This window comes from Bidens hawaiensis, unplaced genomic scaffold, assembly GCF_021521415.1.
Source record: "Bidens hawaiensis isolate Kalapana, Puna unplaced genomic scaffold, B.hawaiensis_p1.1 tig00000780_1, whole genome shotgun sequence".
Taxonomy (NCBI): domain Eukaryota; kingdom Viridiplantae; phylum Streptophyta; class Magnoliopsida; order Asterales; family Asteraceae; genus Bidens; species Bidens hawaiensis.
Genome location: NW_027491045.1, coordinates 2,895,653 through 3,000,215, shown reverse-complemented (window position 1 = coordinate 3,000,215; position 104,563 = coordinate 2,895,653). Strand labels below are relative to the sequence as shown.

General features: G+C 35.5%; 7 protein-coding genes and 1 pseudogene across 8 annotated transcripts; all 8 read right to left on the bottom strand.

Annotated features, from left to right (window-relative positions):
- Positions 1-699: 699 nt before the first annotated feature.
- LOC143538226 (katanin p60 ATPase-containing subunit A1-like) lies at positions 700-5,963 on the bottom strand. The gene is made up of 7 exons (XM_077031834.1): positions 5,804-5,963; positions 3,355-3,838; positions 3,060-3,257; positions 2,732-2,976; positions 2,467-2,625; positions 2,291-2,378; positions 700-1,501 (listed from the first exon to the last, which is right to left on the bottom strand). The coding sequence occupies exons 1-7, from the start codon at positions 5,929-5,931 to the stop codon at positions 1,220-1,222; spliced, it is 1,584 nt and encodes a 527-aa protein (XP_076887949.1). The 5' UTR covers positions 5,932-5,963; the 3' UTR covers positions 700-1,219.
- Positions 5,964-37,295: 31,332 nt separating this feature from the next.
- Positions 37,296-39,011, bottom strand: LOC143538285 (protein CDI-like). Its single transcript, XM_077031878.1, has 2 exons — positions 38,535-39,011; positions 37,296-37,624 (listed from the first exon to the last, which is right to left on the bottom strand). The coding sequence occupies exons 1-2, from the start codon at positions 39,009-39,011 to the stop codon at positions 37,343-37,345; spliced, it is 759 nt and encodes a 252-aa protein (XP_076887993.1). The 3' UTR covers positions 37,296-37,342.
- Positions 39,012-45,501: 6,490 nt separating this feature from the next.
- Positions 45,502-47,820, bottom strand: LOC143535738 (auxin-responsive protein IAA1-like). The gene is made up of 3 exons (XM_077029912.1): positions 47,283-47,820; positions 46,345-46,547; positions 45,502-45,620 (listed from the first exon to the last, which is right to left on the bottom strand). The coding sequence occupies exons 1-3, from the start codon at positions 47,462-47,464 to the stop codon at positions 45,502-45,504; spliced, it is 504 nt and encodes a 167-aa protein (XP_076886027.1). The 5' UTR covers positions 47,465-47,820.
- Positions 47,821-60,247: 12,427 nt separating this feature from the next.
- LOC143538313 (auxin-induced protein 22C-like) lies at positions 60,248-63,445 on the bottom strand (annotated as a pseudogene). Its single transcript, XR_013136229.1, has 3 exons — positions 62,736-63,445; positions 61,726-61,801; positions 60,248-60,580 (listed from the first exon to the last, which is right to left on the bottom strand). The product of XR_013136229.1 is annotated as an auxin-induced protein 22C-like (transcript).
- A 6,697-nt stretch (positions 63,446-70,142) lies between these two features.
- Positions 70,143-78,061, bottom strand: LOC143538171 (N-terminal acetyltransferase A complex auxiliary subunit NAA15-like). The gene is made up of 26 exons (XM_077031782.1): positions 77,980-78,061; positions 75,901-75,979; positions 75,739-75,821; positions 75,481-75,630; positions 75,257-75,372; positions 75,045-75,150; positions 74,852-74,923; positions 74,642-74,757; positions 74,424-74,556; positions 74,240-74,317; positions 74,103-74,156; positions 73,960-74,030; positions 73,824-73,878; positions 73,645-73,740; positions 73,434-73,562; positions 73,257-73,339; positions 72,932-73,162; positions 72,555-72,684; positions 72,364-72,471; positions 72,152-72,283; positions 71,981-72,037; positions 71,803-71,900; positions 70,988-71,046; positions 70,789-70,900; positions 70,589-70,689; positions 70,143-70,504 (listed from the first exon to the last, which is right to left on the bottom strand). The coding sequence occupies exons 1-26, from the start codon at positions 78,028-78,030 to the stop codon at positions 70,344-70,346; spliced, it is 2,661 nt and encodes an 886-aa protein (XP_076887897.1). The 5' UTR covers positions 78,031-78,061; the 3' UTR covers positions 70,143-70,343.
- A 1,564-nt stretch (positions 78,062-79,625) lies between these two features.
- Positions 79,626-85,951, bottom strand: LOC143538164 (protein MLN51 homolog). Its single transcript, XM_077031777.1, has 10 exons — positions 85,327-85,951; positions 83,330-83,432; positions 83,046-83,242; positions 82,342-82,961; positions 81,536-81,647; positions 81,307-81,444; positions 81,165-81,220; positions 80,755-81,081; positions 80,050-80,141; positions 79,626-79,974 (listed from the first exon to the last, which is right to left on the bottom strand). The coding sequence occupies exons 1-8, from the start codon at positions 85,794-85,796 to the stop codon at positions 81,026-81,028; spliced, it is 1,752 nt and encodes a 583-aa protein (XP_076887892.1). The 5' UTR covers positions 85,797-85,951; the 3' UTR covers positions 79,626-79,974; positions 80,050-80,141; positions 80,755-81,025.
- A 1,124-nt stretch (positions 85,952-87,075) lies between these two features.
- LOC143538153 (protein REBELOTE-like) lies at positions 87,076-93,493 on the bottom strand. The gene is made up of 12 exons (XM_077031770.1): positions 93,414-93,493; positions 93,188-93,322; positions 91,189-91,246; positions 90,893-91,001; positions 90,665-90,796; positions 90,492-90,557; positions 89,905-90,411; positions 88,788-89,411; positions 87,801-88,007; positions 87,628-87,717; positions 87,461-87,543; positions 87,076-87,308 (listed from the first exon to the last, which is right to left on the bottom strand). Exons 2-12 carry the CDS (start codon positions 93,294-93,296, stop codon positions 87,206-87,208), a joined length of 2,088 nt encoding a protein of 695 aa, XP_076887885.1. The 5' UTR covers positions 93,297-93,322; positions 93,414-93,493; the 3' UTR covers positions 87,076-87,205.
- A 1,346-nt stretch (positions 93,494-94,839) lies between these two features.
- LOC143538142 (coatomer subunit beta'-2-like) lies at positions 94,840-103,118 on the bottom strand. The gene is made up of 25 exons (XM_077031762.1): positions 103,062-103,118; positions 102,846-102,866; positions 102,713-102,774; positions 102,290-102,344; positions 101,362-101,398; positions 100,924-101,249; positions 100,694-100,825; positions 100,456-100,604; positions 100,133-100,201; positions 99,818-99,968; positions 99,655-99,720; positions 99,348-99,536; positions 99,090-99,230; positions 98,929-99,003; positions 98,670-98,846; positions 98,498-98,589; positions 98,303-98,419; positions 97,367-97,481; positions 97,216-97,287; positions 96,939-97,135; positions 96,755-96,848; positions 96,568-96,674; positions 96,350-96,479; positions 96,114-96,258; positions 94,840-95,152 (listed from the first exon to the last, which is right to left on the bottom strand). The coding sequence occupies exons 1-24, from the start codon at positions 103,062-103,064 to the stop codon at positions 96,115-96,117; spliced, it is 2,721 nt and encodes a 906-aa protein (XP_076887877.1). The 5' UTR covers positions 103,065-103,118; the 3' UTR covers positions 94,840-95,152; position 96,114.
- Between the last annotated feature and the right edge of the window lie 1,445 nt (positions 103,119-104,563).

Below are 104,563 nucleotides of genomic sequence, written 5' to 3'. Positions count from 1 at the left end.
CGATTTTCGGATCGGTTTCAAACGACTCGAAGCAATCCGTGGCAAGGCTTAAGCTTGGATTGACTACCTTAGTTTGTGGTCAAGCTAAACTTATAGATTAATGATGCAAGCTTGAGCCTTGCTAGAGGAAGATTCAAAAGCTCAAAGTGATTAATAAGCCATAGGAAGTCTTTCGTGTACACTTTGAGCTCTAAGTTGATAGAAGCTTCACAATCAAACCGGGACCGGAGTGTGAGCCGGACAACAGACCAATTTGACGGGACTTAAGAACCAGATGAAATTATAACTAATATATTTTTTTTCAAATATTTCACAAAATTTAGATGCTATTAAATCAAAACTTTCGTAAAACGATTTTATTGCTAGTTTTTTCTCTTTTTGAACTGTTGATTTCTATTAACAAAGCCATTTCATGCTAATAAGCAGCTAGCAGGAAAGGCCAACACTGTTATTGCTACTTGGATCTAAGGCCGTCATAATGGCCACCTGTTTAAATATGATAAGACCTGTTTAGCAAAAAAATGTTGCAATTTTGTACTTTTTTAAAAATAACTAAAATTAAGACACTAGAAGTACATGATTTTTCTTTCTTGATATATAAAACGTATAGTTGTCATGCTCAAACCGCCAAAGTCAATTGCTAAACGAGTCATTTTCATGTTTGATACTTGTGTCGTCTCTAACCTGTTAAACACTTTAAGACACGAACTGACAGCCCGTCTAATTTGGGGCAACAATATTATTAAACTTTAAAAGATATGATCATACAGTACTATTTGTGTAATTATAATAATAACCAACTCAAAACTGCCAAAACCACCACTTTAGCCAGTCAGTTTAGTATTTCCAAAAACCATAATTAGCGGTTCGAGCCAAAAATTTCGTCAAAACAAACTGAACTTAACCGTGAACATCTCTACTGTACACAAACTAACGAGACAACTATAGTGTAAGGCTTAACACGATATTATTACTTATATCATCTTGCAACAATCAATAAACACAAAATACAAATACATTGATCCTGTCTTTTCTGAAATCGACTACAGACAGGATCAAATTAAATAAAAAATTACAATATTTCAAGGTTACACTCTTTAGAAATTCACAAAATAATTGAATCGAAAAACATTCATGAGACTCTTCACATATGAAAACCCAAAAAGTAAAATTAAATAAAAAAACGTAGTTCACGAACCTGCACCGACTCAGATCCCTATTATGCAGATCCAAATTCAGCAAACCACTTCTCGTGGTGCTCAATATCAGCAGCAGATACACTAGGCTGAACCTTTGTGATAGCTTCTTCAAAGTCACACATGGCGATTGGATCTTTTGAAATATCTTCTTTAGACATGTTTTTAATTTCTTCACGTGTCTTCCCTGCTATTTTACGCCTCATTCCGTTTAATGAAGCATCCCGGCACACATTTGTCAAATCGTCGCCACTATATCCCTCTGTTCGACGCGCCACCTCATCAATGTCCACGTCAGTAGATACCTGATAAAATACGATAAAATAAAATTTAATATCATTTTATATCGGTAAAAAGGGTATAAATCGGTCTAGTAAAGTCCCTAGACGTGTATAAATGAACATACTTAAAAAAAAAAGAAAATGATAATTTTTAAACTCTTAAATTAGTCACAAAAAGATGGTATAACTTTTTTTTTTGGCAAAAACGTTGAATGTCTCACTTTATCGAATTTTGACCTATTTAGGAGCTAACGATTCATTATCTTAAACGCTATTTCAACAAGACGTCCATTTTTAGTAAAGTTTAGAACTTATAATATGCAAAAAAATAGTTTAGCGAAACATGTGTTACAAGTTGAGGAACTTTAATATATCAAAACTAGGCTGAAAATCAAAGGTTAGATCCATGCATAGTAAGGATACCACAAAAGTTAATACCATATGAACCAATATACTTTCTTACATTTGACGAAAAAAGGTCCCTCAACTTGTAAAAAAATCAATAAACTAACTTTTGAACTTACTTTTCGGAGAAAAAAAAATTAAAATGATTCGGGTTTAAATTGGGCAAAATAAGATGGTATAAATAATTTTTTGCAAAGATGTTGAATGTCACTTTATCAAAGTCTGACAGATTTAGTACTTAACAATTCACTATCTTAAAATTATTTTCACAAGACGTGCATATTTAGTCAAGTTTAGGACTTTTAATATACCAAAATTAGATTGAAGGACTTATTCATGTACTTTTTTTTACAAGTTGGGACTTTTAACATCAACCCTATTTCGAATTGTTAATATTTTTTACTGTACCTCAACAGTTCTCAAATTGATCTTTATTAGCTCTTTTCTACTCTCAAACTCAGGCAGAGGAATGTATATTCGCTTTTCCAGACGCCGCCTACCAAATAAGAAACCACGTAAGATCAAGCAGCAAAGATTAATAGGAATTATTAAGTGGATAAAGATGGAGGATTCAAAATCAAAACCTTAATGCTTCATCAATATCCCATGGGAAATTAGTAGCTGCTAAAACCATCACAATTTTGCGACTACCATCTTCATTAGTGCCTGTGTTGTTTACACCATCTACCTGAACTAAAACTTCAGATTTAACCCTTCTAGAAGACTCGTGTTCCCCTGAAGCCCTGCACAAATGAAACCAATCCTTGTTGAACAAAATGTTCCAATGTGTAATAAACATATAGATTTAATTCTTTGACCCGCTGTAATATGTAAGGAAAGAACTCTAACCCACGAGAAGTACAAAGAGAGTCGATTTCATCAATGAAAATCGTGCTTGGTGCGTATGATCTGGCGAGATCAAACAAGCACCTAACCATGCGTTCACTCTCTCCACGCCATTTGGATGCCAAGCTAGCAGATGAAACGTTAAAAAACGTGGTCCCACACTCGGTAGCAACTGCTTTAGCCAGTAATGTCTTTCCGGTGCCAGGTGGACCAAACATAAGAACGCCTTTCCACGGTCTCCTGATTCCCTGTAAAACATATATTTTAAGATTATTATTAGTGGAAAATAACTATGAGTTTTAGTAATACACATACTATAGTTATCATGCACCTGGAAATAATCAGGCATTAATAGTGGAAGAACCACAGCTTCTTCTAGTAATCTTTTGGCTTCACTCAGTCCTGCCACATCATCAAATCTCACTCCAGGGGCGGCATCTAAGACATCTCTTTCGAGTGTTGCAGCCAAGTCAGCATCAGGGCCTTCATACTGCCCGCGCTTTGACTTCCCTTCTTCAGTGTCACCATTCTGATAATCATATGTAAATAAGCAATAAAAAATGAATCCTTATGTTAAACTCAATAGGATATGTAACATATAATCATATATAATACGCTAAACTTACCACAGCATCATCTTTCACTGTGGATGGTTTTCCTGAACCAGTACCTTTCTTCCCAGCTGTCGATGTTCTAGCTCCCGATTTAACCCTGCTCGAACCACCAGCCTTCCCACCACGAGCGGTTGCACCGCCTCTAGTAGTAGAACCACGAGCCCAGACTCCATCTTGTGAACCCTTTCTCGCACTCCCTGGACCACCTCTTACAGATCTTCTTGTTGAAGTGTCTCGACTCGGCGGTCTCCACACATCAGGATCATCCATGGGCTGAGCACCTGAAGAAGTCGGGTACTCATCCAATTGTTGAAACACAAAGGATGATTTCTTTGCAGAGATTGGAGGTGAAGAAGGCCTTCTACCCATTATTGCCTCCTTCAAAGACGCCTTCTCAGCTTCTAATTGCTTTACAACCTCGGTTTCCTCTAATAAGTTTTTCTTTACATTGGTCCACTTTGCACGAACCATAGGATCATCCAGAGAGCTTAAATACCTTCATAATCAGATATTATCAGTAAGAATAAAACTGGATCCTTATTTCAACGATATCAAGAAATAAAATAGCAGAAACCGAAGCTACAACTTGTTAATGAATCACATAATACTCGTACATTTTAGTTTAACAGTTAATATTTTTGCTTAAATCTATAAAATAAGATTAGAAAAGTCGCTTAAAAAAATACTAAAAACCTTCAATGAACAAACATAAACAAACAAACATTAGCGATCATAACACATTATCGAACGTTCGCGAACACAATTGAACAAACATGGCCTCTGTCAACGAAAAAAACGAACTTCCTGCCGAACAGTTCACAGTTCGCCGATCGTTCGGTTCGTTTACAGCCCTAACTACAAGTAATTAACTCAACATTCACTTCAATTGCAAAACTACATGTGACCAAAAGCAACAGATCCGATAAGGCGATACTTAGGTAACTTAGCTAGTCATATTTAGATCTAGGATTTGTTCTTCTTCAACAAATGTTATCTAATAACAAATCTCTATAAAATTGTGATCAAAATTACTCTAACATCTGAAGTTCTGACCAAAACCAGCATCCGTCTAAATTTCTTATGATGCATATCGTCGAACAGTCGGAGTGCACAAATAAAGTAATAAAAACGTGTGTGTTTCTGTATGTAAAACTATAATTGAGGTAAACAGATGGTAGATCACCTGCTAATCTAACCTACAGCGACATCGAAGAACACGACGGAAGTAGTTAATTCAGTATTCACTTCAAAACTACACAGGCCAAAAGCAACATATCGGATACTTACACTTATCTAACAACAGATAGGTGTAATAATATCTGTACAAAACCAAACACTCATCTGAATATGCTCAAACACATATTGACATATCGTTGAACAGTTGGAGTGCACAAATAAAGTATAATATAAACTATAACTGAGGTAAACCGATGGTAGATTACTTGCTAATCTAACCTACACCGCCATCGCCAAAAGTAGTTAATCACTGTTAGGCTAATCTAACCTACACCGCCAAAAGTAGTTAATCACTTAATTCAGTATTCAGTTCAATTACTTAACTACAAAGGCCGAAAGCAACAGATCGGATACTCACACCTATCTAACAACCTAACAGTCATCTAAATATGTTCAAACACATACTGACATATCATCAAACGGTTGGAGTTCACTAATAATAAAGTATAAAATAAATCCACTGTAATTGAGGTAAACAGATTGTAGATTACTTGCTAATCTAACATACAGCGTCATCAAAATAGCTACACAGGCCAAAAGCAACAGATCAGATACTTACACTTATCTAACAACATATAGGTGCAATAATATCCGTACAAAACCTAACAGTCATCTGAATATGTTCAAACACATATTAACATATCGTCGAACAGTTGGAGTGCACGAATAAAGTATAAAATAAACTGTAATTGAGGTACACAGGTGAGAGATTACTTGCTAATCTAACCTATGGCGCCACCGAAGACGACGACGGAAGTAGTTAATTCAGTATCTAGTTCAATTTCATAACTACACATGCCAAAAGCAACAGATCAGATACTTACACTTATCTAACAACAGATAGGTGTAATAATATCTGTACAAAACCTAACAGTCGTCTTACAATTTGTTCACACACATAATGATATATCGTCGAACAGTTGGAGTGCACGAATAAAGTATAAAATAAACTATAACTGAGGTAAATAGAGGCCAAAAGCAACAGATCATATAGATACTTAGACCTAGAACTTGTTTATCTTCAAATAATAATCTAATCTAACAATTGTGATCTAAATTACTCTAATAATATCTGTACAAAACCTAATAGTCATCTTATATTCTTATAATTAGTTCAAATACGTATTGACATATCGTCGAACAGTTGGAGTGCACGAATAATAAAGTATAAAATAAACTATAATTGAGGTAAATAAATAGAATATGTGAGAGATTAATTAATTACTTGTTGATCTGAGCAATAGCGCCATCGAAGAAGATAACAGAAGTATCGTATAAGCCTTCGAGAGCATATTCTCTCGCTAGTTTCAGATGATCCTGTAATCCGGCAAGCGATGTGCCACTGCCTGCCATGTGTTATTATTATTATTAATTTTATTATTATTGCTGGTTTTTTACTAGTTTAGAAGTCTGTGTGATTAATATCTGATCGGAGTAGTGACGGCGATGATTGTTGAATGCTGGTGGAGACTGTGTGTGCTTTTTGACCATTTTGGCATTATGGTTGACGGACGTGCAAGCCACGTGCCGACGTTTTAGGTTACGTTGACGTTTTCAGTTCAATTCTAGAATGCGTTTTGATTTTTCGTTTTATTTTTTTCGAGTAAAGTGCCAAAATCGTTCTTATGGTTTAGTTATTTATATGGCTTTGGTTCAAAAGTTTCTTTTTTGCATTTAGACCATGGAGGTTTCCCACTTTTTGTTAATTACGTCCAAATCACTAACTTCGACAGATTTTTAACGTTAAATCAGGGATATATTTGTCTTTTCATTTATTAATTATTTTATACTTATTAATCCTTCTCCCCCAAACCCTTTTAAGTAAACCCTAATCCTTTTTAGTTACTGGACCAACCACCATCTCCATTGTTACAGGGATCGATTAGCAGCTCCCTTGTTCCAGCCCTAATTCACAGCTAATAATTTTCCATAAGTACATTGAATACGCATTAGCATCAAAAACTTCAATGCAACCTATTGTACCTGCAATTGGATCTGCAGAGGGAAACTCAATTTGAAGATGGTGATGATTTGGGTTTACTGTGGACCACTAGTTTAATAAATTTGCTTTCTTTTTTTAATTGTTTGTTTTAAAATACAAAGATAAAAATAATAAACTGAAAAGGCAATTTTACCCCTAACTTAGCGTTAAAAATCTCGTTAACGAGGCTAGTTATATGAACGTAATTGGCAAGAAGTGTGAAACCTCAATGGTCCAAATGCAAAAAAGAAACTTTTTGGACTAAAGTCGCATAAATGACTAAACCATAGGGACGATTTTGGCACTTTACTCTATCTTTTTGAATTTAGATGATGTGTTTATTGCTATCGCGGTAAGTAGAGGTGCACAAACTGGTTTAAAATTCACTACTGGTTCGGTTTTGGTAACGAAAGTAAAAACCAGTTTATGATTGGTTGTGATTCGGTTTGAAACCGGTTTTTTGACAAAGTTACGATCGGTTTCGGTTCGGGTTTTGACCGGTTTCGACTCGTTTTGGTGGAGAAAATTACAAACGGTTCCGAACCTACGATTTCTACATAATCGGTATCAAACCGGCTCGGGTTTTGTTCGATTTTTGGGTGGTTTATTTGCCCACCTCTAGAGGTAAGTACTACAACGTTAGATCCTTTAAGACGCCCTTTTATGTTTGAGATCACTTATATCGCGGCTTCGATATTTATTTGCTTTTGGATAGATGTGTGAGATAGAGGGCTAATGATATGTGATGGTCGCAGCTCATCCTCTACTTTGAGATTCGTGTGCAGGGGAGGCTCGGAGGGTGTGCGAGCCGCACCATCGACTGGTGCACATAAGTTTCGGGGGTATAAACTTTTTTTATACATATTACATTTATATGTTTTTTTGTTGTTAAAAATAAGGTTATTTGCAATGGTTCATGAGATAACTACATGCTCAGAATGATTTATGCTTATAATAAATCAGTCGATAAAAGTTTTATCTATATATGCTAGCGAATAACATTTTTTTGTTAATGCCTACGGGCCTTTTTATTTTGACTCGACCGAGGTATTTAATTTCTCAGAGACGGCCGTGTTCGTGTGAACGAAGAGTAAGTAAAAGGAAAATAGGTGCTCATGCGGAGTTGCATACTTGCTACTATTGAACCATCTCACCTGAAATGAGAACTAGCTTGAGCAAAGCCACTCAACCATCATCCGTGTCGGAGTATCCATATTAGTGATATTTTTTTCTGGATTAGGTGATTGAAAGAAAACAAAGCGGTTTTAGGTAATTTGCTATCTCAGATAGCGGATTACTAGTACACGCCAGCTTACTTTCTACGTCATCCAATTACTCAACAAGTGTCGTCCATGTGAAATCCGCTATCTCAAATAGCGGGTTATGGAAAGTCCTTTTACCAATATTTACCATCTGAAAACTCTTCGTAATCCGCTATTTGAGATAAATCACACAAACACCATACATGTAATCAAACTGAGAAATTAAAGTCATATATGCTAGATTCGCCCCTGAATATAACTTGGATCGTTAAACTATATTAGTTACGATTTGTGGACAAATGTGGATCTTTTTCCTAATAAAAAATTGGACTTTTCCTGTAAAAAAATATCTAAGGTTGTGGTTTGAACATCACCCTTCTTTATTTATCTTATCAAGTTCCCAACATGTTTAAACTATAAGACATGCTCGTACATTTGAACTTTGGCTTATCGAGAACGACATGATAGGCTAGCTGATCGCTTGCTTCAATAATGGATTCAAGAACATGTAATTCTCTAAATCACATGATACACAAGAATCCTTAAAGGACATAATGAGTAAGAACCAAGAACCATGTGTTTTCTTGTGATTCAAATCAATGTCATTGTGGCCACACATAAGTTACTCTTATTGAAACCATAGATATTACCAAACTGACGATTTTTATTTTATTATTTTTTATTTGTATTTATGTGATTCAAATTAGAGAGATTATGGTCACGTGTAAAAAAAAGTGTCGAATCAAACCCTTCAAATGGGATGCACTTCAATGGTTTGAAGAGGATTACCTATCTTATATTTTAGCGGCTATATCTGTCTTTGGTTAGACCCCTAGCAACATACACGCATGAACGATTTGACAAAGTATGTGTCTAGATAGTCCAAAGTCTCGATAGTTAAATGAAACTGCAATCCAAATTATATATTTTACTAGTTTGGCTAGTAGAATTAATTATAATTGAAATTGAATTGCATTTCTATCTTCTTTGGTTTGAGAATAAGTTCTCATCAATTCCTTCAAGTAAGAATGAAGGCTCGCGAGTCCAAGTAAACCATAAGATGGTCTTGGATCGCACTTGCGTGTCTAGTCTTATCACCTTACAAGAGGCACCCGCAGGCAGAAGGCCTACCACCCGTAAAGGAAACAAACAGTACATAACAACTAGTCTTTGAGCCAGTCACAGTCCAAGATTCCTTAAGGACAATAGACATGACAAAAGGGAACTACAATTGCACGTTGAGCTAATCACAAGGCACCAATACTGTAACTCCTGATGACAGTCGTCTATATCTGTCAGCTGCCACAACACCAATCAAAGACCTCGCACGTGCTCTCCCATGAGAATAAAATGTTCTCCTGATAGTGACAGTCTGACCAATCCTTCTATACCTCTCCGGTTATAAATATCTCACCTCTTCGGTTATATTTATCTCACTTGGTCCAACGGTTTAAGGACACTCTCTTTCATACACACACTCATATATTACTCTACAATTGATATTGATTCTCATTCCGGAAGGTGGTTACGAGAACCCCCCCCCCATCTTCCCTTTCCCGTAACGAGCTAATGGTGATATATTTTTTTGCAGGTGCAACTGAATTAGAACTTGTGGTGATTAGATAGAACCCTTACACAGTCGAGCGTAGGCTTAAACCCTTGAGTTAAACCTTTGTTTCTTCAAAAAGAATTTCGCCTCCGTTTCAAACTTTGAAGAACAACGGTCACCAACCATGGCCATTCTCACTTTGGTGGGATGGTAAGGTGGTTAGGGGTGTGGAATAAGAGGTCATATGTTCAACTTTATATGGTGCAAAAAGCCCGTCATCATTGTGACAAGACCGAGCCATGAGCTGAGCCGAGCCGAGCCAGCTCGTTTAGAATTGAGTTTTTTTCTAGCGGGCCGCAAATTTTTTGAATAGTCGTATTCTTGATAACGAGATTATAAGTAAGCTACCTACTCACTTGCTCCAACAATTATGGACATGTGTTCTCTTCCAATAATCCATGGATATAATTAGACCCATTTTGTATTTTTGTGATTCAAATCAATGACATTGTGGTCACACAATTAATATTACTATAACCATAGACATTGATGTACATATAAATATACATTTTTTCGGCATCAAATAATCTCTAAAAACTGCAATTTCTATCTAATAACATAGCATAAAAGACTACTTATCATAATAAAACATAATTTTATGTGAAACCAAGCCCCAAACAACGAAACAAGCGAAAAGACGAAGAAAAACAGAAGAAAACACAAGAAAACGAAGAAACACGCCCCCATGCCTCAAGAAACACACCCCCATGTCTAACATAAGAAAAGACAAAATCTGGAAGGAAAAGCACGGGGCCGTGCTTATCACGCACGGGGCCGTGGACGAGAATACAGAAAAGACAAAAAGAATTGAGCACATGTCACTAAAAAAAGCACGGGGCCGTGCTTATCACGCACGGGGCCGTGGACGAGAATACAGAAAAGACAAAAAGAATTGAACACATGTCACTAAAAAACATGGGGCCGTGCCTACCAACCACGGGGCCGTTTCCACCTCACACAAAAGACAAAACAAATCTGGCACATGTCATAAAGATACACGGGGTCGTGCTCATCATGCACGGGGCCGTGCCTCACCATCCAGATTGCCTATAAATAGTGGCTCATGTTGCATTCATTAAGTGTGCATTGAAAAGAATTCTCTCCGGTTTTCCCTTACAAAAACACACACTAACACTCACTTTGAAGATCTAGTGAAGAGTTTGAAGGTTTGGAGGTCATCACCACTAATCATCATCATCAACCATCATTACCATCATTAAGAAGAAAGATTCATCTACATTTGGTTAGATTGTTCCAAGTTTAATCATGTATTTGTTATTATCAATCATCTTAATGTCTATCATCATGCTCATTATGAGCTAAACTCCTTTTACCATCTAAAATCTATAAAGAAGCTTTGTTTTACTTGATAATTAATCAAGACATGTGATGTAGTATAGTAAAGTACATGGTTATATTACAATTATCTTTTGATGAGAAATGTTTCACCATCTTAAATCACTAATTCAAAGTTGGTGGTTGTCAATATCATTGGCAATCGTACATGATCGATTCATGTTCTTGAAAGATAGAAATACTTTGATATATTATCGAAACATGGATCCTTATATTTTACTTAGAAATGATGAGATATAAGTTATGGTGTATTTTTCTAAACCTTGGTAATCCGAAAATGGCTTTGATTAGGATATCAAATTAGCCAAAGAAACCATATGTTAACGGAATGTGTAATTATAACCTACTTAAATCAACCAAGGGGAGGTTGTGTGATGAACTACAACCACCCGACGTTGTTAGAATTGGTATTCGAGAAATTAAAGTCAATCCTAATCTTTCTACTTTACGAAACTACTTGCCAACTTAAATTGACATCATTGAGGTGGTATGACATTAGGAAATGGTGGACTTTAAAATGCGCATATCATCTCCTTAATGCCAAAGATGCTCACTTAAGGTTTAAGGAGCTATCTATCATATATTGCTATCGCAAGTTTATCACATGTCTACATATTACTTATCAATGTTAAAATGGAGTGGATTCTTGATCTTAGATGGTAACCTTCGCATAATTGAACAACTCGTTTAGAATTTCTTGTCTTGGTCACCTATATATTATATATAAGTATTTACATTTTATAAAAAGTTCAAAAATTAACCCCAAAATGACTAAAACCTCCGATTGAAGTAAAACAACGATTTATTATTAGAAACATTTTTGTCCACGGATCGATACTTGGTTCTTACCAATACTATTCTACATATATGATATGTACACTTGCCTATTTTGTGTGTGTTCAGTCTTTGTAGAAATCACTTTTATAAAAAACACGATCTTGTGCAAAAGCTAAATATCCAATCCATCATATTTTATACAAGCCGCGCACACGCACATCAAAGTTTTTGGCGCCGTTGCCTGGGACACGGTACGTTTCTAAGAACGATCCAAGTTTTAATTTAATCATTGTTCATAATTGTACAAATTTTTAACTTTTATTTTATTTTATCTTATTTTATTATATTTTTACTAAATATTAAAATATATAATTTTACGGCTAGCCTAATTTGTTTTACCTTACCTTACTTTAATTAATTTAGACCTTAGTTTAGTTTAGTTTAAAGTAGCTTAACTTAACTTGTAGCTTAATATTAGACTAACCTTTTAGATTAACTTTAGCTAACTTTCACTTTAGTTTACTTTTGATTTAGTCCCATGTATGTCCTCTACTTATGAGCCTGAGCTTGTTTCTCCAATTTCTGAACCGGAACGACTCTTTCGTCGATGAACTCGTAAACGGACCACAGAAACCGCCGAAACAATCAAAGACGAATCAGTAGACGCCACCACATCAGGAGAAAATCAAACCGAAGAAATGATGGCGGCCCAGAACAATGAGCCGAACATGAGCCAGTATGCCAAGCCAACTCTCGAAGGCTACGGCAATGGAGTGGCTCCACCCGAAATCACCAAAAATTTCGAAATCAAATCAAGCACCATTCATATGGTGGAAAATTCAGTTCAATTTCATGGTCTCCTCGACGAAGACCCTCTTTCTCACATATCCCGATTCTTACGAATCTGCGGAACCTTTAAAATCCAAAACTGTTCAGAAGATCAAATCAAACTCAAACTATTTCCTTTCTCTCTAAGGGGATAAGCCCTATAATGGATAGAATCTCTTTCTTCTGGTTCCATCACCACTTGGGACCAGATGGTTGAACAGTTTCTCCTCAAATATTTTCCGCCCGATAAAACTGCCAAATACCGAGTCAGCATTACCGGATTCCGGACTGATGATGATGAATCGTTACACGCAGCATGGGAAAGATACAAAAGTCTTCTAAGAAGATGCCCACATCATGGACTGAGCGTATGGTTACAAGTTCAAACTTTCTTTGACGCACAATCCAGTAAAAACAAACAGGCCATCGACCAAATCATTGGTGGAGACCTGGGATCCAAATCACCTAACGAAGCATTTGAAGTCCTGGAGAAAGCCGCAAAGAAGAGTTTCGCTTACAACCCACCAAGATCTACACCTACCCATAAAGGAATACACCACGTTGATTCCAACACTCTTGTCACAGCACAGCTTGAAGCCCTTTCTAAAAAATTCGAACAACTTCAAGCCGAACTATCAAAAACCAGACTCACCTGTGACACTTGTGGAGGAAATCATAAGATGAGTGACTGTAAACAAGTCATCATGGCCATGGAAGAAGTCGATTTCCTCGCTCGACAGAACAACGCTTTCAGCAACAACTACAATCCAGGATGGAGAAACCACCCGAATTTCAGCTGGAAAGACGGAGGTAACACTCAACCTTTATCCGGATTCGAAAAAAAACCAATGAATCAACCCTTCCAACCTAAACCTCAATACCAAGATCAAAGTTCTAGTAGCCATCAAAACCCAAGTGATGTGATCTAAACTATATATTTTTATATTAATATTTCCAACACTTTTAGATACTTTCGAACAAAGTTTTTTTATTAAATATTATTATTAATTGGTTCGTATGTGAGTTTTAAGGTTTCATGAGACAATGAGCTAAATTGAGTATTTTAACTAAGCTTATGTTCTTGTTTAAAATTCTTAATAAAAGATGTCATGTTAGAAAGAAAAATAAAGATAATGAGAAAATTAAAAAGTACGTTTGATAAAAAGTTTGCTCCATTGTTGGAGTTAAAAAGAATAAATAAAAAAAAGTTATAATAATTTGGTTTGTGGACAATCTCAACGAATGGGCTAGATATTAAATAATATTTTATTTGATGCTTAGATGGGCTGGACATGAAAGAAATATTTGGCTTGAGACACAAGAATTAGGTTTTCGGCAGTTTTTATATAATTAGAAAAAGGTTTAATTTGGGGAGAGAAGACAGAGCCGTAGCATTATTATTATTATATTTATTTTCTAGGGACGTCAATCAAGTCAGAAAGCAGGAGCTACAGGAAGCAAAAGGATTTTAGTATTATTGTATTTGTATGGTGGGATTTCTTGGAGAAAATAACTACGCAGTTGGTGACTTCGAACAACACAAAGAAAAGAAAGAATTAAAGAAGCAGGTTGCACAATTATTTGAACCAGGCTATTAATCAACCCTTTTTTATTTTTCTTTTTTTCATGAGCAGTTTTATTTATTCATATTTTTTCTTGAACATGAATATTGGCTAAACCCTTTTAGTTATCTAGGCTTGAGATGATGTTTTGTTGACTGTTTTGGACTTGTCGGTTTTTGGGTTTTGTTTATGGGATTTTGATTAATTAAAAGTTTTGATTAGTTTTATTGGATGTGTCTCATGCGTATTTACTTTTGATTTGTGTCTGAATGAATGTTTCACATGTTACTTGATTGAAAGTCTTTTGATTATAGGTTGCATGTTAGGGTTGTTTACTGTGTGTTTGCAACTTGTTTATGGTTTATTGAGCTCACTTACCATAGAAACTGATTTTTTGGCATATTATTAAAAGTTTATATTCTTACCTACTTAAATATTCGACGGGTGATAAGTTGTCGGGTTTGTCTGCGTTGTTAGGGTTTTAGGTTAAATTATCTGACAAGAGGTTTGCCTATTTTTTGCATTTCACTGTTTACCCGTGTCCTTTAAACTGTTCAAAACCACCCCGTGTACTTAGGTGCATTGAAATAGTGAAACTGACGGGTTAACTATTTTTTTGGGTAATTAATCATAGTTGGTGAACTGACAGGTGAACCAATAAGCCGGTGTTTTTACATGATCTCTAAGATTTCTTTTTCAGTGACACATTAAGAGTGATTAAGGATCCATTAAGTTTCCTAGAGCTTCATATCTTTAGATTCCCGGTTCCCATAACATTTTCCCGTAACCGATAAAAGCCCGAGTCGTCACAATTCGGATTCCTTGCCTAGATAACTCTTGCTCTCATTGGAATTTACTAAAGTTTTTATTCGGTAATTTAATTTTTTTTAGTTTACTTTAATTAGTTTAATTAATTATTAGTTTTTAAAATAAAATAAATAAAAATCTAAAACTATATATTTTCTAAATTACTACTTTAAATTACCTTTTAGAACTAGCCTCGTTATTTAAATTAGTGTCTCTAGGATTCGATATTCCCGGTCTTTCCATAACTATTCTACACCCGATAGGTTCACTTGCCTGTTGCTAGTGGTTTGGTTTAGGGTATTCTAGGTTTTTATTACTTGTTGTGCTTGGTCATTATTTGCTAGATATTTATATACCACTTTGCGCACATCACCAAGCTACTCTAAGATCGAAGAAATGTTAATCCAGTTAATGACCAAAACAAATGAAGCAGAAAAGAAAGCAGACTCAAGAGCTGTTGATATCAGCGGAGTATTATTAAAACATGAAGCCGATCTCAAAAGTCAACAAGCATCACTTCAGAACCTAGAAACCCAAATCGGAAAAATTGCCCGACAATTATCCGAAAGACCACCTGGCGCTCTTCCAAGCAACACAATCACCAACCCGAATGCAACAGTTTACGCCGTTACACTCAGGAGCGGTACGACCACTGTTGTCTCACCAACTTCAGAATCAGTTATGGAGAAAAAGTCTCCTGATGAAACACGAAAAAAGCGGACCCCAACAAGCATAGCCCAGCCTAAGGAGCCAGTCCGAACCTATGTTCCACCTATTCCTTACCCTTGAAGACTGAAGCAGGAGCGATTGGAAGCCCAGCTCTTTAAACAACTCCATATCAACATCCCTTTTGTCGAAGCTATTGCTCAGATGCCAAAATATGCCAAGTTTCTCAAAGAAGTGCTGACAAACAAAAGGAAGCTGGAGGAGCTCTCGCATGTCACCCTAAGTGAAGAATGTTCAGCTGTCCTCCAAAGCAAGCTACCGACGAAGATGACCGATCCAGGGAGCTTTACTATCCCTTGTCTCATAGGAAATTTATCTGTTAGCAATGCCCTGGATGACCTAGGAGCTAGTATTAATTTAATGCCTTATGCAGTTTTTGCAAAACTAGGGATAGGAGAACCAAAACCCACCCGCATGAGCATTCGGTTAGCTGACCGATCCGTTAAATATCCTCGGGGCATTGTTGAAAACATGCTTGTCAAAATTGACAAGTTTGTTTTCCCAGTAGATTTTGCGATTCTGGACATGGAGGAAGACAAAAGTGTACCTCTGATTTTAGGAAGACCCTTTTTAGCCACCGCAAAGGCTATCATTGATGTTTGCACCAGTGAACTCACTCTCAGGGTCAATGACGAGGCAATCATTTTTGACATAGGAAAATCTATGCAATATCCACAACAGCACGATGACACTTTATATTGTGTTCACATCATAGACTCCATCGTGAGTTGCTATATGCGAGATTCCTCCATCAACATTCCCTTAGAAACACAAGTCTTAGACAAAACACTCAACAAACCCATTTTAGAGAACGAATATTTCAATAATGCGAGATTCCTCCATCAACACTCCCTTGCACGTGCTCTACGCGAAAGCAAGGTACACGTTTCTGATTCCACTTTAGATATGGGTGACGCTAACCCCCCTAGGCGTACGTTTCACTCGAGAGCGAACGAGGGAGTGATGTGGAGACGGCCTGCTATCACACATCCGGTGATGCCCGATGCTAATAACTGGCAGATTCCGACCAACGTCATGAATTCCATCACTAATTCTGCCCCATTTCACGGACTTGAAGACGAGGACGCACCTGGCTATATGAACAAATTCACTCGTATTTGCGACACTTTCAATATTGCCAACGTCACTCGTGCTACTATCTACCTTCATCTTTTTCCATTTTCTCTAGAGGGTCGTGCTTCATCGTGGCTGAAATACAAACCCGTGGTCCAACATCAAAGACGTCTCAATCCAAACATGCAAGATGTGGTGAAGAAGGAAGTAATCAAACTACTTGATGCCAAATTAATCTACCCGATCTCGGATTCACCTTGGGTTAGTCCTGTTCAGGTAGTACCCAAGAAGGGAGGAATGACGGTCGTAATGAACGAGAATGACGAACTAATACCAATGAGAACCATTACAGGCTCGCGAGTTTGCATTGATTACCGGAAGCTTAATGATGCCACTAGAAAAAATCATTTTCCACTTCCTTTCATAGATCAAATGCTCGAATGATTATCTGGAAAAATGTTCTACTGTTTTCTTGATGGATTTTCTGGATACTTTCAGATTCCCATTGCTCCCGAAGATCAGGAGAAAACTACTTTTACATGTCCATACGGAACCTTCGCCTACCGAAGAATGCCATTTGGACTATGTAATGCTCCAGCCACCTTCCAACGTTGCATGGTGGCCATCTTTCATGAAATGATCGAAAACTCTATGGAGGTTTTCATGGACGACTTCTCAGTCTTTGGAGACTCCTTCGATCATTGTCTAAAAAACCTAGACAAAATGTTAGCCAGGTGTGAAGAAGTAAATCTAGTGCTCAACTGGGAAAAATGCCACTTTATGGTAAAGGAAGGCATTGTTCTAGGACACAAGATTTCTCAAAACGGATTAGAGGTTGATAGGGCCAAAATAGAAACCATATCCAAACTTCCGCCACCAACTTCAGTCAAAGCCATTAGAAGTTTTCTAAGTCACGCAGGTTTCTACCGCCGCTTCATAAATGACTTCTCAAAAATCTCTAGACCTATGACCAAACTTCTGGAGAAAGACGCACCATTTAGATTCTCCGAGGAATGTGTTGAGTCACTCAATACACTAAAAGACAAATCAACGTGTAACACCCCGACCAAAGGCGGATTATACATCGGGGCGCCACATATTGTTTCATTACTCGTGACACTATTGGGTGTCAATATTTAATAAATACATTCATTCGCGCACGCGCAAAGTAAACAAGATAACATAAATCATCATAAATTAATATATTATAAATCATAATATTCGAACAGCAAAAACTTGTCTTGATACATTTTAATCTAGGTCCAAAATAAAGAAAACTTCCTACGTGTCCACAAGCTCCAAAACGGCTACTGCAAACCTGAACATGTGTTAAAATAAAACGTCAAACACTTGCGTGTTGGTGAGAAATCAAGTTTAATACAATACATAGATAACAATAAATCTGCGCGCAACATGTGTATGTCTGGTTTTCAACAAGGGTGTAATCCGATCGGGACCAACTCTAAGATTCATAGACTGCCAGTGCTCACAATTGAGCTCACAAACAAGAAAGACTGTGCAAGTGTAAACAAAAGAGAAAATCATAAACGATAGTTCTCCCGTGTTCATCTAATGGTACCATGAGAACTGCGGAATAGACCGACAAGACGGTTAATGATCCACACATACAAATAAACAGCCAAGTCTACGTCCTCAACACATGGGATACTGCGCGACTAAAGTTCATAAACAGTTTAAGACTCTAAGTTTGTATGAACACATGAACATCCCAAAACATTAAAAGCAAAAAGGGATTAGGTACGAGATTACTCACTTGATAAACGATGCGGTGTAAGATAAAGCAAAAACCAACTTTAAACAAGCACAAGTTAACCTATAAATAAGATTATTGTTTTAATGATCTGTTTTAAGTCTTGATTATAAGTTAGCATAATTAATAAGTAAATTATTATATATAATATATATTACCGGAAAAGCAGGGCAGAACAGGGAGGAAGACGGAGGCAGAGAGGAAGACGGCAGAGAGAGCAAGGAGGAGGTTAAATTAAGTGTTTGTGTGTGATGTGTTAGGAAAAATAAGATTATTATTTATAGGGAAACCCTAGGGAACACAATCCCTAGAAAAGAGGAAAAGATCTCCAAAAAGTAAAAGATTCCAAAAGCAAAAGATATCAAAAGATATGGCAGCTGCAGGGGACAAGAGAAAGCTGACAGGGAACAGTAAACAGGCATGGGAGGGTCAGATAAAGGTACTGGTCAAGCATGGAAAAGCAGATCTCAAAAGATAATGTCAGTCACTTTTTCTGTCAACCAATGGGGTTGGTGCGCATGCTGCGCCAAAAGTGGCTTTTCAGACATAAGGTAGGTCAGGTCAACAGCACAGAAGATAGACAACACAAAAGTAAACGGCTGGATTAAACAGAAGAAAAGACTCAAGACATAGCGCGAGAAAGCTTGAGCGCGAAGGCAGACACAGAAGGTCAAGAGTGCGCGAGCGCGAAGGCAGACAGAACCAACCTTAACGCGTCGCGGGAAGAACTACATTTCTAAGCGCGCCGCGGGAAGAACTTCAATTCTAAGCGCGTCGCGAGAAGAACTATATTCCTTAGCGCGTCGCGGGAAGAACGGTATCCATAGCGCGCCGCGGGAAGAACTAAAATCCTTAGCGCGCTGCGGGGACAGTTCGTCTCGCGTATCGCAGTAACAGGTGGTCTTCACGCAGGCTTCCTTGTAAGGAGTCTGGCGCGGGGAGCTGCGCAGACAACCTTAGGCGGGAAGGAACAAAGGACAGCAAAGAGTAAGGAGAAAAAGAGGGAAACAAGGCTTAAGGGCGGGATGGCGACAAGAGGGAAAAGAAGGCGGAAAGAGAGAAGAAGAGGGACGGGACGGCGGAAAGAAAGAGAGAGAAAGAGGCGGGAAGGAAAATATATTATTATTATTAAAAGTAAAATATAAGTATAAATAAATATTAAATCATAAAAGAAAGAGATCGGGTCAGAGAAACGGGTACCTGGGTCGGGTCGGATCGGGGCAGATGTCACAGTCTCCTCTACTTTAAGAAATTTCGTCCCGAAATTTATCTCGAAGTAGGTTGCGCAGAGAACAGGTGCGGGTACTTGATCTTCATCTGATCTTCCCTTTCCCATGTAAACTCGGCTCCGCGCTTGGACTCCCAGCGAACTTTCACGATGGGGATGCGACTGCGCTTGGTTTGCTTAACCTCGCGATCCATAATCTTAACAGGCTTCTCAACGAAATGCATGGATTCATCAACTTGAACTTCATCAAGTGGAATGTGAAGGTTCTCGTCGGCTAAACACTTCTTGAGATTGGATACATGGAACGTTGGATGCACATTACTGAGCGCGGGCGGCAGGTCAAGTCTGTAGGCAACTTTTCCTACACGCGCGAGAATCTTAAATGGTCCAACATATCGAGGAGCAAGCTTACCTTTCTTCCCAAAGCGAACAACACCCTTCCAGGGCGACACTTTGAGGAGAACAAGATCACCAACTTGAAATTCGAGAGGCTTCCGCCTACGATCTGCGTAACTCTTCTGTCGGCTTCTGGCAGTCAGCAGATGATCACGGATCTTGGCGATTTTATCGGTTGTCTCTTGAACAAGTTCGGGTCCTGTGATTTGAGATTCACCCACTTCGCTCCAACAAATCGGGGAGCGGCATTTACGACCGTAAAGTGCTTCAAATGGGGCCATACCGATACTGGAATGATAGCTGTTATTATAAGAGAACTCGATCAAAGGCAGGTGCGAATCCCAATTACCTCCAAAATCAAGAACACAAGATCGGAGCATATCCTCAAGAGTTTGAATAGTTCGCTCAGACTGACCGTCAGTCTGAGGATGATATGCCGTACTCATGTCCAAGCGAGTTCCTAGCGCAGATTGGAGAGATTTCCAAAAGAGAGATATAAAACGGCCATCGCGATCGGATATGATGCTCAAAGGAGTACCATGGCGGCAGACAATTTCCTTGACATAAAGATGCGCGAGTTGCTCAACACGGTAGTTTTCACGAATGGGCAGAAAGTGAGCAGACTTAGTCAAACGATCCACTATTACCCAAATGCTATCATGTTTGCTTGCTATCAAAGGTAACTTGGTAATGAAGTCCATCGCTATACCTTCCCATTTCCACGTAGGAATTTCTGGTTGTTCGAGCAAACCAGATGTGCGTTGATGTTCAGCTTTTACCTTAGAACAAGTCAGGCATTTAGCTACGAACACAGCAATATCCTTCTTCATACCGGGCCACCAATAAGTAATGCGCAAATCCTTGTACATCTTATCAGCGCCAGGATGAACGGAATACCGAGATTTGTGCGCTTCACTCAGGATATCGGCGCGAAGATTCTCATCAAAGGGAATCCAGATGCGATTAAGATAGCAGAGAATCCCACTCAGATTGGGCACAAAATGTGCTTCCGCGCCACACGCTAACTCGGCGCGAAGGTTACCATTACTGATGGATGCGCGCTGCGCGTCACGAATGCGCGATTCAAGGTTGCTTTGGATCGGCGCGAAGTGAAGCTGCGTGCGCGGCAAGATACAGTTAAGCTGGCAGGGTTTTCGGCTGAGCGCATCGGCTACCACATTAGCCTTACCAGGATGATACCGGATCTCACAATCGTAATCGCTGATGAGTTCGTTCCATCGGCGTTGCCTCATGTTAAGTTCCTTCTGATCAAAGATATGCTGAAGGCTTTTATGGTCAGTGTAGAGGATACACTTAGTACCATAAAAGTAGTGTCTCCAGATCTTCAAGGCAAAAACAACTGCGCCTAGTTCGAGGTCGTGAGTTGTATAATTCTTTTCATGAACCTTGAGTTGTCTCGATGCGTAAGCGATAACCTTGCCTCGTTGCGTAAGAACACAACCGAGACCTTGGTTGGAGGCATCGCAGTACACGACAAAATCATCATTACCCTCAGGTAGCGCAAGGACAGGAGCTTCACACAACAAACGCTTGAGCGTTAGAAATGCTTCTTCTTGCTTCGAGCCCCAAATATATGGTTTACCTTTGTGTGTTAGAGCTGTTAAAGGCAAAGCGATCTTCGAGAAGTTCGAAATGAAGCGCCGGTAATAACCAGCTAAGCCCAGAAAGGAACGGATCTCAGAAGGAGTGGTCGGCGTAATCCAGTTCTTGATTGCTTCAATTTTGGATGGGTCGACATGAATACCCATCTTGTTCACAACATGGCCAAGAAACTGTACCTCATCAGACCAGAATTCACACTTGGAAAGCTTGGCAAAGAGCTGCTCGGTTCTAAGCTTTTGCAATACCAATCGGAGATGTTGCTCATGCTCGGCCTTGGTCTTAGAATAAATCAGAACGTCATCGATAAACACAATCACGAATTTATCCAAGAAAGGCCTACACACCCGATTCATTAGATCCATGAAAACGGCGGGTGCGTTGGTTAAACCGAAGGACATGACCAAGAATTCGAAATGGCCATAACGAGTTCGAAAAGCAGTCTTCGGAACATCTTCATCGCGGATGCGCAACTGGTGATAGCCAGAGCGGAGATCAATCTTGGAGAAACAAGAGGCACCTTGGGGTTGATCAAAGAGGTCGTCAATACACGGTAAGGGATACCGGTTTTTAATGGTGAGTTTGTTCAACTCGCGGTAATCAATACACATGCGAAACGATCCATCTTTCTTTTTAACGAACAACACCGGAGCACCCCAGGGCGAAGAGCTAGGGCGGATGAATCCTTTAGCATTCAACTCTTGAAGTTGGCTTGCCAATTCTTGCATCTCAGCGGGCGCAAGACGGTAAGGAGATTTAGCTACGGGGGAAGCACCAGGGACAAGATCAATACGGAACTCGACTTCACGAGCGGGAGGGATACCCGGAAGATCATCAGGAAAAACTTCAGGAAAATCACGCACAACAGGGATATCGCGAAGCTTCTTCTTTTCTTCAGCAGGTTTAACCACATGGGCTAAGAATGCAATACACCTTTTCCGCATGAGCCTTCGGGCTTCGGCGCAAGACATAAGTTTAAGACCGCGGGAGGGTTTCTCGCCGTAGATATGAAGATCACCATTTTCTCGAGGTATGCGAATCATCTTCTTGGCGCAAATAACTTCGGCGCGATTATGCGTAAGCCAGTCCATACCAATGATAACATCAAAGCTTCCAAGAGGCATGGGGATGAGGTCGATCAGAAAATCGTTTTCGTTAAGGTTAAGCGTGCAATCTTTAATCACTGAGTTAATTGAAACAGTTTCGCCATTAGCCAATTCAACTGAAAAATTTTCTTTTAAATCGTTGCGCGGTCGCGCAAGCTTCTACTCAAACGCGTGAGAAATAAAACTTCGATCGGCGCCAGTATCAAAAAGTACAGAAGCATAAAATCCGTTAAGCAAAAATGTACCATTAACTACGTCATTATTCGCTTGCGCTTGGTGCGCGGTTATGTTAAAAGCTCGCCCGCGTGTCACTTGGTTCGAAATCTGGTTCACCGGATTCGCTTGCGTAATCTGAACTTGTAGTCTCGGGCATGCGTTCCGGAAATGACTGGGATCACCGCAGTTGAAGCACGATCTGGGTCGTGGGTTTTGGTAGGTTGGTTGTGGGTTCTGCGGGTAGACTGGTGGTGTCGGCGCAATTGGATTGGCGGGAAGGACTCTACAGTTTTCTGCAAGGTGACCAGCGCGGCCACATCGGTTACAAAGTCGACATGGGACTTGAGGTGGGTGGTGGAGTCTACAGGTTGGGCAAAATGGGTGGTTTCCTGTGTAAGGTTTCTTAGTTGGCGGGGCAGGGAGTGCTGGATTGGTTAGGGTATAGTTGTGGACTACAGGAGGTGTTGGGTAGGCTGACAGTGGGTTAGGCGCGTATACTAGAGGTTGGTAGGCGGGTTGCTGGACTATGGGCGGGCTGGTAAGCGCGTAAGCTTGTCTGCGCCTACGTTTCGGGTTGTCATGGTGTGAGGGTTCAGGTTTGGTTTCTGTTTGTTCAGGGACAGTCTTGGTGAGTTTGGTCTTCTCAGATCCCCGCAGGAACAGGGTTCCTGCTCTGACATGGTTGTCGCTGAGCACAGCGGCCAACTCGATGGCGTCAGAGAGGGTTACTGGGTTTCTGGCCCATACAGAATCTTGAATTTCCATGGGGAGACCCCCAAGGAATTTCTCTATGGCTCGGCGGAAAGGGGTAACAAGGTGAGGGACAAGCAGGCTTAGTTCATGGAAGCGCGTCGCGTACTCGCGCGCTTCACCGCTGTATTGCTTAAGATTCCAAAATTCCTCCTCCAGGCGCTTAACTTCGTTGGGAGGGCAGAATTCTCGCGTCAGAATTTCCTTGAATTCCTCCCATGTCATGCTAGAAGCAGCTTCTGCGCCACGCGCATGAGCTACTCCATTCCACCATGTAAGCGCCCTTGCTTCTAGGACACTGGAGGCATATAGGGTTCGTCTGTCTGAGGGGCATTGGGTGTGGAGGAAAGTGTTTTCTATTTTCTCAAGCCACTGGAGCATCACGGTGGCTCCTTCAAGACCTGTGAACTTTGGAGGGTTACCCGCGTTAAAGGACTTAATGTTGTAACCAGAGGTGTTGGTATTGTTTTGGCTCAAAGCTTGGGCTATTGCGGCGGCCATTTCCCGGGAACGTTGCTGCGATCGTCTGCGCGAGGCTTCTCTCCTCTGATGGCGGCGAGATAGCGGAGGCATTCTATAAAAGTTTTAATTTTAGTTAATATCTTGGCTTTAGCGCAAAGTATAACCTCGAAAAGCTTGGTTTCACGGAGTCAGTTACTGTCAAAAGTTAAAGTAAAATAAATGACCCTAAATGCAGACTTAATAAAGGTAACGAATTCGAATCAAGAATCGACAATTCATGTATCACCATGACTTTCCGAATTCCCAATTTAAAATATACGAGCAACGAGTATTGGAGATTGACGATTCATGTATCACCATGACTTTTCAATCCTCAATATAAAATATACAAGAAAATGAGTATTGGAGGTTGACAATTCATGTATCACCATGACTTTTCAAGTCTCCAACCTCAGAACATAATCGTAAATGGAAATTGAAAATCAACTATTCATGTATCACCATGACTTTTCGGATTTTCAAATCCAACAAACGAATATGTAAGTAAAATCAATAAAAATCGAAATTCAACAAAAATCGAAATATCGCGGAATAAAACATAAAATCATATACTGCGTCTGCGCGAGAATATTCATAAATAACGAGTAATTAACAATAAGCGCGCAAACATGAGATTTCTCTCATGCGCTAGAAGGGACTCTTAGGTATTCTAGGCCGTTACGTCTAACCACCTATCCTAAAGTCAACGAGCTCTGATACCAATGTGTAACACCCCGACCAAAGGCGGATTATACATCGGGGCGCCACATATTGTTTCATTACTCGTGACACTATTGGGTGTCAATATTTAATAAATACATTCATTCGCGCACGCGCAAAGTAAACAAGATAACATAAATCATCATAAATCAATATATTATAAATCATAATATTCGAACAGCAAAAACTTGTCTTGATACATTTTAATCTAGGTCCAAAATAAAGAAAACCTCCTACGTGTCCACAAGCTCCAAAACAGCTACTGCAAACCTGAACATGTGTTAAAATAAAACGTCAAACACTTGCGTGTTGGTGAGAAATCAAGTTTAATACAATACATAGATAACAATAAATCTGCGCGCAACATGTGTATGTCTGGTTTTCAACAAGGGTGTAATCCGATCGGGACCAACTCTAAGATTCATAGACTGCCAGTGCTCACAATTGAGCTCACAAACAAGAAAGACTGTGCAAGTGTAAACAAAAGAGAAAATCATAAACGATAGTTCTCCCGTGTTCATCTAATGGTACCATGAGAACTGCGGAATAGACCGACAAGACGGTTAATGATCCACACATACAAATAAACAGCCAAGTCTACGTCCTCAACACATGGGATACTGCGCGACTAAAGTTCATAAACAGTTTAAGACTCTAAGTTTGTATGAACACATGAACATCCCAAAACATTAAAAGCAAAAAGGGATTAGGTACGAGATTACTCACTTGATAAACGATGCGGTGTAAGATAAAGCAAGAACCAACTTTAAACAAGCACAAGTTAACCTATAAATAAGATTATTGTTTTAATGATCTGTTTTAAGTCTTGATTATAAGTTAGCATAATTAATAAGTAAATTATTATATATAATATATATTACCGGAAAAGCAGGGCAGAACAGGGAGGAAGACGGAGGCAGAGAGGAAGACGACAGAGAGAGCAAGGAGGAGGTTAAATTAAGTGTTTGTGTGTGATGTGTTAGGAAAAATAAGATTATTATTTATAGGGAAACCCTAGGGAACACAATCCCTAGAAAAGAGGAAAAGATCTCCAAAAAGTAAAAGATTCCAAAAGCAAAAGATATCAAAAGATATGGCAGCTGCAGGGGACAAGAGAAAGCTGACAGGGAACAGTAAACAGGCATGGGAGGGTCAGATAAAGGTACTGGTCAAGCATGGAAAAGCAGATCTCAAAAGATAATGTCAGTCATTTTTTCTGTCAACCAATGGGGTTGGTGCGCATGCTGCGCCAAAAGTGGCTTTTCAGACATAAGGTAGGTCAGGTCAACAGCACAGAAGATAGACAACACAAAAGTAAACGGCTGGATTAAACAGAAGAAAAGACTCAAGACATAGCGCGAGAAAGCTTGAGCGCGAAGGCAGACACAGAAGGTCAAGAGTGCGCGAGCGCGAAGGCAGACAGAACCAACCTTAACGCGTCGCGGGAAGAACTACATTTCTAAGCGCGCCGCGGGAAGAACTTCAATTCTAAGCGCGTCGCGAGAAGAACTATATTCCTTAGCGCGTCGCGGGAAGAACGGTATCCATAGCGCGCCGCGGGAAGAACTAAAATCCTTAGCGCGCTGCGGGGACAGTTCGTCTCGCGTATCGCAGTAACAGGTGGTCTTCACGCAGGCTTCCTTGTAAGGAGTCTGGCGCGGGGAGCTGCGCAGACAACCTTAGGCGGGAAGGAACAAAGGACAGCAAAGAGTAAGGAGAAAAAGAGGGAAACAAGGCTTAAGGGCGGGGCGGCGACAAGAGGGAAAAGAAGGCGGAAAGAGAGAAGAAGAGGGACGGGACGGCGGAAAGAAAGAGAGAGAAAGAGGCGGGAAGGAAAATATATTATTATTATTAAAAGTAAAATATAAGTATAAATAAATATTAAATCATAAAAGAAAGAGATCGGGTCAGAGAAACGGGTACCTGGGTCGGGTCGGATCTGGGCAGATGTCACACAATGCACCAATCATGACCACACCCGATTGGACCCTTCCATTCGAAATCATGTGCGATGCAAGTGACTTTGCAGTTGAAGCCGTACTCAGACAACGCAAAGAAAAACACTTTCACCCAATTTACTATGCCAGTAAAACTCTTAACGATGCACAAGAGAATTACACCACAACAGAAAAAGAGTTACTAGCAGTAGTCTTTTCCTTTGAAAAATTTAGATCCTACTTAGTTCTTTCCAAAACCATAGTTTACACCGATCATGCCGCAATACGATACCTATTCAACAAACAAGATGCCAAACCTAGACTCATCCGGTGGATCCTACTACTCCAAGAATTCGACATCGAAGTTAAAGACAAGAAGGGAGCAGAAAATGTAGCCGCAGACCACCTTTCACGTTTAGAATGTCCAACTCCCGAGGAACTTCACAAAAAAATAATCAATGATAATTTCCCACATGAAGTCCTCATGCACATTCAAGAAGTGATAGAGGGAAAAGAAGAAAGTCCTTGGTATGTCGACTTCGCAAATTACTTAGCTTGTAGGATCCTCAGAAAAGGGCTTACCCATCAACAGCGGAAGAAATTCTTCCCCGACCTTAAGTTTTACTTCTGGGAAGATCCATACGTATTTAGGATAGGTGCGGATCAAGTCATTCGTAGGTGCGTAGCAGTTAAGGAGGCCTTAGACACTCTCAAACACTGTCATGAAGGACCTACTGGTGGGCACCAAGGTACCGCCACTACGGTCAGAAAAGTGTTTGATGCAGGATTTTTCTGGCCCACTATATACAAAGATACACATACTTTGATCCAAGCATGCGATGCTTGTCAAAGAGCCGGGAACATCTCATCAAAAAATGAGATGGCTCAAAAGGACATTCAAATTTGTGAAATCTTTGATGTATGGGGGATAGATTTCATGGGGCCATTTCCTAACTCATTCGGAAATAAATACATCCTGGTAGCAGTCGACTACGTATCTAAATGGGTAGAAGCACAAGCTCTTCCCACCAACGATGCTCGAGTAGTTGTAAGATTTATGAAAAAGTTATTCTCAAGATTCGGTACTCCAAAAGCTCTCATCAGCGACAGAGGTACTCACTTCTGTAACACCCTGATGGACAAGGTCTTAGCACGATATGGGGTCCGTCACCAACTGGCAACACTATATCACCCGCAGACCAGTGGGCAGGTGGAAGTCTCAAATTGAGGAATTAAGAGAATTTTGGAAAGAAGTGTGGGGATGAATCGCAAAAATTGGGCAGAAAAATTAGATGACGCATTGTGGGCCCTCAGGACGGCTTACAAAACTCCTATAGGAACGACACCCTTCAAGCTCGTTTACGGGAAGGCATGTCATCTACCAGTAGAATTAAAACACAAAGCCTACTGGGCCCTTAGAGCAGTGAATTTTGATCTAACGTCCGCCGGAGCAAACCGGGAAGATCAAATTCGTGAGCTCGAGGAACTGAGAACAATGGCCTATGAAAATTCCTGGTCCTACAAGGAGAAGACTAAACGCATACACAACGCTCATTTAAAAGGAAATAAAAAATTTCAAACTGGCGATCGTGTACTGTTATACAACGCTCGTTTACGTCTTTTCCCAGGAAAACTGAAATCCCGATGGACAGGTCCATACGTAGTTGAAACAGTTTTTGACTACAGAACCATCGAAATTTCAAATTCAACCGACCAAAAGTTCAAGGGAAATGGACATCGATTAAAACCATATATTGACGGTCCACTTAAAGAAGTGTTATAGGTATTAACCCTTCAAACTTCTTGATTAAAGAAATTAGGGAAATAAGGTCTGGCCAAGACCTTCTCAAAACTAGGCCTTGTAAATAAAAAAAATTTAAAATATAAAAATCACGGGGGAGTGCTCTCAAAAGCACGGTCCCGTGCCTAAAAATACGGGCCGGCATCTACGCTGCAAAAATCTCAGTCAGACTGGCTTGTAACAAAATTTTTAGAACAAAAATACGGGGGCGTGCTTCCAAAAGCACGGTGTCGTGCTTGGTTTCCTGTTTGGTTATAAAAGGCACATTGTGTCATTGCATTTCTTGCACAAACCAAAACCAAAACCAAAACCAAAACCAAAACCAAAAACCTCTGGAAATTCAGCATGCCAACTGAGATGAATGAAGCAATTCCCGTTTCCCGACATCCGAGAAACGATGCCCGCCATGTTTCCAAAACCGAGCTTCTCTTGAAACTTCAAGAACTCGTGAAAGAACTCACTGAAATGAATCTCCTTGTGGAGATGCGTCTCGTGCAACTCACCGAATCAGTGGAAAACGTGAAAATGGAACTCCGAGACATCAACGAGCAACTCTAGTTTCAAGTTATTGGTTTCACGTCTTTTCCACCACCAGGACCATTCGGAGGAGGAGAGCATTTCGGGGAGCTCTAGGAAACTTAATTTTATGTTTTTATGTGTAAACAAGTGCATTAAGCACAATGTGTTAGGACTTCGGGTTTAACCCGATTATTTTCTTTTCGTAGGAAACCCGGGCTTATCCCGAAATTGTTCTAGGATCTTTATTTAATGAAAAGTAATTTTTAGATGACCAAACTTCCAAATTATCACAATAAACGTCATTCTAAAAATTCCGGATCATGAATCATGTTGAAAATTTAAAAGAAAAAACACTGTGACAAAATGCACGGGCCGTGCTTTCCTAAGCACGAGGCCGTGGTCACCCCAGAATCTTCAGCATGATACGCGCTGACTCCGTAAAATTCTCTTACTCAGAAACATTTATTCCTATAGCAGCACGGGGCCGTGCTTCAAAAAACACGGTGCCGTGTTCAACTTTCCAGTCTCTATATAATGCATGCATAAATTCACTATTCCATTCACACCCAACAAAAACTACCTAAATGGAAGGAAAACGGGTTGAATGGAAGCCAGTGAAAAGGGGAAACAACATGAATCTTCATTCCTCGAGGAACAAGTCACGCGACTCCAATGCATCGTAAGAGATCAAGTTGAGAGCAACATGCAAACCGAAGCTCGAGTAGTCGAGTTAATTAACAAAGTCGACTTGCTTAGGTTCGAAAACTTCCATGTTGTGGATGGCCACCACAAGGATGTGACTTCCAAACTTAACTGTCTCAACCGAGAAATCGTCACTCTCAACAAAAAGCTTGACGAACTTTTGGAAGCCAAGCGAGCACCACCACACATCCAGGACTTGTTCGGGAGTGGTGGCCGTTGAAGTTCTGACTTTGTTTCATGTTTAAGTTGTTCCCGCTAGTACTATGTGTTAGGACCCGAGTATTGTTGTACTTTTCATTTCATCTATCTTTAATTATGTTTTTAGTTTTATGTTTTTAATGAAAATTAGGATGTATAAATTACCAAGTTTAAAATAACCAGAAAATAAAAACCCAGTTAAAAACAAACCAGCTCAACAAATAAACAAAACAATACTGTCTGCACTACGCAGCACGGTACCGTGCTTCTTAATGCACGGGGCCGTGTTTTTGGTCAAACAGCAGTTACGAGTTTTTACTTAATAAAATAACTTTCTCACACAACCAACCCTATTTTTCACTGCATTCTGAACCGAAAACCGCCGACCTTCAATTGTTTTGCTAATTTCTTCATCAATTCATCAATTCTAAACCTAAGGTATGTTAATTTAACAATTGTATTGTCCAAATTCGTCATTCTAGGTTTAGATTAACCCTAGAATTGTTCAAATCGACCAAATTGGGTCAAAGCCCAAAAAGGGTATGGGTTATTATGCTTGATTATGATGAATAGATTGTTGAATGTTGAATGGTTAGGGTTTAATTGAAAGAAACAATTCGGGTTTTTGGGTTTTGACATAAATACTCAACTTACCATTAGACCCAATTGATATAACCGGTTAGAAACGAGGGTTCGAGTCTGAGTAAGTTAAAAATCGATATTAAAAACACAAGCCATGCCCGAAACAACACGAGTCGTGGTCAACCAAAAGTCAAACATCAAAGGAACTGAACCAAAAGCAGCAGCACGGTACTGTGCTTCTGAAAGCACGCCGCCGTGCTTTGCATTCTGTTTCAGCAAAATGAAAATTTTCTGTGAGTTTTGACTAATTTAAGTGTAAATTGCATATGGCTGAGTATGGGGAAGATTTTCATGCGTTCCTAGTCTTCGAAAACCGCAAAACAAAGGACCGATCGGCAAACGAAAGATTAACGTACCTCAACAATAGATATCCAGAAGCCCACTTCCGTGCATGTGAAGACACCCTAAGAAACGTAAACCAATGGGACCGCTATCAAAGCATTGTGAGGGGACCTTGGAGACGGGTTTTTAACCAGACAGGGGATTCAGTGACGGAACTCACAAAAGAAGTCCTAGCCTCGTTCAACTTTATGAAGAAAAAGTTTGACATGTGGGATACCAAGGCAATCGAGTTCCGTTGTGGGGGTGTTTGGCATACAACTTCTGTTACCCAACTGGGGATTGATTTGGGTATTTACACGGCCGAGGAAACTGACACCGACATCTGGTTCGAAGCAAAAACAACATTTACAGATGAAGGTGACGATGATGAAGCCGTAGCAGGTGCCATAAGGGAAGAAGCTTGGGAACAATTGAGTTATGGAACAACAACGTATAGACCAAACGTCTCTAAAAGCACAGCCCTGCGTGACCCGCTGATGAGGTACATCCACCGTTTGCTGAGTCATACCGTTAACGCTAGAGGACAGAGTGAGGGGGTTGTTACCTGAAGGATCTTTGGGCATTATACTGCATGAAAAACGAAATACCATGCAATATCACTATGCTATTTTGCAAAATTTTCATGACAAATGCTACTGCCCGAGGAAATTCCCCGATCTTTGGTGGTCCCTGGACCTACAACCTCTACCAGGCCTATGGTGCAGACACAGAAGGAACTCCAAGCCCAGACACGATCGCTCTCAACCTTGATTACTGTGAGAGCATGCAGATGGTTCAACAAATCAGCCCGGGTGTGTGGAGATTTTGTGATAAGAACAACCAAGTTTGGGATCCAGAAGACCCGTCAGAGATGATGATACAGGATGTGCACGAGAGACGACAATCACCGCCCAGACAATACCGCCGCCGCACTTACCATCAGAGAGGAGGCCCATCTTCATCAGGGGCCGGCCCCAGCTCATCACATGATAGCCGATACTCTTTCGAGGGTATATTTGAACTTATTGATCAGTTCTCAGCTAACACTACCGCCTCGTTTAACAGGATTACAGAGCAGATGGCTGTCTCAGATGCACAACGAGCAGCCGAATATGCAGAGACAAGACGAGAGATTGATTGTTTGAGCTATCACATGGACAGACAGTGGGGACCATTTGACCGGGATGCGGGTAACTGATGACTGGCGGCACTGGTAGGTCAGGCACAGGCACAGGCACGGGTTGGTAGTATTTTATGAACTTATTATGTGTGTTCTAAAAAATTTACTTTTCGTCGTACTTGTTTGTTTATTTTTATGTTGGTTTAGATATTTTTATGGCCGGGGGAGCCAAAGACATTATGCTAGGTACTAATTTAGCCAAGTAGGACAAGGGATGGATGATTCCAATTTTCAGCAGTTTATGCTTGGTTGTTTGTGGATGTGTGCAGTATTATATTATACAGGTACAAAAACAGGAAAACGGACGAAAACAGGGGACGCTCTATCGAAATTTCGTTAACCCGTAGGGAAGTAACTCTCCATTTTAAACCCATAATACTTAATTAGAATTTTTATATTTTCATGAATCTTGTCACATTAAGGACAATGTGAGATTCAAGTGTGGGGAGGGGAATTACTTGACCAAATTGTTTGTCCAACTAATTATAAAAATTCTCTAAAACAAATATTTTGCAGTAAAACAAAGATTACTTAAAAACCTAAAGAGAAAACCAAGAAATTTTTTTTTTTTGCAAACAACCAATCACTATAAAAGTAAAAAAGTAAAAGAAGTTTTGTAATATTGAGAATAAATTTATGCAAAATATGACTTTAATACCCAATTCCTCCATTACTGTGAGATAAACCTCATGCCATATAAATAATTTTTTTCGGAAGTTTTGAGTGAGTCATATGTTTCATGTGATTTAGAACTTGTCGCAATTATTCATTTCAAGACTGCATGAAGCGTTGTATAAAGAAGAAGGTAATATCTACACAATTCCATCAAACCCATTATCAAATTACAAAACCCAAAAATCCGATCACCTTATCCACTTTCACCGGTAAAATACAACATTGGTCTTTTACCGGCAGACCCTAAAGAACTGGAAATGCATTCTTTCGATTTCAATTTAATTTGCTGCATACGCTTCACAAAACCTAGGTTGCCTCCATAACTTAGGGAGAGAATCTTTCTCTTTAGCAATGAGGTGAGGAAAAAGTGGCGCCAAAACGAACAAAGGCTAACATTCTGTGGAATTTCCAAAAACGCAATGAAGAGAAGAGCAAAAAGATATGAACGATGTTTAGGTTCCGAAAACTGGTCCCACGAAGGAAGATGTAGAAAAAGTCAAACTCAGTCTCAGCATGAATATACCGAACTAATGAGGGTGGGGGCTATTAGGCTCAAAGCCGAACGATCCATTAGAGTTGGAAGTTATATTCAGAATAGGATTGAGGAAGAATTAATCCACATCCTCGATAAAACTGGTCTTGACGATCTAACCTTAAAAGAGTCATTAGGTATATAATGGTTATATAAAAAAAACTCTCGAATAAAAGGAGCTAACCATTGAAGACATCTCAAAACTCCCGACAAACAGTGGAAGTTGTATTTACCATTAAACTTTGAACCACCACAAAAATACCAATCCTACTCACACTAAACCGAAACCCCTTTTTACCTTCTGATCTATGCAACCCTTAAAAAGGTGGAGATTTGAACTTGTTACAAGCTTATTATTACAGGTTGCATTTTGACTAAGAGTGTTCACATACATACATCACAGTTATGATCAGATATAAAACCGAGTGTTAGTGAACATTGTGAAAACGTGACGTTTTGCATAAACGGAAGCTCATAAAAACAAAAGTTCTCTCTTATTTATCACTAACATAAAGATTGGTTATTTTGTTTCATCTTCTTGGAGCTCACTTAAGGAATAGCTATAACCTAAATTTGCTGATTTTTTTTAGATGATATTTATAAGAAGATTGCTTGAGGACAACAATGTTCAAGTGTGGGGATGTTTGATGTACATATAAATATACATCTTTTCGGCATCAAATAATCTCTAAAAATTGCAATTTTTATCTAATAACATAGCATAAAAGACTACTTATTATAATAAAACATAAATTTAGGTAAACCAAGCCCCAAACAAAGAAACAAGCGAAAAGAAGAAGAAAAACAGAAGAAAACACAAGAAAACGAAGAAACACGCCCCATGCTTCTAACATATGAAAAGACAAAATCTGGAAGCAAAAGCATGGGGCTGTGGACGAGAATACATAAAAGACAAAAAGAATTGAGCACATGTCACTAAAAAAAACGGGGCCGTGCCTACCAACCACGGGGCCGTTGCCACCTCACACAAAAGACAAAACAAATCTGGCACATGTCATAAAGATACACGGGGCCGTGCTCATCATGCACGGGGCCGTGCCTCACCATCCAGATTGCCTATAAATAGTGGCTCATGTTGCATTCATTAACTGTGCCTTGAAAAGAATTCTCTCCGGTTTTCCCTTATAAAAACACACACTAACACTCACTTTGAAGATCTAGTGAAGAGTTTGAAGGTTTGAAGGTCATCACCACTAATCATCATCATCAACCATCATTACCATCATTAAGAAGAAAGATTCATCTACATTTGGTTAGATTGTTCCAAGTTTAATCATGTATTTGTTATTATCAATCATCTTAATGTCTATCATCATGCTCATTATGAGCTAAACTCCTTTTACCATCTAAAATCTATGAAGAAGCTTTGTTTTACTTGATAATTAATCAAGACATGTGATGTAGTATAGTAAAGTACATGGTTATATTACAATTATCTTTTGATGAGAAATGTTTCACCATCTTAAATCACTAATTCAAAGTTGGTGGTTGTCAATATCATTGGCAATCGTACATGATCGATTCATGTTCTTGAAAGATAGAAATACTTTGATATATTATCGAAACATGGATCCTTATATTATACTTAGAAATGATGAGATATAAGTTATGGTGTATTTTTCTAAACCTTGGTAATCCGAAAATGGCTTTGCTTAGGATATCAAATTAGCCAAAGAAACCATATGTTAACGGAATGTGTAATTATAACCTACTTAAATCAACCAAGGGGAGGTTGTGTGATGAACTACAACCACCCGAAGTTGTTAGAATTGGTATTCGAGAAATTGAAGTCAATCCTAATCTTTCTACTATACGAAACTACTTGCCAACTTAAATTGACATCATTGAGATGGTATGACATTAGGAAAGGGTGGACTTTAAAATGCGCATATCATCTCCTTAGTGCCAAAGATGCTCACTTAAGGTTTAAGAAGCTATCTATCATATATTGCTACGGCAAGTTTATCACATGTCTACATATTACTTATTAATGTTAAAATGGAGTGGATTCTTGATCTTAGATGGTAACCTTTGCATAATTGAACACCTCGTTTATAATTTCTTGTCTTGGTCACCTATATATTATATATAAGTATTTACATTTTATAAAAAGTTCAAAAATTAACCCTAAAATGACTAAAACCTCCGATTGAAGTAAAATAACGATTTATTATTAGAAACATTTGTGTCCACGGATCGATACTTGGTTCTTACCAATACTATTCTGCATATATGATAGGTACACTGGCTTATTTTGTGTGTGTTCAGTCTTTGTAGAAATCACTTTTATAAAAAACACGATCTTGTGCAAAAGCTAAATATCCAATCCATCATATTTTATACAAGGTGCGCACACGCACACCAGACATTCTCGGATAAAGGAATTTTTTTTGGTATTAATATCAAAATATAGTTTATATAGAAAGTGTGGTCACGCATTTTAAGGATAAGGGGTGTACACCACTCAATACCATTAACTTCATTTGTGACGTTAGCGCCACGTCAGCTTTACCCCATCATTCAACATCAACCTTCAACCAAGGAAATACACCACTTTTCATCATTTTCCATTTTTATTTTTATTTTTATTTATATAAAATATTCAAAACATACCAATCTCCACCGGTGGGGCCCACATGAAAGCAAGGAAATGACCTTGACGTGTGTGACCAACCTCATTGGGGTCAGGTCACGTGTATACCCCTTAGCCTAAAAGATGTTGAATCTTAGTGAGAACGGTGAGGGGTGGCTGTCATGTGGCTAACACATAGGACCAGCGAGGATTGTCTACTGTTGTATACCCCTGAGCCTAAAAGGTGTTGAATCTTAGCTATACCTCAATGAAACTGAAATACAAAGTTCATTTTTTACTAGTGTAGCTAATAAAATTCATTTTAACACAAATTTGAATTGCATTTCTATCTTATTTGGTGAGAGAATAATAAATTCCAACTCTCCCCAACCCTACTATAGCCTTGCTACCGACACTGTTAACTCACAACAACGATTCTATGTCCAGGTCAAGGTCAGGGTGTACTCGAGCTACCCCTCAACTTTGTATACAAATTGCAAAATTAGTGCACCTTTTTTCCTTCTTCTTTGTTTTATGTATCGGATAGCTCTAAGCAAATATTATGATATGCATCGGTTCAAAAACGTATTTTGAGATACCCCTGAATTTTTCTTATATATCAATCCCTGCAATGCACAGTCGCACGCTGCCACAATTTACCATCACCGCCTCCGCCACCACCAACCTTTCCATATTCTTTAACAATTTGCATAACCAAAAAGTTTATTAGGTCTATCAAACGAATCACAAATTCTAATTATTTTAACAATCTAAATTCTTAAGAAAAACTCAATAAAACATAAATAAAAGCCAATACTTTTACTTGTATTTTTGCTATTCAAATCAAAGATATTGTAATCACACGTGTTTGGATCAAATACAAATACAATTAGTATGTTAAGTTGTTAACTGTAAGAATCAAATAGTGTAATTATAAATACAGTATAGCGTAATTATAGCATAGTGTAATTAAAACATAGTTGAATTACAATACGATATAATTACATAATTACACTATGTTATATATATAATTACAACACTTGATTATCACAGTTAGCATGTTAATGTAATTTGTATGTCAACTTTCCCCGTAATCACACTTGGTAAAGATTATTTACAATTTTATATCATGACATCCAAAAGCACCCTGTTACCTTAAACAAAAAGTACTTAAAAGAATCCAAACATGTACAACAAAGAGCTAATTAACAACATCAAGAATTACAGCAAAACAAATGCCTAAATCATCCACTTATTGTAGCTTAATTCAACCCAAGATCAACAACACCAACTCATATAGGCATATTATCAAACAACACAAACATATGATATGCAACAATACATATATTATAACCAAACCATCTCCATCACATTTCACCCAAGTTTCTTTTCTTTCTCCTTCATTTTCTCATACTCTTCCAATTCCTTTAGCCACAAATCTCCAAACTCGCAATCTTTCCAAGCCTCAAACCATGGCCCTCCGGACGTATAATGTATCGCCTTTGGGTACGTACTAGGATCACCATCGACAACATGATTATGACCCACTAGAAAGTTCCAAACAAACGGAACTGACCCGATTTCATGATCTTCTAGCCACTGAAACCTATGGAGATACGCACCCGACTCCTTATTCACAACCTCCGGCGTCAAAACCTATTAGACACAATGTAATTAGAACAATGATAGAGATAGTAATATGTAAATATAGGTTAACTATATAACCACAATAAAACCATAATCATAATTATTAGCATGAAACCGAAAACATATCCGAAACAGAAAAACTGAAATAACCAAATCTAAACAAATACCGATTGTTGGGTTTTATGTTTCGTAAAACCCGAACTTTTGGTTCGGTTTTGATTTTGCATGTAACTAAAAACGACCGAACTTAAAGATTTTATTTTTTAAAACTTTTAAGAAATTTATAATAGTTTAATATAAAGTTTAATCCAAATATTTTAGCCCAAATATATAACAGTCAATTAATTATTAACTAACAAAAATTTAGGCATGCATTCATATTTTTGGACAACTCTTCTTTGGCCCAAAATTTTCAAACCTAAATGCCAAAACCGAGACCACGTCAAATTCAAACCAAAAAACCGAAACCGAACTGCTTCAAAAATTCAAAAACTCGAAACAAGTCGAGCCTTTTTTAACTTGAGTTGTGCCCTGGCCTCAAATAAAGATAGTTTAGTTATCGAGCATGGGCACGAACCTTGTGTGTTTTGTAAGTTTTACGTCTTTTTGACTTCTCTATATTAATTTCGTACTACACAATTGAGCTCGGGCCAAACTTTGGCTCGTTTAAGGTACTACACGAACTCACGCCAAGCTTAGGCTCGTTTTAGGTCTTCTCAAAATATATAAAAATAATAAAAAACGTATATAAATAAATTAATAAATAATAAACAAGTCAATCCCTAAGCTTGAAAAATAACTCATGACCCGAGTTCAAGCTATAGAGCTCTAGTAAGTCAAAACAAGCTCAGGCTTGACTCGTTTAATCATGTAACACCAATACAACATCATTTACACATACTTAAGAGTTCGACTAAACCTTATTCTTCGGATGCCCGCAGTTATACAACACCATCGACGACCAATTCTTCCGCGGGTAACTCGTCTGAGCCACACCGTCCATCTTCGTACTCTCCTTCGGTGCGTAATCATGTTGCACGCACATTACCGCGTATTTCTCATCAACAAGCTCACTCAACTCCTTAACATCTCCAAGGTACAAAACATCGCAATCCACAAACACGGCCCAGCCCTCGTACCCCGCCAGAAACGGCGTCAGAAAGCGCGTGAACGAGAATTCGGTACTCTCAAGTTTGTTACGTTCCCGCCAAAAGCAGTTATTTTTCCGAAGTTCGGACTGTTTGATTGGAATGACTTCTACAGGTATTGAAGAGCGTTTCATGATCGAGTAGCGGCACACCTCGTACGCGACGTGCTCGCGTGTGTCGTAGCCGACGAAGATTCGAAATGGTTTGTTGGTATTGGCATTGGCATTTACATTGACCGCGACCGACATTTCGGTCGAAAAGTGAAAAATTACGGATGTAAACATGGAAAGATTTCGTTAGAGTAGTAAGAAATTGGTAATGTATGGGAGAAATTGAAAAAAATGGTGAATGAATTTACCGTTGGAAGAACGCCAAGATTTTGGGATTGAGTTGGGTGGCAATATGTTGCTTTTATAGAGTGGAACTAGACAGGTTAATTTGTTGACAAATAAATTAAGTTATAAGTTATTAATAGAGGTGGGTAAACAAACCGGTTAATTGAACCGAACCGAAAATTGAACCGAAACTGAATATATGGAAACCGGTTTGGAACCGACTGAAACCGCAGGTTCGGAACCCGTTTGTAATTTTCTCCACCAAAATCGGCCAAAACTGGGCAAAAACCGGTCAAAATCCGAACCGAAACCGATCGTAACATGGTAAAAAATGGTTTCAACCCGAACCGAAACCGATCATAAACCGGTTTTTGACTTTTGTTGAACAAACCGAACCGGTTTTAACCCAAACCGAAACCAACGGCACTTTTGTCTTTTTAGCATTTCCAATTGAGGGATGAGCAAATTCGGCATTGGTCGGTACCGGTACCAAAATTGGTATCGATTTCCTATTGTCGGGTCTAAAGTTTTGAGTTTGATTACCGTTATGGTACGGTACTGGTATTTTCTGAATTTAACTTTTAATACAGGTACTGTACCGATACCGAACCAAATATTCCAGTACCGGTACCAAGAATTTGTAATTTTGGGATCGGGATTTTTGGTATTGTACCGACACTGATCTCATCCCTATTTCCATCCTACCCATTAGGGTGGACGGAGTGCAATCCCAGAAGGTCTCGGGGTGTCACGGTACTGGTGTAAACACCGCACGGGTCCCTTGGCCCGAAAAACTTTGACCTTTCATGGTCTCTCTCTCTCTCTCTCTCTATATATATATATATATATATATATATATATATATATATATATATATACTAAAAATATAGTGGATGAAAGATAGATTAAGATGAAAGATAAATATTTTCACCATTGATGATGGATTATGATAAAATGATATGATATTGATATGGATAGAAGAAAGAGTGAAAAATGTTTTAAGGGTGGGTTGGGCACTCCCACCACATACTTTTTGAAAATAACTTATAACTTTACCCTATAACTTTTAAAACATACTTACAACTTTCTCCTTTCATTTTTACGTACACATATTACACATATCTTTTAACTTTACTCTCAATCCAATGTCTTCACGATTTTTAAACGGTTATAATTATTTCATACACTATGAAAATGATCGTTTTATTCTTTTTAATTTAAGTATGATGTAACTATAGATTTTTCCAATTCAATAAAACCTAAAATGTTACGTGATTAGTAGGGTCTGTGTTACCCGTCATACCATACGGGCACCCCTTTGGTAATGTATGAGAGATAATCATGCTAATGAAGAGAGAAAGTGTGATGGTTACGTAACCGCTTTATGTGTTACATTTAAAGCAGAATATACAAATTTATAAATACACTTTACTATAAATCTATACTTGGTAGTTATTGATAATATTAATTGCCAAGTTTAATTGACCTTGGGGAGGGGGGGGGGGGGATCTCATACCTAGTGTGATAAGATCTTATTATAATATTATTATTATTATTTAAGTTCATCTTTTATTTAGTTTCTTATTATAATCAAATTATGTTTCTATATTGTTTATCTTTTTTATTTTTATTTCTTTGTTTTCCTATATATTGTAATCTTGTTTAAGCAAAAGAATAAGAGAATTATCATCATGGGTTATTTTCTCTTCTTCTCTTGTGTTCTTGGGAGATTGACGGTTGTCTCGAATAAACCGTAACAATTGGTGCTTTCATTGAGCCTTAGCCTATATGGCTTTGGAAGAACTTTTGTGGGAATATCCACTATTACCTTGTTTCACTTGATCTAATCCCGCTCTATGGATCTCTCAAGCTGAACGGTATTTTCTCTTTTACGCGATCTATGGCGACAAGCGGTTTCCCTATGTCATTGAATCCTTCGATGATGAACCATTCTGGTGGTTTAATGGTTGGCTTCGGAGTTCAGACTTCCTCACTTGGGATGATTTCACAACAGTAATGCTTACTCAATTCCACGCTAGTTTTGTCAATACAATTGTCAAATCTGATCATGAAACCATTGTTAATGAGGAAGTTACTCAAGGATTGGCGGATGTGACCTTAAGTGGGCATGCAACTGGTAAATATAAGCAACAAAGTTGTAATTTTATGGTTAATAAAGATGCCAATGAAATTTACAACAATACAATTAGCTTGTTGGCGCCAACACCGTTAAAAGGTGCAATAAGGCGACTCGTGCTGCGCCCCTTGTGGTGGTCCGTTAACATTGGCCCGAATAACACTGGAAGAATCGAATGGCGGCCACTGTGGTGCTACGTTGAGACTGCCCCACTTGTCGGTGTACGACTCGAGTGGCGACCACCATGGCAACGACATTCCGTCCTTGAGGAAAAGGACGTTTTCAAGGGGTCGGGAATTGATACGATCTTATTATTATTATTATTATTATTATTATTATTATTATTATTTAAGTTCATCTTTTATTTAGTTTCTTATTGTAGTCAAATTATGTTTCTATATTGTTTGTCTTTTCTATTTTTATTTCTTTGTTTTTCTATATATTGTAATCTTGTTTAAGCAAAATAATAAGAAAGAATTATCATCTTGGGTTACTTTCTCTTCTTCTCTTGTGTTCTTGGGAGATTGACGGTTGTCTCGAATAAACCGTAACATAGTGCCACCAATGTTGTCTGCACGCTCGTCGTCATTGTGACAAGACCGAGCCATGAGCTGACCCAGCTCGTTTTACGGACTTTTTCGAGCTAAGCTTTTTTCAATATATTTTAAAGCAAGTTGCAAATTTTTTTAACAGTTCTATGCTTGAGAACGACACGATAAGCTAGCTGCTCACCTGCTACAATGATTAAGAACATTTCTCTAAACCACGTGATACACTCTTCCAATAATCCATGATTATTGAATATAATTAGAACCATTATGTATTTTTGTGATTTAAATTAATGTCATCGTGGTCACACAAAAGATATTCCCGAATAAGGACAATGTTTTTGATATCATTATGATTCAAAATATAAAAAGTGAGGTAACGTATAATGTCCCACCTCAACCTACAACGATATATGACAATAATTAATTTATTTATTTCATAAAAATTAAAGTAAATCATAATACAAACAAAAACAATTCATTATATATATATAATTTAAAATGCCCTCCTCATTCTTCATTTTTTATTTTTATTTCTTTCAAATTATATATTTATAAATAAATTAAAATGCATATATTTATAAAATATATTTAAACTTAATATATAATATTAGTAATTATATAATCATTAATAAAAAACGCAAATAAAAGAAAAAACTATATAAAACTCATCCATTCCACCAAACGCACCTTACCTAAAAACCATTATCATCATCTTCAACCTAGCCGCAACCTACCACCATAAAAAATCCAGTCACCGTCCACCGTCAAAACCCAGCCTCCGCCCACATTCAAAAGCCACCATGCTTCTTCCTTTCAATAAAATTCAAGCCAAAAAAAAAAAAAGAAAAAAGAAATAGATCGCTTGGTCTGACTGGCCATCCTCATGCAGACCCGTCACACGTGACGTGAGGGAGGCTGTGGCGGTGCTTAAAGGGTCTCACACGCTGACGAGGCTTCCACGTCAGACCCCTCACACTAGTGAGGGGTGTATACCAGCCGTCTTTAGTATTATTATTGCATAATTTAATGGTGGTATTTAATTGATTTAAATAATAATTAAGATAAAGAAATTAATAATGAATAGATGAGATTTTTAACACTAATTGTTTGTTTGTCTTTCTTGTTTTATATTTGTCACGTTTATTATTATTATTATTATACTCAGTATTATTATTGTAAAATTTAATAGTAGTATTCAATTGATTTAAATAATAATTAAGAAAAAAAGAATTAGTAATCAATATATGAGATTTTAATAATAATCATTTGTTTGTCTTTCTTGTTTTGATGGTGAACAAAAGATGGGCAGAGGGGGCCATCATTATGTTGATTATTATTGAAGTCATGTTTAAGATCACACAATTAAAAATTACTCACCCATTAAGGATTTTTTTTTTTAACAAAATCAGTAATACATCCAAAGAGAACAGAGAAGGGCTTTTCTGTACTTTTCGCCGTCTGATTTGTGGAATCGAGCTCCAATGGTACCGGTACCGAATCTGAAAGGTTTAGTATTAGCAGAGTACCGATACCCAGTACCAAATGCTCTCACTAATCACATTGGGCTGCGAAAGATAAAAAATATAAAAGAAGGAACAAAAAGGTGTGTTGGGCTTGGCGACTAACCAGCTGAAAATAAAGCAGCCCACGATTAACAAGGATTGGGCTAATTATAAGTGTTCAATCATCATCATCATCATCATCATCATCATCATCATCATCATCATCATCATCATCATCATCATCATCTTTTCGATATTTCATTTAGTTTCTTTAGAAATTTAGTAAACTTTATTTTGTTTTTTTTTTATTTCAAATAAAAGGATCCAGTTACAATAAAGAGGCGGGTAAGCGGGCAACAAGCTGTACCGTCACCCTCTTTTGAATGTTAAAACCGATCCTACTGAAAACAAAATTATCGTTCTTCGGCGTCGTTGAGTTACTGTGCACGACCCGCTGAACTCTTTTTAGACACGTAGTAGCATCGGGGGCAAGAGACCAAAATGTATTAAAAGCAAAAGGAATGAAGACGTGTTAATTCACATATATGTGAGTTATTAGGTGATTATTTTCTTTGTGTGATTCTTGATCATAAACTAAGGATACACTGGGTATATACTAGATTGATAAAATAAACTTAATCAACTTATCAGTTTTTCTAGTAAAGTTCATCATTTTTAAAAATCCTAATCAAGTTTTAATTTCTTATACAAGGAACAGATAATGTTTTGTGTTTGTTTATGAACTCATTTTCATTATAGAATCAAACAATATAATTAAACATTTCGAAGGATGACATGCGCGTTTAATTATAATCGATACTTGTATCACGACGACCTACATGCAGGCCCGGCTATAAGGGAGGGCCGGGTGGTCGACGGACCCCGGCCCGACACCTCGATAGGCCCAGATTTTTTTTAAAAAAAATTATATATATATTTTAATGAAAAACAATATGTATATATAATGTTTAAACTTAATATCAGAATCACTAGCTTGGTTTAGTGGTAAAGAGATATGACTTTCAACCAAAAAGTTGTGGGTTCTAACCTCACTTGAGGCATTTTGACTATATTTTTATATAAAACCTTTTTTTACACAACCAAATCATAAAGCCCAAAAAATTAAGGCTTTTTAAAAAAATTAAATTGTAAATCCAACAAGATACCCCCTTTTTTATTAAGGCCCAAAATTTTTTTTGCCTTCGATCTAAAATTTTTTAACCGTTCTCGAAGCCGGGCCTGCCTACATGCTAAGATCCGAATGACATGAGGTCAGAGTAGCGGGTTGACTAATCATTGAACCGTGCTTGTTTAGACTTTAGATAGAGTGATGTTAGAATGGCGTGATATTTAGTATTGATTGCACCATGATTTTTGATGATTATAAACCGAATCTAATCGACAATTTGTCTTCGTGTTGAAATTAGTTTTGAAATACTTAAATTCACCATACTAGTTAAGTTCTTCGGTTTGAAATATATAGTCTTGCGCCATGATTTTTAATGATCATAAGCCGAATCACAATCCTCCACCCAAGAACCAAACTCACATATTCAACCCAACACAATATTTAAGTTCGGTAGATTTTTAAAGAAACCCGTACGCTGAACCACCAACTACGGTTTTTAAAACGAGTCAACAAAAAATCAATCCAACCAAGTTGAGTGAATTGGTCGGATCAAACAATTAAAACAATTTGTTTTGATTTATCAAGTGATAAAGAATTAAAGATGGTTCATGAATAAATGAATAATAATGCTATACATAACTCCATGCACTTAAGAATATGCCAAGACAAATGGTTAAAAGCTCAAATCAGTCATAACAAAACAGATAACTTGATTCTTCACCAAGTTTATATAAGTTGGTACATATCCTTATAACAAAAATAGAAAAAGGAAAAAAACACAAGAAAAAAGATAAGGTTGATTTACTCAATTTTGTTATAGAATTTATTATAAGTTTATGCTTTGTACCATCATTTCCGCTAATTAATCTTCCTCTATCAAAATTCTTCAACAACTTCAGACCGCGTGAGATTTTAATTTACCTATATACTCCATTAATCGTTTCTGAGCTTCTCATTAACCTAATTCTCTTACAGGTCTGAATGAACATCCTGCGATTAACGAAATAAACAAACCTGTTAAATTCATCCCGCAAATTTTGACATAATAATACAAAAATATAATGAATCAAATTTGGGAATTAACTTACTTCCATGGTACATCACCAACAAGCATCCAATCCCCATCATTATCCTCATATGTTGATACATAATTTATTTGATTCACAAGATCATCCATCCACCTTTTCTCAATCAATGCATTTCCTGTGAGTGAATTAATATAGTTCATTAATTAATCATTACAACCAACCCAACCTTACATAAATTCAAATGAAAAATGAAGTTTTATGCACTTTAGGGGTGTGCATGAAACCGAAAAACCAAACCAAACAAAAAAAAAACAATGGTTTGTTTTATGTTTTCGTAAACTGGACTTTTGGTTCGATTTCAGTTTTGCTTGTAACTAAAACCCAAAAAACTGAACCGAACTTATAGATTTATATTTATTTTATTTTTAAGTTATAAGTAATTTATAATAGTTTATTGTATATATAGTTTAACCCAAATATTTTAGCTAAAATGTATGATAATCAATTGATTATTAACTAACAAAAGAATTTCGGCTCAAATTCATTACTGTTGGCCCAAAATTTTCAAGCCTAAACAGCAAAACCGAGCCAAACTTATGGATTCTTATTTTCTGTTTTTAAATTTAAGTCATTCATAGTAGTATATTATATAGTTTAACCTAAATACTTTAGCCAAAATTGATAATAAATTAATAATCAATTAATTAACTAACAACAAAATTTTAGTTTAGCAAAACTTCTTTTTCAATCCAAAATTTCCAAGCCCGAAACCGAACCCAAACTGAAAAACCGAAGAAATGAAACAATTAAAAAAAACTAAAAAACAAACATCTCGGTTTTGGTTCGGTTTGATCACAAAACCAAACAGAATCAAACCTCAGTTCATCAAATATAATTACCAACTGTGAAATAAGAGAATTTGTCCACCAGATCACATTGAAGCTGCTGATATCCACCGTATGATTCAAGATCTACCTTTCTCATATACGGTGCACCGTCAACCGCCACCTTTACAAACTTATTATTACTCTTCACCACATTCTTCCTGTACAATGCCACTGGCGGCCACCCGGCCACTTGTTCCCTGTAACATTGATAGCATGTATTCATCAATCGATACATTCACCGGAGTTTTAAATTCGCTAGCATTGTATCGATTAATATTTCTTATTTGAAAGACAAAGTGACAATACTTTTAATATACCTGTTGGCTGAGTTAGAACCCAGGACTTCCGAAAAAAACAATTTTTAAAAAACAATTTTAAGCACTTTTCGTACCTTTTTTTCGGTATGGTTGTCAATTACCGTAAATTTAGAATGTCGTGGATAAAGTGGTTCAAAAACCATTGGCGTACCTATAGTGCAAGTATGAAGGGCGGTAGTATTATTTATACGGTAAAATCCCCATAAAAAAGTCTTGAGTCTGCCACTGTTAACGAGAAAAAGATCCCGGTATTGTTTATGTAAATTTACTTTTATTCTTACTTCTTGCTAGAAGTTTTTTGTTTTAATAAAATCCCACCATTAAAAAAATAATTTAAAAAGTGCTATTTATACGATAAAATCCTGATTGCCCTCCATATAATTTTGGTTAAGCCTCCGGTTATCCCCGTGGAAAAAAGTGTCGAGTCCGCCACTGTTTACGAAATTAAGATCCCGTGTTTATGTAAATTACTAAATTACTTTGCTTCTTACTTTTTGCTAGAAGTTTTTGTTTTAATAAAATCCCACCATTAAAAAAATAATAATAAAAAAAGACATGGCAACAAGAACTTCTCTTAAGTAAGCTAGCCTATATTAACATGTGTCGAAAATGAGTTACGAGATTACAACTTACTCATCCGGAGAACATTCCGTATCATAATTCTCAACGCGTCCTGAATTCGGGTTGGATAATCCTTGCTTTCTGGACATTCCGCTTAGTGATTCACCCGGTAGACCTAATGTAAGTTCGGTTTCGTTGTGATCGAGACCGTAAGTGGTAAACTCGGACGTGATTTCGGACATGTCCGACGACATTATTATTATTATTATTATTATTATTATTATTATTATTATTATTATTATTATTATTATACCCGGTGGTGAACTAGAACTAGAAGTGGATTTTTGTTATGATATGATTTTTGTAAAAAGGTTTTTAGTGTGAAATGATATTATTATAGATGTGTTGTGGTATTCATGTTGCGTAGTTACATTAATGTGAGAGACCACAAACAATGCTCCAGTTAGAGGATGACACGTGGAACATATGGACGGTTGAGATTGATTCTTGTGGGTGATGAATATGATGATGAATAGCTGGTAGATTGGTTGGTGGGGGTACCGAATCATAGCCATTTGCTCGTGTGTGTTTGTTGATGTTAAAGGAAGTTATAAATGGATCCACATGTGGGTCTTTGGTTTGGTTTGATTTCATTTATTATTATTTTTGTCACGGTGTGTTGTAAATCGAAAAAACTGATCTGAAATCAAAACAACCAAAAAATTCGGTTTTTGTTTTGCATGTAAAAAAACCGAACGAATTCCTAAATTTTTGTTTTTTTTTGTATTTCATATTAAGTAATTATAAGAATTTAATAAATATGCAACTCTAATATTTTTGATCAAATGTATAACAATATATAATTTTACAATCAACAAAATTATTAATACATAAATTCATTATTCGATGCCAACTTTTTTTTCAGCCTAAAATTTTCAAGCTCAAATGACAAAACCGAAAAACCCGAAACCGAACCGAACCCAAAACAAAAACCGAAAAACCGAAACCCAACGGTTTCAAAAACTCCAAAAACCGAAGTTTTGGTTTTCGGTTTGGTTTTAGTCAAAAGCCGCACTGAACCGCACAACACACCCTAATTTTTGTAATTTTGTTTTGATGCACAAGTTTTCTTGAATTAATGGTTGAATGCAATTTTTAGTTATCTATTTAGCAATGGGTATGAAAAAATATATATGGGCATGTGTTATGGGAGTGTGACTAGATGCGATAAGAAGCCACGATGGCAAGTTTGGGTATTGTGCGTCATCTAGGACGTGATGAGGAATGAAAGAAAGAGGGTGTCGTGAGAGGTATAGCGGGCGTGAAGGGGGGATTTGGTCGTTGGTTTGCTTTGGAAACAAAGTTCAACGGCTCCATGCATTAAACTGAAAAAAGTTTATTAGTTAATCAAAAATAAATCTTTACATTAATCAAATCGGCACATTTATATTTTCACAACTCGATCTACTTCCCTCAATATTCAACTTTTCTTTACAACTATACTATCCTAAATCATCAAAAAAGTAAAACAAAAAATGAATTTATTATTGTCAGATTCATCTGAGAAAGACTAGTTATTCATGTAAACAGCTCTAGTCAGTATTCACTATCCAGTATATTAACCAAAATACTGAAAGTTCATGCGAACAATCTTGTTCTTGACAGCATATACTAAATTTTATTTAAATTTTTTATATAAAAATTTTATTTAAATTTTTTATATAAAAATTTTATAAATTTGAATTCCTTCGGATTCTAATTCCAATTCTTTATATATACTAGAAAAGTTATTATTGAATGACACAACTAATTTCCCAATAAAACAAATAAAAAGCCATATATAATAAGTTATTAACATGCTTTTCATCATGTGATGGCCCTCCTTTTGTCTTTTTCCAAACATGCTTAGGAACCAATGATTACGTGATAGACAAGCAAGGCAGACCTCCAAGTGATAGACAGCGTTAATACTTTATTTTCTGATCTTAATTTGCATGTTTATATATCGAGTTTATGAATTTAAGTTAATATAAATAAAGGGATCAAGAAAATTAAAGTAAACAAAGGTACTTTAATCATTTTGTTTAGATGATGGACCCAAAAGGCGAAAGTGTGAAATTTTATAAAATAAGAATTAAGAACTATCAATATATAAAACATAACCAGAGTAATGATTTAGTCTTTCAATTTTTATGAATAATGTTTTATAATATTGGCAATGAGATATAACCGTTGATGCTATACCCGTCTGGTTGAATATTGTTGAACCGCTTACATTTGGGCGACCTAGTTATAATGCTTGTTGGTTGAATCGACGAAGCAGACAAGTGGTTAGAAAAAGTTTTCTAAATGATCGCTATTTTTCTTTCAAAGTTAATTATCGCATGTATGATTCATTTATTACTTCATGATCTATATTTTTGTTAACACTATTCATATTTCAGGATTAAATTACTTCCATCTTTTATTTTAAATTAAACTAATTACATTTCTATTTTTATTTAGTTTAAACTTTGTATTGTGCTACTCGATATTTAATACCAATTGATCAGTCGATGATAACCAAGAAGGTAGATTTATTTATTTTTTCTTTAGAACGATGACTTTCATTAAAAAGAACTAGCAAGACGCTAGAGACCAGAACAACAAACAATAACTAGAAATTGATATTACACCATTCAATCCATGACAGTAACTTAAAGATACCCCAACGTTTTTAACGTTTTTCATCAACTCGGGCCGACTAATATCTTTAGGAGAAGAAATAGCATATGCGGTTAAACATTGGATATGCAAATACGTACACATATTGATGCTTGACTATTACAAAAGATATTTAAAAATTAAAGAACAGTGTAGTGATGGATTCGGGTCGGGGCTGGACAAGCATGTGAAGGTGTTTGTTTGTCGGATGAAAGTATGAAACCATTACTAGCTGTGTTTTAAGTCACGGATAACTCATGAATATCAAAATAAAGTTACTAGTTTATTTTAATATCTTAAATAAAAGGCATATAATTTATAAGTTTTTTCGAAAAACAATATAACTATGATGAAAAATAGTAATAAACAAAAAGTACATTTTAGTAAAAGTTATTTCTAATGTTCACATTCAAAAAATGTTATTATTGCTATCATTTGTCTTCTTTCAACTCGACTCTTCTATTTAGGGGTGCAAAACGGGTTGTGTTTGTGGGTTGACGGGTTCAACTTGACACGAACCCGAAAATTCGACAAGAACCGGAGCACATGCCAAATTTGAAAATGGTGTTAGATATGTGAACTTGAACACGGCACACATATTTACAGGTCGACCTAAACACGACAAATTTGCCCTGTAACTTTTATTTGCTTTTTAATTTTTACATATAAATACTTTAATTAACATTTTTACAACAAAAAAAATATAAAATTATGTAAAACAATTGATTTAATTATAAAATCTCATGTCAATTTCCATTTTAGTTTTTGTTTTAGTTTTAATAAAACATTTTAAAAAACTAAATTAAAAATAAACGGGTTAAACGGGTCAACCAAGCACGATCCTTTTAGCTAAACGCATTTGCGAATTCGCCTGAAACTGACCAAACCGGTAAATTTCATGTTAGGTTCGTGTTGTGTATTCGCATCATCTTCTATTAAAGACTAGATCGTGTTATTAGTTGTATAAAATATTATGTAGCCCTTTTTGTTTTACAGAAAACAAATTGTGTTATTGAAACTCATGTACATTTTTTTGAGTGAACCTTGAATATGATGATGGTATAACTATAAAGTATCCACTTCACTAAAATCAATGCCTTTTAATTGATATTAATATTGTGTAGAATTCATAGTGTTTATCCAAGTTCATGTATCAACCAAATTTAGTGTTGAAAAAGACAATTGAGTGTGGTTTCGTCTATTTTGAGAGGACAAGAGGTGGTTACTTCTTTAAAACATTTCTATTTTGGCCTAAACATTGCATTTGCGTACACGTGCATCTTCCTTTAACACTATGAACAAAGACAACATAATTAAAATGATAATTAAAGTGACACGCAAATAATTACGTTACGTTTATTCATGTTTCTTTAGATTCTTTTTCTTTTAGTCTATCTGTGTTGGATTTTAATAAATATTAAAAAAATCGGTTTAAACTGACCTATTATACTTGTAAAACTAGATGCCAGACAATTTCACGGTATGTTTTAGCCTGGTAAACTGGGCAAATGGTTCGTAATTTGAACTAATACCGATTTATAGCACCGTACTAGTTTAAGGAAATTATATTGTTTAGACTTTAGCATATCCATATTTACCTCATATTAAAAACTTTAACCTAGCATTATCTATTTCATCGAATCAACCAGTTTTAGCATATTGGCTTTTCATATACTATAGAATCAAGTACTTTTGGATTACTTTTTGAGTTGAAGTTGTATGTTTATGGAATTACAGGGTTAACTAGCTAATCCGGGTTGAACCGTCGGGTACAACAAACCGTACCATTTTTGGCATAACATGGAAAGGTTCAAAAACCCGGTTTTAAAACATAGTTTTCAACCGTCATTAGTTTTTTTGACGCTTTGGATCTAACTTGAATTTTCTTACAGGAAAAGCAACAAAACTACCACTAAGTCAGCTTTGGATTCTTTTTAAAAGGATGAATGAGACATTGCGCGTTTCCTCATGTTATTTATGATTCTTTTTAAAAGATGAATGAGACATTTAGGATAATGTATATAAGATTTCTTTTAAGTGACATTTATCTACTTCAACCAAAACACAAAGACATGTTATATATCTATTTATTTTCCATTCAATATGGTTACACTTGAAATGCATACTAATCATGACTAGGTACTATAACATATTCTAGCCTCGTGCATGTTTCTTTCTTCTTTGCTTCAACTTTCACGACCACTTAATGTATCACTTTATTCCCTATATATAAAGTGCATAACACACGATCGTTTGTCACATGTGTGCAAGCAGCAAGCTATGGTGTGCGTATATAGGTATATTCGCATATAGTTATGATGCTCGACACAATCTATTAGGTGTTTCAACACGTTTGACCCTATACAATAACAGTGTGTATAAACCCGAAAAAGCCAGTCTATAACTTAGAAAGCCGAGATAATTATGAAGCCCAAACAAATACTGACAGTTTGGTTTCATGGTTTCGTAAAACTCAATTTTTTTCCTATGATTTTAGTTTTGCGTGTAAGTAAAACTGAAAAAACATAACTAAACATAATTTATATATTTTTAGTTTTCTTATAATGCTAAGTAATTAATAAATAGTTGATCCAAATACTTTATCCAAACGTATAGTTATTAATTAATAAAAATGTAATATTAAAATATGGCTTAAACTCATTATTATGAATGGAATGTTATTTTCCTAAAAGTTTCAAGCCCAAATGGTGAAAACAAAAACCAAATCAACTCAAAACAATACCAAAAAAAAAACTAAAATTAACGGTTTTCAAGAACTTAAACATCGAACTTTCAACCGTCAGGTACAACAAACCATACCATTTTTGGCCTAACATGGAAAGGTTCAAAAACACGGTTTTAAAACATAGTTTTCAACCGTCATTGGTTTTTTTTACGCTTTGGATCTAACTTGAAACTTCTTACAGGAAAAGCAACAAAACTACCACTAAGTCAGCTTTGGATTCTTTTTAAAATGATGAATGTGACATTGCGCGTTTCCTCATGTTATTTATGATTCTTTTTAAAAGATGAATGAGACATTTAGGCTAAAGTATATAAGATTGCTTTTAAGTGACATTTATCTACTTCAACCAAAACACAAAGACATGTTATATATCTATTTATTTTCCATTCAATATGGTTACACTTGAAATGCATACTAATCATGACTAGGTACTATAACATATTCTAGCCTCGTTAATGTTTCTTTCTTCTTTGCTTCAACTTTCACGACCACTTAATGTATCACTTTATTCCCTATATATAAAGTGCATAACACACGATCGTTTGTCACATGTGTGCAAGCAACAAGCTATGGTGTGCGTATATAGGTATATTCGCATATAGTTATGATGCTCGACACAATCTATTAGGTGTTTCAACACGTTTGACCGTATACAATAACAATGTGTATAAACCCGAAAAAGCTAGTCTGTAACTTAGAAAGCCGAGATAATTATGAAGCCCAAACAAATACTGACAGTTTGGCTTCATGGTTTCGTAAAACTCAATTTTTTTCCTGTGATTTTAGTTTTGCGTGTAAGTAAAACTGAAAAAACATAACTAAACAGAATTTATATATTTTTAGTTTTCTTATAATGCTAAGTAATTAATAAATAGTTGATCCAAATACTTTATACAAACGTATAGTTTTTAATTAATAAAAATTTAATATTAAAATATGGCTTAAACTCATTATTATGAATGGAATTTTTTTTCCTAAAAGTTTCAAGCCCAAATGGTGAAAACAAAAACCAATTCAACTCAAAACAATAACAAAAAAACTGAAATTAACGGTTTTCAAGATCTTAAACATCAAACTTTCAACCGTCGGGTACAACAAACCGTACCATTTTTGGCCTAACATGGAAAGGTTCAAAAACCCGGTTTTAAAACATAGTTTTCAACCGTCACTGGTTTTTTTGACGCTTTGGATCTAACTTGAAACTTCTTACAGGAAAAGCAAAAAACTACAACTAAGTCAGCTTTGGATTCTTTTTAAAAGGATGAATGAGACATTGCACGTTTCCTCATGTTATTTATGATTCTTTTTAAAAGATGAATGAGACATTTAGGCTAAAGTATATAAGATTGCTTTTAAGTGACATTTATCTAATTCGACCAAAACACAAAGACATGTTATATATCAATTTATTTTCCATTCAATATGGTTACACTTGAAATGCATACTAATCATGACTAGGTACTATAACATATTCTAGCCTCGTGCATGTTTCATTCTTCTTTGCTTCAAATTTCACGACCACTTAATGTATCACTTTATTCCCTATATATAAAGTGCATAACACACGATCGTTTGTCACATGTGTGCAAGCAGCAAGCTATGGTGTGCGTATATAGGTATATTCGCATATGGTTATGATGCTCGACACAATCTATTAGGTGTTTCAACACGTTTAACCGTATACAATAACAGCGTGTATAAAACCGAAAAAGCTAGTCTGTAACTTAGAAAGCCGAGATAATTATGAAGCCCAAACAAATACTGACAGTTTGGCTTCATGGTTTCGTAAAACTCAATTTTTTTCCTGTGATTTTAGTTTTGCGTGTAAGTAAAACTGAAAAAACATAACTAAACAGAATTTATATATTTTTAGTTTTCTTATAATGCTAAGTAATTAATAAATAGTTGATCCAAATACTTTATCCAAACGTATAGTTTTTAATTAATAAAAATTTAATATTAAAATATGGCTTAAACTCATTATTATGAATGGAATTTTTTTTCCTAAAAGTTTCAAGCCCAAATGGTGAAAACAAAAACCAATTCAACTCAAAACAATAACAAAAAAACTGAAATTAACGATTTTCAAGATCTTAAACATCAAACTTTCAACCGTCGGGTACAACAAACCGTACCATGTTTGGCCTAACATGGAAAGGTTCAAAAACCCGGTTTTAAAACATAGTTTTCAACCGTCACTGGTTTTTTTGACGCTTTGGATCTAACTTGAAACTTCTTACAGGAAAAGCAAAAAACTACAACTAAGTCAGCTTTGGATTCTTTTTAAAAGGATGAATGAGACATTGCACGTTTCCTCATGTTATTTATGATTCTTTTTAAAAGATGAATGAGACATTTAGGCTAAAGTATATAAGATTGCTTTTAAGTGACATTTATCTAATTCGACCAAAACACAAAGACATGTTATATATCTATTTATTTTCCATTCAATATGGTTACACTTGAAATGCATACTAATCATGACTAGGTACTATAACATATTCTAGCCTCGTGCATGTTTCATTCTTCTTTGCTTCAAATTTCACGACCACTTAATGTATCACTTTATTCCCTATATATAAAGTGCATAACACACGATCGTTTGTCACATGTGTGCAAGCAGCAAGCTATTGTGTGCGTATATAGGTATATTCGCATATGGTTATGATGCCCGACACAATCTCTTAGGTGTTTCAACACGTTTGGTCGAATACAATAACAGTGTGTATAAACCCGAATAAGCCTGTCTGTAACTTAGAAAGCCGAGATAGTTATGAAGCCCAAACAAATACTGACAGTTTGGCTTCATGGTTTCGTAAAACTCAATTTTTTTCCTGTGATTTTAGTTTTGCGTGTAAGTAAAACTGAAAAAACATAACTAAACATAATTTATATATTTTTAGTTTTCTTATAATGCTAAGTAATTAATAAATAGTTGATCCAAATACTTTATCCAAACGTATAGTTTTTAATTAATAAAAATTTAATATTAAAATATGGCTTAAACTCATTATTATGAATGGAATTTTTTTCCTAAAAGTTTCAAGCCCAAATGGTGAAAACGAAAACCAAATCAACACAAAACAATACCAAAAAAACTTAAAATAACGGTTTTCAAGAACTTAAACATCAAACTTTCAACTGTCGGGTACAACAAACCTTACCATTTTTGGCCTAACATGGAAAGGTTCAAAAACCCGGTTTTAAAACATAGTTTTCAACCGTCATTAGTTTTTTTGACGCTTTGGATCTAACTTGAAACTTCTTACAAGAAAAGCAAAAAAACTACCACTAAGTCAGCTTTGGATTCTTTTTAAAAGGATGAATGAGACATTGCGCGTTTCCTCATGTTATTTATGATTCTTTTTAAAAGATGAATGAGACATTTAGGATAATGTATATAAGATTTCTTTTAAGTGACATTTATCTACTTCAACCAAAACACAAAGACATGTTATATATCTATTTATTTTCCATTCAATATGGTTACACTTGAAATGCATACTAATCATGACTAGGTACTATAACATATTCTAGCCTCGTGTATGTTTCTTTCTTCTTTGCTTCAACTTTCACGACCACTTAATTTATCACTTTATTCCCTATATATATTGTGCATAACACACGATCGTTTGTCACATGTGTGCAAGCAGCAAGCTATGGTGTGCGTATATAGGTATATTCGCATATGGTTATGATGCTCGACACAATCTATTAGGTGTTTCAACACGTTTGGCCGTATACAATAACAGTGTGTATAAACCCGAAAAAGTCATTCTGTAACTTAGAAAGCCGAGATAATTATGAGGCCCAAACAAATACTGACAGTTTGGTTTCATGGTTTCGTAAAATTCAATTTTTTCCTGTGATTTTAGTTTTGCGTATAAGTAAAACTGAAAAATCATAACTAAGCAAAATTTATATATTTTTAGTTTTCTTATAATGCTAAGTAATTAATAAATAGTTGATCCAAATACTTTATCCAAACGTATAGTTATTATTTAATAAAAATTTAATATTAAAATATGGCTTAAACTCATTATTATGAAAATAATTTTTTTCCCTAAAAGTTTCAAGCCCAAATGGTGAAAACAAAAACCAAATCAACTCAAAACAATACCAAAAAAACTGAAATTAACGGTTTTCAAGATCTTAAACATCCAACTTTCAACCGTCGGGTACAACAAACCTTACCATTTTTGGCCTAACATGGAAAGGTTCCAAAACCCGGTTTTAAAACACAGTTTTCAACCGTTATTAGTTTTTTTGACTCTTTGGATCTAACTTGAAACTTCTTACAGAAAAGTAACAAAACTACCACTAAGTCAGCTTTGGATTCTTTTTAAATGGATGAATGAGACATTGCGCGTTCCCTCATGTTATTTATGCTTTTTTTTAAAAGATGAATGAGACATTTAGACAAAAGTATATAAGATTACTTTTAAGTGACATTTATCTACTTCAACCAAAACACAAAGACATGATATGTATCTATTCATTTTCCATTCAATATGGTTACACTTTAAATCTGTGTTTTAAAAGTCGGATTCCAAGGCCTTGGAACCAGCGATTCCAAGGTCCTCGGACATCAATTTTGCCGCCTTTTCGCAACTCGGCCACAATTACTCGCCAAGGTCCAACTCGGTCAAAAGTCGGAGTACTTGGGATTACTCGTCCTCCAAGGTCAACTCGGCCAAAATTTTTAATTTTTATTTTTAGTAAAAAAAAATTAATAATAACAACAAAACATGAATTTTTTGAATTATGTTTTTTTTCCATATGAATTATGCTTATTTTGACATTAATTATGCTTATCTTAACATATATATAATACCCAATAATTATTTTATGTTATATTTATCATGTCCGAGTAAAAGCCAAGTACTCCTTGAGTACTCCGAGTACTCCCTACAAGGGAGTCGGCTGCTTAAGGACCGCCTAGCGAGTTTTACAACATTGCTTCAAATACACACTAATCATTATTAGGTACTAATGTACTATAACATATTCTAGCCTCGTGCATTTTTCTTTCCTCTTTGCTTCAACTTTCACGACCACTTAATGTATCACTTTATTCGTTATATATAAAGTGCTTAACACACGATCGTCTGTCAAATACGTGCAAGCAGCACGCTATGGTGTGCGTATATATCTATATTCGCATGTAGTTATGATGCTCGACACCAATGTGTTAGGTGTTTCAACACGTTTGACCATATGCAATAGCGGTGTGTACGTATAAACCCGAAAAGCCAATCTGTAACTGAGAAAGCCGAAATAATGAAACCCAAACAAACACTGACATTTTGGTTTCTTGTTTTCGTAAAACTCAATTTTTTTCTTGTGATTTTAGTTGTGTGTAAGTAAAACTGAAAAAACATAACTAAACCGAATTTATATATTTTTAGTTTTCTTATAATGCTAAGTAATTAATAAATAGTTGATCCAAATACTTTATCCAAACGTATAGTTATTAATTAATAAAAATTTAATATTAAAGTATGGCTTAAACTCATTATTATGAATGGAATTTTTTTTCCTAAAAATTTCACGCTCAAATGATGAAAACAAAAACCAAATCAACTCAAAATAATACCAAAAAAACTGAAATTAACGGTTTTCAAGAACTTAAACATCAAACTTTCAACCGTCGGGTACAACTAACCGTACCATTTTTGGCCTAACATGGAAAGGTTCCAAAACCCGGTTTTAAAACACAGTTTTCAACCGTTATTAGTTTTTTTGACTCTTTGGATCTAACTTGAAACTTCTTACAGAAAAGTAACAAAACTACCACTAAGTCAGCTTTGGATTCTTTTTAAATGGATGAATGAGACATTGCGCATTCCCTCATGTTATTTATGATTTTTTTTAAAAGATGAATGAGACATTTAGACAAAAGTATATAAGATTACTTTTAAGTGACATTTATCTACTTCAACCAAAACACAAAGACATGTTATGTATCTATTCATTTTCCATTCAATATGGTTACACTTTAAATCCGTGTTGTAAAAGTCGGATTCCAAGGCCTTGGAATCAGCGATTCCAAGGTCCTCGGACATTAATTTTGCCGCCTTTTCGCAACTCGGCCACAATTACTCGCCAAGGTCCAACTCGGTCAAAAGTCGGAGTACTTAGGATTACTCGTCCTCCAAGGTCAACTCGGCCAAAATTTTTAATTTTTATTTTTAGTAAAAAAAATTAATAATAACAACAAAACATGAATTTTTTGAATTATGTTTTTTTTCCATATGAATTATGCTTATTTTGACATTAATTATGCTTATCTTAACATATATATAATACCCAATAATTATTTTATGTTATATTTATCATGTCCGAGTAAAAGCCAAGTACTCCTCGAGTACTCCGAGTACTCCTTACAAGGGAGTCGGCTGCTTAAGGACCGCCTAGCGAGTTTTACAACATTGCTTCAAATACACACTAATCATGATTAGGTACTAATGTACTATAACATATTCTAGCCTCGTGCATTTTTCTTTCCTCTTTGCTTCAACTTTCACGACCACTTAATGTATCACTTTATTCGTTATATATAAAGTGCTTAACACACGATCGTCTGTCAAATACGTGCAAGCAGCACGCTATGGTGTGCGTATATATCTATATTCGCATGTAGTTATGATGCTCGACACCAATGTGTTAGGTGTTTCAACACGTTTGACCATATGCAATAGCGGTGTGTACGTATAAACCCGAATAGCCAATCTGTAACTGAGGAAGCCGAAATAATGAAACCCAAACAAACACTGACATTTTGGTTTCTTGTTTTCGTAAAACTCAATTTTTTTCTTGTGATTTTAGTTTTGTGTGTAAGTAAAACTGAAAAAACATAACTAAACCGAATTTATATATTTTTAGTTTTCTTATAATGCTAAGTAATTAATAAATAGTTGATCCAAATACTTTATCCAAACGTATAGTTATTAATTAATAAAAAATTAATATTAAAATATGGCTTAAACTCATTATGAATGGAATTTATTTTTCTAAAAATTTCAAGCCCAAATGGTGAAAACAAAAACCCAATCAACTGAAAACAATATCAAAAAAACTGAAATTAACGGTTTTCAAGAACTTAAACATCAAACTTTCAGTGTCTGGTTTGATTTGACCAAAATGCAACCTATACATACTAGAAATGTACAAACCTAAGAGAGAGAAGTGATCAACAATTCAACATTGCGAGAGATGGAACTCAATACCACATACGTGAGGTGCGCCATGGGCGCAAACACCGCAACAAGTGGCTCGGAAAGGGCAAGGGATTGATCAGCTGGAGTTAAACGCGTGCAGAAGGTTAATGGGTTTTTTCTTTAATATCAAATAATATAACCACTCCGTCATATCTAGCCACCTCAACGCAATGCTACATTTTATACGTATATAAAGGCCAACAACACCCCGTTGGTTGTCATATATGTAAAAAAAATGTCTATACGGTGTCACGCGTAACAACACTTTTTTATATATATAATATATTAAAGCCCTTTCGAGTCCCTTTTACCAAGCCCACAACCGAGTCTTAAGGATTCTAGAATTGGCATTGCTAATGAATTGCCATACACAACAAGATCTCCAAATAAAACCTAAGTACTACAATTAACCATTGTGTCGATAAATAAAACATTTTTGAGTACGTACATATATAAAAAGGTCTCATGCATCACCAACTTTATAGTAACTTAATTAAATAATTTAACATATGCTTGATGACATTATTAATCAAAATATTTAACTAATATATAGATAATTGAACTTAATCAACTAATGATCATCATTAATTAATATAACTTTCAGTCTTCACTCTCACCTCGATCATCAAGTTTGGGTTTGAAATCCACCTTCTGAAACCCTTTTCTTCATCCTCAGCCTCTTGCATGTTTCAGTAAACATCCTGTAATTAATTTCAACTTTATCATTAGATTTATGTATTTGTATATTAACTGTATGTATGTATACACATATGCGTTGTTCAAATTAACTAGTTTTTAAACTCGTATATTTCTCATAAACCGTTCTTTAAAAAATGTCTTCTCAAGTTTTCATTTTTAATTCGTTAAAATTTACATACATTCAATCAGGTCATTTCAAGTTTTTTTTTGGGTTCAAAGCGAATAATAATATTTGTAAAAGAAAAAAAAATGCTTTGTATACTAAAATTTTTTGTATCCTTTGTGTATACGTATAATTATAGACCACATTCCTACCAAAGCATCAATAATCGATCAAAGCCCAAATTAACTACATACGTATACTTTTTAAAAATTCATGGGCCCTAGAAAGTTGCGTCCAAAGCACTTGCTTTATTTCATTCCCATTAAGCCGACCCATAATTCAACATGATTAGCACTACAAATCAAAAAACTTAATTTCTCCAACACTAGTTTCATAAGTTAAGACACTGGTTGTAGAGATGTCAGTGATCTTAGACAGACCACTGACTAATTATTCACAAACTAATAATTTTGGTTGTCTGTTTAGTTGGTTGCTTTGTCGGTAATTACTTTTTTTAACAAGAAGGTTTCAGTGTACTCTTAAATAAATACACTAACTCTCTGGGTTAGAACCTATGACCACCCATCAAGAGTCAAAAACCTCCATCAAGTGAGGTCATTAATTACTTTCGAGCGATAGTTTTCTTTAAAATCGTGTTTTATTATCGCTGATCATTAACCTACTATGTCATCTTTTATAAGCAAATGAATTTTTTTTATTATCCTACTATATATGTTCAGTGTCCCATTTGCAATGTACAGTAGATTTTCTTTTTAAATATTATTCATCATGTGCTTATGCCGTACTTTGTAGGGTTCATTTAAGGAATTGATGAAAACAATTAACCATTATTTTATAATAAAAAAATAATAATAATAATGTACACATGGTACAACCTGTTAATACATGAAATTAATGTATCGGGTAGGGGCTGTGTGTACAACCATCTACAAGCATTTATTGCATTTAAATAATTCAACGACAAAAAATAAACTTTAAATGACTAAATTGTTTTTTAAGAAAATAAATAAATAAGAAACTTACTCCCATGTAACGTCCCCCACAAGCATCCAATCTCCATCCTTGTCTTCATATATCGGTATGTACTCACATTCATCACCTTTTTAAAGAACAAAAATATTTATTATCATCATATCCATTTCTCACTTTTGACTATAATTAAAGGACTTGTCGGGTCAAATTTAATTTCGTGTCGGTTAAAAATAAAAATGATTATTCATATATACTATTTAGTAAAAAGCAAAATAATAGTTTGACTCCGCTAATTGTACTCCCTCTATTCTGAATTGAGTTTAGAGTGAAACACTGAACAGCATACTGAATTTTTTCAGAAATGCTGTTGTTTATTCATCGATGAAGATATTGAGGGTAGTACTAGTGTTATGTGTGTGTGTATGTATACTATGAGTAGTTTACAACACATCTTAGGTGGAGTGATCCAAATCTAGTAGTAACTAGTAAGCATATTGGAGTTTTTGGACTATATATGTTATAAAATATAAATGCAAACTTTTAATGCTAAAAATATCATAAAATAAATGAAAATAGGGTTAATTTTGTGTTCTTTTTGTATATTCAGAAAATCATAGAGATAGAAAGCAAATTTAATTTGTTTTTCTTTCTATTAATCAATTACTAACTGCAAAAAAAATGTTAATTTAATAAATCATGATAAAGAAGCTTAATTAAAATCCATAAACTTAACTTATGACTATCTTCCATAGCAGACAATTTATTTGCATTGATGGAATTTTTTATATTGTTGGTGCTTTTCTTTCAAAAGATTAATATTTTCTTGTTTAGGTATTTTAAGTTTTTTAAGTTATATATGCATGGGGAGTATGTTTCTTTAGGTTTTGCCAAAAACTTTGTTCATAAATGTTATATAAAATATTAAGTGTGACATTTGACATAACTTATAGTTACTAAATACAAGTACAACCCACTAACCGTGTGCAAGTAATTAATTAACTTGTTAATGAACCCTAGCAAATATTTAATATCTTTAAAGAATACAAAGAATGAAAACCTACCTAGGCCAAAGAGGTTCTCAAGAGCCCTAACGAAATCCGAAACCCTTTGTAACCATTAACATCAATCTTGCGAAGAAATGGCGCCCCGTCCATGCTAACTTTCACGTACATTTTAATTATAGCCCTCTTCCTATACGAACAAACCGGTGGCCATCCCACCGCCACTCCAACTTCTATTTTTCCCATCACCACTGTCCCCACCAAGAATATCCAAAAACACCCTCTTTTTCTCTTTCCTCTCAACACCACCACCGCCCGGTAACCCTAGCCGAAGCTCGGTAATCTCAAGCCCTAGCCCTTCTGTACCCATGTTAATTTCTACAACTTATAATTAGGGTTGTGTGGTTTAACAATATAAAGAAAAGCAATGAGTTGTGTTTGTACACAATGCTTGTTATATATAGGCAAAGATAATTAAATGAGAAGACATGGGGAGGACAATCATGTTAGATGTTGGTCACATGAGTTACAAACTTACAAATGTGGGGTAGCGTGTAGGTGGGGTGGGGGTAGGGGTGTACTCATATTACTATATGTATTCCAACCAACAAGACACTAAAAGGCCGGCAAAGATATAAAAATAAACTTGGATATTAGGCAAGATCGTAGGGCTAAAGATTTTCTTGATTATTTGGTGGGTTTCAATTGTGGCCGTGTGATGTAGGATTAAATTCGAAATATGAAGAAAGAGAGGAAATTGTTTGTAGAACAAAAGACTATTGTTTTAGATTTTCAGGTGATCCGTTATTTGAGATGACGGATTCTAAAAATTGTGCATATGTTATCAGCTATTGTCTTGTGACATAAAATGCTTTGATTGGTCAAACGTATTCACCAGATGTATTTTTCAAACAGTTTTTTTCAAACAGTTTTCAGATAATCAGTAAGGAAACTTTTAGGAATGTGGAAGATTATCGTTAGAAGCATATATGATGGCTCGGGTATGTTGAAAATATTTAACTAATGTAAATTATGTTTGAAAGTTAAACAATGTTTTGTAATCAACTACGGTTGTTTAATTACCACTTTATTTTAATGAATATCGGGTGTTTGAATCATCGATAAGGATCTATATAGAGAAAAGTTCTTAAGCAAACAAATATTTTCTGTTACATAAGCAAACTATGATAAATTGATAAAAATAATATCAACTGTTGGTCATACTGATAGGCCTTAGATGTTTCAGAAACCATTTGTTCCCTTCCTTCTTAATTTTTATTAAAAAAAGTGTGACTTGGGTTTGTGGGACAAACCATGTGATATTTGCCTTCTTAAACTGGGAGTAGACTTGGACCAGATTTGCAGACCATTCGTAATATTAGTTCACACCAATGATCACTTGATTAAAAAATATATGAACCTTTAGTATCTTTTTGAAATTATATAGTATTATGGTTATCATCACCTTGGAAGTTTAAAATATTAATTTATTGTTGAATGTCTTTTGTTGTTTCTAGACCGAAACCATATGCTTGTATGCACTCTAGCCCTACTATGCTTCTTTTATCACTTTTAGAATGGAGTAACAATAGATTTGTGTTAATTAGTTGGATAAATATATGATTAAATATGTTATATTATTATGTGATGTTTGTTGGTAATAAATATTCTTATTTTTGAGGGGTTTGCGTGGTTACCACATTCGTGAGCAATCACCGACAATCTTTGAAAATAAAAATTTTAACTGTGGATATTGCTTGATCATCGATGATTATCGACAAAATCAGGGATCAAGCCTAACATTTCTCACCAAGCTTAGCAAAAACATTGCTCATAAACATCATATGCTCATAACCTCCCTCATCAAGACAATAATGGTAGCAAGTATATAATTAATTACATTTCTATAACGAGTTAGGGATCGGAGATCGGTCCATTGGTGTTCAATTGGACACAACCTTCAACTGATTTAAATGATGTTCTAAAGATGTACAACCGTTGATCAATTCAAATAACCATCGCCTCTTTTTTTGGGTCATTTTACACTAACTTAACCAAACAATGTGAAAAAAAAATTATTTAATAGAGTTATCAAGATAACATGAACAATACTATTAGTTTTGTTTGGTTAAGTTAGTGTAAAATGACCTAAAAAAAAGATGCGTTGGTTATTAGTAAAGTCTTTAATTCTTTTATTAACAAATATTTTTTTCTTTTTTTATATACGTGCAATTCTTCATTTAACTTATTTATGTATTTAACTTATTATAGTTAAAACTAATTTTTTATTCTAGGCATGTTTAGTTAAAAATGTAGGTTGCTTATTTTTACCGTTGTTTAAGTTAAAGCCTAAAGTTTATATTAATTAATCGATATATATCAGGTAACAAATACATCATCGCCATTACTCTCTTACAACCCTGCCGTGAAACGCGAGCTTCAAAGATATTCAAACACAAAACATTAAATAATATTTAAACAAAAAGATATGCAATTATTAATCAGTCAATTTAACTCGACTTGAATGTTGGAAAAATGGGGGGTGATGTATTTATTCAAGATGATCGTGGGAATCCATTTACATGTTGCGTTTGAAGACCTTCTATTAAGTCCACCGACAGCTTAAATTTTATGTTGGGAAGACTTTGAATATTCATTTGTTTTCTATTTGTTGGCTTTTACACTTTTTTTAAAAGTTCAAAGAGGTGACTTTTAGGAGTCTGAATTATTTGGTAGGGTCACACTTACATCAAGTAGTATGTTCTTTGAGTTTGTTTTTCGGGTTTCAGGTTTTTCGGGTCGGATTTTTTGGGTTTCAAAGTTTTAAATTTTAACCCGAAACCCAACCCAAAACTCTCATTGGTTTTTCGAGTTCAGGTTAATCGGGTTTCAAGTATCATAGAAAACAAAAACAAAAATAAAAACTTCATTATTAAAATTAAAACAACATATTCTTCTTTGCTCGTAATGCAAATAATCAAATAATAAACCAACATTGCTGGATAAAACAATTCAAAAGAAGAATAAAACTAAGTAACGAACTCGAACCATTATCTCCTTCAATCGGACGTGATTTGTTTGTTTGATTACGGTTGCTAATAGTAATAAACGGGAAAACATAAATTAACAATAAACAATCGATTAGGGTCAGATTTTGATAACTTTAGTAGCTAAGACTAAGCCAGTTATACCTAAATATATACTTAATTTCAAAACTAAAAGTTTATTCGGGTTTTTCGGGTTGACCTGGAACTTATAAATCAAACCTAAAAACCATCCCGAATTATTTCGGTTCGGGCTCGGGTTAGTCTTTTCTCAGGTTCGGGTTAGTTCGGTTTCGGGTACGGATTTTTTCGGATAAAAGTGACAGCCCTAACATCAAGATCATATTAGTTAAGAGATACGGTAAATGATTGTTTAATCAGGGTTTGTTTAGTATGTCACATGTAATAGTGTTAGATCTTTAGGTCATGACTTTACGAGTTAGACTAGCTGCCTGTTGATTAAGTAAGATTGAATCGGTTTTAACTTTTTTCATAGTCATCATACTTTTTATCTCGTATGTCTTGCAACTATTTCTCCTTCACATAAACATCATATCATAGTTTTTATGTTATCATTTTGTTTCCAAAACCATGGAAATGCACAACCCTTTCATCCCAGGAAACACATTTTTAATATTCAACTCAAATAAATAAAACTACTATTATTAATAAAATTACTAATAATAACAACAAAAGGATATGAGTGGGGCACATGGGTGTTCAATAGTTGAATTGGACTCGAAATTTGATTCGAAATCGAAATTAAAGCTTCGAATTTGGTTTTCAAAAACTCGAATCCTATTCGTTTTGAATTCAAATTCAATACACACACTAAAAACATGCTTGTAACGATTTTAGTTATTTTTAAGCTACTATTTTAATATCCAACTGAATTAACCGAATTCAGTTTGATACTCGGTTGGCTCCGTTGAACACCCGCAGTGAGGCATAATAATATTATATACCAAAAAGGATAGCTGGGGCACAAAAACTCTTTGAATCAAGAAAAATTCATTCCAAAAAGAATGAAATTTTCGGTTTCAACCTGTCCCGACTCAACAATGTGTGCCATTGGAGTCGAATTGGTGAGTAGAGTAATACTTTGACTGGATTTCTAAGGGAAAACTTTGTTTTCCCAATTTTTAACTAATTATAAAATTTGGTACATATTTTAATACGATATCAAACTATAACCAAAATCAGAAAGTAATCGAGTTAAAATATCCATTGTAAAACACTAGAAGTATAATGTTAGCATTTTAAAGTAGTTTTCTTTATCACGGGTTGGAAAGAATTTTACTTTATCATGTATTCGTGAAAAGACAACACTAGGGGGTGTTTGGTACAGAGAATGGAAAAGGAGAGAAAATGGAAATGGAATTGTAGAGAAAGAGAATTGGTATGGAGAATGAGAATCATTTCTCTTGTTTGGTACACGAGAAAATAAACAGAGAACTCTACCATACCCAACCCCACCTCCACCCAACCTGACACCACTCACCACCGCAGCCCCACCACCACCAGCACCACCACCACAGCACCACCACCACCGCCCCACCACCACAGCCCCACACCACCACAGCCCTTTCTTCAACCACAGCCCACCACCACCGGCTGCCGCCACCAAATCCCCTTCTTCAACCACAGTACACAAGAAATTAAAAAGATTCAAATTTTTGGAACATAAGATATAGAAAAAGGAGGCTCAGATCTGTCATCACTGCCTCTTTGGAGATTTTGTGGTGGTGGTTGTGGTGGCGATGATGATGATGATAATCAGAAGCCACCTGCGACCACCGCCGATTTCCACCACCACTGTCACCCACCTGCGACCACAATCACCCGACCATCTGAAAACCCTAACCTACCACGAACCACCACTTGAAACCCTAATCTCCGTTCACCCGTACCACCTGCAACCTATAACTGGTTACCATCTCTATGTTCACCACTGCGAACGGCGGAGACGGGGTGGTGGTTGCAGACTTGGAGACGAGGTGGTGGCCGGAGACGGGGTGGTGGCCGGAGACGAGGTGGTGACATGCTATGAGGAGGCTGCTGAGAAATGGATTTCTCTTTGTTTTAAAGAGAAATGGAATTCTCTAGTTTTAGAGAAATAGAAAGAGAAATAGAAATGAAAAGTGGAAAACAAACAAAAGAAATAAATCTAATTCCATTTCTCCCCAATCAAATCCCTCTACCAAACACCCCCTAGGTACAATGGAGAGAAATGTACCACACCATTTCTCTCTTTTTTTTCTCTTAACAGCAAAATTAGATATTATAGAATAAATATACCACACCATGCATCATACATGATATGAACCCCCAACCTTTTAATCATAGGGCACGCCACTTAACCATCAGAATATCCCTTTGAACACATCATTTATATATCTTTTACATACCCTATGATTTGAAATTGATTCAAACCCGGTGCTACCCTACTCAAACCGAGCAAACCCTGAAAATAAAACTGGGGTCCACAACCGAACGGAACCAATCACTTCCCTCTCCAAAGACCAGTTTCATACCCATCCGGGTTCTACCAATGCCCGGTCATTGGCTCATTGACTCATATATATAATTTTTGTATGTAAAAGTATTTGCTAAATTGAACAACGATTAATCTCACACGTTATCATGTGTTTATCTTCCCCTTAATATTTGATTAGATACTTGTTTTATATAAACAAAAATAAAGTAAATAAAAACTATTTTCTACTTATAAAAGTTATTGTTTCTCACCAACCCAACATATTCTGTCTTGAGGGTCACTACGAATTTTCTTGGCCATATTATGTATTTACAAAGGTAAATTCAAATAAATCATTTAATATTCAAAATGTATTTTATTCATCCTTAAATACTTACTGTAAAACTATTTAAATGTTATAGTACACCCCACTATATGAGGGGAAGACATGAATTTGTTTGCTCCATCTTGTATCAAAATAACGTGTTTAACGTTTAGTTCGGAAGCATTGCGTGTTTTTATTTTTTTTGAAAGAGAAATTTCTTTTTACTTCTAAGGGCTCAAACCTATGACCTTTAGATGTTTAAGATACATCATCTGCCACCGAGTCAGAGACTTCAAAGTTCAAACTAACAAATAATGGTTTGTCCACGACAACTCAACAAGCTACAACCTTGACAAGATTGAGGGACGACAAGTCAAGCTTACCGGTTTTTCTAATCTTTCCAAAAAATAACAAACAAAATAATTCAACTACTAACATCTACTACATATTCTTGGTTTTAAAACAAATAATGCATATCATATTGGTTAAAAAAATAACTATAATAATTTATCTTAATTTTCAATGAAAAAAAAATAAAAATATATATAATTATTAATATTTTGATACCTAAAATAATGAAACAGTTAATTATGTTTATATAAAGAATATAAAAATAATAATATAGCTGTTTCTTTAAAGGCAGCACAGCCCAATACAGCTATGGTATTGGTGTTTCCAGCTTTGACTGATAAGTGATACCCTATTACCCCATCCCTGGCCCTAATGTTCTAGGGCTCAAGCCCAAAACCAACATCAAGGCCCACAGCTTTTAGCTTCTGCTTTGTTTTTTTCTTCTGCCAATATTAATCACACGGTTTGACCAAACCTGTCGGCCCAAACTGTGGCCACTAACTAGAAGTAGGGCTGTTCACGTGCCGAACCAAATCGAGCGGAGACTTGCTCGTTGCTTGGCTCGTTTACAACCAAACCGAACCGAACGGCTGAAATTCTAACCGAGCGAAAACCGAAACGAGCCAAAATCAAATCAAGCATTTATCGATCGAACATCGAGCGACTTCAAGCATTAATTTTTTTTTCACTTTAAAGTTTTTAATAAGAAACAAATTTGAAGGTTGTAAATAATATATTTTATAAATAATTTTATAGTTTTTAGACAAACGTGTAATAGATTGTAAATTTTTATTAAAAATACGTTTGAAATGAGATATAATGATCATGTAAACAAACTTCTAGTATTCTAAAAACTTGAACCGAACAAATAAAACTACAAAATTGACAGAATATGAAAAAAATTAGGGGTAAAAATAATTGTAAGCTTATATTTATGTGTTGTCTATATATTTATATATTTGTTCACATTTGATTATATATAAAATAAATTAAAAATATTCGAGCCGAACCGAACCGAGCGGACCTTTGCTCGTTGCTTGGCTCGTTTACAAACCGAACCGAGCAGAGCGGCTCTTTTTCAATCGAGCGAGCGCCGAGCAACGGGCGGTTTGGACAACTCGGGACCCTGTACTGCCCGGTTCACGGCTCGTGCACGGTCCTAAATGTATCAGTCATGATCTGTTCGACCGAGTATTGTCAAATGAAGTAGCAAGTTATCAAAGTTATGCAATTTGGTGTTCAAATCACTTATCATAAGATCTAAATGTCAAAACTTTTGCAGATTAATATAGCATTTATACAACAAAAATGAAAAGAACCAACCAGTACAACATACTCTCAAGATCCACAACCCCGATCGGTGTACTTGTCTAGCATCGAGTCCGGTGGACACAGGAAACTGTTATCTCATGTTCTGCTTCCTTTTCTCAAGGAGACCGCGTCCTATAAATTCTGATTAAAGTTTTTTTCCCTTAGATGGCTAGATTCTTCATGGTGTCCACTGTACCATTTAATGAAATAGACCCGTTTTCAGCATTCGGTTTGGAAGCTTTGTTTGCGGTTACAGCAGAGGAAAGACTGCCTTCAAAGTAGGTCGAGTATGGAAACTCTTCTGCACATCGGTTTTTCCATCCTAACAAAAGACAAAAAAGCCCTTCAGATATAGAATTTATAGATGCGCGATAAAGAAAAAAGAGAAAAGGAGAGTAAGACGGACTTAGTGCAGCATCTTGATCATCAAAAGCGGCTTTTATAATTTTGTGAACTGCAACACAATCTTTCAGCTTCCATTCTTTCACAGGTCCGAGTGGTCCGTTGCTTATTAGGTTACAAAACAGACAGATGTGCAAAATCATATTCTCCTGATAACATATCTCGGTAATGAAATTATGAAATCATTTTATTAGATTGGCTTACCTTGAAACGGGGTTATTAATAGATGCTTCAATCAATTTGATCGCCTCTGGTTTCTTATTTGGTTCTAAACAATACATCATTTCGGCTGCTGCTGCCCTATGCATCAAGGAATCTGCAAAATCACGAGTGTGGCATCCTAAACGTGTTCATAGTACGCAATTTCATGCACGTGTAGTCATTTGTATGAAAAAAATATTACCTTTATGTTGTTCAAGGAAAGCCGCATTTGCCTCCATCAGAGATTTATTTTGCAGCTGACTACAAACAAGAAAGACGAAAACATAATAAAACACTACTAAAATAAAAAACCATTAAGTTTTTTTTTTCTTTTAGAGTCTTATTGTATATTTTTATTATCGATTTATTATTTTATTTCTTTAAGATCATATTAAAAGTTTGTTTATTTTTTTACATGTATTAAAAAGTTTTGTATACTTTCTCTAGCTAGTTTTTTATTTTTTTCTATAAAATGTAACCAAAACAACTTGGATTATTTTTTGTTAGGTTCGGATACATGAGATTAATGTTACCTGAGAAAATAGCCAAATTTGTTTATCAAGTTGTATGTTATTTCACTCTTTTATTTAAAAATAATAATATGATTTTTTATAAAAGAATGTAAACAATCTCTTAATTTTTTTTATAAAAAAAGCTCACCAAAAAGATTAAAACAAGTATAGAAAAAAAACATTTTTTAAACAAGAAAAACAAAAATAAAAAAAGAAAAAACGTTTTTCTAAGTAGTAAAAAAATGTTTTTGTTTTTTTAAATGCTATTAAATATACATAAAAAGATAAATAGAAGAAAATTGTTAAATAAAAATAGAAAAAAAATGTTTTTATAATAATAATAATAATAGATAACAAAATGACAAAAGAAACAACAAAAAGATCTTAATCGTATTAATGTAAAACTTGAAGGAGGGGGTATGTTTAGGAAAAATGGATGAGAGGGGGGGGGGTACGTTTAGCATCAAATGGATTGAAAATGCACAAAATAAAGTTGGAAAATAACCTAAAAGTTAGTCTTTCTGCTTCTAATACTCCTAAAATGAGTTTTTCAGTGTCGGTTGTAGGAGCGGGCCTTGATGCCATTTTTTGAAAGAATCTTATCTGTGAAATTCACCGTTTTAAAAATCAATATTCCACCTTTTTCAAGTTAAGGAAAAAAGATATATATACAGTTGACATACCAAGCACCGATGAGTGTCAGGGTTTTCAGCATCTAGTTGTACCAGGTGCTTCAAAGCCTTGATGAAATACAAAAGTATATAAACCAAATGTTTAGTGTTAACAAACAAAAGTACAAAACGGAAAATGCATATAAAAAGATGGAATGTTATCTACGGTAACAATAAGATTACCTGCAAGGCAAGCAAGATCTTTTCCTTTCTCATGTTAACTTCAAACGACACTAAATGTGTGTCCAAGTAATCAGACGAGTGCTTCTGAAGCAGTTTCAGGTACTTTCCAGCTTCCATTAAAGGATCTTCAGTCTAGCTCAAACACAAACTATTACTTTACAAACTGCTAAAAAAAGACATTATTTTCACAACAGAATTAGTATATTAAAAACCTGCAATAATTTGTCTCCGTGAGGATCCAAATCAACTGCCTTAACATTCCGTTTCCCATACTTGGAACCACCACCAGCATGTGCTTCCTCACTCTTTACTTCTTCCTCCTGACAGAACAGCAAAGTACATATATTAACAAGTGAACCAAAAAAAAACCCGGAAAGATGAAACTGAGTAAGGGTGTAAATACCTTTTTCGCCCTTGCTTCAGCCTTCCTCTGCTTTTGCCTCATTTTCTTCTTTTGAGAAGCAGGTAATTTTGCTAAGTCGTCATTTTCCTCTTTTGATGTCTTTGGAGTATCAAAAAGCTTGATGTAACATCTACATCAGTCAGTGGATCACAAAAATTATCAAACAATAATAATATATTAGGTACAAGAACTCAAATGCCTAAAAAAGGTAACCGACTATGGTCCAATTTATATTCCAGATAACAAGCTTTTATAGGCCAAAACAATCATCAAAGATTAAAAAAAAACTTGATTTAAGGTAATCTGATCTGGTGACATGTCAAAATCATGACATGGAACTTGACTATGTTGGTCAAACATGACCTCAGATACTTCACCTTATAGCTCCAGTGGCTGCCTTGCGAAAGTAAGCATGAGCATGAAGCCGATCTTGGAATCTTAACATTTCAATATAGGATCGCAGAGTCATTTTTCTTAAACAATAAGAGTGGAAATCAAACTGGTCTTCGGTTATATCTGCATAATGTTTCTCAACCGTCACAAAGTTTTTCAATGACCGTCCAAGGTCACCCTGCCGAAAGTAACTTTCACCAGAAGCAAGCTCATACCTTCAAACAGAAAGACTCAGTAGATTATTCATATATTTCTGTTTGTTATATAAAAGTATATATTATATGGTAACAAGCTTGTAATAATACTAACCACATGCACTGCATATCATGCAAGTTGGTATGTTGTTCACCATCTTTTGTGAACAATACAGCTGTCTTTTCTGCAAGGGGAACCTAACAAAATACATATAAACCAAAATAATATGTACAAACGTTTAAATTCCGTAAGAGATTGACACAAACATATAGCGTATTTGGAGGTTTGAACCTGATCAGCTTGAAGCATTCTTTTAACACACTGACTATTGACATAACGATCTGCAAGATCCATGCACCTAGCTTCATCTACTAATGCAGCTGCTGCTGTAAAGTCCCCAGCATGTTTTAGTATCTTGCTCTGCAATAAAACAAAAAGACATTAACAACCTAAGATTATTTATAACAAACTAAAAGAAAAAAAAAGGATATCATAAGCAGACCTTGACAGAATATAAATCAATAACTGTTGGAGTATGTTGCAAAGCTTCCTCGATTTTAGCAAGAGCTACATCATACTGGGCCCGCCTATCATAATGCTGCATAACCACAGCAAAAGAATAATAATAATATGATATGCAAATTAATTCAAATCCAAACAAAATGTGCAGCAAGAACAAACCTGAGACAAGTAAAACAAGGTCCACAGAAGTGTCGAAGGTGGCTCTTTTTCTGATCTGGACAATAGATTTAATAAAATATTACACTACACTCAAGAAAAAGGGACCCAAAGACCAAAGCTCATGATCAAGTTTTACCTTCCAGGGTATCCACCTGTCTTTTTAAGTGATTCCTCCAAGCTAAGGACCAATTTTTCAAGAATATCGGCCTACAAAAAGATCAGAAATTGTCACAATAAATGCAAAATTCTAGAACCTTCAATGAGGTAGCTTGCACAAACCTTGTCAGCATGATCATACAGTGAAGAAAGGTCAGAAAACAGAGACGGGACTCCCTACATTTTCCATTAAAAAATATAAGCCCATGCTAAAAAATGTCACATTGTCACCAAATAATAAAAACTCAAACTACAAGTACCTTTGTTAACAGAGGCCTGACATAATTATCTGCCGCATCCCGAAACTTTTCACCATGCAAAAAATCTAGTGGGATCCTCTAAAAGATAACATTTTGATTTTAAAACATCATTCAAGACTTAATAAAGACATTTTCATTGAGTCTTGAGTTAAAAATTGGCAAAAGTATAGAAAAACTTAATCACCTTAACAGCTGAAGACCAGGTGTACTGCTCTGCAAGAGACTTGTACAAAGCATCCAACTTATCTATCTCATCAGAGGAATATTGACCAGTCTCTGAATGCAGTCCAACACACTTCTGTAATCCCTCATAGTATCTAAATTAAAAATGGTCAATATTTTTAGTATTGTTTCACAATAAGAAATTAAAAAAAACAAATCAAATATCATCATTTCATGTACCTGTAGTTGTCAGGATTCATAGTAAGTAGTACCCTGTACAACTTTTCACCTTCCTCGAGAAAATTAAGCTTCACAAGAAGAGAAGCTTCCATTTCCTTGTAGGATATTTTATCAACCTATTAACACAGAAAAAGTTATGGAAAGAAGTTAACTAACCTAGTCAGTGATGTCGTCTTACAAATAAACAAAGTAAATGGAAAAAACACTTACAATCTTGGACTCTTTTCTGCGCAACTCCTCAAGTGCTTTCTCAAAAGCACCACACTCCTCCAATAAAGATACCTAGATAAAGAATTTTCTAAATAAGTTCTTAAAAAAAGTTATGCATAATGGTTTCAAAACAATCAATGAACAGGCTTGATTGTTGTTAGAACTAGCCACTATTACTTATCATAAATATTACCTTGTATAACAGCATTTCCCCGTGCTCACAGCGTTCGCTTTCTGGAGGATAATCATCTTCAAGAGTCCCTTCATATGCTTCCAGAATATCAATTGCTTTTGATGCACTTGTAAAAAATTCCATAAAATGCACGATAAACATTTGTACCCCACATGGATATAAGATGTAAACAAGTTGTGTGAATTAACTACCAAGAACTTATAACAACTTACTTTGAGTTTAGATGATGAGAAACAGCAAAACCAATCCAATTCATACGATGATTAGGTTTTAAAGTCAGCAATCGTTGTCTTGTTTCAACAAAACCTGCCAAATCACGCATTTGTGCCTGTAATCGAATGGAAAAGGCTCTGTTAGCTGCCCAAAACAAAGAAAGCATGGGATGACAAATCTAACGTCATTGATGATATGCTAAATAAACATTAAGGATACATACCTGTAAGAGAGATAGGTCCCTAAGTATTTCGATGTTGTCGGGATCTATCCTCAGAGCATTCCTGTAACATTTTATTGCCTCCCTATAGTCTCTGTCTGATCGATAGAGAAGACCAAAAACGTGCCAGCAAACATGGCTTTTCAGGTCATTCTACAATTAAACACTCGTGAATTCAATATGTGACAATAGACTGATATAATAAATGATTTCATATAAGTATACTTTAATGTATAGTTAACAGTTTGCAAGTTAGCCAACCTTCAATCCTAGCTTTACAAGCTCATATGCTTCTGGTTTACGGTCCATGCAGTTCAATGTTAATCCCTTCATCGAGAGGGTTTCTAGTAAAAAGAAAAGTTAAATAGATGAAAATATTACATATTTAAATGTTTCTACTAGATTAATAAACTTTTCACAAACCTCCATGATTTGGGAACTTCTTCAATATAGCATCTGCAGCCTTAAGACCCTTTTTATACTGTTTTATTTCATAAGATTTCTGCCAAAGTGACAATCGAAATACTATTATTATTTTTTCAATATACAATAAAAATATATGTGGTTTCAAAAGTATAGCAGCAGCATCAAAGCAATAAAGTACAATGATCATTTGCATTTTAACCCTCATAAGGGGGTCAAATACTATGAGGAAATGAATATCAAAATGTATTTGCATAAACTAAAATAGCAGGGGCGACATATAAGTGAGTATGCTTTTCACCTATGATATCATTTGAATGATGGGATTTGCAAATATTGAGGTGGTGTATGCCTTCTTAACTAGAACTAATATATTTAAAGGATTGTCAAGTGGCATTCTTTAAAAAGCTGAGAGCACGTTCAAGATATTTAGACTGGCTAATGCTTTTATAGTTTCTTGTATGGGACACTTAGAATACTCCTGTATTCAATACTCTATTAGGCATTTAAATTCCAAGATAACTAATGCTTCTGAATGAATGTTAACTAAGTTAGAACCTTAGTCCAAATAGTGTTGCAACAGCAATTAAATGAATAGCAATATTAATAATACCATATACAAACAAAAACTTGCAGCAGTACAACAAACAGTCTCTAACTTAACTCATTTCTATTTCAAAAAAGTTGCAAAACTTGCAAATGACATAAATCTCAAATTATCACCAAAAACTGTTGCCAGCTCATTCAATTCAATAAACCTACATGCACTGCTAATTATAACATCAACATGCTGCCAATTTCCTGAGTCAAAAATATGCTTTAATTCATATTTTCCCATAGTCTCTAACTTAACTCAATTCTATTTCAAAAGAGTTGCAAGTGACATGAATCTCAAATTATCACTAAAAACTGTTGACAGTTCACTCAATTCAATAAACCTAAACGCATTATTAATTATAACTTCAACATGCCGTCAATTTCCTGAGTCAAGATTGCATACAGAATCACATGTTTACATCTATTCACAGTTCAATCTATACTCTACTAAGCATTTACATTCCAAAATTTAGCACTACTAAATGTTTAACTAACTTAGAGCCATAATAAATAGTGTTACAGCAGCTAGGGGTGTGCGCAGTTCGGTTCGGTTAATTTCGGTTAATAACCGATATCAAACATGAGCTAATATTTTGCTTAAAAATACATGAAATGAATGCTTAAATGCATGAAATGAAGGCATGACTACATGAAATGAAGGTATAAATATATGAAATTGAGATATTAGTACATGGAATGGAGATATAAATACATGCAAATGATAGTACTAAACTATTAATACGTATAATACATGAAATAGAGGAAAAAAGGCTGGAAAATATGAAAAAAATGAAGAGTTCAGTTCGTTCTGGTTAATTTCGGTTAATAACCGATATCAAACATGAGCTAATATTTTGCTTAAAAATACATGAAATGAATGCTGAAGTACATGAGATGAAGGTATACATATATGAAATTGAGATATTAGTACATGGAATGGAGATATAAATACATGAAAATGATAGTACTAAACTATTAATACGTACAATACATGAAACAGAGGAAAAAAGGCTGGAAAATATGAAAAAAATGAAGAGTTCGGTGAGGTTCGGTTACTTCGGTTCTCTTCTGTCGGTTTTCGGTTCGGTTTCGGTTAACGATTCGGTTATTGCTCACCCCTAACAGCAGCAATGAAATGAATAACAATAATAAATGCTAACAGAAACTCGGAGCGGTACAATAAACAGTCTCCAACTTAACACTATTTCAAAAGAGCTGCAAATGACATGAATCTCAAATTATCACTACAAACTGTTGACAGTTGATTCAATTCAATAAACCTAAATGCATTACTAACCATAACATCAACATGCCGCCAATTTCCTAAAACCGTATGTTGACGTCAGTCTCAATTGACGATCCAAAGGCATTACAATAGATAATAATAATAATAACTAGTGTAGCTAGGGTTTTAAATAAGTAAATATAGAATAGAATAGAGCTAAAAGTGATAATTAAAGTGGATGAGAGTATTGAGCTTACGACGATGAGTTTGAAGAGATTAGCCTCTTTAGGAGGAAGCGAAGCGCCCATTGCTGCTGTGAGATGATTATTATTAATTAGTATAGAGGATGAATGAGGGTTTATTGATTATTATTTATATGAGAACACTTTGTGATGCGAAAGTGGTGAGTGTGAGTCTGGGGGCGGGCGTTTGTTTATGTTTATGTTTATGTTTATGTTTATTATTATTATTATTATTATTATTATTATCTTCTTCTTTCTGCAACCCTACTACTCTACCAACGAACCAAAAATGAAATTGAGGTGTGAGGGTAGAAAGTGATGTCGGGGTGAAAATGAGGGGTTGAGATTGTAATTTTATATTTAGAGGTATGGTTGGTTGGTTGGTTGGTTGCATGGTTGATCCGTTTGGTTTACGCGTATTGTATTTTCTCATCAGGTATTAAAAACTTTGCTAATGGTTAACTTTTTGTTAGGCTATGCGTAGTGAGGGCTACAAATATGGGCGACGAGGACGAGAACACCGCCTCCTAGGCAACAAAAGGGGCGATAAGTGAAGGGGGCGACGTGAATTTGTCGTCGAGTGAAGAGATGATGATGATGAAATGGCGACCAGTGATTGGAGGGTGGAGCAATTTGTGAGCGAGAACACCGCCCTTCTGGGCTACATGTCGCTCATTTTGTCACATGTCATAATACGCCCCAATTTGTAGCTCATTCACTACACATAGCCTTAGTGGTCACGTTGGAAGGTTCAATTATGCAAAATAAAGGTATATAAAACGGTTTATAGAAGTATTTAGGAGTTTAGAACAAAAAATAAAAAAAAAGATATTTTAAAAAGGAAAATCTAGCTCACATCTAAGCTAATACGACAAACATCAAAATTAACGTAATCGTGTTATAAAACCTAAAAGTATTAAATGTAAACTATTGAGCTCCACATGTGTTGATCTATCTAAATAGGATGGGCTACGTCATTATTTGGTTTCCAAGACACTTTGAACAAACGACACATAATACTTGAACTCGATTCTTTGCAAAACAACACAACATTTTGTTTTGTTTTTTTCTTCTTTTTTTTGAACGACAACCTAGCTTTAGCTACTTATCTGGGTATCTTAGACCCTCCGTAGTGGGGCGCCTTTGTGCCCCATAGCGTCGGGAACACCGCCTCCGGGGCGCTTTGGAGGAAGGGGGGGGGGGTGGACGCTTTTCACATAGCGCCGACGAGGGAGGAAAGGAGAAAGGTGATTGGCTGCTTTATTCTTATTTTTTAATATAAAAATAATAATAAACTATTAATGGAAATATTAAATGAACTTCATCCACTACACATCTTTTAGCCACAAAGCTCTTATGGTGACGTGACGCCACATAACGCAAAACACACCCCCATAAAAGCTCTATCCAGTACACACAATCTTAGATTTTTAGTACTCCTTTACGCCATGTGTTTTGAGTTCCACTTGGATTCGTAATTCTAGTAATTGGATATGATATGTATTTTACATCTTGGATATTGAACATTATAACAATATCATTCTAACTAATTTCGCATACCGATTATCATCTCCAAACACAGTTTAACAGCGGTTAAGAAAAGTAACTCAACCTTCAACTAGATCATAAGCCAATCTCAAACACGACTCAACCCTCAAAAGCAAGAACAAAAACAAAGTAAACATAATAGCAAATCCATCCATAGGTAGGTAAACAAGAAACACAATTATCATTCGCCTCCACCTAAGCCATACAATAAACACGAAGAAACAAAGTTAAAAACCATCTCCAAACACGCTGCACAGCTACTCGAACCCCCAAACACGACTCAAGTCGGTAAAAACAAGCACACAAGATAAACGATTAAAAACACACACACACACAGTATAGCTAAAAGTTTCACTGCTAGATATATCTCTAATCTCTTATACTTTTACTATTCCTCCCACACAAAAGGCGTTGCCGAAAACTTTCACCAAATAAAAGTTATAGAAACAAGCGAGAATAAACCTGAAAGTAGAAACAAACACGCTATCAATCAAAAGTACGTTCAGATTTATAAACCGCGGTAAGGTTTTTCTATACCTCTCATCCAAAACTAAAATTTCCTGCCGCCTGTCAGACTGCATTCTTTTACTATGAGGACGCAGCATGAGCAGGCATATCAAAACACATACCTGTGTGTAGACAAATAATAACACTTTCATGTATACAACTAAAAACAATAACTATGTAAAAAGAAGTTTGTACTGTAGGGGTGTGCGTGGTGCGGTTCGGTGCAATTTTTGGCTAAAGCCGAACCGAAAACCAAAACTTCGGTTTTTGGAGTTTTTAAAACCGTTCGGTTTCGGTTTTCTTTTTAATTTCGGTTTTTTCGGTTTTCGCCATTTGAGCTTGAAATATTTAGGCCAATAAAAAGTTTGCAAAAAATAGTGAATTTAGGTATAAATAATTTTGTTAACTGTAAAATAATAGACTATTACAAAAAAATATAAAAAACAAAAACCTTTGACCAAAAATATTTGAGTTACATATTTATTAAATTCTTATAAATTACTTAATATAAAATATAAAAAAAACAAAAACTTAGGAATTTGGTTCGGTTCGGTTTTTATTACATGCAAAACCAAAACCGAACCGTTAGTTCGGTTTTTACAAAAACATAAAATCAAACCGTCGGTTTTTGTTTCGGTTCGGTTTTTTCGGTTTGGATTTTTCGGGTTTTTGGGTTTCTTGCACACCCCTAGTTTGTAGTTATTTAAGCAATAACTGTTCAAAAGAAAGCATTACCGTAAATATTTAGTAAATATAGAAGGTGCCCAAAGTGATCCAGGAGTAAACTGGAGATCACAGAAGGCTTAAGGGCTGCAAAACCGCTCAACGCAAGAAACTCATCAGGAAAATTTCAGTTGGAAAGTGATCTTTCTCAGCTAATTTCAATAGCTTTTAATACTTCACTTGTCAAACTTCATTTCGGTGTATCTGCACATAATAGAGCAATAGAAAGCTAAAATCAATTCTTCTGTACACAATAAAAACCAAAATAATGGTTAAACAAAACTCAAACTTGCCTGCGAGCTTTGTTTTGTCGTTGTCTAAGCTCATCCTTTTCAATCTCTGCCAAAACAAAACAAATTAAATCAATTGCTTAGTTAAAAATTTAACAAAATTTAGTTTAGAGAGCAAGCATTGAATCTTACCAGGTTTCTGATAAGGCTTCACTTCACTGCTAGATTTATTCATATTACTGTCTTTGCTGCAAAGAAACCAAACAAATAAAAACCAAGTAAAAAAATTGCAGTAAAATCTGTTGAAAATAACTTGCAGCAAACATTGTCATACTTTATAGGATGAGCCAGTGAAGCCAATTGACCAGATGGACGAGCATTATAAGCGCCATCCATTGTAATATATGGGTGGTACGGTGCATTTAGTCCAGCAGCACCTAAAGCTCCAGCAGCACCAGCCAAAACAGGTAACCTGTTATGACATCATCAATGATATTGGTACTCAACTTAAAAGTCAAAAAACAAATTAGAAACTATTAATTAAAAATCTTAAGTTTTAATACCATGTCATCTCTGAATTTCCCAAGCCATCGGGCTGACCAACATAGCCAGGAAAAGCCATGCCAACAGCAGGAACTCCAAGACCACGAGGATGCTGCCCGGCAAATTGCATAACTACATGCCAAACCACAAAAGTAATATATATTATATGCACACCATCATTTCATGTCTCCAAGAAACTAATGAGATTAAAAAAATGGATTTGATTAGGCCTGAAAACAAACCAGACGAACACGAATGAAGCATGTTCATGTCAAACAAACGACCAAACACAAACAATTAAACGAACAGAGTTTCTTAGTTTGTATTTGTCCGTTATGAAAATGAACGTGTTCGTGTTTATGTTCGCTCGCTAACAATACATATAAAAAGTTCATGAACGTAAACAAGAATAAACGAAGGAACATAACTGAACATAGATGATTGGACACAAACATAACTGAGAAAACACCGATTAAAAGTTAACATGAGCATCAATATGTCGAGCCCAAAAAATTAAAAAATTAGATTCAATTGTAATGGGTATCTTGTATTTATAAAATTAGTATAAATTGTAATGGACCTAACAGATTTATATAAATATATACAGCCATACATGAATGATCTTAAAACAAATGTATACTCACGAACATAAACAAACAAGACATCTGTCCATGCCCGTTCATTTAACTAAATAAGCAAACACAGTTGTTCGTGTCCGTTCACTTATTAATAAAAAAATATAAACTTCATGCTGAACGGTTCACTGAATGTTTGATTAGTTTGCAGGCCTAATATTGATTAAAAACGTTATCTAATAGACGTTTACCTGGCAGAAATCTTGGAGCCCCAGAAAAATTCTGATCACCATAAGAAAATGAGCCAGTTCCACTGCTCGGAGTACTACCTTTTCCTCTTAAACCCAGCACAGCCCTAAAATCATTAGATTCTGTAGAAGATTCCATATCTACAGACTCAAGACCACGTGCAGAACCGGATGTTTTAGGCGGAGAAAAAGCTTGAGGCCCACTTGCAGATCGAGCCCTAAACTGCTGACTAAAAGGCACCGATTGATGGCCCACTTGCCCAAATGAAACTGGGCCTCTCCCATGGGCCCGTGTTTGTGAGTTCATGGGCTTAGAGATTGGATCATCAATATAAAGCTTGTCCATACTTAATGAAACAGAAACATTTCTTCCCTGTGAAATATTAGACTGAGAAACTGGATAATTCTCCGACATGGCAGGAGGACGTGGGCCCCGAGTAACTGATCCACTTTTGCTTTCATTATTTGAAGAACCCGAAGGATAAAATGGTAGAGAAGCAGAATTCAAACTTGATGCAACAACATTTTTTCTAACGAAGCCGTGAGCAGATGCAGATGTGGCAGAAGATGCAGTGGCTCTTCCTGAACTAGCATGTGAGGTTTTCTCCATTGGTTTGGCATGCCTACAAAACTTAGTAATCAAATTCTGAACAAATCATACGAGTAATAGTTAACTAAAAACTATAAATCATGATATCTCTGCTTACTGTCTGCTTTGTGCAGGAGGCTGCACAAAAGTGTTTTGTGTAGAAGGCTGATATCTTCTTGGGCCTCGGCCCCTTATAGATTTGGGCCCAGTTGTTTGATTATTATTATTATTGTTGTTGTAATTTCTAGAGAATCCACGACCTTCGCCTAAATGTCTGCCACGACCTCGATTACGACCCCTGAAACCCCTTCTATGCTGAAATAACAAAAAATATTAAAATAAATAGTTGTGTGTATATACACACATACATATGTTGATACTTGATAAGAAACAATGCTTCACCTCATGGTAACGCCTATCCTGTGTAGTCACTTCTTCAAACTTGTCATGGCCCCATTTTCTCTCATCTCTCAGCTCCAACAATTTCCTCCCGCCAAAAGTACGCCTGCATTTATAAACAGAACTTTATAAAATGAAGTACCATCTAATGGCATGAAAAAACTTGTAAAGAATTGACTCAAATTATAACATTCTGTGAAGGTAAAACAAATCTTGAGTTAATTATAATAAGCTTTTTCTTGGTGGAGTAAATGTGGTTGATATCTGATAAACTTGTAATGAACAAATCGTACAACACAAATTTCCTCTAATTGAAGCTTCATGCTTTAATAATTTAGTTTATACATGTGAATGCTTGCTTTCTGCCACGTACTTCCACAACTATATCAAAAAAAACTGATGTGAATCTTAAATTCCTTTTGAAAAATTAGTGTAACTATTGTAACAGACTCACAAACTAATAACACTTACATAGAGTATATTTTTTTAACTCATTAAGATCTATTTTTTAATCCCTTCATAGAACCAGGCCACTTCCTGATGTCGAAAAATCAACATAGAATGGTAATTTGTTTAACTCAAAAATAAACACAGTATCACTAAAAAGTCAGTATGAGCTCTTTTTTGGGAATATATGAATTATGAAGTATCAATCGATAATTTAGTAAATAGGTGGATTGCAAAATAAAAGAAAAGAAATACTTCAAAACAAATAGGGATGAAATTTGTAGCAAAAAGAAGGCCAATGACTAAAAACAAGTTACAAATCTATGAAGGAAAAAAATAGATTGGTGGTTCCAACACATGTGTGTTAGAGTGGAGGCTTAATAAACATGAGCACCATACAACTTTGTCACATTTCGAGCTTTGTCGTGTGAGTATGCAACTTGGCATAATAATAGTGTTCATGACACCCTTTCAAATTCCGATCTAGCTTAATAATAGGGTAACAAGCCATTCCTATATACTGTTCATGAGGGCCATAACACGTTTTTTCACAGTTTCACCTGCAAATGTTGATGGCCAAAGAGAAACCTAAAGGGGGCAAAAAATTATGCTTATTTTTAAAAAAAAAAGGCATAATAAGACACTTTCAAATTCCGATCGAGCTTAATAACAGTGTAACAAGCCATTCCTATATACTGTTCATGAGGGCCATAACACCTTTTTCACAATTTTACCTGCAAATGTTGATGCCCATTGCCCAAAGAGAAACCTAAAGGGGAGAACAAATTATGCTTATTTGTAAAAAAAAAGGCATAATAAGACATATAACAACAGGTCTATCCGTACATATAGAACAAACAATGTCTATGTATATAAAAATTATAAACAATATAATATGAAAGATGCAACATATGTAAAGAACTTGATATAAACACAAACAAATAAGTTAAATAGATTATAAAATCTAGAATTATTTGACTTCTAAATAAAAATAAAAAAAAGTACCATTGTGTATATACTTAAATAAGAAGATAGCACTATTGAGTAGCATGTTTCTTTCCATCCCCCCCCCCCCCCATAAAAGATAATAATTGGCCTACCTAGATTTCTCAGTTATGAAAAAGACAATGAATGTATGAAAGCAACACTATCAAAAGCAAAAAAAACATCATTCTTGTAATAAAAGACAAATCAAACCCAAATTCTAATGTATAGAATAATGGCAATGTAAAGACTCTCTCCAATTAATTATAGCAATGTACCTAAACACGCGCAGAACTAACTAACTAACTAAATATAAACCAAAGTGAAGTACAAAATCACCTGTTTAACTAAACCTACAACTATGTAAAAATTCACTCCAATTAATTATAGCAATGTACCTAAACATGTAAAGAACTAAATATAAACCAAAGTGAAGTACAAAATCACCTGTTTCTAACTAACTTAACTAACCCTACAACACTTCAAAGGAATAAGGATCACTCTAACTAATTATAACAACGCACCTACACATACACGAAACAAAAACAAATATAAAAGCACAAAATCACCTGTTTCTACCCCGACCACGCCCACGACCACCATCTCTGAACCGATCATCATGCATATAAAACGCCCCAGCCGTCGGCACCGCAAACGGCTCGTTCTCTTTCTTCTCCTCTTGTCTCCCCTCGCCCTCACCTTCCTCAACTCCTCCACTCCTATTATTATTATTATTATCAAACCGATCAACACTCCGAATAACAACAGTCCCAACAACACCTTCATCTTCTTCGTCATCGACTAACTCCAATTCTTCTTCTACATCATCATCATCATACTCTGCCGCCGCACCTTGACCATCAGATTCATAATCCGAAACCCTAACCCTAACCCTAGCGTCACTAACAACGTTGTCATCATCATCATCTTCTTCGTCTTCTTCATCGTCACTCGCTATCCTCCGCCGCATCGTCAACGAAAGCTTCGCCTGCTCTGGATCACTATCGTACTCATCTGCTTCTTCTCCTAAATCCGCCATTAATAATATTCAAACTCGCAATAACCGCACGAACAAAAACCCTAACCCTAACTGATAACAATTGGAATGGCGAAGATTTAATAATATGATTTGATTTGATATTATTATTTGAAATGAATGATGAAATGAAGAAACAAGTGTCGGTATAGGGTGTGGACTTGTAAGCAGAATAATAATAATAATAATAATAATAATAATAACTGTACTTTTTTTCTAGGGTAAATAATTTGGGTGAAAATGGGAGTAAGATAAGGTTATGATATCGAATCGGATCCGAAACCGAAAACTGATTATCTAATTAACCGAAAGTCGGTTAACGCATCTTTCAGATAAAAATAAGTAAGTCGCATGGTTAACTAAACGTGTCTAGAGTTAAAAGTTGCCTTTAATTATAATTATTAAAACGTCAAATATAAAATGATTAAAAAAATTACCGTATAAAATACATTTGTTTAATAAATAAGAAAAATACTTTACTCTAAAATAGTAAAAGGATAACGTGAATCATTTAAAGAGGAATTATTAAGTTCATAGTTGTATGATAACTCTATTTTAGTGTTAAAAACCTAAATTGGTTAAAATTAAAGAATGAAAAAAAGCCTCAATAACAAAATGCATATGACCCAATACCGAATTAGAACTGTTAATGCAAGTTGGTTAACTAACCTCTCTTCATTATACTTGTTTTTCAAGTTGGTTAGTTAAAGTCCATTATCTACGTGACAGTGACGTGACGCTTTAACTACCTCTCCATAACACATAGTCTTAGCGCTCACACAAGTCAAAAGAAAAACATCAACCACAAGTTCCAAACCCTACTTGAATTCACTACTCGGGCCGGATGGGGGTGTTGTGCTCGCTCAGACCACACAAGCTCCGGTGCTCCACCTTAGATGCACTGCCCACTCTAATAAACACAAAAGATAATCGCTGTCGCCTTGCGAGAACATCTTTTTACGAAAACTGTATCCATGTCGGTACATCACATAGAATGTGACATGGCTTGATAAATAAATAAATAAATAAATAATTATAGATTGTGTTGTAACATAAAAACACATCAAAGGTATAATTTTTGACACAAACAGGATAAAAATCACTAAAAATCTATGTTAAATGTATACAAACTTCTAAGTTGTTTCATTCAACCTAACCTAACCGCATATCACAATTCACAACTAACGTCGCCATGTACAGGTACCCATTTTGACCCGTTAACAACGCTAGTTACAACAATGTTGCAATATGTAAACAACATAAAAACAAAAGGTGTATCTATTTGAATCAATGTCTCAAAAATAAACCTCATGTGCATAATATACAAACCGGTTACAAAATTGCCGAGTAAAACATGGGAACTACCATAGTAAAAAACATAAATTAAACAAAAAATAGTTCTTATCATACTTCTAAGTTTCCACAACTCTTCTTTTCTTTCCCTTAGTGTTGGCATCCCCGTTACCTCCTGCATCCTGTGTCTTCTTCCGCTTCACTTTTTCTGGTTCTCGTGGGCTACAAAAAGGTCAAACGGGCCAAGTCAAAAAATTTAGCCAAATGGGGAATAGGTCAAACTTGTTGATAGTAATCCCAAGTCTTGTCTTGAATGCAATATTTGAATTGTTTTAATTAAATAATCAGATTATTATAATGTTAAGAAAATTTACCTTGTGGACATCTTTGAAGCAGCCTTTTCTATAATACTTTTATAGTATTGTGTAAATGGAGTATTCAAAGTGCCTTTCTCAAACTGCACAAAATATCAAAATTTAGAAAGTTGATTTAATCGATTTAAATTTTATTTTTTAAAAAAGTGAGCTGATTAAAAAATGACCTGCAAAAATTGATCAACAGACTCCTGGTCTTTCGGTGAAAATGCCACGTCATCCCTTTTCTTCTGCACAAACTCAACATTTTGTTCGACCTGCAATAAAGTTAAACTCGGTAAGTTGAAACAGTAATTTTTTTCTTTTTCAGAAAGATGGTTTGAAGAAATTATTGTAATACCATATCCATAAGACGTTTGACCACACGCTTTAAACTTTCGACGGTACTTCTTTCATAAAACTTCTTTAATCTAATAAGTGGAATAACTGCTAATTCAGGAAATGAAATGTGGCAGCTCCACTGTATGAAGTGCACTGCAAGCAGCTCAATTGCTGAATTCACACATTGCTCCGTAAAGTTTTGTGATTTCAACCAAAATTTAGGTAACTGAAAGAAGAAACGTGTTACATATTAGATAATAAAAGTAGTGATGTGCACAAAACTGCTATAACCAAACCGTAACTGGAATAACCAGCGTAACCAAATTGAAATAACCAAACCCAAAAAAATAATAACAGTTCACTATCAAGTAAAAACCGAAAGACTGAAACCGATCCGAAAAATCTGGTTTGAAGTAATTTATAAATTTGTCCAAATGTGTAATAATCAATTAATCATTAATTAACAAAAACAAATGGCCCAACGTTTCAAGCCCAAATTCAATATTTTGTGCATTTTTTGGCCCAACATTTCAAGTAGAGGTGCACAAAAAAGTCGGGTCCAGACCCGACCCGGAACCGGTTCCTACCCGTACCCGACCCGCGGCTAGGACCAGGTATAGGATTTCTCCCCGAAGCCGTACCCGGAACCGACCCGGAACCGGTGAAACTGGAACCGGAAATACCCGGTCAAAACCCGGAAAAAACCGGAGGAACCGGTCAAAACCCGGACAAATATCCGACTATACCCGGAACCGGATCCTACCCGAACCCGGTTTGACTTTTGTTGACCATACCCAAAACCGTTCCTACCCGGTTCGGGGTTTAAAAATACCCAATTTGTGCGCGTCTAATTTCAAGCCAAATGATATAACCACATAAAGTTTTCAAAAATCCAAAAACCACTTTTTGGTTCGGTTTGATCCCAAAACCAATCCATGCACACCCCTAGATAAAAGTGTGTAGAAATTTATACAAACATACAAATAAATAATAATCACCCACTAACCTTCAAATCCGATGCCAACTTAACAGATTTTCTAGATTTACCGCCCTCGTTAACTTTATACTCGACCATATCTAAAATAAACGAAGCAACAGGAATAAAAACTCCACAAGAACTCGAAAGTTTATTTAACCACTGAACACATCTTATCCTCAATGGGAGATACTTGGGGCCTGGAAATAAGCAAGCAACTCCATTTATAAGCTGGATCATCTTATACAACAATAACTGAACATCACATTCATTTACATTTGCTGAAATGAAGTGAACCCATAAATCAACGCACTGAGTATACTGCCAGCTGTATATTGTCTTAATTGCTTCCTTATTTTCGTTCTGCTTTGCGTGCTTCAATATGTTAGAAAGTTGTTGAACAGATACGAGTGCTTTGTTACTTGATTTTTCCAAATCAAGGGTGCATAAATTGATGAAGGAATCTCTAAGGAATTCAATATGTTTTGTGTCAACGGTTTCCATAATCCTGCATCGAGCAATGTAGGACTTGTATGTTTTGATAAAGCAGGTGTCGAAGTAAGCAGAGCCGCATACAGATACTATATCTTGGATTAGAAGAGAAGAGTTCATGGAAAGAACCCCGCCACCTGTCACCCATAAAGGAACTATAATCTGCAGTATGTATACATACTATATTAGAAGCTGTTGAACTTTGACTTGAATAAAAGTAGTTAAAGTTGCAATTTGACCCGTATACAAACAATGGGTCCATTAAGAATGCGTTTTTATCTCTAGCGTAGCCTGTGACTACCGGTTGATTAGCTCAAATTTTGAAAGTTGTCTAGACTGAATTTTTAATTAATAAAAGCGCTTAACACACTTTATTTAAATAGAGTCGTTATAATTGAAATCATATCAAGTAATATAATCATAAATGACATGCTAATTATTTATAAAAAACGTAAAACAGATGTGATCCAAAGTGTTTACAAAACTTCCTAAAACGTACGATTCAAAAGTAAATTATAATTGTGAAAATATGAACTTTTAAAACACAATTGACAACAATCATTTGGAGAAAAAAAATAATATTTTTTAAACAAAAGTGTTTTAGTGCACTTATATAAAAATCAGACAAAAGAATCTGCTAATTATAACTAAATACCTGAATAAGCATGTTTAGCAAAGATGGAAAGGCAGCAAAAAAAACTAAAGATGCTCTCAAACGGGCAATAGAGAAAGCCAATATCTCTGAATCAGTGACCTGTTTCAGAAGAAATAATGTACTTCTAAAATAAGATTTAATCAACGGTTGGACTTTTTTCCATCTTGTAGTATTCTTTAATTCCAATAAGGTCGTTTTTTTGCAATTGATAGGAATCTTTAACAAAACCCTAAATATATTATCAGCTTCAGATAGCATGAATGTATATATGCTGCAAAAAGTCTCACTGTCTTGAATTGTGGGGCCCGTTTCTTCGGAACCAAAATGACATGCGACTCGATATGCGTTTAATAGATTTACTAAAGCAGGCTCATTATGCTCCTCTATAACTAGTTTACTCCACTTATTTATTACTGAAGATGTCAATATTTTCTGGTTAGTTGTAACAGAATCATCTAACACCATATTATCTTCATATTCATCTCCATCCTCATCTTCATCAGAATACTGTTACAAAAAACGTGTTACAGATTAATATCTCTATGGGTAATAAAGAAAAAAAAGCATTTTAAATAATGATGTCTTACCATCTCTTGATTTTGAGATTTTTTTCCTTTATTGTAGCTTTCTAAAAACTTAACAAACTTCTGATCCTGAAAAGTTTTCAAATTAAAATGCTTTAGAACACATACATTTGAGTCAGAGTCAAAGATCGGATGGATTCTACACAATATGCATAGAAAAATAAAAATATGCTCACTTTTTTCTTCAACTTATCCAATAATTTCTTCTGTGCTGCAAGTTCTTCGTAAAGTTTTTGATTGTTGACAGACAGCGTGCGTTTATTTTCAGCATCGTTGTCAATTTCACCAAGATCTCCACAGCTTGGGTCCTATAATTTATAATCAATACCAAAAGATAAGCATATAAAAGTTTTCAATGTAAAGTAAAAACATTGCAAAATGCCAAAGTTAGGTGAGTCTTAAACCTCTGATAGATAACCGTCACTGTCAGAATCATATAGAACCATCGTATTATCATCCTCAGAAAATAGTGCATCAAAAGAAGTAGCCATGGTGACTTCATTGTCAGAACTCCTGATAATCATATCAAAAGTTCAAACATAAAGAAAGATACAAGTATATAACATCAAGATGCATCTATCTCTTTATTAATTTGAAAAGGTTGTAAGTATTTTATTACATCAAGATATTAATATTCAAATTATAATATAATCTACGCTGAATAGAATACTGGATTTCTCTAATTTGTTTGACCAATTACCTTCCATTAGACAACTCTGCTGTCTTCACTACTTTCTCAGTGACATCTTGTTTATCTTCTGCACCAATACATTAAAACGTAAGTTCTTTAATCCTATCAAACCCTACTGAAATTTAAGTTCTATTCTCTAGTACACATTTCCAAGCTATAACTGTCATTTAATAATCAAATTGAATACATAATTAATAATTTCATCTCCATCTTCTAGGAGAGAAAACAAGCCTATTTTGACTTACGAGAGCTCAGGCTCGGGCTGTATATTACTAAATACTCAATCTATTATCACTTTCAACTGTTTTTACAAATTTCGAGAAACCTTAAACGAGCCTGATCTCGAGTCGAGTTCATGTGCAGAACCTTAAACGAGCCAAAGCTGCTCAGCTTGAGCTCAGTTGTGTTGTGTGAAATTAATACATAGAAGTCCAAAAGAGCTAAAATTTAAAAACAAACAAGTCTCATTAAAGCTCGACGAGCGTAAACAATCTTCCCATAAAAGGCTCTAGCTCAGACTTGATAACCAAAACTGCTTATTGCTTAACATTCAACAAAACCCTAGCAAACATTGCATTTTTATAAATTCCAAAAAAAAAACCTAAGCTAGTAAGCTCGAGTCGAGCTCGTGTGCAGAACCTTAAACAAGCCAAAGCTTGGCTCGAGCTCGGTTGTGTAGTGTGAAATTAATAAATAGAGGTCCAAAAGAGCTCATTTAAAAATATATATATATATACACAACGCTCGTTAAGACTCAAAAAACCTAAACAATCTTCCGATACAACGCTCGAGCTCGAGCTCGAGCTTAATAACTAAACAAGCTTTATTTGAGGCTCAGACTCGTCTCATCTACATCTACACAGACTAACACAAAACTACCGAACAACATTTAACAAAATCCTAACATATGTTGCATTTCTAATTCCTAACAATTTGTGTACGCTTTAAAAAGTTCAGCCAAAGCTTAGCCTGAGCTCGGTTGTGCAGTGTGAAATTAATACATAGAAGTCCAAAAGAGCTAATTTAAAATACACACAAACACACGCAAAGCTCGTTAAGAGTCAAAAAAAACCTAAAACAATCTTCTAATACAAAGCTCGAGCTCGGGCTCAATAACTAGACAAGATTTATCTATCTACACAGAGTAACAGAAACTACTGAACAACATTTAACAAAACCCTAACAAACACTTCATTTCTAATATCCTAACAATTTGTATACGCTTTAAAAAGTTCAGCCAAACCTCAGCGTGAGCTCGGTTGTGCAGTGTGAAATTAATGCATAGAAGTCCAAAAGAGCTAATAGCCTAAACAATCTTCCAATACAAGACTCGATCTCGGGCTCAGTAACTAGATGAGCTTTATCTATCTACACAGAGTAACACAAAACTACTGAATAACATTTAACAAAACCCTAACAAACATTGCATTTCTAATTCCTAACCATTTGTGTACGCCTTAAAAAGTTCAGCCAAAGCTCAGCCTGAGCTCCGTTGTGTAATGTGAAATTAATACATAGAAGTCCAAAAAAGCTAATTTAAAATATAAACACACACACACACACACACGTCTTGTTAAGAGTCAAAAACCTAAAACAATCTTCCCATACAACGCTCGAGCTCTGGCTCAATAACTAAACAAGCTTTATCTATCTACACAGAGTAACAAAAAACTACTGAACAACATATAAAAAAACCCTAACAAACATTGCATTTCTAATTTCCTAACAATTTGTGTACGCATTAAAAAAGTTCAGCCAAGGCTCGGTTGTGTAGTGTGAAATTAATGCATAAAAGTCCAAAAGAGCTAATAACCTAAACAATCTTCCCATACAAGGCTCGAGCTCGGGCTCAATAACTAGACGAGCTTTATTTATCTACACAGAGTAACAGAAAGCTACTGAACAACATTTAGCAAAACCCTAACAAACCACTGCATTTCTAATATCCTAATAATAATAATTCGTGTACGCTTTAAAAAAATTAAAGCGAATATATTATTAATATTACTTTTTGTAGGTCGTTTTTTGAAGACGATTTTGCTTTTGCGTCTAAGTTTTTGGACGGCCGGAAGCTTCTTCTTGGCGAACTTACGAGCTTTCTTCCCCAGCTTCCCCATTCAATTCGACTGTTAGGTTTTACAATCTGTATATTATATTATATAATATTATATATAAGAATTGCAATAAGCATATGATGATTATGTAATTGTACAAGTAATTAGATTATTGTTTACCTGTGGAGAAGATTGAAGGTTTTGATTAGGGTTTTGGCGGCGTTTTTGTGGCGATGGTTTTCAAGGGTTTAAGAGAATCAGGTCAAAACGAGTCGGGTGAAGTCGACCCACCCGTTAGATTTTGTTTGTTTGTTAAACTCGTTTAGTTATTGAGTTTGAGCTCGAGCCTTGTACGTGGCTAAGCATTATGTATTTTTAAGTATTTGGAGAAGTTGGTCTAGTGGTAGCCAGTAAGATGGTAAGAGGTATGTATTTTTTTTTAGTGGAAAGCATGTTCGATTCTCACTTGGGTCAATTTGAATGATATATGGGTGAATGGACAAATCATGGCTTTAATGTCGGGTTTGAACCCGACATGGGGTGAGGGTTTACGGATTTTGTCAGGTTTTCGCGTATCAAGGGAGTACTGTCTCACGGTGGTTGAGAAGTCGACTTTGACATTGTCTAAAATAGTAGGTTTACACGTAAGATTCATGACGTTTAAAAAAATATATTTTTAATTTTATCTCTTTTGAACCTCTATCTATTAATTTCATAATTGTATTTTAATTCTAAATATTTTGTAAACATTAACATTAAAATTGAATATTAGATAAAAATATATAGTCACTAAATAATAACTATGATTCATATGTGTTTTATTTTGGTCACTTAATTTATGAACACTATATATATACTAAAACCCAAAGTGAGTTGCACTCACATTTGAACACTATTCATAAATTGTTTTAAGAAAAGTTGCAAACAGGCTAAGCTGCTATTGCATCATCATTATACGTATTCTGTTGATCATCACGTGGCCCGGCCTCAATAAGATAACCTCTTTCATCTTTTCATTAGTAACTTTTTAAGTTAGTATTTGAAGTAATTAAATATTAAATAATAGTTGAATCTTAGTTAAATAATAAAGAAATCAACAAACCAAATACGCATTGAAATTATTTTAGACACAATACAATTTGATTTTGTTGTTTCTCATTTTCTCTTGGCATCGTAATGAACCTAACCGATACTGATCAAACTCGTGTCACTTTGATCATAAGTTGTATGCGTGCCAATATTAGTTGTATCGTCTAAGTTATATTTTGATTTAGCATAATGATGTAACGAACTTAACCAATATTGACGAAACTAACGTCCCGCCGCCACAACCCGGCGTGTTTTCTTGCTAGTTCTAACAATTTAACATTTATAATAAATTATTTTTAATGAAATTTGACCAAGTGGATGTGTCTTCAATAAAACAAAACTTATAACGGTTAAAAACTACTAAATAACAAACAAGCCGAGGCAAGCTCAAAATTTTCAGACAAGCCAAACTAGAGCTCTATTTCATTCAACTAAGTTAAACGACTGAAATTCAAACTCTCGTTTGCACGAAGAATTCGATAAAACAAGAAGCTACATGATTGATGTAAAGACAGAAGATGCCTGAGTGAAAACTGAAATAACTGAAAACGCCATCACAATTTGATAAAACAACAAAAACTATATGATTGTTGTTACCTCCCACATTTATAAAGCAGCAGTCATTGTAAAATGTCTTATAAATCACAATAAAAATCGCCTCAAAAAGAATATCATAAAACACTTAAAACCAGAGGTAACTAATTCACTCACTACCGAACCCAAGCCTGTATCATATGTTCTCAAATCACAAAACTCGGTGCGCCCTACAAAATTACACTATGTTCATATCAAGCAATCGAGCATCCTGCACATCCCCCCTTTCAAGTTACCTGCAAACAAAGTTTCCATTAAAAAATCCTAAACATAATTGTTACATGTTACAACAAACTGAACGCCCAGTGAATCGTTCGGTTCGTTTATTTAAAAACAAACGAACATGAACATATCTCTTTGTTCACTTGGTTATACGAATAAACATATGCACATGTCCCGATCGTTCATATATGTCTGTGAACAATCGTTTTGATTTAATTTATGTTCGTTCATTTCGTTTGTTAATATATTCATTAGAAACTTTAAGCTTGTTACAATTTAGGGTGTGTTTGGGATTCCTTATTTAAGTTGAAAATACGTTTTTGTGATAAGTAGAAAAGGACTTATGAATTTTTAATAAGGAGTTTCCAAAAAAGTGGTTGAATTAGCATAAGTCAATAAGTTGTTTTTTAAAAGTGTTTGATTTAACTTATTGATGTAAAATGACCAAAATGACATTTTTTATGAGTGAGTAAGTTGATTTTAAAAAGTGTTTGGGTGGAATGGGTTTTCTAAACCAATAAGGAGATAAGTTACCATATCTCAACTTATTCAAAACTCATTTTTTAACCTTATGGATAGGGAGAAAGTTAAAAGGACTTATTGGTTTTCAAACACTCTATAAACATAATAAGGACTTATTCATCCTTCATAAGTCATAAGGAGAGAAAAATAAGGAATCCCAAACACACCCTTAGTCAAGTTTTAATAACTTTTCAGGCCCAAACATTGTTTTTCATATTTACTTTTTAAGTGGTTTCATCTTAGTTATGTGCGTTCAGTTATGTTTGTTTGTTTACGTTCGTTTATATTGTTAATGAACAAACACAAGCAAACACAAATACGTTTATGCTCCGTTCGATCGTTTAACTGTTCGTGTTCGAACGTTTGCTCAGTTAATGTCAAACAAATGAACACAGACAAGCTCCATTCATGTTTGTTCGGCTCGTTTACAGGCTTACGTATAACTGCTCATACCTCACTCTTCATCAGCCTCATTGCCATTAACAAGTACAGCACCATCTGTTGAATCATTATCCATTGCAACTACTTCTTGTTGACTTTCTTTTTCAACCACTTGTTGACCATCAACAAATTCCTCATCTTCATTCTGTTTCACATCCTGTGCCAGTAAGATGATGAAAATAATGTTAAAACATATAAAGGTAAGTGAACTTAAATATAATGTGCGCCAAACATATAAAAAAATATACTTCATGGTCATATTCTCCATTTTCCAGTGGCTCTTCAGCTTCCAATTGCATGTTTCTAAACTGTTCCACTAAGGTAACATGCGACCTATCAACATAGTTCACATACTCCACTGCTGGAGGATAATTTCCCCTGCAGAATATATAATAGATATATTATTTTATTAATAGAATATGCAACAGATTCCTGAAAATATATTAGAGTAAAGAGCAAATGAAACCTTGTCTCAGCAGCCTTTTCTGCAACCTCGACTGCAACTTGCCAGTCCTCAAACATATTTGGGTACTCTTCCGGATCTGCTAAAGATTCTGCAGCTTTCTGGTTGACCTGCACTTAAAAACAGTTTATAGTTTTCTTAATCATGTTTAAAATTTTAATGAAGGTTTAGTGGGAATTTAATATTTAACCTTGTTGAGGTCTTTTCTCCAAAGGGCAACAATTTCAGAAACTTTGCTTGGAAGATAAGACCGTGCCATTAGAGCAGCTTCAGGTATTCGATTGCTGCATGGTTAGTTTCAGAAACTGCATATTAGGGTTGAATTCATATAGATTTATGATTTATTTATAAAATATGGTGAATAATTGATTAACCTGTCAATCAAGAGCTGCAGGCAGTCTTCTAATTTACCCAACATAAACAAGCAAGCAAACGCCACGTTGTTCTTTCCGTTTTCTTTTGCAAGTGACGCGAGTTTTGCTATTTCTTCAGCATCTCCTAAAGAAGAATAGAGAAGCAACAAACCACTCAAATCCTTTGCATGCTTCAAACATTCCTCAGCCATTTCCAACTGCAATGAGCAAAATGTTAAATACATGTCAAATATATTTAAATAATAATAATAGCTAAGCTAGTTAGGTTATACGATACCATTCCAGCAGACATGGCTAGTTCACCCAATTGCTTCCATTTTGACTCGCTTTCTGCTACTAGAGCAATATCCTACATGCATGTTACATGATTATCCAGATAATAGAACTTTTGTAATTCAATTTACTATAAAAAGAATTACTATTATTACCATTGCAATCTCAAGTTTACCAAGCTGAATGGCCAACTCAAATCTATAGTCAGGATCAGTAGCAACTTCCATGGCCTCTTCAACCATGCCACGTGATTCCAGGAAATGTGCAACACTGTCAAAACAAAACATTATATTGATTAAAATCCAATTTTTGCTAATACAATATCTAAGAAAATGCATCAACGTAAAAGAGAGGATAAAAGGAGGGTTATCATGAATAAGCGTTTAAACCAACCGAAAGTTCAGTGAACCGTTCACGAACCATTCGACAGGATGTTCGTATATATTAAACGAACGAACGAACATGAACGAAACATTTTGTTTGTTTAGTTAAGCCAACGAACATGAACATGTGTATTGTTCGGTCACTTATGCTTGTGAACACCCATTTATGTTTGTTCGTTTATGCTCATTTATGTTCGTTTTTGTGTTTGCCTTGATTTCATTTATATATTCATTGAAATTTTTTAGGCTCGTTACAGTTTATTCTAGTTTATGAAACTGATACATCAACCATTAAAAGTTTTATTAATTCTTTACTCCCAACATATTGATTTTCATAACATAGTTATCTTCTTTTATATTTGGTCATCTATGTTCAGTTATATTCGTTTGTTTATGTTTGTTTCCATTCAAGAACCGTTTGTTTATACTATTAATGAACAAACACAAGCATGCTCAGTTTCTTAACGAAGAAACACGAACAAGAAAACTCCGTTTGTTTAATTCTTTGTGCTCAGTTAAAGTTAAAACAAACAAACACGAACATGCCCCGTCAGTGTTCTTTCGGTTCGTTTACAGGCCTAATCAGGAAGCATGGTGTCTAAGGTGATACAATCCTTTGGTAATCGGTACACATTAATTACATATGCATTATTTAGACAAAATATTGCAGACTGTAAATAAAGACAGAAGAAGATACTTGAAATCTACCTATTATGATGCTCCTTTGGAATTGAGGGTAAAACTTCATTAGCCCGTTCTATATCTCCACGCATCACAAGCGTCTTATACTCGATTAATGTGAGAAGCAAAGTGTATCCAACGACACTAAAATGTAAATATCATAAATATTAGCAGCAATAATAAAAACAGTTTGTATCCAAAAACAAGCTAAAACTAACTTACTTGAATTCTTTGTCAATGAGATAAACTTTGCTCTGATTAGCTAGATATTCTAGAAGATACATAGGACGATCCAGATGAAACATGGTGGTTACCTGAAACATATGTGACATCAATTACAAAACTATTATGTTATTAGTCAAACCATGAAAGTATATATTTTCTGATTTCATACTTCACCGCCAACACAGTAGTTGAGTCTCCATGAAGCATTAGTGTATATAAAGCAGTCCCCGACCCATAATCCAGTTCTAACTCTTTCATCTACTTCATACAGAATCTCAAAGGAATCTTCAATGCCTTGCTCATCTACAGATCTACCACTATCTAGATGTGCAGACACAGCATCGCGCTGCAACATGACGACATTTGTTAAATTTATCACAATTTTTCCGCAGAAACATTAAAGTAAGCATCTGTGATAAGAATCTTACGTTGTATTTTAGCACATAGAATGATGAATCACTGGAAATTGCCACCAAATCGCCACTATCTGCCCAGTATAGGTTCTAGAAATGAAACATGCTAAATGGTAAGAAAAATATTGCTATAGTGACATTTAAGCCAAAAATACATAAGGTTTATAATCCTTTACTTTGACATTAACATCAATTCGTTGAATCAATCTGCACTCAGCCCAATCATAGAAACATATGAAATCATTTGAGCACATTGCTAATAAAGATCCTCCAAATATGCGCTCGGCTGAAAATGTCGGTCGGATACTCTTCTTTTCCTGATTAACAAAAAATGGTAAACAAACAGTGTCACAACTCACAACATGCTTATAACATTTTCAATATTGAGGGAAACTGGTCTTAATAGAACTATTAAGCATAAAGAGCGCAGCAACCTGAAAAGATTTATTAAAAATCTTGATTTTAGATGTGCTCTCCCTAACAGCATATTCACCATCGGTGGACCAAACAAACTCCAATGCAGAGCCAAAGGATCTGTTTCTCCATGCTAAAGCTGTGTATATGATGTATTCACCATCACCACATACAACAACAAACCTCCCATTTGGGTTGTGCTTTAAGCTCTGAACACAAGGGCAAAAAAAGAAATGCATAATCAACATTGTGACAAGGTTTCAAAATAATTGAAGTTGTAAAGCTTAAAGAAAAATATATTTATGTGACAAAACAAGCATGACTTACTTGTGGGTACATATCACAAGTTCCCAGCTCTTTGACTGCTAAAGGCAACCGCTCTCCATCAGAAACCTAAGTGAAAAAAAGGCCATAAATTCAATTTCAACAAAAAAAGAGAACCAAGAAATAAGTATTTTTTATTATGTTTGTTAAACAACCAAATCCAGACCTCATAATCAGCTCCCACGCTCTTAATGTTAACAGTTTGAATCTCGTTATGCTTAGACCATATAACTTTTCCACTATTATCCATACTGACAACAGGCTCCTCACGACCAATTTTCACCATTATGGTCCCTTCATCATATCCAATGGCGACCCTGTACAGTAGAACAAAATACTGAAATTAGTTGGTTGTGAACTTTATGGTAAAAACAGAATACAGCAGAATATCCGCTAAGTATAGATGCCAGCCTTAAATGAAACATATTCACAGGAATGATAAAAGAAACTATGAAAAATATGTAAGTAAATAACAACTTACCTGCGTGAACCTTTCATGTATCCAATGGCCCAGACCCTTTCAAGTCCATAATTCAAAGTGTTCTCTAGTCTGCGCAGAAGAAACATCAAACGCTGAGCAACAATTAAACATCCAGCAAATTGAGCTTAATGTTACTGGAATAAGTTGGTGTTTTAAATTGCAACTTATATGGTTAGTTCTATGCTCTACAATTTGTAGTAACGGTAAATGCATAATATAACTCTTGTCAACTAGTAGTGGAATTTGTACACAACCTGAGGCACATTTTATTTGTGTAATGATTAACAAATGCTAACATTTAAAAGTTATTATTAAGAAAGTACCTGTAAGTGGTTGAATGCCATATACGTACAGTACCATCCTCGGAACCTGTCATAATAATTGGGAGCTCAGGATGAAAGCATACTGCAGAAACATTGTGTGTATGACCTTCTAAAGTCTGGACACAAGCTTTGGTTTGATAATCCCACACCTGTTCCAAAAAATTAATTAACATAAATACAGAATCAGTTGTCAACCAAACACAATAATTAGAAAAAGACAATTAACATAAACACAAACCTTAGCAGTGTGATCATCTGATCCAGTAATTAGATAAGGTTTATCACCACCGGTAAAATAATCCACACAATTCACTCCTTTGGCATGAGCATCAAGTGTGAAGTTAGGATCAGGTGATCCAAGATTCCATATCTAGAAAAGAAAAGATGAAGGATCCATAAACATACATAAAAAGATGTTAGGCTGATAGATATTAAATACCAATATACCATAATCATTCTTAAAGTTACCTTTACAGTACGATCGAGCGATGCACTTGCAAAAGTATTAGTATCTTTAGGGTTAATTGTGACTTGCATCACATAATGGGAATGACCCTCAAATATTTGAGTACAATACCAGCTCTTCTCCCAATCCCAAAGCTTTATAAGCATGTCATCAGACGATGACAATACATATGGGAGGGTGGGGTGGACCGCTACACAGCGGATGTAATCTGTATGTGCCTCAAATACTTTCACTTTATCCATTGTATTGTAATTGTACACACGAAGAAACATGTCATCTGCACCAGCAACAATCCACTGTTTGCGTGCTATGAACTTTGCTGACCTGACTGTAATTTATCACGTGATCATCAAAATATCAGATTCAAGTTCCCGTCAGGGTCCAATCATGCGTGAGATTATAAGAATACATATTAGAGAACAAAAATATCAATCACGGACCTGGTAGCTCAGTAACTTCAAAGGATTTTGCCACAGTCTACAATGAAAAAATAAAACATTACAAAGCTAACATTAGAAAATATTATTTAAAATGTCTACCATATGTAAATCATGATAAGAAATTGACAAACTGATGTATATCAAACATATATATATTATAGGTCTATAAGTCTCTTCTTTTAGAGTTCTTTGTTAGATTTCACTTCATCGTATTCTTAGGTTTTATAGTTCACCTAAGCATATATAAAAAAACACTGTAAAAAGTCAGCATGTGCCCATTTACAACCTTCTACAACTTTCACAGAAAACAAATAAATTTACAATGAAACGTCCACGGGGCCCATCATTTTTTAGTTATATCTCTTGTTGAACAATGAACTTAGCCACTCACAAAAAGAATCAGATAACCTTATGCTTTCAATGTAGTTGGTTACTAGTTACTGCCTCTTATCATATTAGCCAAGATAAACTGTGTCTAACAAAAAAGCTATATTAAATTCTGTTCTTTATCCATTTAGTATAGCTATTTGCCACAAAAGATAGGATTGTCTTTTCCCAATATCTTCAATTAGCCAAGCTTCACTATAAATCCAAATGCAGTTACTTATGTAGCCAACAAATTTGATGATCTTTCTGGATAAGCCTTGTTAGATAGGCTACACTACATATCTAAACCTCAACATTATATACCACCCTATGAACGTAGATACATATATAATGGGTAAGGAAAGTATTCCAATTTACAAAATAAAAGCAATTTTTTGAGAAATTCTACTCTACACAAACAGAAAGTAGCATATGAAAAACATGAAGATGACAAATGTGTTTACTTTAAAAGTAACTACATTGTAACAGCATAACATGAGTCTATCCCTGAATACAAACTAGAGGTGAGTACTACTTTAGATAAGTTAGAACAGTTTCATACCTGAGCCTGGTAATCCCATATGTTGACTGTCCCTGAATACAAACTCGTGAGGATCCTATAAAAAGACAGAAGTACCCATATACATCAATAAACAGATGTATACCAACTTGATCTCCAATTCACTTCCTCCCACCCTTACCATTGAGCCCCAATGTTATGTAAATTAGGGATGAGCTTCATACCATCCCGGTACTGATCCTGATTTTCTTAAAAACTTGGTACCGGTACCGTAGGCAAAAATTTGTTTATACCTGTACCGTACCGATCCCGAAACATCAAATAATTGGTACCGGCGGTACCAGTTTCGGTACCATTTGTTCATCCCTAAATTGTGAATTAAAACAAAATGTAAACTATTAACATTATCAACCAATGCCAGCCTATTTCATAACAAAACCTATACAAATCACTAATCATCATTACCATGGCTCGGTCGGATGCAAGTCAACTGACTTTACTCTTTCTGATCTTTGAGCAAGCTTCCTCTGCCAAAATTGAAATAAATAAATAAAAATATAATTATTATTATTATCGAGATCAGTATCAGTATCAGTACCTTGATATCGAGTCTGAGCGGCTGCACCGGAGCACGAATCCACCACCAAAATTGAAAGTCTCAGTTAGTAAACATAATTACATAAACACTCAAATCAAAATTCAACAATACGGATGCAATAAAATGATCAAATGTCAATTGAGCAACGATTCAATACCGGATCTAACCTAGAACATGGATAACAAGCAACAAGTCAAGTAGGAATTGAAAGGTTACCATAGTAGAAGAATGAAATTGAGCTTGTATGAAACCCTAGGATCCGAGTAAAGGATCTCTGTTCGAATTGAGGGATTTGAGATCGGAGGGTTTGAAGATGCAGAGAAATGAGAATTAATACTACTTATTATTATTACTATTATTATTATTATTGCGTCAGCTGCTGGTTTGAACCACCGTCGGTAGATCTGTCAGCTTCTACGGCTGAGATGAAAATCGAACAAAAGTTTTATTTTCTTTTTTACGTTTATTATTGGGATCTTTGAGATTGTTTATTGATTTTTTTAACGAACCAACGAATCTATCAAATGGGCTATTGGCTAAATTTATCATGTTAGGATACACTCGTTTGAAGCCAATGCCTATGAACACTTGTCTGAAGGCACAATAGTGCGGTGTATTACGTTGGTGTCTCTGAAACTAAATGTTAGAGGCAGGAATCGAAATTGGGTCACATTAAAAAAAACAAGTATATTTTATTGTCACTTTCACCTCTAGCTTATTGACGAGATTGTTTATTGATACTTGATACTTTGTTTTATATTCATGCTATAAAACAAGTAAAATAGTGTTTGGTATGTGTGGTTTATGAATGGTAAATAAAGTGGAATGAAATGGATCAATGTTGGATAATGAAAATAAGGGGGAAAAAATGTTTCATAGAATAGTTCAATAAAAAAATACAAAAGAGATATATGTTTAAGCACGTCAAAATTATTCATCCGTACTCTATTTATTCTTTTTTAACAAAATGGTAAAAGACGTCCTTTATATTTGCACGGTTTTTCAATGGACGTCCATTGGCAAACTTAATGACAGTAAGTATCATTTATATTTGAAAACTCTATCAAGTTTTGTCATTTGACCCTAACTCGGTTAAATATTTTCGTTAAACCTGGTCATATGCAAGACACATGAAAGTATTTTTGTAACTTTACATATTTATTCATTAAATAACATTTAGACCCACATTCAAACATTCTCTCTCTCTCTTTCTCTCTCTCCCTCTCTCCAACATTCAGACTTACCATAATCACCAACTAATCACCACATGCCACCGTCAACACCATCACTTTCTCCCGCGCAATCGCCTCACCTCCGGCGGCTTTGTGGTTGTAGCTGCAGTCATGTCGATCGGAGTAACGGTGCTTGGAGCAAAACATGTCGCCGCAACGGCACCTGAATCCAATCAATCCGACCTTCCGTTTGCAACTTAAGCATTGATTCACCACGCGCCGCTTAGGACTGGCGCACACGCTCGTATCCGCCGCCTCAAACCGTCGTTTTCTGGATGGATATGAGGTTTCGATTTCGGTTTCTGGCATGCGCGACAGAGTTAGGACGAAAGTCAACGGTAACGGCAGATTTGAGATCGGATATACGGTCAGTGACGGAGATTAACGGTGAGCATAAGGTTAGGGTTTCGGGAACCTTGAGCTCGGTTTCTTTTATCTCTCTCTCTCTCATCATGAGAGAGAGAGAGAGATGTCTGAATGTGGGTC

Bases quoted from the DNA above. Each gene is read 5' to 3' on its own strand.
- LOC143538226 (XM_077031834.1), bottom strand. From the start codon at position 5,931: ATGGCAGGCAGTGGCACATCGCTTGCCGGATTACAGGATCATCTGAAA. The intron at 2,977-3,059 runs GTGCATGATAAC...TATGTTTTACAG, and splicing joins TAATGCCTGATTATTTCCAG to GGAATCAGGAGACCGTGGAA. The intron at 2,379-2,466 runs GTTTTGATTTTG...CTTATTTGGTAG, and splicing joins GATATTGATGAAGCATTAAG to GCGGCGTCTGGAAAAGCGAA.
- LOC143538285 (XM_077031878.1), bottom strand. From the start codon at position 39,011: ATGTCGGTCGCGGTCAATGTAAATGCCAATGCCAATACCAACAAACCA. The intron at 37,625-38,534 runs GTTTAGTCGAAC...TGTGTCTAATAG, and splicing joins GCGGGCATCCGAAGAATAAG to GTTTTGACGCCGGAGGTTGT.
- LOC143535738 (XM_077029912.1), bottom strand. From the start codon at position 47,464: ATGTCGTCGGACATGTCCGAAATCACGTCCGAGTTTACCACTTACGGT. The intron at 46,548-47,282 runs GTAAGTTGTAAT...ATTGATGAATAC, and splicing joins ACGGAATGTTCTCCGGATGA to ATGCTATCAATGTTACAGGG. The intron at 45,621-46,344 runs GTAATTATATTT...ATTCACTCACAG, and splicing joins ATTCTCTTATTTCACAGTTG to GAAATGCATTGATTGAGAAA.
- LOC143538171 (XM_077031782.1), bottom strand. From the start codon at position 78,030: ATGGGCGCTTCGCTTCCTCCTAAAGAGGCTAATCTCTTCAAACTCATC. The intron at 75,631-75,738 runs GTTGGCTAACTT...GTTTAATTGTAG, and splicing joins TTGTAAAGCTAGGATTGAAG to AATGACCTGAAAAGCCATGT. The intron at 72,284-72,363 runs GTTTTTAATATA...TGTTTGAGCTAG, and splicing joins ACGGAGACAAATTATTGCAG to ACTGAAGATCCTTTAATGGA.
- LOC143538164 (XM_077031777.1), bottom strand. From the start codon at position 85,796: ATGGCGGATTTAGGAGAAGAAGCAGATGAGTACGATAGTGATCCAGAG. The intron at 81,221-81,306 runs GTATGACAATGT...GTTTCTTTGCAG, and splicing joins TCACTGGCTCATCCTATAAA to CAAAGACAGTAATATGAATA. The intron at 81,082-81,164 runs GTAAGATTCAAT...TTGTTTTGGCAG, and splicing joins GAAGCCTTATCAGAAACCTG to AGATTGAAAAGGATGAGCTT.
- LOC143538153 (XM_077031770.1), bottom strand. From the start codon at position 93,296: ATGGGGAAGCTGGGGAAGAAAGCTCGTAAGTTCGCCAAGAAGAAGCTT. The intron at 87,544-87,627 runs GTCATTTTTTAA...TATTTTGTGCAG, and splicing joins CTGTTGATCAATTTTTGCAG to TTTGAGAAAGGCACTTTGAA. The intron at 87,309-87,460 runs GTAAATTTTCTT...ACCTTTTTGTAG, and splicing joins GCTTCAAAGATGTCCACAAG to CCCACGAGAACCAGAAAAAG.
- LOC143538142 (XM_077031762.1), bottom strand. The intron at 101,250-101,361 runs GTCCGTGATTGA...GATAAATTACAG, and splicing joins TGAAGTTACTGAGCTACCAG to TCAGGTCAGCAAAGTTCATA. The intron at 100,826-100,923 runs GTAACTTTAAGA...TTTCTTTTCTAG, and splicing joins CGCTCGATCGTACTGTAAAG to ATATGGAATCTTGGATCACC.